Raw genomic sequence first — 144179 nt, forward strand, 5'->3', positions numbered from 1 at the left:
GTGTTGGAGAGTTAGATTCTTCTTGGCTCTAAATTTTAGCTTTGGGCTTTTTTAATCTAAGAACTAATAGCTGCAAGCACAATTCTGTCTCTTTGATGTCTGTGTACTATATTCCCTCCCTACTGTGATATTGAAGATTATGAAATTGAGCAAAGGATCCTAAGAAAATTCCTAGTATTTATAAATTTAAAATTTTTGAGAAATCCAGTTTGAATATTTAAAGAATTACTTCCTCTCAAAATATGATTAAAACCATGCTAATTTTGGCTACTACAAGAGTGCAGCTGTTCTTCACAGTCCTCTGCAGTTAACCAAGAACATGCATGAATGCACCCTTCATTTGATCTACTCAAAAAGCATGTTAGATGGACACTTAAAGCTCTTAAGGATGTCTGAACAATGATGGAAAGCAGTTCAAGAATTTGTGTAGAAAGCTCCAGAAGGTCTTGGACTTCTCAGGTTCTTCTTTTATCATCATGGTCCACTCCTGATCTTGATGCTGATAGTTCACTCCCATTGCATCCCATGTACATGGGAACAAAATGAGTCTCCTCTGCTCTTCAGATCTTCACTCACACCATCAAATCACTGGCCAAAAGCTGCCAAAACATTGACAGAGCTTTGACATATTTGTCCTTCCTGGCAAAAGTCCTTAAAATGAAAGTATTAACAAAATGAGATAGGCACTAATAAAACTCCAGTGGAAGCCAGATAATTTCAAATGTGCTCAACTGACCTGCCTGCAGCCTATTGATTTCTGTTTGTCCTTTTTTGAATAAAACCAATAAATGTCTAGAAGTTCCCTAAATGATCTGTTTGATGTTAAATAGAAAAATGTTAGTAAAATAGAGAGGAATACAAAAGGCAGGACCCATCTCTGTTTATACTACTCTTCCATGGTATTGTCTACTTAGTTCAAATATTTTTACTGCTTCCCCTCCCAGTTCCATTACATTTTTGTCTCAGCTTTATGGTGTTGTACAGTAATGGGTACAAGAAAGCAGCAGCATGACGTGGTTTCTGTGAAGGTCAAAATTTAGTTTCTGTGAGCCAAAACTTGACCCTTTTGTCATTTATGTTGATAACTTACAGAGCTCTGCTCTCCTGCTGAAGAACACAATAAGCACACGTTCTCTGGGCACTAGCATGGAATGTGTGGCTGGATGTGGAAGGATACTTCAGTAGCTGCTCTGGGATGTGGGGCAATAACTGTTGCCTTCTGTGCCTTCAGACAACAGACCCTCAGATCTTTTTGGAAAAATAATGATTCAGGCTCTATTCTGTCTCAACCTTTTTCATCATGTAAATGAGCATAAGCTGGTGTTATATTAAAGAGCCAGACAGCAAGTTCTGTTTGCAGTTGTCTCATGTACTGATAATTGCAGCAAGTTCTAGTCACTGGCAATGTCAAAAGTACTTTATAGCTCTTCAGTATTTTCTGGTTGCTTCTTTAAATCCCACCCTCTGTGATCATTATCTTCAAGAGCCTCTTGTCTCCACGTTTATGGTTTTACTCATCAGTGCTGCTCACAAGTGTCTAATCATGCCACATCCTGCCTGCAGTCACCTTAACCCTAAAGCTAATAGCTCTGTACTCATACCTCAAGCTACAACCAAACAAATGAAATAAACTTGGCAGCATCAGCCAACGAAGTGGGAAAGTAAATGCAATTCATCTTTGGGAAAAGTAGCTGCTCACTGTGCTTCAGCAGAGAGCCCATCTCCACTGAGTATTAAAAGAGAACAAACTGGAATCCCTCCTCTCTCACACCTGAATAGTTCTGGGTTTTACAGTGCACAGTTATTGCTGACTTGCAGCAGATAATCAGCAATAACTGCCAGAGACATCTCCAGCTGGCCGTGTTGAGACAGACATGAACAAAGTGTTTGCACTTCCTGCATCTCGTGGTTAAAGTGCCCAGGATTTGCCAGTTTTGAGAACATGAAGGATGGCTCTTCGCTGACCACTGCAAGCAGCAGGGGACTGCATCTCTGAGCCAACAGACCTGGCAGGTCAGTGTCTGCTCACCTCTGTGTGACATGTCACCCCCTCTTTTTCACATAGGTAAAGCTATGTATAGCTCAAAGCACTGCTCCATATGCACTATCATTAAAAAAAACATCATAGACAAGAATAAAAAAGAATGCAGTAATTTCACACACCCTTCCATTAATTTGTTTTATTGTCCAAGCATATGAAATATTGAATATCACCAGAGGATACATTAAAAATGAGACACCTGTTCTGTTATGAAGCATTCACATTAGAATTAATGGAAATGGACCTTGACAGTATTATTAAATATATCTTGAAATAAATAAATAAAGCTGCCTTGGAAATCCAGTTAGGTCTAAATAACCCATTTAGTAAATATACTTCCCTCCTTCCAAAGAAATTCCTTAGGAGACTATCTGTCTTGCTGTAGGCATGTTTTCACTGGAAAAGAAAGTATTTTCTCTAGACCTTACATCCCCCAAGGATGGATAGTCTCAGCTAATTTACCTCATGATCAAAGGGAAGTAAGTGCCTACTCAACATTTTTTTTTTAACATGAGATGGTTCATGGTAAGTGCATAGCCAGGAGCAGAAGGAAGATCACACTGTTTAGCAGTTAACATGGGTCCAAACTGAGGCAGCATCTGCTTCAGAGGATGGCTGGCAGCACTGCACCCAGGAGAGGAGATACAGAAAGCTCTGGAGCCAGCTGGAATGCAGAGGTCAAGCCTTGCATGGTGCTGCCTTTCTTTTCTATTTCAGCTTTCTCTCTCCTCCAGGATCAAGGAAAATGAAGGGGTGGTTTTTCTCTATGTTGCAAACTCTCCAGGTAAATTCATCCATTGGACCATTTGTGGTAATCTACCACAGAATGGAATTATCAGTTTGTATGTTTAGCTACAGAATTATTTAAGGCATGCAAAATCGCATCCATGCAAAATTGGATTATTTATTTTTTTCCTTTAACTGACATAAATATTTTTGGTTACAGCCTAGAAAATACTTAGACAAGGACTCTTCCACTTCTTTTATTCCCAGACACAGCAGGAAATGCATCACTAAGTAGCTTTTAGGGGTTATTTTTGTTGGAGTTCCAAATCAATCCTGTTTTCCCTCCCCTCTTTGCTATTTCTAACCCTAAGCCAGGGCAAAATGCATGTAGAACCATTTTGCAGACTTGATGAGAAAACATGAGATTAATTCTTGGCTTTCAGTTCAGGAAAGGCATACAATTGGCATTCAATTCAGATTTGGTCAAACATTACCTGTGCACATTCATACATTTGTCACCTGACTCTTCTGATAAGGGCTCCTACAATGCAGAGGAGCAGCCTCTGGAAACAGGAGGTTGCTGCCCATGGGTGACAGTAGAAAAAACACTCCTTCACCTCTGTTTTTTGTCCTTTCAACAACACACAAGGCATGACCTTATCATACTTATTTGTATAAAACAATTTTGAAGTACAATGTGTAAAGAATTGACATCTTTAAGCTCAAAGGAAATGGACCATTTAATGTAAAAAAAAAAAGCTGTGAATGGTAAAGGATTGCTCTTTAGTCTTGCTGCCCCAGGTCCATTCCCAGCTAGTGAGCAAACATTTGAGCAATCTCACCTTCCATTAACAATAATCTCATCTATAGCTATTTTCCCTCATTTTACTCATCAAGCAAAAAAAAAAAAAATCTCTTACTGAATTCTTTAATTACTCACAATACTTTAACCAAAGGAGTTCTTACATATGATCTTGCTCTGGCTACCAGAAATCCCAGTGGGAGATATGCTACTCAATTTTGCCTGAGTTATTTTAAAATAAGAACTTGAAGACTCTAGCTACAGTACTTAGTATGACATAAAGAAGTTAAATTAGCTTTTGCTAAATAGGTTATTAGAAAGATCACATATTGTCATGGGTAGTAAATAGCTAAACACAGCATGTATAAAAAAAGGGTAAAAACCTCATAAATCAGAAGCAGTGGTAAATTCACAAAAGTACAGATGGTTTGAATTTTAAACTAGGTAAGATTTCATCCCACATTGTGAAGAAAAACTTGGGAAATGGTCTTACTAGTCAACATTTCTATAAGAAATATCAGTCACCTTTCATTGCATTGCAATAAGTAGTTAAGATGGTGACATCTTATGGTTTTCTTCTGCACCTTTTTGCCCTGAGATACCAAAAAAGGGCTAACATATTATGCATATTTTGGTCATTTTACGCCATGTACTTACTACAAAGTGATTAGGGACCTTCATGTATGGCTTGTCAAAATCTCCATTATTGAGGTCCATCAACTAATGAATGTGACCCACTGTGTGGAGGAGCATGATTCATACTTGATTGAATGCAGCAGCACCACATAACAATACAGGGAACTGAAATAAGAAACTGAATTTCTAGAAAAAAAATCAGGGACAACTTAAGAATTGTAGGACATAAATCTTTGAATGTGACTTGTTATATCTGTCTACTTTTGTAGGTATGAAGAAATAGACTCCTCTTACCACTGAGTTGTCTTGGCAGTTACGTAGTTCAATATTTGTATTCTTCATCTTTATAAACTCATTGGTCCTTTTCTTAACAATATCAGGTCAAACTGCTATCTGCATAAAAATCCTAAGCTTACTCTTCAGGGAACACAGGCTTTAGAGCTGATGTTGGTGTAAAGACATATATTAAAACCTGGAACATTCTTTAATGCCTCTCCATTGCTATTATTCTGCAAGTACTTTTAGTATCTGCAGGTAGTAATTTTCATGCAGAACTGTAATTTTGAAGTTACTAAGCTCTTCTTAAGACTTTGATAGTAAAAATCTAGAGTGGGATGCATTGTTTTGACTTGGTTTAATAAAGCATGGATTCTCTTTCTATTAACCCAATAGCATAATAATAACAATAACATTGAAACTTCATGAGTATTACCTATTAATATGATACAAAAATATCTGTTGAAAGAAAGTAATTGTGCAAATCTCAGCAGCTGCATGATGCTCATGTAATGTTCCTGTGACATCACCAAACCAGGAAGATCAAAAAGTCATACTGATAAACTCAGACAATGCATTCAGTTAAAATTGCATATTGGAGTTGCTATTGCACTACTCCAGTTGCCTCTCTCTCCATTTCCAGTGAGCATAATGGCTAAGCATAAACATTTTTATTTTCCCTGTTGAGTCCTTCTCCACATGGATTCCATTTCTGAACGTTTCTTCAGAGTGTCACTGAACTCACTGACCGCCGGTGGCTTCCATAATTAAAGTTTTTGAGATAATCTTTAGTCAGTTTGCCACCATCCTGCCCAGGAGCTGTTTCCCTGCTGGCTACAAGGGGTTGATGGCCAGAGGAATGCCCTGCTGAAGAATCAGTAGCAGCAGATTCTTCCTCTGCCCACCTGTTAAAGAAGTAATAGCCTTCATCCTGTGTCCTTCTCCCAAGATTAGAGGCAGAAACTCCCTGGTTTTCTGTGTCCCTGGGAGACAGGGCTGCTGCTGAGGGTAGAAACGGTGACACACATAAACAGCTGATGCTTTGGTCAAGGTCATCATTAGATGCAGATGATGCCACAGGTGCACCAGAAGTAGCTTCTTTTCTTGATCTTAGTTTCTGGATTTCAAGATCCTGTTGCTCCTTAGGAAGTTTTTCTATTTGCTGTGCTTTCAGAACAAGAGATGCTCCAAGGGTTCCTCGTAGGGCAAAAATAAAGAACCTGATGAAGAGGAAGGGAAAGGATTTTTTTACCAGTGGGCTCATTCCATAATCTACATCACATATCCCAAATACAGGTACTAATTTTGCTCTACAGGAGAGCAATTATTTTTAAAAACCCTGTTAGAGGGAAGCCAGAACCTCAAGACACCAAGTGAGAAGATAAGGACCAAGCAGCACAGTGTGATGGACCATGGAATGGAAATTAAAATTTAGTGCATTTTAGCAAAGGGTGGTTTCACCACTGCTGTGATCTGCTGGCACAGCTCAGTTGCAGTAGAAACAGGTCCTGGATATTCTGCAGATGAAGGACTGTGCAGGAAATAATCTGGGGTACCAGTATAAAGGAACAGCAGTCGTCCAGATTTGAAGATATGAATATATAACCCTTAAGCTCAGTAACCTGCTGAGGCAGCAAGGATCTTAAGTGTGCTAAATTCCCAAGATGGAGACATGAGCTCTCTAACCACGTGTTTGATGAAGCTCTCAACAGAAAGCTCAGGGTCAAAAATGACACTGTGAATGAGGGCTGATAGGAAAAGGAAAGTCACACAGGAGCAAAACAGACTGGAAAAGGATGCCCTGCCTAGAAGACATGAGACCTTACTGAATTGTGTGGTTTATTCTGATCTGAACTTGTATTATATAACATAAAAATCACAAGAGCATCTCAACTCAAATGGGAAAATAATAATAGTTTGAAGAAAAACATCATCTATTCTTGAAAAGTTCTTTTTCAGTCCAAGTTAAGGCTCAGATTCTAATGCCTTAAAGCACTTAAAAAATCAGTTACTAAAAATATTGTCCTGAATTTTGTAATACCAGCATGCTGCATTACTTCATGGGAATTAGGATGAGAAGGAAACTAGCAAGATAATCAAACCTATTTCTTTCAATGTCCAAGCAAATAACAAATAAATATTTGAAACAAATGGTGCAACTCAAAATATTACCTGCTTTAAGAATTACTAATGTACTGAACACCACAAGTTCCCATATGTATATGGGAACAGAATAATTCTGCTTTTTAAACAATTTTTTCAGCAACACATCACAATAACTATCCCTCTCCAAATATTTTCCAGTCTCAATTAAAGTTATCTTTAACATATCTGATTTTTTGCAGTACAAACTTAAACTAAAATTCTGGATGCATTTAATATTTTCATATAGAAATGCTCTTAAATTCAGCTTAGTAATACATCATAATGTACTTAAAACCAAGAATATATTTAGTAACTGTCAAACACATAGGAATATTTCAAAGTTTTGCTTATAATCTTGATCTGCTCAACAACACTGTGATTATGACAGTGAACAATTGTGTAGTTGATCTGTACTGGTAAATTTTGATGCACCCCAAAAAGAAAGGTTTTCCTGATGGGAAAAGTAGAAGACACATAGTGACTGATCTAGGGTTATATAACTGAATAAACAAATGGTTCATGAACTGGAAGGTTGAACTCGGGCATCTGACTTGCACACTGATCAATTATCCCTGTGCAGCACGTGTCTGACACATCACATATCTGTACACATCAGAATTGTTTCTTCACTCACATGTCTGCAAACCCACAAATGAAATCAGAGGAAAACATTCAAACCTTGGCAGGAGCGCGATGACAGGGGTGATGAGGCACAATAAATAGAAGATGGGGTCTTTGAGCTGCCTCTCCATAATCCAGTAGGGGTTGGTGGGAGGGCTGCAGAGCAGGCAGGCAGCGTTGTAGATGACGGAGAAGATGAGGTAGAAAGCCACACTGCAGATCATCACCACCAGCTGCAGCACGGTCTGCAAGCACAAGAGATGCCAGTGAGACCCTGACTGGGTGTGAGACAGGGGAGACACAGACAGCTGGAAAGAATTCATCTAACAGTGCATTTTACTGAAATCTGCAGTAGGAGAAATAGCCAGAAATTAATTTAGGAAACAGCAGGGAGTATAGTTCTCCAAGTAGCACGTCCTCATATATGGAGGTATGCAAATATTTTGTACTGTCCTGTCCAAAGGCATGATAAAAACAAATTCTGTCACTGTGCACATGAAGGTATTAACCTGGGGCTAGTAACAAATTCTGTCACTTTGTGAAATCTTAGTGTACCTTTTACTTACTTTTTGTGACCCAGAATTCAGGTAAATTACTCTGAAAGAGAATTCTGTGCCTACACAAGATGCAAAGTTCACAAAAAAAACCTAGTGCTGTGAACAGGACAAGTCAAACACGTACCCATGTTTTCATTTCTAGAGCCTGGTGCAAGAGGATGGTCAGGAGGGCAATGGTGTTGATGGGGTTTCCAAAGGAAAACACATCTATGTCGGAGTCTTTGTACATCTACAAAACAGGCAGAGAGACTGTGGTGAATCCTGACTATTCAGAACTGAATTTACTGCTTCTAAGGAGGACAGGAGAGTGAGAATATTAATAAGCCTGTTACTTACCAAATAGGGGACAAAGAAGCAAATGAGACTTTGATAGAAGGCATCCAACATTGTAATAATAAAAGTTGACAAGTTGTATATCTGCAGGAATTTATAGATAACAGTCATTATGATGGGATATATGTCTCTAGCCTGTCCTGCAAACATAATTGCTGTCTTTCTTCCATTCAGACTACTCATTACTGCAACTAGTCTCCTTCCATGAATAAATACCTCCTGAGCAGCTGATTAAACTGAAGACTTATCTCTAAACAGGCATTTTTAAGTTGAGATACACCTTAGGAATATTACCAAGTCAACCAAGAGTATTAAAAGCTGAATTTTGCCAATGTTGCCTCCCTTCAGAAGGGATCTTATTCCTCAAATTCTTTATCCAAACTCTTTCTAGTATTATAAAATTGATCAAAAATCCTTTCTTCTAATGCAACCCTTTTTTGTGCCATTTTAATTTGACTATTTGTTATATTTAAAGTTATCTAGTGACCTATGGTGTCACAGCTCCCATGGAGCAGAATGCATTACTGGAGAGACAGAAGACTGGGCTCCTGTTGTTTCAACATTCCAAGTAATTCTAAACTCTTTCCTTCCTTCCCTCATTCCTAAACAAAAAGTCCTGTGGTCCTTGGGATTATCAAGCAGTTTTTTCATCAATTGTGACATACCTCTGAATTTTGCCCATTTTTGTACAGCTCTGGCAGACGTAGGAGCATTTCTGCAGAAACATCTCTGTCAAGGGCTCCAAAGAGAAGAGGGGGCACTGAGGTGAAGAAGAGGTTGAAAAAAATCATCTGCCAGTAATCTATCATGGTGCTGCCTGAGAAGCCACAGAAGAACTGGTACCAGAAGAGCAGGTTGACATAGCACTGGGGAGAAGCACAGACAAACACATAGCTCCAACTGTGGTGTTTATTGAGACACTGGGTATTAACAGAGCCTCCTAAGAGGACAGGATTTTGGTTAAAGGCACTGCACTTCATTCCATAAAGCAATATACCTTAAGGGTGATCCATTGTGATACAACTTTTTGAAAGCCATTATGGTTCTTTGGGAACATACCAGAGAATAATTAAGTAAACTGTTCACAGCCCTGAGCACCAAATTTTAGAATCCTTTTGGAATCTCATTGTCCATGTGTAATCAAAGGTGTGTTGCTCCCTAATGCTACGGGAGAGATTAAAGAAAAGCAGCACCCCAGTCTGGAGAACTATTTCACATTGTGAATAACTAGCCTTTGAACTCTAAAAGGATGTCAAGTTAAAAAAAGCAGTTTCCACTACAAATTTTAACAGTAATAAGAAATAATCCTTATTGAAAATTGTTTAAAACTTCACAAAAACCCAGATACCTTGAATTTTAGGTAAAAAGCCTTTCATGCTCAGAGCGTATTTCATGTCAAATGGACTTGTTTTCCCAGTCTAGTAGAAATTGAATTACTTCATTTTTTCCCACTTTATATCATACTTCAATGCATAGATCATTTGCATATACATTAGATTTTTAATAAAAATGACAGATATGAATGCATCATTACTTGCAAGTGCTACCATATAAAAATTCAGAGGTTTCACAGGCAGGCAATTCTTAGTGCACACTCATCTACATTAGAGTGCTAATAATCTGATCTCCCTTATGCAAATTTTATTTTGAGGCTCTTTGGTATTTTTAATAAAGTTTCTTTTGCTACCATAAAAAGTTACTATGCCTTGAGTCTTTTTTCCCTCTGGAATAATGCTGTTTCAAAATATATTTAGAGCCTGTTTTTTTCTAAATGCTCTATGCAGCACCTTGCTAAGAAGGAAGGGGCATACTATAAACTTGCAAAGTGAAGAAACATGAACTGTATCTTAAAAGGTAAGATTATAACCTGCAAAAACCAACAACCAAGAAAACCCTCAGACTTGGAATTAATCTTTGCTATGAATAAAACTTTGTAATTTTAATCATCTTACCACATTTTTGTAGAAAAAGTAAATCACCATCTTTGCCAGGCGAGCATAGCACCAATGGCCGTGGACAAGAAGAAGCTTTTTGAGATGCTTAAATCGGGATATTGCAAAGTCACTGGCCATCACAGCCTTTGGGAAAAGGAAAAGGAGATTTACAATACATCCTTTTCACATGCTATGTAAAGAAATTTGAACACAGATATTGAAATAATTTCCTACTATTGAATATTGTAGAAGAAACAAACCAACAAACAAACCTTCAAGAACATAGTTAGCATTTTATATCTCTGCAGAGCTCTCCATTTAAAGAGAATAAGGAAATGGGATGGAAAGGATTCAGGGCAGAAGACAGTGGAAGAGAATCCACAAAACCTGGAAACCTGGAAATGCAGCAGCTGAGAAGATTCAGAAACCAGATGCTCAGTTAACACTGGACAGACATCTGCTAATTTTCCAGTCGCGTGAGCAAACACAGGTTTGTCCTCACATGATAATTTTTTGGCTCAAAAGGCTCTTTATTTTGTGGCTGGACCCATAATTACAAACTGCATATTAATTTATGATGCCATTGTGCATTTTTAAGATGACACTTGACAATTTAGGGCTTCTATGAGACTTATTAAGCCTCAAGGGACTACCTGACAAAAGAGGAAAGAAACTGGAACAATACCTGCATGCCTTCTTGGCCAGATATTCCAATTCCAACATTAGCTGCTTGAATCATACTTACATCGTTTGCACCATCCCCTAGAGTGGGAAGACAGGAGAGAACAATAACAATGCAAGAAAGGGTGCCTCCATCAGAAGGAAATAATCTCAGCTATGCTGATTATTTCAAATATTCTGTACTACCATGCCTCTTGATCAGGAGAACTGATGCGTGGCATCAAGGCTCTGGTCTTGGTTTCCCTCCTTCCAAGGAGACCTGGCTCCACCAGGGCAAAATCCAGCACTGGGACCAGCTGGGTGGTGACACAGCAACCCCAACACCATTGACATCAGCATCACTTTGTGTTTCTGCTTGGCTAAATCCATATGCTCAGGAACATGTTTTGTAACACCCTATTTCACTGAATTCTCTGAATCTATGACAAATTTGATTGCAGATGACAACGTAACAAGCCCGTTTCAAGAATTATTTTGCTCATTTCAACTCCCAGCAATATGTTAAGTATGTAACCAAATTTCCAGGGAAAGAACAGCCATGCTTATTGCTTGCAATGTGGATATTGTAAATTAGGTTAGCTGGTAAAGTAAATGAAGCAGAAGGCTGAAAGTTTATGGTTTGAACTCTAAGGCAAAGTAATATTCAAAAATACAAAAGAATCTTCTGTTTTGTCCACAGAGGTGTATTTGTTTAGTTTGGAGTCATCTACATCAATTCATCAAAGATTTTAGTGGCATCCCTTACCAAAAGTGTGGAAGAAAACTCAAAGCATTTCACAATATTTGGAGGTAAAAGGCAAATGAGTCAGTGCTTAGTACCACTCTGGAGATAATTCTGTTTTCACCAGGGAAAATCTGACAGGAAAAGGGCTTTATGAAAAGATAAAATAGTGACTAATCATGAGTGATTTCCAGGCCCAAAAAAAAGGACATTTTGGAGGTAATATGTACATGTGTTTGTACTGATGTGCATGAAAGGCACTGCTGGGAGATTCTGAGTTTGGAGTGCCTTTATCTTATTTAAAGGGGGGCAGATTTGCTGAGTGAAAGCTGAAGCGGGACCTTTATAAGGATTTTGATCAGGAAAGATTAACCAATGCTGTTTCCTCACTGCGTCTACCCGAGGCACAAAAATCTGCCCCGTACAATATATTCCACACGTTCCTCTTCAAGAAAGAACCTGCTTGCCCTGTCTCTGTGAGGTGCAGCGTGGAGGTACCTATGGAGAGGGTCATGGCTTTCAGCTGCCTGCGGACGAGCTTGACCACCATGCTCTTCTGCAGCGGGGTGGAGCGGCAGCAGAGCACGGAGCGGCAGCGCCGCGCCAGCGCCAGGAACTTCTCCTCCAGCCCTCCCTGGAAGATGATGTTCAGCGTCCGTCCATCGATCACCAGCCCAAACTCGGGGCTGGGGGCCTCAGGGGCTGAGACAGATGTTGGGATGATGCCAAAAAATTTTCTCTGCGGTTTGTCGTACTCGTAAGTCTTCTTCACCTCTTCCAGGGTTAAATTCAAGAGAGATTCGCAAGTCTCCTGTGAGAAAACAGGGGTGGTTCTAGAAATAGTTATCTCCATCTCCCTTTACAGCACAGCACCTTGCCAAATGTATGTTTGTATAATCATGCCAGTGGGTTTAAGCCTATCAGATAAACATTAGGGGAAATTTACTGAGAAATGCAATGATTCATCTGATTGGAGATTATTTCAATATGACACCATCCAATCCCTCAGTGAAAACACTGTGTATTTTATCAGCCAGTTAACTGAGGTAAGGAATTATTCTAAAAGAAAATATAATAATCGTTACATCACGAAGGCATGTGTGCATTTATGCTGAGAGTTCAGAAATGAAAAAGAAAATATTTTATTTTAAGGAGATTGAAAAATCGAGTCTGAAATGAATGATGTGAGATATTGCAGCATCAGCTTCCACAAAAAATAAACTGTGGTAAGAGAAACAAGAGGTCTACATTCTCAAAATTACCCAGTAACTTTCAGAGTTAGGCCTTTTCTAAGTCACATATCAGGCATGTGTCACAATTAGAAACCTTTATCTTTTCAAGCATTGAGCCTCAAACACACACCCCTTCTGTTTTAGCAAATCTGCTTAATGTTGGATCAAGTCCCCTTTTAGATGCCAACAACTGGAATTGACTTCATAATAGATAGAAACAGCTTTAAGGGGAAAATTCCCACCTCTCCCATCCAGATCTCCTAAATTGGCACATCACTATCAGAGAAAATCCAAAATGATATCAAAGTTACTTTACTCCCTCTTAGTATTCAAATTCCTCCTTCTGTGACATGGCGCTGAATATCTGAGGAGCTAATCACTCCTCTTTCTGCCTTTTCTGTCAGCTTTATTGAGTGATGATTCAGTTCTATAATGTTATTTTCACTTTATGTAGCATAAGGTACATATGTAGGATGTTTGCAAGATTTAAATTACATTTAAGTGGGAGGTTCTGGAATCAAATGTACCTCTGACATCTAATAAAAACCTGCACCTAGCATGAACACTTAAAATCCCTAAAAATATTGAAGAAACGTCATCTTTCTGTGAACAAACCAAAAACAGTAGTGGAAATTCCTGGTTTGCCTTGACTTGCCTTTTGAAACAAATCCACCAAGCTGCCTAATTTTGTTGGATCTTCTTGGATGATATTTCATTTTCAGTGTTGGAATAAACTGCTGGGCTCAGGGGTAAGGAAAGCCCTTCCCACTGATGCTACTTCAAGACCTAACTTTGGCAAAATTAACAAGATAAATGCTTTGTATATATTACTTGTGTCCCTCACTGCTGCTATTGGCAGCCTCTATCAGGAATTTGTCTTTGGTTTAATTTTGAAAGTGAGAGGACTAAATCTAATAGTGGAGAAACACCAGTGTCCCCTGAACCATGGGGATTCCCAAAGTCCCCGTTTATATGCAGATTGCTTCTGAGCCTGGATCCAGGGCACAGAGGCTGCTGTGGGTAGGTGCCCATGCTGGCATTTCTGGGAGCCAGGGTGGTCCTGCCTGTAGCATCTTTGCTCTGGCACAAGCCACCATCTAATTTCCATCCTAAATGTATTCATTCTGCTTCCCGTTAAAGCAGATATGTGTTTCGAATGAAATTACACCTTGGAATGTTTTCTGTGCCAGATTCCATATTATCTTTGCCTGTTTCTCTATTTCCATGACATTGAAAGAGAGATATTTGCACAGGGTCTTTTCTCATTTGGAGAGCTGCAGACAAAAGCAGTTAAAAGTGGGCCATCCCACTGCTCCATGCAAGTGCCTACCATCAGGAAAAGTCAGTATTTACTAATCCTCACAACAGCTTTATTGAGAAAAGCAAGCTTGTATTGGTAACCCTGGTTCTCTGGGGAGAAAAGCTGGGACAACACAGATGGGTAACTTGTCTGGTCACACAGGGAAGCCCTGCCTGCCCTCCACAGCCTTGGAAGAGCTGAACTTACTGTGCCTCTTGCTCCTAATGCCATTTGGGTTTTTTTGAATGTTTGTTAAATGAGGTCTAAAGCAACGGAATGCCAAACTGTAAGACACAAAGAAAAGGTAGGATAGCAAATTCTGTGCATTTTGTCTTTCTTTACTCACCTTATTTTCAGTGTTAATGGTGAAGACAGTGTCCCTTTGGTTCAGAAGTTTACAGGAGTATGCAATGTTAACTGCTGTCTCCTGTTTGTCTCCTGTCAGCACCCAAACTTTTATCCCAGCTTCTCGGAGAGACACAATAGTGTCAGGTACTCCATCTTGCAGGCGATCTTCAATCCCTGTTGCTCCTGGGAAAACAGGAAAAGAAAGGAAATAATTTTATTTTTCTTGAAAATCAAGTTGCTATTTTCTTGTTTAAAAAAAGCTCTTTGCTTTCCAATCATGCTCCTGAACCTATTGAGAAGTGAACCAAGGTTTTGTCCAACAGATAAACATGCAGGCACATGATCTGCATTTGGATTAAGGTCTGAATGTGTCAGCAATCAAGTTCTGTCTCTTCATTTTGTCATTGCAAGAACAATGCATTTTATTTCTTCCTAATAATCCAAAATGACAATATGCTGGCAGAGGAATCACAGCATATGAATTTTAAAAATACTGCATTAAGTCCCATCAAAGCAACCAGAAAAGATGAACTTTGACGTTTAAATGGATGCTGTCCCTGTTGTCAAGTCAGATGCTTCAGCCATCAAAGGCAGAAGAAACAGTACAGTATGTTTTCTTTTTGAGCATGCACAAACTTAGAAGCAGATGCCAACACTCATCCTGATGATGCTGGGAAATGACCATCTGAATGTTACAATAGTCCTTATCCCTTCCACTAGAGGTCAGTTTGGAGATGCTATAACTGCGTTACATTAAAGATAGATGTTGATTTAGGCTAAGGGAACACTTTTTGCAAATTAAAGTGTGAAAGCACATAGAGCTTTCGTAATTGGCAAAGGTAACAGACTCTGACAAGATCTACATTGCCTCTTATGTGGTCTGCTTATGGCATTTACCATTATTACTCTAATTTTTTAAATCACTGTAGAGATTATGAGAAGCCATACTGCAAGCTATTGCTTGCAATCACAGAAATTCAACAAAGTATGGGCACAAATTGCAGTCACAGAAAAATGAGACTGAGACAACTCCAAAAATCAGTCATAAAGAACAAAATGTTTGCAAACAAAATAGAGTAGAAAGCACTGAAGTGCTCCATAATTTAACAGAATGATGTTGTTAGATATGACGGTGATGAGTGATGCAGAAATGTCAATCAGTGTAAGTTTTAATGCTAAACATCTTTTTACAAAGTGCACAGAGCAAGCACAACAATGCAACAACAGCAGGAAATCAGTAGTGAAACATCTACATGTTTAAGTTTTTGGATTTTATAATACAATTCAATCACCAAAATTCCATCATAATTTGTGTTCAAAACTGAAGTTAATTTACAGTATTTTATAGGCTTATATAAGGATATAGATGCACGACTGAATTGTGGGAACCTCATTATCTACTGTGTCAGCTGAGCCACAGTATTAGCTGATGTGCATGTTCTTTGCTCAGGGCACACAATAGCTTCAAGCAACTTTTTCAAAGTTACTGCTGCCCAAAATGCATGAGAACTTGTATAGACACTGTCATTGGATTTTATTTCCCTAACCTGGAGTTTTCCAAACCACCAAGGAAGTATTTTAGATATAAATTAATATAAACTGTTGTCTGCCATAGTGCCAAGACTATCACAGGAGAGCAAGTGATACTTCACGCAATGACAATTTTTATTTTTAGCTACCCAGCAGGGTGAGCTTGGTCTCCAGATGCTGTGCTGTCTCTATTAACAGCTCCTCTCTGTTGTCAATTGCAGCTTCTGCCTCCCGACGAAAATTGGCCCATTTTTGAAAGTCATCTTCATTCAAGACCTGCATAACACAATTGAAACTGTTTATTTGAAATTTAAATAAAAGAGGAATGCCAACGTTCTGGATCACAGACTTAATTCCTATCCATACTGGTAAAGTACTCTGTCATCTTTAAAATAACACAGACTTTTCCAAGAGAAAACTACAAGAACAAGTAGTTTGAACAAATGACCTACAGCTGAGACTCAAAAATATGATGTAGTGAAACTATTGCTTAGATGAGAGCACAGTTTCTGAGGGCTGATCTACATTTCTCCAGAGCTTGAATATCATCTATTTGTTGCACATTGACAACTTCTGTATGAATGTATGACACTAAGATACACTAACTTGGGCTGAGAGCAAGATTTTTGAAAGCTGAATGCCAAACAAAAGAGAAAAAGGTTGGCTGCTCTGCAGATTTTGTTTCTTGCTTGGAAGCACTGTAGAGTAGGTTTGCTGGAGTTACTATAGGAGAAACAGAAATAAATGTTTTGAGACTGACTAAAAATCTGTCATTTGGTGACATTGAGGAAAAAGGAAAAAAAGACTCAGACAAGGCAAATAGAGGGACAAAGAGATGAGCTATATCTGGCTGGTTGTCTGAAGCAGAATTATAACCACTGCATTTTTCTAGCAATTCTGTTGACATATATGGAACCTGGTGCTCTCCCACCTTCTTAGCTATGCACAGAGTTCGGAGTCCATCATGGGCATAATAGTCCAGATGCTTCTGTGTTCTTTCTTTTATTCGTTTCAGTCTCTTGTCTGAGCTAATGTCACCTGTGAAACACAAGGAAATGATCCCATATTTTAAGTACAGATAATTTTTGATCTAATGGCCTAAGATTAAAAAAGAGTGGGCATTGGAGAAAAGTGGATTCCATTATAATACCAAGTTCTTGAAAAGCTCAAAAGTATTGGCTGTGCAGAAGCTGAAATCTTGCTAAAAACTCCTGTTTCCTTTAAGATAACATCACTTGTGGGTTTTTTTATTAATATTACAGAACTCTTGCTGACAACCTGAAAAAGAACGGTCAGGCCCTTATGACAGTATTATTGCAGAGTACACAATCCCCTTGGGTTAGTATTATCAGTGAATTTTAATTATCCCATTCCATATTCTAAGCACTTCTGAAGTAGAATAAGTATCTCAGTTCTGATCTGAAAGGATAATACTAGAAAAAGCTTATTCTTTCTTTATATTCCTAATATCTAGATATAATATTCCATGCAGAAAAGACTACAGCATCCATTGTTAGGAGACACAACAGGAAAAGCTCTCCGGCTAATTACCTTTGGTGGAGTTGTCCAGCAGGTCCATTATTACAGAGTCAGCACCTTTTGTGTAGACAACAATCTCCTTGGTTAGAGGGTGTCTCACCACTACAGACATCCTTTTCCTGACTGAGTCAAACCCCAAGGTGTAGAGGATATCAAAGGTCAGGAGCGTGCCCTGTGGCAGCTGCACAGTGACCTGCTCGGGCGTCCGCGACACGAGGATGAAGCCGTAGGCCTGGGCAGCGTAGACCAGAGCTGCCTCATCTGGGCTCTCAGCCTCGTAACAAAAGTCTGTTGGCAGAGAAGTGTTGGTTGCAGACCTAAAAACTTCATCCAAGGAAGCAGTGCCAATCTCTGTGCTGCCCTTGTCCTGGAGTTCCTGGCCTCCACTGCTGGCAGAGCTGTCGTTTTCATTGTCACAACTCTCCAGCACAGCAAGAGGCTCCTCGGTGTTCTTTGCACTGAAGCTGGCACCAAGTTGTGAGCTAGACTGAGATGATGAAAAAGATTGACTAAGGCTTGCTAATTTTAGTCTTTGAAATATCTGATGAATCTTTTCTAGGGTGATTCCTGAAGGTTTTATTGGTGGTGGGATTGTGACCTAGAAATATTAGAAAAGCAAAGGTTAAAAATAAATAAATGTGAACATCAAGACCCTTCTCAAAACCTCTCTCTACTTTTCTGCCTCTAAATGACAATAGCAACAACTGCAGCTTCCCTTTTCCCCCTCTTCTGCCATTTAACTGTAGTGGAAGGATTTGATAAAGAAGTCATATGTGAGATAGCATCCAAATTTGTATCTCTTCCTCTGAAGCAAAGATCTAATGAAGCCCTTGTAGTTCTGTCAATTGCCTGGCAGATCAGAGAATACCCAGTGTGTTTAACAAACTTCTTACAGCATATATAATACAAAATCTAAAAGAAAAAGTGCAGATCCTGTGGTAGCCTTAGCTATTCATCAAACATAAGAAGACAAGCTAGGAAGGAATACACAGGCATGGAAGCAGTAGATATTACAGAAAATGTAAAGGAACTAGAGGACAACTCTCAAACAAACAATTTTCACTACTTCAGTGTTCACTGGACACTATGTTGTTAAATGGGAATGATCCATTTTCCTCATGTATTTAGATTACCCTTTGTCTTGGCGCAGTAGCTGTGGAGACCAGAACTGAATTGCAAATGGCAAGAGCAAGAAAAAAGTCAGTAAAGGATGTGGAAGTCTTCATATGTATAAAAGGAGAAAAACTTTCAGTCTGGAGGGCAGCTTCTCGCACCTGCCTCAGCAGCCTGCTATCAGGAGTCACGTCCTTTTCCTGGAAGAGAAATTATTTAGTGAGGATTATTTTCATTTACCCTTGTCCTCAAGGAATAACTGGCAACTTCATAGACTTCTCAAATTTAGACTTAGAAAATGCCTTTTGTACTTAACATCTATGGAAAAAAGATGTCTTTCAAAAAGCTGCATAACTAGATAATTAGAAGGAAATGCATCTTCAAAAGGAAGACGATCTCAGAATTTTATTTCTTTTGAGATCTAAAAATCAGAAAAATCTATACTATATCCTTTAACTTGGAAACTGCTGACTCCTGAACTAAAGGGCATTCCAGGAGAATGTATACTTGGGTTCTCCCAGTTTGGTGAGGAAGCTGATAGTTATTTCAACAGAGAACATTTTGTGCTTATGGTTTAGTTATAGCAGTATCACTTTTTGTTTCCAGAGCAGTTTCATTTTTCACCCAGAAAGAAGAGTGCTCTCAAACTTTTCTTCTTCAGTTTTTGCAATAAATAAATGAATAAATAAATACATACATATTTACTTGTTCCTGAAATGTTTCTGTAATTTTACTACCACTCTCTTTTTACCTAAATTTGCAAGCCAAACTACTTAACAATGTCACTTCCCTACAATTTAATTTGATGTAGAGCTATGGGACTATTACTTTTAATAGAAATTTTATGTTAGCAGAATCTGGTTTGGATTAAATTCAGGCCTATATTTAAGAAGGAATTCCAAATTTAAAAGATGTCTTCTCATGAACCAACACTTTGGCTTGCTTTCTTTAAGGAAATGCCAAAGTTATTTAGCTGCTTTCTAGCTCACCTCAGCTATTATCCTCACCTCATTCCATCTGGCACAGTTTTCCCAAGTTCTGTGAACATGGAACAGAAATCAGCCAAGCACCTTTTTAGCTGTGCTGAGCTGAATGTTACACTCCATCTCCTGCTTGCTAAAGTGACAAGCAGTTCTTAAATAATCCTAATAATTGCAAATGAATTTACTGCTCATTTTGCAGCTGAACTGAAATCCAAAACTGGACCAAGGATTTGCACATTCCTGCTGCAGAAAGCTCTGGTTCTTCTGGCTCGGTATTTTAATATGTTTTTACTTCACATACAGGGACATGTTTGCAGTATTGATGCAGTCCTTTCTCTAACAAACAAAAAGATGCTAATAATTTTTTAGTTATCTTCTTAGGTCTACTAAAAAGACTCAGAGGCTGAAAAGTTAAAGCTGCTGATTTTAAGAAACCATTTCACAATATTGCACTGCAGTAGTCTGTGGGTGACAGGACTGTGCCAATGCCGTGCTTTGTACACAGAACAATCCCAAATAGCTTAACAGGACAATTCCAATGAAAAACACGTGTACAGATATAACTGTCCAAGCAGTTACGTCAAATAGTTATGTTGGGAATTCTATGAAATTTGAAACATGAAAGATTAGAATCTCACCGACACCTTGTACAATTTTTCATCCAATTTCTTCATGCATTGCCACAATTAGAATGAACACATCACAAACACCAAATTATTACATGTGTATCTCATCTCTCCTATCTGTCTCCATCCCACTCAATTTGTTTTTCATCTATATCCTCAATGTCTGCTGCAAGTTCTTGCCAAAAAGGACAATGTACTACTGGGCATTTCACTTCAGCAGCTTTCTGAACTCAAAAGTTTCCTCTGGAAAAATCGAAAATTGACAGGCTAATTGTGGCCTCAGAGACAGGTTTTAAAAACCAAACTATATTAAAAAAAAAATCAATATTTATCAGAACAATTTTTCTCATTTTCTTTTTCACATTAAGTTAAAACAGCACTGACCTGGATTTTCAGCCTGAACATATATTAAAAACCCTAATCAAGTAAAAAAGAAAACTGAATAAAACAGCACTAATGATGATCATTTAAATTTGCCACCTTTTCAGTGTTAACAATTTTGTCAGTGAAAATGCTGATATAAAATGTCTAGTGCCATTCAGTTTTAAGGTTTAAGGTTTCCTCATTAACTTGATAGCATTTCTTCTCCTTGATGGCATGAAAACCTGATGATCATGGGATGATGAAAATCTTTGTTAAATGTTTCTAATACCAAGGCACTACTTATTTGAACTATTAAATCTAGAAGGAAATGTACTGTCACTCTCTCAGTTTGTAAGAACTCCTAAAGGCAGAGAGAGTAAATGTTAATTTTCTATCGTGTTCCATTGTTGAAAGATATATTTTTCTTACAAACTTCTGTCTGCTGACATACACACAGGTCTACAAGCACACTCTGTATACCAGGAGTACTCAGGGTGCTGCAGATTTGTAGCAGAGTAAAAATGCATCAGATGAGGTGATACAAGTTCCAAAGGGCAGGAACTATAGAGACACCAAAAATGTATTATTCCCATTTTATTAATAGGGAATTGGCTCAGGTGGCAAAGGATAGTACTATGTCTCATTTAAAGGTCATACAGGGCAGGCTCTATGCAATATCTAAATGTCTCGAATTTTACAGCATCTTCACAATTGCCATAGGGCATTAAAACAATTTATCCAGATAGAGTGACACCTATGAGCAGCTAAGGCTGGTTATTTCCAAAATAGCAGCTTAATGTTCTTCTACAACAGAGGTATTTGATACTAGTTCCTCAGCTATTGCTTCACAGTGAATTAAAAAAAATGTTTATTTCTAGAAGAAAAAGAAAATTCCTGGCAGTAAAAAATGCAATTGGAAAATATAATGGCAAAAAAATTTATTTATCATCCTTCAATAGTCATGACCTATAAGCAGGTCTCAGAAATCATGGCTCATGGGTTCTCAAGAATCCACAGAGATGTTCTCAGCAACTCATGAGGTTTGGGCTGGAAACACTAGGATAAGACCTTACAGAATTCCCATATTCCAAGAACAGTTGGAGTTCTGAGTGGTACTTACTTCATGACAGCAGAATTGAATGAGATAAGTAGGATCTTATCTGCAGCAAATAAAGTTCTGAGAATTCTGCATTTATTAGACTACTTTTTAAAATAAAAAGATTTGGATGGGTTCTCCAGGCCTTTAATTTTAATTGGAATTCTAATTTTGAAAGTGTATGACCTTTTAGTGTTCACAAAAGCCTTATATGAAATGTCTGTTAAAATACTTTCAAGAAGAGCAGAACAGTCTGACTTTAATTAGGCTGTTTGTGAATTTGGGAAGCTTCAGACCTAAATCCTGCTCCCCCCTGACTGCAGCCTGCATGCTCCAGTTGAGGAGTCTGATTCTTTGTCTCCCCCTTCCCTCTCTTAGCTCCAGCAAGGCTTGGATTTCTCCTCTCTACCTGTTGGCTTTCTGTGGCTGTTTTTTCATTAATCAAAAGGATGGGACCATGATCAACCTAAGCCTTTATTGCTTAGATAACATCAGTCTCAAAGGCCATGAGAGTTACAAGACAGCAAATAGTTGGCCATAGTCTAAGATGGCCACAAGTTCTTTGTTGCAAGACAGTATATAACTTTCTAATGCAAAGGACAGTCACCACAGAGCATGTTTGGCTTTTCTGACCTGTCACCTTTACTTCTTTCTACTGCAATGTGGATACTTTTGTCCAAGAAGGTCTTATTACATGTACACACATATAACTCTATTATAAAATCTAAACTCTTAGCTTATTCTATTACAATAACATTACTACACTATAAAACCCTTCACCATCTAATCTAACACAGTTTCTTACTTAAGGGTATTCTATAGAAACATAAGTGTGTGATTTTTCTGTTCAGTGTCTGTGTACCTTCCCTTCACATCAATCTAAGACTTCTTCTAAGGCGGCACATCTGAACCTCCTGAGTCTAAGGTTTCTGTTTTGCGTCGCAAGGCACAGAAGGGGCGGCGGGCAGCGCTGTACTCACGATGGGGCTGCTGAAGGCCACCGGGGCCTGGCCGCCGAGGCGCCCGCCGCCCGCGCGGCCCCCGGCCCGGCCGCGCTCGCTCTGGCACCGCCGCAGGGGCCGGGCGCTGCCGTGCCCGCCGCCCGCCGCCCTGCCCACGGCAGGAAGAGTGAAGTGATGGAGCTTTGTGAAGTCCTCGTGGTCTACTTCTAACGCTTTCTGCGTTCTCAGTCGCCTGTCTGGAAAAGAAAAATGGAACCTTACCTCTGATTCCGGTTCTTTCTTTTTTCATTGTTTGGGAGGAATTCTTTGATCGGTTAAAAAACCTGAAACAAACTAAACCAAAGCCAAAACATTGCAAAAGCAATCGCCAGAAAAATTTCACTGCCCACTGTCCAGCAGTTTTCTGGCAATTGCCACTGTTGTTATTGTAAGAAAATAAAAATGTGTTTTTGAAGTGTTCAGTCACTTTTATGGGCTTCTCTTAATGTTTTGTCTCTTCAGCTGCTTTTTGCAGTTGGAACAGGAGAGTGAAATATGGTATTCCACAAATCTGCTAGTGTTTTCAGTCACAGAACACAAACATCTTTTTGGCAGCTGCTTGCCAGTTTAACAGGATCCTTTCCACTGCACAGAGCACGGGAGCAATGACGAAGAAGGGGCCTGAGTCAGCGCCATGAATTCAGAGACCGCGTGCCAGGATCTCTCAGATCCGGACTGCAGCCAGGATCCGCTCCAGGAAAAAGTACCTGTATTTTTCATATCACACACAAGTGTACGTTTACATAGTCATGGAAATAATTACTTTTGGACCCAGAGAGTTTAAATATTAACTAGTATCAGTTTGTGAGCTTATAAAAGGCTGTCTGGTGTTCATTTAGATATGAAAGTGTTCTCTCTGAATGCAGAGCAAATCCTGGAGGTGCCTGCAGAGGGATCTAGAAAACATTTCCCATATGACTTCTGAATCATTTAAACACCTTCATTTTTGTGAAGCTCTGTAACAGCAGTCCCTCACAAAAAAGTGACTATTCCACAAAACACTACATTCAATCAGAAAGCTCAATATGTTTAGATATTAATATTTAAATTAATTACATTTAATTGCTCAGACAAAAAAAGCAAATATAAAAAAGTGTCTCTCACCGTTTTCCTGATGGGAAAACTCAATTCCATCAACAATACAGCGTCGGAATACCATTTTGTTTTCTGTTAGTGTCCCAGTTTTGTCTGAGAAGATATACTGGATTTGACCAAGGTCTTCAGTAATAGTGAGGGCACGGCACTGGATGGGCAAATCTGCTTCTTCATCATACAGGTCAATGTCGTTGTGAATTAAGAAGACTTGGCCCAGTTTTACGAACTCAATTGACACATAAAGAGATATGGGGATTAAAATCTGAAAGAGAGTTTAAATTCTCAGTGAGGGGTGAGATAAATTTCACTGCTTTCCTATCAGCAATGTCCTGGCAACGGCATACTAATGATTTCCAAAGAAACAGTTCCTCCTAGAGATATATTTTAGGGCTGATGAATAATAATTCAGGGGTGAAAAGAAATACTGCACACAATAGCAATGGAGAAACGGGTAAGTGGCAAACTTCAGACTAAACTCCTAGAGTACTAAATTCAAAGGTGGGTCTTTCAGAGGATGCCCCTACAAAGCACATTTTCTGGACATAGGATCAAGCTTGCTCTTACCCTTCTGAAACTCTAAAAGGATGGACTAGCACAGACTCTTAGTGTAGAAAAGTTTCACAAACCATTACTTTGCACACATTTCTCACTTACAATCTTCCTTGCCCTGAAATAATAATGAATTCTTAAGATGCACAAATATTCTGTTTCAGTAATGAAGAATAATCCCTCAAGGAATCTCTGAGCAGCTCTGAAAGTTATATTCAGATTTTGTTCATATTAAAGAAATTCTGTCCATTTAAATTTCAGCACTGACATCAAGAAACCTGAAAAGAAAATGTAATTTTTCTCCTCACCCAATAAGATATTATTTTGCAATTAGGCTTAATCGCACTCAGCTATACAAGCATCCTACTTCTAATTTAGCTTCTTTCCTAGACCAGATGAACCATACCTAATTATTATTCCCCACTGGCAGATTGGCAATTTTTGTTTCACTATTTTTCTGAGATGTTAAGTGGCCTTCTTATTTTGGAATTCTGGATATAGGCACAGAAAAAAAAAAAAAAGCTAGCATTTGGATGTAAATATCTTTTTTGAATCTGCTAGATATTCTGAGTTAAAGATATTATACATGTGTTTCCTATCTATATCCTTGTGGGGTTTCAATAGCAATTAAAAAAATCTAGTTAGAAACAAAAAAAAGAAAGAAAAAAAAATATTTCACACTTGGCTGATTTGAAACACTCCTAGGAATATTTTCAAATAGGATTAAGAAGGCACTGCACAGCTATTAATTGATATTAATTGTTCATTAGTGATTATACTAAATGTTGAGTAGCTTCTTCCTTGAAGGTTACAGAGAGGTTTTTGTGTTTTACCTGCAACAGGATTATCATTGTCAGGAACATGAAGAAACCGGCAAGAATGGGAGCCACAAAATTTCCATTCCAATCTGGGACATCATAAGGTGGATGCTCCCAAAACTTTCCTGTCCAAATGCCATGCCCTGCAGGAATGAGATACAAGACTGAAATCGTGGAGTGAGTGACAAAGCTTCTGAAATGTGCAGATATGGATTGCTCTGCTAACAAAACAGAGAGAAATTTCCAAAACAATGCTCCCCAAGCAATGCTGCAAATCTTTTTGAGAATGCAAAGCACTTGCAGAGCTCCGTAGCACATGCACATATTTGATATCCTAGTGAGAAATAAGTATTCAAGGATATTTTCATTCACCTCTGCTTCATCAGGTGCTTCCCATGTCTCTTAGCTCTGCACAGATCTTTTCTCATTCTGTGTTTCCCCACTGGAAGACTCCATCTCTATCACCTATCCATAAAAATCCTCAGTGCTCTCACAGAGGTAATCCTTAGAACCTTTGTATATAGGCAAACTAAAATATTTCTTATTCTCCCTGACCATTCTTGATTTCAATCTGTCTTTGCTAAGAGTTGACAAATCCTCTCAATTCAGTCTAGGCTGCTCATCTTTACATTCCTTCCATTAAATCGTATCTCAAACTTCTTCTTCCTCTGTGTTTTAAATACCAGTAGATATCATTGCACTGCTACAACAAAGCCTCTGTTGCAGGACTTAACAACATCCCATCACAATTGTTTTACCACTTTCCATACTGTCCTTATTGAAATAAACTATTATCAAGGAGATTACTAAATTTACAGCATCAGAAGCTTCCCACAGAGCTAAGGCAAACAACTTGGTTCCCCTCATTACATCATTTGTCCAGATGCCAAAAACATCTATCAGTCCAGCTCAATTAAAACTTCCATTAGCACCAGTTAACTGAGCAGTTGTTTTGCAGCATCTGCCTACTAAAATGCTGCCGAAAACAATCACATTATTTCAGCAATCCTCTTTGGCTGCTTCAAACCACAGTCACATCTGAACAAGGACAATTCTGTTCTTCAAGGCACTTCTTACCCCACTTTATCACTGTGTGCAAGAACGAGCCTGATAACTGATCCACCAGTGATACTTTTTCCTAGAACCCTACATTCAGACAAGGCTGCAAAGCAAGAACTCATGGTAGAGCCTCTGGACATTTTGGATGGCTGAAAGGTAATGGACTTTTTACCATTTTTCTTGTTTCATTTAGAATATTTGTTTTTTAACCTGATCAGATAAATTACTTTTAAAGGCCGATTTTTTTTTTTTTTCATCTGAGAATTCTTTTAACTTTAAATTGAAGGACTTTATTACTCAAGAGCCCCAACACACCAGACAAGGCAAGTCTCTAAATCCACATCACAGCAGCCAGAGAACAAGGAAAATAAAACCTCTGACTCACATAGAGCTCAGTTGTGAAACTGAAATCCCATTTTGGTGCCAAAAGTCCCACTGCAACATGAAGCAGTAATACTAAAGAAGTAATCAAGTCAGTTCAGTTGTTCTATTTTGGATGGTCCTTACTTCCCATGGTATTACACCTGATGACTGACTGGTATGTCACATCACATATCTCCAGGGCAGGCACAGGAAAACTTGATTTGACTGTCACTTAATCAGAGCAGTAGCACTAAACAGGTTGTCACTGAAACAAAATCCATTAAAAGAAAAAGGGACTCATGGGAGCCCCTGTTATCTCCCTAAAGCATTGCCCCATTCAAAAGTCAGTACACATAAAATTTGGTCCTTTGCTCCGAATAAGGAGATCCTGTTAATTCTGGCCTGCCTGGGACAGATTGCAATCACAGCTGGAAGGCGAGCAAGTGCTTGCATACAGTGAAAATGATATTTTTGAGATTACCACTCCAGTAAACTCCAGTCAGTTAACAAATACCAGTTACTAAATTCACATGTTCTCACCTGCAAGGACCTCAGAAAAATGCAGGCTATTCCAACATAAACAATTATTCCATTTCACAGCCTGATGTAAAGGGGCTTTTGTGAAGGAAGCTGTGGAGGATGTAAACTGAATGAATTAGTTATGAGCAGCTCATGGGCTCTAAATTGTGTCTCTCTGTTTTAGACCACTCCCAAACATATTACAGAAGACACTACTGAAATGAAAGTAAAGCAAAATCATTTTACTTTTGCTCTTGGAAAACCCACCCCCTCAAGAAGCACTCAGGAAGGAGGAAAGATCTCAGCTGACAAAAAATTGATTCCTACAATGCAGTCACAGGATGGCTTTCTCTTGCTTTACATGTATGATACCATGGTGAGGATGAATCTCATCTGAAACATTTATAGCCATATTTTATTCATCTGAATTGCTCATATTTGCCATTTTAACTCACCTATTAGAAAGGCTAAGGAGCCTAAAGACCCCAAGAGCATTCAGCTGTAGATCTCACTCATGTCTGTAACATCAATTTTAATCACCATTTGGGAAATAGATTTTTGTTAGTGCTTCATACCTACAGCTCCAACAAGGCACATCACAAACAGGAGTCCCACACATAAGAAAATATCCCTGTTCATCCTCTGCTCTATCCTGCTGCGCTTGTAGCGAGGACCGCTGTTGTTCAGCATGGCCTTCGTCTCGTGACCTTCAAAACACAAGTGAATATTATCATCTTCATGTAATATTTTGCATTTTAGTTTCATTTTTTAAAAAGTATTCTTTCCTCAAATGAGAGCAGGCTGACTAATGTTGACATTCAGAATTTTTCTTGTCCATCTTCCTATTGGTCTGACTACATCAGAGTCTAAATCTTGTAGTTTACCAAAAACCTCCATTATATCACAGGTTTCAGCTGTCATATACATTTTTCTGTCCCAATAACAGCAAATTTAGTAGGATCATATAGTTTATATAAATTATCAAAATCCAAATATCCAGAAGAAGAAAAAGAAAAATAGCAATAGTATTATATTTTTGCATTTTATGAACAAATTGTTTAGGTGCTATACAGATTCCTGAAGCCCACATTTGAATATTTTTCAGCAGCAATTCAAAAGCCACTAGATACATTTTGCATATTAAATAAAATTTAACAAGTCAATGAAAACCAATAATATGTAGCTTTTCACTATTTGGTTGTAAAGTGCTGACAAAACAGTCATATGAGAAATAAAAAAATCACAATCCTTAAACTTAGTAAGATAGAATTGAGCTGCTGTAATAATAATAATAATAATAATAATAATAATAATAATAATAATAGTAATGAAAAAAGGAGTGCTGCAAGAAGTCAAGAAGCAGAAATTACTTTTTCAATTCTATTAATGTTATCTAAACTGTGGCTCCACAACTGGGATATCTGGACACCATCTGTTGTTATATTGATTGTATCTTTTATGTTTATTTCTGCAGTCCTTTTTCTTGAAAATACAGACCCTGCAGACTTGTATTTAGTTTTCATTTGTATGTGCATGATGATGTTTTCCAAACTGCCTTTTAGCTTTCTCTAGGTAAATGATTTAACGCAAAAACTGGAAGTTAGGTGCAGTTCAATCTCACCTGCTGGATTCATTCCAGGTTTATATCAGCGGTTATTAATTAAGAAGAGAGCTAGAGAGAAAATTAGTCTCCAGCCTTATGTTCAGGACATTCACACAAGAGCTGGGGCTCCTGGCTTACTATTCCAATGAATATGTGATTATGTACACAACCTGGAGTTGTGTCAGTGGGAGCAGATTATTCTACCAGTGCTCCTGCCCTTCCAACTCACACATGAGCACAAACCCTCTTGCTCCACTTAGGCAGACATTCAGTGTACAGCTGTGAAGCAGGAGATGTGTGCTCACTCCCAGACAGGCAGAACTCAGAACAAACCCCAAGCCTTCCCTTTGGTGAGAAAAATCTCTTAACCACTGAGCTACACTGAAGGGGAGGGCACTGCTGCTTGCATTTCTGTTCCTCCAGCAGCTGCATGAATCTTATTCCTCACTTTTCTTTTATGTCAGGTGTAATGGAAGGCTTTGTATTGAAATCAAAACAAGCCAAAGCCTTCTAATCCCTCCTAGGAAACCCTCAAGGAAGTGTTGATGAATTTATTTCAGGAAGAAATCATGATGAGCTTCTTTCCAAATATCAGTTCTACCATTCCTTTCCACTTCAGGGGATCATCAGGAAAAGGGCACTTCTGTAAGACAGCTATAATCTTGTAAGGAACAGAAAATCAGAAATATGAGAAATAAACTGTTTTCTTCTCCTCTAATCCTCACAATTTCCTATGCTGTGAAGCACTACCACCCTGATGGTACCTTGTCTCTCTATTTCTAGATGCTGATGGACTAATCTAAAGCTCCTTTCTGGTACTTTAGTATATGAAACGCATATATTTCTTACTGCTGTCCCAATCACAATGACAAAACTACACTGGCTATCTGTAATGAAGTTTTTGTGTTTTAGTGCTATTGCTTTGTGTAGAACAATTTGGGTAGCCATGAAAAGTATAACTGTCCTCAGGTCAGATGAGAACTGCACAGACCAAGCAATTGCACAAAGTGATGGCTGTACTCCTCACAAAGGCTTCCATTAGAAAGAAAGTTCGAGGAGTAATAGAGTCATAAAAATGGAAAGTGTGCCATCTTATTATGTGACTGATCGTGATTGTTCAGAAAAGGTCACACACCATGATTAAAACCAGAGTATAATCAATGTCAAAGAACCCTAGAAATGAAGCTGATACTGAATGAAGCCAGTCTAATTTTAGGGAAAAAAAACCCCAAAACTTTTATGTAGACATTAACAATAAGAACTCAGTTGGAAATTGATTCGAAGACCTACTCATAGGAAAACCACCATGTCTGGGAATAACTTTTAATTTCTACTGGCAGCTTAAGCAACGCAAACAGAGATCCACGTTAGGATCTGTGCTGGTGGTCAAGGGAACATACTGGGAAATCTGAACTAAACAGAAGAAAATCAGGAACTGCAACAGGAGAAGGGAAGATAAATTACTCCAATTATATCAGCAATGATCCCCACTGAGATTTTTATACAGTAGTTGCATAAAAAAAAAAAAAAAAAGATTGCAGAGTTTGGATCTGGCTCTCCTCCCCGCTGGGCATCACCCTTGCATGGGGAGTTCACAGAGATGCACAATGAGAGATCTACAAGGGCAAAGCTACCTTGGAAACATATGGGAGCTGCAGACATTTAGAGTCCAGTTGTGTGATAGTGAAACAGTTGTGTAATAGTGAAATAGTGACACCAGTCCGGTGTCAGGTAAATTATTCTGGGCTGTGGAGATTAATCTATGCTAAATGACTCTTGTAAAGGTGCGACTTCTCTTTTCTCTTGGTTGGCTCAACCCTGAACCCCTTGCTGCTGATTAGACATAAACCAGTTAATATAACTCTACTGGAAAGATAATAACAGCTAATGGGATTAATTGTTGTGTTTGGATTGACTTTTATTTACACTCTATCTGATGCAGAAGAGGACACAGCTGGCAAAGCCAGTGATAAATCATGCTCATTGAGTAAAAGCAGTGGTAACACTCCAAAGGTAAAAGATGCTGAGAAACAGATGAATTGACCTACTGCTGAACCTGGCACTGCTGCATTTGATCTGTGCCCCAGTACTGTCTCTCTTTGTCCATGTCTCCTGCATGAGGTTCATGGTTGCACAGACACACTCTGTCTGTGTCAGCACAAACCTGTGCTGCTGCTGCCTTTTCTGTCACCTCCAGCTGCTGCCTCACTGCCTCCTGCGTGCTGGCACTGGCACAGATTGAATGGATGAATGAAATTCACAGATGACTTTTTTTTTTTTTCCTAATTAGCTCTTTAGCTGCTCCAGTTTCTACCCTGAGGAGCCTGTGAGACCTCCCTTAGGGCAGCTGTGTAGATTTTATGACAGATGGAATTATATATAGCAAGAGCTGAGGGTTAAATACACCTGAGCAATTTTTTACTTCTCTGGATATTTTTACAAGATATTTGATATGCACAAGGACACTGTCACTTGCCAAAGACCCAGTGCAAGACTTGCTGTCTTTGGAGATGGATGAGTGATACCTTCACTTAAAAAAAAAAAGTTATGTACTTTTTCTGTGCACTACCAGTTTTTTAAACAAAATATCAAATTATGGTGCAATATTAGACTATACTTATTTTTTAAAGGATATTTACAGGGAAATTCTCAATTTACCTAAATAAAAAGTATGTCTTACCTGCATATATAACGATTCCTGCTGCAGCCTCAGTATTTCTGATTGTACATCCACGAAGCAAGAGGTTTTCAATGTTGAGACCTACCTGTTCATGGTCTGGCTGCTCCCTAGAAGAAATACAATCAAAGAGAGCAATTAATTTTCCTGCTTTAATGGAGTGTTAAGGAAAATTTTCATGTGTGTGTCTGTTGAAGTAATTTTGTAGGTCTTTTTTTGCTTTTATTTCCCTCAGTTTCAGGGGAAAAAAGTTACAGAGAAGTCCAAGTCTTTCTTTTAAAGAGCATAGTGTGTGTCATGATGCCAATACAAGGCAAGTTTTGTTTTCACTTGGAAACTTATTGGGCAGATTCAATATCTTATAAAAGAAAATGAGACATTTTGCAACTTCTTATAGACAAATTTATTTTAGAAAGATGAGCAGAAGTTCAGATGAATACATCTACACCCTGCAAGATCCTCTGTGAGTTGGTCATTCACCAAAGGTCTTTGTGAATCTCAGCTCACTCAAGCAGTCTTTGGGCTGAGCAACCTCCCTCTCATCCTGGATAGAAGACTTTTCATCCTGGCTAAAGGTGCCCCATCACATACCAGATCCTTCTGCTTGCAGAACAAACTGGTGAAAACCATGATGTTGGTGCCCCATCAGGTAGGCAATTTGTTGCTTGCATCTGAAAATTAATGCACACACCTACCCCTACCCACGGCTTTTATTCCCTCCTGAGGGAATTTTATTTTATTCCCTCCTGAGATCTTTACCAAAGCTGAGAGCTTGTGTTTCAGATGCCCTGTCTTGTTTTGTTATGCAAAGGTCAGGGTGGGAAAAGACCTTTTTTTCCTAGGATAATCATCTCTCTCTACTTTCTATTTGGTATTTTGTGCTTCATTTACCAGTCTTATCTCTCAAATGAAGGGCAAGGCTAGGTGTTATATTAGAGCTAAGTACAGTCCACTGTCTAAGTGCAGCTGCACATGATTACACATCTTAAACTAGACAAGGGAAAAGGTGTAGGTGTCAACAACCTACAGCTGGTGGTATTGTAAAAACATAATGCCAGAAATTTGTTTTTCTTGGAATCTAAATTCAGCCTTGGGGAACTCATTTAACAAAAGCATTCTTGCATCCCCTTGAACAGAATTTTCTGTGATCGAACATGTCAGATGGATGTCACTAAGTTATTTCCTATCATTTTTATCAGAGAGTACTCCTGCTATTTTATAGCAAGGCAATGAAGCCTCAGTAATTTATTGGGGGTTCATGGACAAAAAGATAGCCTGCTCCAAATAATTTGTGTTAACAAAATAGCTCAAATCTCAGTGGACCAAAGACAAACTCCACTAACTCTTAGCAAGTAATTTTCCTCAAAAAATTCTTTCTTGTGTTACTGAAGAAGGGAGAAAAAGGCAGCTAATTCCATGTTCCATCAAGCAAGTGAGATAATAGGCATTCACCAAAGAGATTTCTGTTACAGACTTTCAGTTGAGAGTTGAATATTTTGAAGCCAGTTCTGAGTCCCAAGGGTATGTATTTGCATTTCCTTGTGACATATCTCCTACATTTCTATAACCTCAGTGCTCTTTGCTAATTGGAGGGATTGCTTCAATTTAGATTATACCCAGTGGTCCCTGAAGCCAACAGCCACAGCCAACAATCAATACAAACTCGACCTCTTTTTCCCTTGTAAGATATTGCAGCAGAGGAGAAATGGCATTGCTATTAGAGGCACCATTTTACAGGGCACAACCTCAAAACCAGATTAGGTGTGGTCAGTGCTAACAGGAGAGAATCTCTGGTCTGCTCTGCCCCAGAGCTGGCCATTTGCAGCTCTGCAGGTGCAACACTCTCACTGCTTCTTGCAGAGCCATTAACTCCTAGTTTACCTACTGGTAAATTTAGCAAAGCTGGGGCATGCATGCTGGCACACCCATGCAGTTGAATTATTTGCATAACAACGGGGCATGCATTTGGTCTGGGGCAGTAGAATTTTCTTTGGACAATTCTCTGCCGTGGTGTGGGAATAAGCATGGACTGATGAGTGCTCTGAAGAGGGCCTTGGGAAAGGCTGCTGTGTGTTGGAGGGTGAGAGAATTTTAAGACATGAGCCATGACATAGAAATTTGCCTTATAATTCATAAATGGGGTTAAATCTGCTGAATTTGCTGTTGTGTCTATGCCAGAATTATTTAATGAAAAAGACAAAAGAGAAACCTACCCTACTTTTTTATACTAGTCTAGTGCATTGGTTCCATAGCATTTTGCATGCATGTTTGCTTTTTCTACTTTTCTAATAAGAAGAAACTCTGTATTGTTTATTAGATCTTGTACACCTTTTCCCTGTGGCTGTAAATGTAAAGATTCTAGAGCCATGCAGCTGGATACCTTTAAACAATTGGAAGGATTTATCTAAAATCTAACTTAGTCTAATCATCAGAGCAAATGGAAATGAGCTGATGTCTAAGTTTTGAAGACAGCTGAAACTTTGTGAAAATAGTTTGTATGAAACAACTGCAAATGAAGTTCTACCTTGCCACAAAACAGAGTCCAATCTACATTTTATATTGACTTTTGAATCTGGGAATAGATAATAGTGACAACCATCAATTTCATCAAAATATGCTCTTTCCAACTAGTTCCTCCCAGCGGAATATCAAAGTACAGATCCAAAATGTATTTAAGGATAACAAGTACTTACATATAACCTTTGAATTTATTGAGATCATTGTTTGGCATTTCACAGATGATGGTGTTTTGGAAAAATTCCGGTTCAAACACAGTATCCTGCAAGAGAAAACACACTGAGTTTCAGATCCAATGTATATTTGGAATTCTAAACACTAAAAAAAGCTTAATTTAGACCACCAGGGCTGGGGCACTTGCCCTAGAAGGAGAGACAAAGACATTTTAGCCTGAATCAAAGCTTCAGGAGGGCTGAGTATTTTTCCTCTTCTTGAAATAACAACTGGTTAAAAAAGGTGAAGAAAATGCTGTGTATTGAATAAGACATCACAGATGCCAATTAGTGGAAACACCTGTCCTCATTTTAAGTGAATATAACAAAGATAGGAGATTTAGACTACATATTAGGAAGAAATTTGTCCCTGTGAGGGTGGAGAAGCCTTGACACAGGTTGCCCAGAGCTGTGGCAGTCCCATCTCTGGGAGTGTTCAAGGCCAGGATGGATGGGGATTGGAGAAACCTGGGATAGTGGAAGATGTCCCTGCCCATGGTAGGGGTTAGAACAAAATGAAATTTAAGGCTCCTTCCAGCCCAAAACATTCTGGGATTCTATGGTTTTGTGAAATATTCAGATTACTTACAAAAGAAAAACAGTGGTCAACCAGGAGCAAGCTCAAATTAAAATAATTTCAGGATTTAACTGGGTTTTTGATTATGCTAGGAGACTTATGTTACTGTTCAGGATGGTATAAACATAAAGAGACCACACTTTTAAATGAATATATTATAATCAAAGAAAACTGAAAGCAAGACTAACAGCAAAAATCTCCCTTCACCCAACCCTAAAGTGGATAAACAAATCCAGAAGAGGGAAGGCAGTAGAATAAAGCCATACTGCTGGGAGAGACAAAATGAGACAAAGCTTTTCAGGCTAAGGGTTCACTTGGAGTTTGGAGTTGAGCTGAGTCCCACTTGATTTTACTTGAGTTCCCCAGTGTTCAGGGCACAGCCTGGGCTTTGGACTGCATGAAACAGCCCAGAAAGGAGACAGAGTGAGAGGTACTTGACTGCCATAAGTGCTGATTGAGTCTGAACTGAAAAACACACAGAGCTTTGATATTTGATTAAGAAAATGTAATAAAAATGGGATGTGAGAATTGTGAAAGATATTACAACAAATAATTATTGCTGTGCCACAGAATTTTAAAAGAACTGAATCTCACTTGATACAAAATCTTCCTTTAGGAAGGTTGGAAATCAAATCTGCTACTGGGCCTCCCTACTTTTTTCTGAAGTGAGCACTGTGCTTTAGTTCTTAGATTATTTTCTCTCTCTTGTTCTTTTTTTTTATAAATGATACATATATTCCTCTTTTTTTAACTATGCACATATATAAAGTACAAAAAATTAGAGAATATGATAAAAAATTGTTGGAGGAAATATAAAATCTTCAGGAATATAAGGGCATTTTGCATACCTTCTGACCCATCTGGCTGAGCATTTTTAGAATGTCAGTTAAGAGATAACTTTTACCTCTGCTGAATCTTGTTCAACTCTGTGAACTCAACAGGAAAATCACTTCATATTTGGTTTTGCTAGAAGTATTTGTATAACAGAAAAACAGGAAGATACAAAAGTCACCTGGCATGTTCATTGCTAAAAAAGAAAACTATTAGGCTTCTAGATAGAAAGGGGTACAGAATAATATTTCTTGTATCAATTTTTTTCTCTTTTGATGACAAGAATTTTATATTTGAAAATTCAAATTAGAAAGCGTCATAAAAAGAAAAAAATAATAATCCTTTCTCTCAGTCTTTTACAGAGAGTTGTATTCAATATTCCTAAGCATATCACAGAATCACAGAATGGTTTGTGTTGGAAGGGACCTTAAAGATCATCTTGTTACAACCCCTGCCATGGGCAGGGACACCTCCCACTAGACCAGGTTGATTCAGAGCCCAGTTTAACCTGGCCTTGGAGACTTCCAGGGATGGGGCACCCAAAACTTCTCCGGACAGCCTGTGCCAGGGCTTCACCCCCTCAAAGGGAAGTATTTCTTCCTAATATCTCATCTAAACCTACTTGTTGTCAGTTTGAAGCCATTCCCTTGTCCTCGTGCTCTTGTAAATAGTTTCTCTCTACCTTTCTTGCATCCTAAACTGAAGAACTCCAGTTAGTTCTAACCCAACTGAAGAACTAACTAATATGTATTTATTTCCTTCCTGTTTAAGGAGTCACTTTATAGGCAGAATTACATCTGAGGAGGTTTTATGCAGTTCATAAATCACAGGACTAAGCAAAGTTCAAAGAGCAAGGAAGGAGTTGGCACATTAAAACCTGCACTGGGGTTTTCCATCCAGCACGCTGCTGACACAAACACACCACAGGAGCAGGGTGATACAGGAGGTTTTATCAGCTCTGACCTTCCTGAATGGCATTCCACCCTCTTAATGTGACATTCCTAGGCATACAGTTTATCTCAGTAACAACTCAAAGTCTAAAGAAAATCACCATTAATAGGCAGTCTGGGGCATAATTTAGCACAGGGGTATTTTCTGATATAATGGAAGACTTCCACACATTATGAACAACTGAGGCAAAAGTTTCCACTTTGTGTAATGATAGAGCACCCTCTTCTCCTCTAAAAGGAAAAATAGATAGAAAACCTACCATGTAAATTAGAAGTACATGACAAAAATGCAACATTTAAAAAATATTAAGTAGCCAGTTTACTGTTTTTCTGTTAAATCTCTACATATTAAAATTTCCAGTGCTTCTTATGAACCAAACCTCACCTTAATTGTCACTGGAAAGCACTGGAAAAGGCTATGTGCTGTGTGCTATGGCAGCCACAATATCAGAAAGCCCTTAATTGTCTTTGCAAAGTGATTTCCATTTCAACAACAAGCAAATAACACTGGAGTACAGTACCTGATTTCAACTGATCATGGAAATGTTGTGCTTTTATTTGATGCCTGGTTGCTCACTGGCAGCTGTGTCCCAAACACCAGTAACTCCAAAAGATCTTCCTAGTGGCACTGGTTCTAATTGCTAAATAAATTAATGTAATTCCTAGAATTCTTGGTGAGGTTTTATTTCCTGTCTGCTGGAGTGATTCCAATGGAAGTTTTCCTCCTCACACTCCTTAAACTTGCTCTGGGTTATTTGAAAAAGTGCCCTGATGTGTTTTTAAGGATACTTGAAAATGTAACAACTATCCCTAAGTCATATTTTCTAGTTTAATTCAGGTTTATCCAACATGAGCCACATGAATATAGCACTAAAGTGTAAAAAGGAAATGATACTGCCTATGAAAAGGAAACGGTGATTTTAAGAAATGGTGATTTTTTGGTACATCACAAACTGATGTCAAACATATAACTTAAAAAAAAATATTAATTTACCTTGAATTCCTATTAAACTGCCAACCCAGAGTGCCTTAGGGCAGCTCCCAGCTGAGCTCTCACACCTCCACCTGCCCATGAAGTGAGCATGGTGTGTCGGGCGCAACGGAGGCACAGAGTCCTTAAGGAACAGATCCAGGGATGCAGGAATAAATATTGCCATGCAGAAATAAATCCCTCGGGGCAGTGGCCTTGCTGTGGCACAGTGGCCATATCTGGAGACAAAAGTGCACATTTGGGGCTGCATGCCCCAGACTGACCTGGCTGCTGAAGCCCGTCACGACGCGGCGCTGCTTGAGGTTGGTCTCCCCGTCCAGGTTGGCGGTCTCCAGGTGGCAGATCCCGTTCTGGTCAGAGGAGTAGAGCAGCAGGATGTCTGCTGGGACGATCTCGTTGCACTGCAGCTGCACAAAGTCCCCCACTCTGACATCCTTCCAGCACTTCTCCACGTAAGCGTGTTCCTCCCTGTCGCGTTAAAAGCACACCGTGGTGAGGAGTGGCTTTAGGAAGGCAGGACTGCTGGGCACTGGGGCTTCTCAAAGAGAAAATAGGGCATGGGGGCACACTGACCTTTTAAAGGACACAGCACGGAAGCTAGAAATTAATGATTCAGACACTTCCATAGCACCACTTCACCATATGTCACATTCAAATGAAATCTTTACATGCAATAAAACATTTACAGCAGTTCTCTCATTCTAGAACTAGTCCTATAATCTGCACAGCAAAATATATCAGACAGTTCAAAATAACAGAGGTATTTTTGAATATCTTATTGAAGAAATTCAGATTATTGTTTTTGACTGTGACTGTTCCCTATATACTCTCCAACATCAGCATATAGATCCTGAAAGAAGCAAACTGATACCTCAGCCACACTTGCTTCAGCTCTTTCCAGTTTGTAACTCTCAAGAGCTAGTTACAAATTTTGAGCTTAGTGTACAGAAACAACTTCAAAAGTAGAAGAGCTGACAAATGGTCTCTTAGCATTAAGAAAAAAAATGCATCCATAGCCCAGATTTAATGGAAAAGTTAAAATGAGAAACAAAGAGCTTATAAATTAACATAAAAAATTTAATAAAGTAAAAGAGCCTATATGGGTTTTAAGGAAAATAAATTACTATTTCATCAACTAACTAAGCTCAGCAAGTAGTAGGCTCTTTTTGACATTGCATTTTCAGTAATTAATCCTTGAACTGCTCTTAACATCTAAGCAAACCAGAAATTACACAATAAGCTTTAAAATTAGCGAATGGGCAAAATGCACTGCAACAATGGCTTGGTTCCGCTAACTCCTTGAGAGGAAATTATTTTTTCAGGATGAATAACTGAATCATCTTATGCCTTGCTCTGTGAGAGGGAAAATGCCCATGATACTTTACCAGAGAGACAATAAAAGCCCTTTTGTAATGACTCATAGTATCATTTTTGGTTAAGTTTTTAATCATCCTCATCTATTGGATGGAGAATTCTCTCTTTCATTGAAGTGTTTGTGCCATGAGAAGGGGAGCAGTGATAGAAGAGATAAAGTTTTGCTGCAGTTCAAAGCACACATCCAAGCACTGCCTCACTGCCATTCCAAGGGCTGCTTCCCTGGCTTTCTGCAGAGCAGAGCCACAATGCTGCCAGGCAAACCCTCACACTTGGCTTGTGCCCTTATCCACAAAACAACTACTAACAGTTACCTCTGCAGGTTATGCAAGAAGTTAAATTCTGCCCATTTCCCAGTCCTGACTTTTTAATAAAAAAAACCAGAACCCCCCAACCCAATTATTTGAATCACTTGAAGAACTTACTAAACAATGGGGTTGTAGCAATATTTTTTCATCTTACATTAATTTTTCTTTCTTGAATTTTTCATTCTTATTTTGTCTGATTCTCCTTACCTGCATGGCCTTTTCCTTTTGTGCAACAACAGACATAAAAGACCACACAGAAGAACAGAGGTTTGTTGTAAGTTAATTAGATGCTGCTATGCATTAAAAAAAAAATCTAGCTAAATTTCTATTTGAAAAATATTTTACCAAGTGTATGCTGAGTACTGAATCCTCTACAAAGCAGATACTAAGTTAGTATAACAAATCAACTATGTAAGTAACAATCCCTTCTATGCCAAACACCTTCTGAATAGGATTTCTTAATTTGTTTGTTTAAAACATGAAAGAAAGAGTGCAATATCAGTTTAGAGGAAGTAGATGTTTTGTCTTGCCATCCTAGACATTTGAATGCCATTTATAGTTTGCATATAATTTTACTGTGGCTTCTCCATGGTAATCCTACCTCTCTGTACGTCAACTCTTGCACAATTCAGAAGTTTACAGAGTGTATTTCTCATTTTGTTAACTCATAAAATGCTATAGATGGGCCTTGTCTAACTGGCTCTGTTCCACATCAGATGAAGGAAACCAGATTCACCCAAATAATCCACAGAAATCACTGATTTGTAATTTTTATTTTTGAATAACTACCTATGAAACCTACATTAGACATAAAGCTTCAGGGTTCTACCCAGTCACTAATTACAGGGGAGAGAGTGAGTCAGAAAAGCCAAATGACTTCTTTCAGATCAGAGGAAAAGCCTTACTAGGCACAGGGACTGCAGTTCAGGGATTGTTAGAATCCCAAACCTGCTTTCAGGTGAACTGTCACTCTATCCCAATGAGTAGTCAAAGAATACACATTTTCTGCTCCTGAAGAAGAGTTCATCTGGACCTGTAAGATTACAAGTTGTATTATATTATAAGATTAATAATTAAAAATACTAAAAATAGCACAAAGCTTTTCTACAGCTTTGTAGGGAATTGCCAGTGGATGAAAGGAAGAAAAGTATTTCATGATGAAACTGGTGCACCCCACGGCAGCACTGTCCTAGTTGTCTAACAAGATTTTTCAGATGAAGCAATTTCCTTTCAGCAATCCCTGTAACTGGGAACTCTGCCCATTTTATGTTCAGTGATGAAAGTTAACAGCACAAGCTCTGGTTGCTAAATAAACAGAGGAGCTTAATAAACCCAAGATGGTCTGATGAGAAACACACAAAAAAGGCAAAGGTACTGAACCAATAAAATAAAAATCACCAGATGTGGGGATTTTCAGTAGGTGGGAATCTGGAAACTTGATCCTTATAGGGCTGTGGCACACTGAAGACAAGATGTAAAATAAAAGTTCTTCAGTCCCTTCTCTCTTTTACCAGGCATTTTATCAAAAGCACATTCAAAAAGTGTTCCCTTGCTAATAGATATCATGATGATGCCCATCAGAGGATATTGCCAATGAAAAGAGGCCTTGAACAGTCAAAATGATGTCTGCCAGAACTGCCACTGAACTCATCAAATCTGAACAAAAGGCCTGAACTAAACAGATTTTATTAAGTCATTTCTGGGAAAAAGAGCATAAAAAAGTCCTGCTGCAGTTGGAGCTCATGGGGAAACTTGAATAAATTATTGACTTTGTGTCAACAATTTGAGTTCACTTGGAGTCAATAAAGATAAATTTCAACAAAAAACTGTAAAAAATTTTCAAAATGCATGCTGAATGGAGGGAAATAAAAATTATTGTTCTGGTATACAGAAAAAAATTAAATAAAAGTAATTTTTCATATGCACTCCACAGCATGTGTGTCTCCTAGATTTGCTTAGAGGAAAATCTTCAGAAATCTTTGTCATCTAGAAACATTTTACCAGACAATTATTCCAGTGAATCTTATTCCCTATAATTACTGCAAGCTCCATCCCGGGAACCTTTGCAGTTCAAAATAAAGATATTGTTTGCTCTGCACTCTACCCCCCCCCTGAATTGTCACCAGGTCATGGCACATAGAAAAATATATCAGTGTTGTCATCCCATCCCATCCCATCCCATCCCATCCCATCCCATCCCAGAGGGGTTTTTGTGCCAGCCCATCAGCCCAATGATGTCATTTAGCAGTGGCCAGTCCTGTACCCAGCCCCTGCCTTTCCCCACAGCCCCAAACGCTCAGGATTTGAACACTATGTTAAGACAGCAAAATCACCTTTTAAAAAAAACTGAAATGGAATATTTCTAAAGTCTAATAAAGTACATACACTTGTATCATACTAGCATTCCAAGTTTCTCAATGCTAATAACAGATCCTGTCTTACGTGCTTAAATTGCCTATAGCATATATAAGTTGCTTATTTTCTTAATGATACAAGCCTATGCTCAACTTCTGTAACCAATTGAAGCTTACATAAACTTTAAGTAAGTACCAGAACTTTATAAATGTATTATTTGTTCATATAAATGGTTTTGGATTTATTTTAACTCAGCTTTGAAGAAATAAAATAAAATAGATGTAAACAGCATGTTGCTTAGACTTTTTTGTAAATTGCAGATGATTGTATTTAGGATTTTTTTTTTTTTTTACTGCCTTGAGCAAAATACTATTGTTTCAATTCTTCCTGGCACCAGCTGGAAGTAACAGATAATTTCAAGGTCACTCAATTAATGTATCCTAATCATTAGCATTAGTTTCTAGGGACACTCATTAACTTGTGAAGTTTCTGGACAGCACAGCCTACATCAGCTTTTTTGATAGTCATATCCTTATATGACCATGTCATATCCTTATATGACCATGTAGCTCTGTCGGTCACATGGTAGAAACCTACCACTCTCCAGGCTTTAATGGTATGTTAAAAGTTCAGCCAGTTAGGTTGAATCTGAATGCCATAAGGCCATGATTTTTCAGGTCTCTGAGCCAAAGCCAGAGATTCTTATTTATTTGGTCTTAATGTTTAGTCATTAGCTCCTGCTGCTAAGCCATTGCACCTTTTCTGTGAAGCAGCTTTAATTGCCTTGGCAGGTAATAGATCTTGAAGAAAGCTCTGATCAAGCAATACATGAAGCAGTGGTAGCTTTAGTAATGTATTTTATGGATTTTCTTCCACAGAGGCTGAGGATTCTCCCTGTAGCAATAGACCCTGACTGACAACGACTGCAGCTCACTGCTCTTCACTTTCAAGTGGGGCTGCCTGGACCAGCTGAGAGTTGGTTTGCATTTAGTCAGTTCAGCTTGTCCCATGATTCTTCACAATGCAATCATCAAATCCTACATAAGGTGTTTTAATTTCTTCATGATTTTGGTAGCAAGCTGTGTCACGGTGACATAACACACCTGAGTGTTCTGCTGGTTAAGGACATTTTCTCAGCTCACTGCAAGACTGAAGAAAGCCTCGAGCAGAAGGCACTGTTTGTGCCTTCAGTCAAAACTCACTGCTAATTCAGGTATCCACAGCTAAACTAGGTACAAAATCTCCATAGTCCATGAGGAGCAGACAGGAATGACAGGGATGGCAGAGAACAACACAAATGTTGAAGTCTGGCAGGGGGAGTAGCTTGCAGCTAATCCAAGTACATGCTTTGTGGCTGTCACAGGAATGCACCTACTGGAGGTCTTCAGCCTCCAGCTGATGAGATTCCTGCACTGCTCAGGGCAGGTACCACTGAGGTGTAGAAGCCTTGATATTGCTATGCCCAAGAAAACTGCAATTTTGCCTGTGGTGAGGTTTTGAGTGGGACACAGGCTTTAGACCTTTTTCCTTGTGTAAAGTCTCCAGCAGGCTCCTAGTCTTTAAAGTTATGCTTTGTCAGATAACAAAAATAATAAAGCAGAAAGAAAAGGCTCTTTAACAAGTGAAAACTCAGTGCTGCTGACCAACACTTTAATTTAAAGTGTTGGCAAGGAATCTTTTTGCTTACTGTGCCCTTGTCAGAATGGGATTTTCTTCTTATCTTGCTTTCTACTTTACAAACTTTCAGGTTCACCTTGGATTGAATGAGTTGCATATTATGTTTCAGAGAAAAATTGTTTCTCTTTAAACTCTGAGTTTTGACAGTAGGTCAATTCCTGTTTTCCAGCATGTCCCCACCCAATTTCTCTGTTTTTCTCCAGATGCCCCATGCCTCTTTTGGTCCCTGCATCCCTGGCACTGTCACAGACAGGGGGAGCACCCACAGGAGGTTTAGAAATCCAGCTGAACAAATCCAGCCTACAGATGAAAGAGGTTCAAACAGAAGGGCAGCCTTTGTCTTTGCTGCCCAGCTTCCCATAGAAAACAAAGTACCTGTATGTATGGTCACCTCTAGGCAAGCAAATCTCCATTGCTGTCAGAGAGAAAATTGCAGCACAGAATCACAATACTTCAACAGACTGAAAAATGTAATTATCTTTCAAAACAGCAGGTCCAGATTAAGCCACTTTCAGTTTTTCAGCTGTTGGCAGTTCTGATTTCATGCAACACAGTTATGAACACTTTGTTTTTTCCTTTTTTCTATACCTCTGCTCCAGGGCTAACCCAGAGTTAGTGCTGATGCAAAAATCTTTAAATGTTCTAAAACCTTACACTAAGCAGACAAAGAGTCAGAATCAAGGCCAGCCTAAACTTTTTTGTGCCACAGACATGAGCAGACAGAGAGGAGGAGGAGATGGATGCTTGTAGGAACTACCTGAAAATGACAGGGTCTGAAAGTATTACAGAGGAGCTTTCTATGGAAAGAGTAATCAGGCTGCCTCCTTTAGGATGCCTGTTGGCTTACCTACTTCTCCAAAAGGTCCACAGGATAATTTAAGGCTTATAAACAAGGTTTCTCTGAGTCACTGTCTCAAATATCTGAATTTAGGTTCTTACAATTAAGAAATATGAATTGCTTAAATAATGTTAATGTTTTCTGTGGCTGCTACTGTGCCATACTGAACTGTGCATAGCCCTTGCATTTGTATCTTTATGTCTATTAAAACACTGAGGATTTAATCTTCCAAAATTGTGAAATTGATGCAAAAACCTGTTTGGATGCTATGGAGTATTTACAGAGCTTGATGCAACCCTTGAGGTATATCATAGCCAAGGTATATAATAATTACATATCAATTAGTTCCTTGAACATTATAGAACTTCAAGAAAATTGACTATATATAATAACTTTTAGAAACTACTGCATTGACATTCAGGTTTGTGTACCACATTCAGTGCTGGACCTTGTTAGTAAGTTATGTCAAACTGAAGAGAGTTTAGAGAAAAATAACCGTGGGAAGTTTGAAGGCACTGACTGACAAGAAAGATGAAGAGAGAAATCTGTGCCAGTCTTAGAGGTCTCTGAGTTTTGCATATAGGTACAGCCTTATAAAATAAGGGCCTTGTTACCCTTGTAAAACCATGGCTCAGGCCTGCTGCTGTGGCTGAATAGAAAAGAACTGTGGAAAAGAGACTCAGCTGAATTAGGGGTATGAAAATGAGTTATATAACCATTGTGTGTTCACATCGTGGTGTATGGTGGTTGGTTGAATTATGTTTGTTATGCTTTAAGACTATGTAACTGATAATGGACTAATTGCTTTAAAAGGCCTGGTTTTTGCAATAAAGCAGCTCTCCTTTGCACCTGCCTGGGGACTCTGTGTCACTATGAACCCTCACCTACATCTGGGTGCAACAAAGTGAATATGATAAAAATCAGATATATTTGAAGATTATAATTAACTGCTATGGATGGAGTCTAACTAATTAGGTTTCCATGAAATCAGGTGACCTGAGAAATTTAAATGCAATTAAAGAGGGATAATAAAGTATAGCATCATAGAAAATGCTTTGGTGTTTTGTAGTAATGGAAGTCTGCCTTGCTTGGAATATTTTAAAGTAGACAAAGTATATTTAAAAGAACACCATGGGAAAGCAGGCATTTAAACATAGGTCTGTACCATCTTCAATTGAATTTTTTGCTCTCTCCTTTTGGTGCTGTGTGATTCGTTCCAGCAGCACAGCACATTGCATACAGAGTATGAGTCCAAAAGTACAAACTCCTCAATGAAGCATCTGGGTTATTGCATCTCCCCCAGGACACTTTAATGCCTATTAATTGTTTCTCATTTTTTCAATTAAACATTCTTTAAACACACTACTAGAAGTGTCTTTTCTTTCATTTGACCAACAGACTAGATTTCCCATTTCAGCTGATCTCTGTGAAAAGAAAATGAGAATAAATATGTTTACAGGCCAGCCTATTTAATTTTAATTTCTCTTTCTCTGTGCTGAAAGAAGGCAATTTACTTCATTTCCCCTGGTCTTCAAGAAAGTTTTGGAGAACATTCAGTAACTAGAAAAGTTTGGTTTGCCTTTGTATTTCTTTTGGAAAGGTGCCAGAGTCTTTATTAAAATCTGAAATAAAGACAATATACACTCCAAGATTACTTCTTAAAGTCTAAGTAATATGTCATCGAGGATGGAAGATCAGTTGTTCTATTTAAATAATTTTTTGTGACAAGATTAACAAGATTGCAGTTTCCTAAAAAGACTTTCACCTATGTTAAAACAATTACCTATTTTCATGATTCATATGGAAGAAAATTAGAAGTCATCATGCCCTTCCATGACTTTGCAGCTAGCAAGAAGAACAAGAAATATCAGCTTCCCAAAGTACCAGAGAAGCCTGATTGCAATTATTCATAATATAATAAGCTGTAGTGACTGATCTGATGGCAATTGTTATTACCTACAGTTTTTCCAGACAGGATGAATGCTGTAGTCTGAAGCCCTTCTAATTTTCCTTTCCCTTACATCACCTTTTTGGGCCACTTTGGTGAAAGACAAGATCCTAGACAAGCCTGATTCATACATCAAAATCTTTTTTGTGGGATGGAATAACCAATTTTAAGGCAGGCCCGTCTCATGTTTCTGCATAACAATCTTGAATCTGGATCTGAATTTATGTTGTAATTCCATGGTGGATATTTTTCCCTTATACAAAACAAGTTCCACTGTATTCCCTACTTTTCATGTTCCCATAGTAAAAGGCTTTCAGATCTAAACTGGCATGGTTTCTGTGTGTAAAGAGGAAATAAATAAGATCCCTCTGCAGATTTATTCATTAGCACCTACTGCCCCACTTATTCTGTTCCATACTGGTTTTAACAAGTATTAACAAACAATCCATTGCCTCATAGGCTAATGCAACACTGGAAAAGCTAGAACGTTCACCCAGACTGACATTTCAAAGATAGACAGAAAAGGCAGTTTGCCCCCCTACCCAACGAGCTACAATTATTGACATTCTTCACTACAGAAGAGATCTTAAATATTTTGAAACTTTTAAAATGCCAGCTTTTTTCAAAAAAGTTGGCAAGGAGAGGAATGTAGGTTTTTAAAATGATAAATCACTATCTATATGTGGGTCTAAGTTTAGCCCCTAACAAGCAAACTTATTGCTTCCCTGTTTAACCAGCAGGACATACAAATAAAAATCTGACAAACACATGCAGGAGAAACAAACAAAAACGACAGCCCCATGTGATAAAAGCCAGAGTTCTGCGAGATCCTGCTCATGAAAACACATGTTATATAAAGCACTGTTGATTATTTTGAGGGATGACAGGCACATTCACAAAGATGGAAAGTTTTGCACTTCTGACTCCCAGATGTGATATTTTATCAGGGAGAAATAATTTTTGACTTTGCTGAGAGAACAGTTTTGATACAATAGAACATAATTTTCAATCTTCTGAATGTCCTAACAGCAAGAAGTCATGAAGCACTTTGAAGAAGCGAGAACAGACACATGTCATTAATTCTTTTAGGGGTGACTAAACAGAGGCATATATTACTATCTTTCATTTCTAGACTGTTTTTACAGGTTCATTTTACATACTGCCTAAGAAAGAAAAAAATAACTGAAAGCTAGTCAACAATTTAGAGTATAAAATAAAATGTAGTTTAAAGGGCCAGGTTTTTAAGTGATTTCTTGGCATCTAAGAATGTAAACAAGTCCCATGACAGATCTTGTTCTGTGCTACCTTATATCAGTAGAATTAAACCCTCTTGAAAATGTCATAGAAATTCAGCTGCTTGGAGCCCTTTAAGCACCTGTTTTCAGTGCTCTGCATATCTAAGAGGTCAATTACAATGAAACTCAAACTTCCCAGTACAGTAACACTAAAATAAATAAATATATAAACCTGTATATCTACGTATTTGTGTATATATATATATCTTTCCCTGTATGAAAACAAATACCAGGTGATAGTGGCCATGACTCTTCCCTGTTTCACCTAATGACTGTGATTATTCAGCAATTGTTTATTAATTTTTTAAAACAAAAAGCCTCACCACTGATCAAAGATCTCGACCCAATGTTTTTGGTAATAAAAGCTATACAAAGCTTACCTGCTGTAAATGTAGCATCCCATATGATTGATTTCTTTGTCTAATTTGTAGCGCCGGAAGTCCTCCCAAGCATCTTTAATGGCTGTGATGGCCATTATAACACAAATTGGGATCACAGACACCTCTGGTTGGAAAGCATGCACCACTGGCACAAAATTCAGCAGTGCAATGAACACAAAATAAATATTGGCAAAGCGGTGAAACTGCTCATAGATATTTTTAGGGAGGAAAGTTAAGATGTTATATTTTGTGGTCTCAATTTCATTGGTGTCATAGTGTCTGTTTGGATTTTCCTTCCACTTCTTGCTTCCAAAGGGCAAATTGGAGATGATCACACGTTTATTTTCATTTTTCTTCTTTCTTTTCCTTACTTTTCCTCTCTTCTCCAGCTCCTCATTTTGGGTTTCCGTGTCTGGAGCACCACATTGGCAGCAGGTTTCTTTGAAAAAATGTTTTTTCCATGCCATTGTAGAGAAGCAGCCTGGAGCAATTTTCCTTGACATCTTGTTTTACTTTCAAAAAGTAGCTTCAAGTTGAAAACCAACGAAGTCAGAAGAGTTCAGTAGTCCAAATGAACTCCCAAGTGGTGGAGAGAAGAGCGGAGATGTCTGAATCCCAGGGCTGCCTCCTCCACTCCAACCTCTACGTACCCAGGGCCAGGGATCATCCTGACTCAGCCGCACCAGGTCCTAGATCCTGCTGGGGCAGCTGCACCTCACGTCTGCCAAAAGCATCCTGAATGTTTTGTTCTTCCTGCCAGCAGATGCCTGGAGGCCCTGTTCAGACCATTTCCCTGGCAGGAGCTCTCTGCTCGTGCGAAGTGTCTCTGCTCTAACACAGAGCAGTGGCACAGCTGAGAACACACACGACTTTCACAGGTCGCTTCAGGAGTTTCAGAATCACTTTATAACCCTGGGAGTTGCCAGGAAGCTCAAAGGTAATGGGCAGAGCTCCGTGTCCCAGATGTCAACAAAGGATACAACCTCAGTACAGACAGGATTTCTCTTTTATTTCCTCTATCTATTGTTTGTTTTTGCGACCATAAGATTGATTATTATTAAACAAACAGCCAATCCCCATTCCCCCAAGCTAAGTAAACCTATGATTTTGTAGCCAGAGGAATCAGACACAGACCCAAGCAAGTGGAGTGCAATGTACCTGGATTGCCCTGCAGCCTGATCCTTTTCTCCAACAGACCCCAAACTTTCCTGTCTCACCTAAACACCTGTGATCCTTCTTCTCTGACACATAAATATGTCAGCACAGATGAGGGCTAATTTCCAGAAGAACTAATGACATGTATGTAAACCATGGCAATTTTTTTCTCTGTGGCCTGGGCTTAATGGCAGGTGAAAAAAGGAAAGCACACAAATATTTAAACTTATTTTAAATGAAAACTCCTATTTGCTTCATGATGTAGTGACAAGGTAAGCAGTCTCAAGTTAGTACTTGGACAAGAAACTCTGATGAAATAGAAATGTTGCAACAAGAATTGCAGTGAAATTATTTCTTCCTTCTGAGTCAGTACTGAGCAAACAGTTTCCTGCAGGAGTTGCACCAGGTCCAAAGCCAAGCCTGGCTGTATTGATCTCTCTGCTTACTGGAAGTCCTAAAACTTTTCTATCTCCTGATTATGATTCACCTTGAATGCAGTTGATCATTAATTTCTGTATTACTTGTTTTAGTGTGAAACATCTGAAAGACATTGTTCCAGTTTTCTACACAGCCCCAGTTTTTTGTTCCAGGCTTGAGTAAGTTTCATTTATCCTCCAGATCCTTCTGCTATCAGGAGAGGATGTTATGTTGACAAGCTGCTTGGAAAACTTGGAATGAAAACCTGTATATATCAGCACACATTGTTGTGATATAAAGCAAAGCCTCAGTGATATTGAGATGATTTAAGCGAGATAAATAAGGCATTTTTAAAGCTAGAAAAAAAATATTTTGTAATGGATCTTCCAAACTTAGAATATTCTGAAAGGTCAGTGAGGGAGTTACTGTAAAATCACATAAGCAGTTTCTATCACAACAGAAGCAAGGAAACAAATAATTGATTTAGTTCACTTACTTGTCATATACCCTGGTTTTAGTGAAGTTAATTGTCTTATCATACTGGTATTTTCTGTAGTCTTCAATAGCATCCTTAATCATGCTGGCAAGCAGCACCATGACCAGAGGCAGCACTGTAATCTCCTTGTGGAAGGCTTCCACTTGTGGGAACCAGTTCAGAACCACCAGAAAGAAAAAGTAAAGATTACCCAGCCTGCAAAGGTATAAAATAAATTAAAAGCAGTCAGAAATTAGAACATATCCTTTCCTTAATGAACAACCCCCATTCTGTGTCAAAGGAACATTAACAATTTCACTCCTCTGCCCTCTTATTCCTTTCTCCAGAACGAATTAATCAGCTGCTTAACCAAGATGCAATTTTTTTCTTCAGAAGAGCCTGTGACATACATTTTTATACTATTATAGATAGCTCCAGTTTTCTCACATGTTGGAAACACTATTTGTCTTTGGGATCTCCAAGGTCTTTAATGGCCCCTCACCACTTCAATCTTGAAAATAAGCACAAAATTAAACACAAAAAGCCAAACAAACCTTTAAAAATTAACCAATGAATTTATAGAAATATTCCCATCAGGAATCCATGAAGGATGCTGCAAATGCAGGTCGAATTAGATTAGGGCCAATCTAGTATACAGAATGAAAATTTCAAAGCTAGAGATGGATACACAACTTTCATTTCTCTTCATTGTGATAATGGCTCCCTGGGAATGTTTTTGACTTGAGTCTTTATGCTGGGGGGATTTAAATAATTTGAAATCAGCACTTGGAAATAAACCTGACCTTGCACTTGCACATGCATATATATATACTTTTTCTACATCACTAGATGGTCACTGTGACATTAAAAATATATCAAAATTGAGCTGCTGAAATCCACAGAATTTCATCGGTGTCTCAACACATCCAGTGAATTTGTTTTGTGCTCTAAAAACCAGAGGTTTATACAACACAAAACCAGAAGGATTTTTAAATAAAAACTTGATTTTTTTACAAAAAGAACTGTTGCAGCATTCAATTAAAAAAGCTGGTCACAGCAGGAGTTAAGCACTCCCTTGACACATTCCAGTGTCAACTGAGTAACATTCTGTTCCAAATTATCATCACCTAAATTTTAGTAGGGTTACAACTACAAAAGCAGGCCTTCTCCATCACACTCAAATGTCTCTATCACAGTTTCAGAGAGAGTTCTGGAATCTCAAGGATCATTGAATTGTCACAATTGAGATGGCCACAACACACAGAGTATCACCATACAACTTCAGAAAGCTTCAGCCCATATAGAGTAACACCAAAACACCTCAAAAGGCTGCAAGCCTCTGCCCTTCTTGGTTTTTAGCCCAACCTTTTATCCCCTCCCGTTGATGCAGTGCCCCGTGTGCCTCTGCTCCCTTTGGTGGCTGCTCAGTGCCCCTGGGCACTCCATGGCTCCTTGCTGTCAGTGCTGTCACCTGCTGCTCACAGCTGTGACACTGGGGATGAGGCTCCCACAGCCCCAGCCCAATTCACCACAAAGCGTGTGCCTAAACTGAATGAATTTTTTACCTGTGAAACTGTCTCAAAAGATTTTGGGGCAAAAAAGTGAACCATGTGTACTTTGTGGTCTGTATCCTGTTTCTAGAATAAAATGTAGAAACTCGTTTCCAGTCTTCCCACTGTCTCCCATTGTCAGGCAGCACAATCCTCCATGTGTTCAGGCTGAGTTTTGGTTTGGCTCTGGCAGAAAGCAGCAGTGGTGTTGATTCTGATGGAGCCTGGGAGGGACTGGGAGCTGCCCATCGCTGCCAGCGGAACCGAGCCGAGTCCACAGACAAAGCCATCCACAGCAGGAAGGGCAGGCTGAAAGACAAGTGCATGGCAGGGGCTGAAATCCAAGTCCATTCTGCTGAAAACTCCCTTCATGTTTTGCAAGCAGAGGTTTAACACAAAGACAATTCTCCTGCTCATTGCAGTGCATGTTCTTCAATCTCAGAACTTCTGCAGAGAATGCAGAATAAAAGACACAACAAAGTCTTCAATATAAGGAAATTGATTTCTATCTCAAAGGATGAAAAAATATCTAAAAATCTATTTTCTCTGTCTTATAACAGCAAATTGACAGAGATAAAGCCAATTTAACAGTGGTAAACATTGACTTTTCCATCATGAATCCTGTATCCTATTTTTCAAATTATAAAGTGCCACCAAATCTATTCAGGCATTTTTCTCAAAATGTCTGACTTTCTTACAATACTTTTCCAATTCATTCTTACTTATAGCAGGACTGGTTCAGGTTTTGAATCTTAATAGCTCAGATAATAAAGAGCTGCAGCATCAGCTTAATCACATTTACACACAGGTAACAGTTTTCCAAAGTCTTCAAAGAAATCTGATTTGAAAGGAAAATCCCAGCCAGCGCTAAAACAATGGATGTTTTATGGGTTGGAGAGATAAAGGAATTAAATCTCCCAATACTAATCCTATTACCATTGTAAATTTGTCTCCTGGTTTGTTCCCAAATTCAGAGCTGCAGGTGTGATGCAGCGTGCCAGACGCTCGGGCTCCAGCCACACAGGAGTCGCTGCTGTGATGCTCAATCTGAGCACAGAAAAATCTCACCCAAACAGCGTGAGTTTGAGATGTGGAAGCTGCCATACCAGGCACTAAATGTGCAAAAGCAAACAAAAAATAGAAGGTACTGTTCTTGTGCAGCTTCAAGGTTCCACTGAACAAAGTATGTGAACTGAATCCACCTAATTTAGACTGGGGGAAATACAGACTATGTGACTTTCTTTAGAAAAAATCCCAAATCCTTATTCATATTCAAAAATATGTGCATGTTTGAGTCTTGGAAGAAGAGAAAACTACTCTTCCAGTGTCCAAATGAATGAGAATTTGACTGAAATTAAAGTTACATTCAAGATATACTAACTTAGAGCCATGTCCTTGTACTGTAATCTTTAAACTGTGGTGCTAAAGGATTTTATAATGAAAAGACAGAAACTCCATTGGTGGTGGTTACCAAAAAACACACAGTGAGCACTCAGTGAAAACATTATAGTGAAACAATGCAACTCATATTTGCTTGGTTAAAGGCTGGACACCTGGAAAATTCTGCCATCTTGCTCTTGTTCTAAGCAATTATCTCCCCAGTTGATTTCAGCTTAAATTAGGATCTGAACAGTGGATGGAAAAGTGACTCAGATACATATTGTACTGCATACATCTTTAACCATGTTATACATATATATATATATATATATATATATATATCTTCACATAAGGTGCAGGTGACAGAGTTACACACTACCTATCAGAGCACCTCATTCTGATGGATCTGAGATCCATCAAGGTAGGTTGAAATTCCTTAGAATTTATAAATGGAAAAAGCAATAATTTCAGGCATATTGCTAAAAATAAAAGCAGACAAGATTAATTAAGGCAGCTTTACACATAATAGAACCATGTCTTCTACAACTTCCCTTGGGAAACTCTTTCTAAAGTTTCAAAAATCACAATTAGGCAAGCCTGCTTGACATTCAAGAGAGGGTCTTTCTGCACTCCATCTTAGCAAATTTCTTACTGTACAAATGAATTGATGAAATGACTTAGTTTTATGCAGTTTGGAAATCAGCCCTCCTCCCAGTTGCCTTTGAAAGGCAGCAGTCAAACAGTGGCATATCCATGAAGAGAGGCAACTGCTGCTATCAGGCCACTGAATGTGTTACAGGAAATGCAGAGATTCCTCATAAACCACTCAGAACTAAGCAAGTGCTCTGTGGGGGGAATTACACAGCTGCATGCATTATTAAAGCAGAAAGATAATGGCTTTCTTGATCTGTGAACTTCAGCACTGAGAAAGTAGCAGAAGCAAACTAAACTTTTTATTTCAGATCACTAAAAACATAAAGGATACTAAATGAGCCATCAGTGTCAGCAAATCACTTAACAGGAAAGAAAAAAGAACTCAAAGATACATACTTCTGTAAAGTGAAAATTTTCTATACTTCAGACAATGTCTTACAAGAATATTCCAACTTGCTGTAAGTTTGATGTGTTGTGTCATCTTCTGTATGGCAGGAAATCTACAAAAAATATTGCATTCCTTTGGCAATATTTTTAATGGTCTGTCCCAACTATTTCTGAAAGAGCAACTTTAAATCTATTTTCTGCAATTCTAGAATATTTTACACACTTATTTGATTTATATTTTCACAGAGATATCATTGAAAAAACCTGTGAAGTGTGGATTTTTTCAACATACTTTTACAAAAGTAGCTGGCTTGCTTTCATCTGCTTAGTGAAGCTCCAGCAGCACAATTCATATCCTGAAAGAGAAACATCAAAGTGATGCAGACTTTTCCAACACCACCTTGTTTGGTATTTGCCACCTATTCCACTCCAGCACAGTGATTACAACACTTCCAGTGCTGGCACATTTAGAGCTATTGCAGCCTTGCCTGAGCTCCCCTTTGTCAGCCACTTCTGAAATATTGCCTTCAAAAGGAACCAGCAAGCTCCTGCTTCATTTCTGGCTGGGATTTTGAGACTTTTCACGGGACAAGGTCAGAAACAGCAGGCAGGGCTGCAGAAAATTCCATTGTGCTGTCACCCTATCCCTGTGTAACAGGGTGAGAAATACATGGACAACCCATGGCTGAGCTGCAGCTCAGACTTGGAAAGGAGGGACAAAAAGAAGTAATCTATGTTCATAAACTCACAAAAGCTAATAAGGAGGCCACTTCAGCTAAGCCATGCAGAGGAACATCCATGACAATTTTCCCTCTATTGCTATATAGTCATACAGCACATGTTGTTAGTGTCTCGTTGTCCAGTTTATAAAGTTTCAAGTTTTTATAAAGTTTCAATCAATTAATGCTGTTATCATAAATCCCTAATTGAAAACCTAGAAAGTTTCAGTCTGAAGAAGCTATTTACCCTCTTTATATTCTATTCTATTACTTATGGATGCACTGTGGGCAGTTTTCAACAGGGCAGACACAGTTTTCCCATCTGTAACTCCCACATGGTTTTCTAGGAGAAAACAGTGCAATGTAGCCTAGGCAGGCCATTGTTTATTTTAAAGTTATTTTATATATATATCACATGATAATGGGAGTCTGTAGGCATTTTTATGCAACTTGTGAACTTTCTTTTTAAGAACTTAACAAGAAAGAAAGCAGAAGGAAGATAGCACTACATATCCTAGCATGCAGTAGACACAATTTGGCATTTTCATCCCCAAATGCTTTATCTTCTAGTTGTGAGTACTGCAATTGTAAGCTAGCAAAAAGTGTTCAGGAAAGAATTCCCTTTATTGGAAAAGGGATGCTGCAACAGAGCACTGATGGTGTTTTCCTTTTGCACCCTTGTGTCGACACTGGAAAGAGCCCTTCTCAATTTTTCATAGCTAGCCTATATAATTAGCATTCTCCCTGTGATTGCTTCATCTCATCCAATACTAGAGAAAACCTTCCTCTTATATGACAGAAACAGACTGCATTAGAGAGCTATACTGATGCTATTAGAAAGGAAGGAGAGATTGTGACATATAATTTACAAGTATTTTTTCAAATGCTATATTTCTTTTGAAGATTCTTGTGTAGAAAAAAGGTATTGTTCACTGTAGGGGAAAGCTCACCAGAAAGTCAGCAATAAGAAAACAATTTTCTCTCTTTTGAGGTTGCCTCATTTCTTCCAAACAACAGGCTCAGCTGCAGATCTCTGCATCCCAGACTTAAAAGGCTGGAGAGAGGAGTCCTGCCTCTCCTGCATATGCAAAACAAGTTTTACACAATCATACCTCATGCTGTTTATTAAAGGGATCCACATTTAATGAAAAACAACCCTGCTCACAGGCATATGTAAAAACAAATTCAGAAGGTAGAGATACAAAACAGTCATTTTCAGAGCCATCAAAGAAAGACAAGATCTGCATCTTGTTTTAAAAAGCAAGTTTTTGGAACTTCAGGGCAAAACTTCAGACACGGTGGAGGTTATTTTTGAAAATCAGTGAGAAAGTGCAGTGGTAGCACTTGCTTTCAGGAGTGTGCATGATCAGGAATTACAACTAAATAAATGATTCTACATTTTGACCTGATATTTTCACTTTAACATTACCTGTAAATCAAGAAAGGCTCAAATAACACAGGTCCCCTCTAAGGCTTTATTCCATTATTCCAACATTTTAATTTTATTTCCTATTTGAAAGCAGCAGCAACTGTTCTTCTTTTTGATGCAGCACCCATTCAAAAGAGCCATTCTGGATAAACATTAGCAAGTGAACTGAATATTATAGAAATTTCAGCCACAAGCTTCTTTATCTGCTTTGCAATTATCTGCTAGAAAGCGCTTTCATTTTTGGTGATACTATATAGAAATTCTTCCTCAGTCACAGTTCAGAGAATGTATCATGTAGTTAAGACAAATAGGAAAAGGAAAGGAGATTGGGGAGAGTGAAGAATGCAGTTGTATTGATTAGCAGGATACAGACCACAGCCTAAAATTATCCTGTAGCATTTTATTGTAGAGTTATAACACTTGCAGTATTAACGAAAGTTGCTCAAATGAAAAAAGAGCTCCAAAAAACTACTTCATTCAAAAATCTTATTCAGTGCAGACTGTTATCATTCAACTGACAAGAAAAATGTATTATGGATTAACAATTATGTAATGGTTTTCAGTCCAAGGTTGTGTTTGGGGGGGGATAAATAGAAAAGAGCTTTTTATAAATCTAAGACGTCAGACCACAGAGCTTCACTGTTCTATTACTGTATTAGACTGACACATTTTTCATGTCTCACTTAGATGCTCTTTCCTTGGGGAATAAACCCAAAAACTTTGCAATAATAGGTTAATGGTAAGGCTCTTTCCTGAGCCCAGATTTCAGTGCTTGGTGCAGAACTTTGCTGTAGCTGAGCACAGCAGAGGCTTGTTCAGGCAGCTCTCCCTTCTGCAGGGCTGCAGCTGTGTTATTACCACTGGTTTCAAAAGAGATGTGCTCTCAGCATATGCTGACATACAGGTCATGCAGACAAGTATGATTATCAAATGTTACTGAAGAAGGAAGTTTCAAGCTTGCAAACAGTAATGTTGGATGCTGTGTTAACTTCTTTCTGAGAATGAGGAATTTGCTCTGGCCTCCTGCATTCTGTGCTCATTTAAATAGAGTTAGACTAAAATTATCTGGCTTGCTGCAAGGACTATCACTGCTGCCAGCACGCCTGAGAACTATAGTGGGCTATTATTACATTTGGGCCCACTGTACTTTTCACAAGTGTAGGCAGAGGCTGCTTCTGCCACCTTTCAAAGCAGGGACTACATTTGCCCAGCTCGCATTTTCAGCTGAGGAGACATTGGAAAATGACCCTTGCATGGAGTCCTTACCAAGCCCAAAATGGCATGGTGTTACTTGGAGACATCAGATGGAAACAGCAGCCAGGGCTGTGATTTTCATGACTTTTCCTCTGGCTTTTCTTACTGCTAGACTTTGGCAGTGGATTCCTAAAAATATTTTATGTGAATATATATTTTCAAATAAGTAAACAGTTGCAGACAGAAGACTGCAGGCTCAGTCCAATGCAGAAGTGAGACTGAGAAATTTTAAGAAATAAGTTTTATTTTAAGAAATAGTTAGAACTACACGTCTTGGATGGATATTGCACATGAAGTTACTGCCCTAAATACAGATGTTTTCTGAAAACAGGTCTTTATTACTCTTATCCAAGAAACATAAAGAGACATGATACAGAATCTCTTATAGCTTACTTTAAATAATAAAAAAATTTCTATGCCTCATGAATATACATTGGCCTAAACAAAACTATATATACAGCCTATACCACTGACCTCTGGAAACAGCCTCCATAGGATGTCTTAAATACAGGCAAACACACAATTTTTCCTTTGCTTATAGAAGAAAGGGTAATTAATAGATAAAAAAATAAAAATCCAGACTTAATTCCTTTCTGAGCTCTAGAAAACTTCATCTCCATTCTTTCCAAAACCTGGTTATCAGAAAAAAAAAGCCAGATAAGGAAATGAAAAAATGGGTATGCTGCAGTGCCTCTCACTCATTCAGCTCACAGGACATAAATCTGCAGCTCACTGCTCTGCTTTTGAATGGATGCTGCATGACCCATATGAGGCAACACGAAGAAAAGTTGCTGCTGCTTTCAATAAAGGAATAAAATTAAAAAATTGGAATAATGGAATAAAGCCTTAGAGGGGACTTATGTTATTTGAGACCTTCTTGATTTACAGGTAATGTAGAAATGAAAATATCTTGATAGTGTTCTGCATCTGGGGAACCTTCCTTATCTATAAAAGCACTTCAGACACCAATAATCAGAGAAAACAGCAGCAACCAGCACCCTCAGGGTTCTACAATTCTTACCATCTCTCCATGGCTGAGAAAAGTCTACGTTTAAGGATTTAAAAAGTATTAAGGAATTTTGGGCCCTGTACATTCTGGGAGTAGTGGAGTAACAGACTGCAATAAGCCCTCCCAAACATCACTGAAGCATGACTACAGTAACTCAGCTTGAGCAGAGTAACTCTGGGGTAGACACAATCCTGGCCACCAGCAGCACTGCAAAAGCCATCTCCACCCAGATCCTGGGGAAAAGGAAGCACAGAGGCAGACTGGGCAGGCAAGACAAGATTGTGGTAGGGCAAAGTGAGGCAACTTCAGACCCACTGTACTGGAAGCCCATTTAATCAGAAAAGATTTACTCAGTAAACTGCCAATAAATCCTTCCTGCCCAATATCTGTGTCTGGGTGGGGCTTTTTGCACAGCTGTCTCTTGTTTTTCTAAATAAATCACATGAACAGCCTTTTCTGGGACTGGGAAATGTTCACTGTGGTCTCATCTGCCTATTTAGAAGTCCTTTGAGTTTGCTATTAGAAAGGAAACCAATACCTGTTATCCAATGCCTGCCTCCAGCTCTCTGAGTGATCCTGCACACTACTTGATTAGAAGGCCATGCATTTCAAACTCCAGCAATAGCAGAATTTAGTTGCATTTTAGCCCAGAAACGAGGACATCAAAATTAGAGCAATTGTCTGAATAATAATTTTTTTTGTTTGTTCCACTTAATATTCAAAATCAAAGTGAAGTGGCCTCTAAAACACAATTTAATATTTATAGTGTGTATGATTATAAAGCACTTAGGCTGAAAATTATGTTGCAGATGTTCATGAGGGAACTCAGCAGTGCTGAAAAATTCCAAAAGGAAGCAGAAAAAATGAAAATAAACTGGAAACTGACCAGAAGATCCTTTATATGTAAAAACCTTTTATGCATCTATGTTTTTGTCAGAATGTGCTGACTCTAATTTCAGTTCTCCAAATCTGAATATTAAAGTGCCTCAAAGAGAACAGTTACTTATTTATATGAAATGGAAAGAAAAAACAGAAAAGCTAAAAAGGCTGCCAATTCACTAGGGCACAGTTTCATGTCAATCAAAGATAAGGGAAAGCTTAATCAGGACATAATCATGCAGCATTATTGAAGGAATGTCCAGTGACACCTGGGCTGGTGGCACAGGTGTGTACAACGTGTACACAGCATAAACTGGCTCTGGTTCTCTCCACAGCAATTATTTCCAGGCATTTTTGAAAGAATGACATGAAAATCATGTCAGTCCAGAAAAGCACTGCTGGCAGCTGTGCAGCACATGGAGAACACCTGGAGATCTGAGAGGGCCACGTCAGCTGCTGGAGGATGGACACAGGTTAACCTGGACACAGAAACTGATCTCCCCTTCTTGCTCACAGGTTTCCTTGGCCTTGAAGACTACCACAAATTTCTATATAAGAATCTGAGAATAAAATGCATAGTATTATGTACTTGTAAAATCTCCTTGGAAGCATTAATTCCCTTTCAATAGCATTAGTAAAATTCCTTTCAATCCTATCTCTCCTTCTATACTGCCATCCTCTCCCAGGCTAGGTTAATTAAGATATACATTTTTGCATTTAAATAAACTAGATAGATAAAACGAGATAATAGGACAGAAACTATTTTATAAGACCACAAAAGAGTATAATACAAAAATTCACTTGTTGGCAGGGTGTTTCTCCCCAAACCCCCATCAATAAAATCTAAAAGAGCAAAATTTACAGTATGCCAAATCAAGGCTGGTTTTCCTACAGAAACAAGTTTATCCTATGCATATCTCTGATCTTTCTTGCTCCTCCATCTGTCAGGTCACAGAGTTACAACATTAACCTTAGGAAATGTCACCTTATTCCAGAGAAAATGAGTCACTTGACAGGCAGCCAGCTCAGGCAGCACTGACAGGGGAGTGGGAGAGGACAGGGGTAGGAGGTAAATGCTGATGCACTCCAATTACTGCAGGTGCCTAAAACGAGCCCAACTATTCTGGCTCTTTCTAAAGCAAGCAAAGGGAGAAGTGGCCTATGGGCAGTGTTCCATGGAGACAAAAAGAGCTTAAGTTTGTACTGCAAGGTGACTCAAGACAGACCTGCTGCAAGGAAGCAGGGATTATTAAGTAATTTTGGGAAATGTCACATCTCATCCCCATAGAAAAATACATAACTGAAGCAAGAGAAATTAACCCAGTCACATCAGAAACCACATAATTGCAGAATATCAGATGTACTGCAGTGAGGCAGCATAAGCAGAGACCCAAAAGCAGATTAAAAATTTGAGATCTAAAAAAATATGAGAAAAATTGGTTTAGTCCATTTGCTCAGGGTGCATTTAGAGAACATAGTGATAATATGGAAATACCAGAATTAGGAAGCAGAACTGGGTCAGGCCTGATGAAGCACCTCTCTGTTATTCAGCAGTGTAGTTATTTTATAAAATTAGGCAAGGCCAAGAAAAATGGGCTGACAGGAAGCAAATGCTCCATGCTGTAACCACTTGGGGCCTTACAGACTGTTGTCCCAACAGAGCTGGGTCCAGATACTTCCTTGTCAGAACCTCTGGCAAATTCAAACTTCCTCTCCCAATCTATGTTCAAGCTCTATGTTTCAAGTAATGTTTATCACAAGATCTCTAATAAGGAAATAAAGAGCAAACATTGGTGGATTTTTATTTCTAGTCTGAAATCTCACATGAAACCTTAAGGTAAAAAGCAAATACATGCCTCTGTCCTTCTGAAGGTTCCCTAGGCTTACTTTTATGTTGCTTTGCAGTAATTTTTGTGAATGCAAAATAATCATGACAATGAGCAAACAGTTGATTGATCCCAGAAATGAGAGGCAGAATGGAACCCAAGTGATACCAGAACAGCAGCTTTAAGGCTGAACCCAAAATGAATTTAATAAATCTAATTCCAAACCTGATCTTCACTTACATCTGGTTACAACATCTGAGAAAATATTATCATAATATGTGTTGTTCATTACTGTTTAACCAATGGAAATGAAGACATTTTAATTTTGCTTAAGATTGCTCAAGTCTGAAATATGTCCTTAAAGCAGAATGATAAGTATCAGACTGAGAAAACATTCTGAAAATTTGCATTGAATGACAAAAACCCAAACAAACCCATCTAAACATATTTTCTGTTATTATACTCTTAATTTCTAAAATTTAACACTTTAAATTCTAACTTATGAAAACCTCTTTTGTTCTTCTGTTCTACAAGATATTTGTTTGGTGGTAGAACTTTTTACTATCATAAACACTGGCAAAAATTTCAGGTTTTAATTAGTATGTATTTAAAGAGCAGAACATGAAGCATACAGTCACTCTGATGATTTGTAGCCAGGGTTTGTTTGAACAAAAATAGCAAATATTTTTAATTTACTTTAAAGTTACAAACTAAAAGACTGGTTATTCAAAGTACTCAATTCATTTGATATAATCAAAACCAGATAACATTCAAAGTTAAACACAACAAAAAGCATTAGTAAGATAAATGCTCTTTGAGTCTGATGAATAAATGACTTCACTTCCAGGTGACTTTATACATACAGTAATTTTACTGAAATCACATTAGATAATGAGTCTGTTCTTGAGTCAAAGGAAAAAAGTTCTTATCATCCTCTTCTTGCTTATACTGCTGACACAAGAGAGACTTTCAGCCAAGTCTTCACAAAATCTGAATTGTTACAACTGGTCCCAGAGTGTGTGAAAGAGCTTCTGTACCACTACCAAAGGTGGTGGTTTTGTCAGAGCAGTCTCTTGTGCATTACCACAGTGATTTCAGACTGACTTTTCTTGCTTTTAAAAGCCCTGGACTGCAATTTAGATCTTCATACTGAAGCTGATTACAGTCTGCTGTTACACGTGGCACTTGACTCAGTCATCTTCAGCTATGAAGTGAGCTGGGTTTAGCTATAACCCTGAAGTGGATGGTGGAAACCATAATACTTTTTACAGCTTTGCTTTGGGAGGGGAGTGCTGTGAGCTTGGAAACCTGTCAGTCTCACTTCCTGGAATTTGACTAATTTATTAATCTTATGTAAGCCCAGCTGACCTGCTGTAAACAGTGGAACTTCTTTTCCTCTAAATTGAGAAAGAGATTAAAAAACTTGACAAATTTAAACAAATTGTGTTCTTTCTTCTTTTCTCTTGCTTAATTATTTTCTCTAACTTGAGTGTTGTGGGTGTTAATCTCTGTGTCTTTTCTATCATGTGAGCATATATTAAAGTTACAAATACCACAGGGTGCTGGGAGTAACATTACCTGGAATAAGAGGTGTGACATTTGCAAGCTTCTTCCAAGAACAAAAGCTGTGATCACTGCTTGAGTGAGTGATGGTTGTAAGATAACCACAGCAATCTGCAGTTACTCTTAGACCAGTCTGAACTAGAAGGTACTGCTGGGTGGTTTTACTGCTTTTCTTAGCAGTTAGAAGACAAAGTCTCTTGGCAAAATCATCTATTTCCGTACCCAGTACACCATCTTTTCATTCAGCAGTGCACTGCAGTGCCTCAAGATATGGTTTGTTACTGTACCATGTGAATTCTACAAAAGAAATTATTTTCAGAAGTTCCCCTTGGACAAAACCCACAGGTGACATTGGTCACCCTTCCATTACACAACAGTCTAGCACATCTGTAATGTCTCAGCAACCTTTTCATGGAACACTGGCATGAAAGGCAATACATACACTTTAGGAACTTTGTTCACAAGGGATAATTGTGACCAGGGAGCTGTGCTCTTGCTGGTTAAGGAAAAATGAGCTGTTTTTAAAAATACACTGTCAATGTTCCTAGCTTTGTAGCTCTCTGAGGTATGAGATTGAGGCCTGATTTCCTGTTAACACTTAGGAAATTGCCATTGCCACGCTTGCCAGTAATTTTACCAAATTGTTCCTATATTAAGTATGTGCTCGAGGGAATTCTTGATTAATCACAGGTTTATATAGACACAGCAGGGTGATTTCCTACAGAAATTTGAAAGGAGCAAAAAAACAATTTCAAGACTATTGTATTGCAAGTTCTACTTTTTGCTGACATTTCCAAGAGGTGATGATGGTTCTTGGCATTAGTGGTATTACATGAGGCAGTTCTCCTCAAGGTCTGTCACACAGTATGCTACAAATAGGTGGTTACCAAAGAACAGCAACACAGATGCTAATGTTACAAAAAAGAAATGCCTTTTAGAGATTTTTTTTCTAGTGCAGAGGCAAGGCAGGGAGGTTGCACAACCTCCCAGAACACAACTGAACTGGTGACAGCACGAGAAAACAGGCAGAGAGGTCAAATATTCAATGATGCCATATCAAACGATTCTCTAATCGATATACGAGGAGAATAAGAAAGAATTTAACAACTATTTTAAAGCCCTCTGTCTGTCTTTCAATCATTAACCAGGTAGTCATTGTAAAGAGTTGATGATGTAAGTGAACCACCCATTTTGCAAATAGAAATATGACTGTTACTGTCACAAGTAAAGGACAAAAATTCAGAAACAACTGTCCCAGTTTTACACTCACCCCAACAGGACTTGACATCAAACTATTGCTTGTAAAAAGGTAGAACTGTGAAGACTATGTTGTGTTAACCCACATCAGCTGAGTATTTTACAATTCCCTGAGTTTGACAAATTCACAGCTATAATTTTAACAGCACAATATTTAAAGGCAAACAGCAGGCAGACAATGTGGATTCAGAGCTCTATTTCTGATTTCTTTCCCTATGTTTACATGTCTTAGCTTTGCAGGATACTCCCATATTTAGAGAAAGATTAACACATTATTTTGCCCCAATTGCACATGTAACAGCGCTAAAGTAGGTCAGTGCCATTTGTTAGAAATGAGTGTTTTAGTGAAAACAATATATTCATCTTGTTGCTATGAGAAGAAAAATATCTACAGATTTTAGTGGAAAAAAGGACATTTCTTTACTAGATTAGATTTTGAACATAAATTGATTAAAAATTTTCTTTTTTTTTCTTAATGAACCTAGAAGGTACCCTTCTTGAACCACAGAAACTAAACAAACTTCCTCTATGATAGAAGTTATGATGCTTAACATTCTATATGGTGTTAAGAAACAAATTAAAAACAGTAACAATCTTTCCTTTTATAGTGTGCAAGGAATAAATAGAATGACATATGTGACTTTTTTAAGTTTATGAGTTGCTCCCAGTGCAGATTCAGTTTTTTTTCCCCTGTGCAGCACAGCAGAGATCACCAGGACAGGCACAGAAGGTGTCTGACAGGCCACACTGAAGATGAGCCCAAGACTCAGAGATATTTCTACTGAAAATATTTCCACTCAGTCTGTGCCGGGCAGCAAGTGAGGCGTACACAGAGCAAAGACAACTCTTTAAGCAGCCATGCAGTTATTTTCCAGCCTCCCACCCTGGCTGCTCCCTGCATTAGAGCACTTTGCCGTGCTCCAGGAGCTCTCCTGTTGGTAGGTACATTTATGAACTCTTTGCTCTCTGCTCTCCTTGCAGCCGGCACGGCACAACCATCACTCACTGAAGGGAAAGGGAACCTGGGGAAGAAAAACAGCTCTCCCCAAATGCCCTCATAAATTCACAAGGAGAAGTAACTGTGCAGCGCTACTCAAACCCTTTCATTTTATTAATGGCAGGAAGGCAGTATCTCTTTCCAATAAATCTCCTCAGCTTCACCTACTGGTTGAAATGGAAGATGCTCCATGTTGGACAGTCCTACTTGCCTCATTGTTACAACTCCTGCAAAATATTAAATCATGTAATCTGGTTCACAGGACTGCCTGTGGCAGAAATACACTCTCGGAGAACAAAGAAACAATGTGGGAATTAGAGCATCAGCAGTCTTCCCTGAAAGAAGGGCTACAATGCAAGTGTAGCTGTGATATTCTGGTACTCCTGCCCTAAACCAGGCTTTAGAACTTGCATTGCTCAAGCATTTGTTTGTTTTGTTTTTTTCAAAGCCTCAGTGATAAACAGGTTACTGGAACATGGAACATGGTGTTATTAGCAAGAACATCACAGATTCATTTTTTTAACAACAGATCTCTAAGTGGGAGGTTCTTTGGGATATTTTTTTGCAAAATCTGAGAACAAGTTTGCAACTCTCCAGTGTGCTGCAAATGTTTTGTTCATGTATGTCATGTATGTTCCCAGTGAGGAACATATTCTCTTAAAACACCTTTTTTTTTTTTTTTTTTTTTCCCTTTCCTTTTTAGGGTAGGCTACGGGAGACAGGATGGAAATGGGATCAAAACACATTTTCCACAAGAATCATGTGAAGTCCACCCTGCACAGCTTAACATTTTTAATCACTCCCAAGTACATACCTTATGTGAGAAACAGAGCTAAAATGATGTGTTTACTGAATGGTGGCAAGCCTAGAAAAGCACAAACTGGATGAATACTCAAGTATCTGCTTAATTACAGTCAAATATCGGAGAACTTGTATAATTTCACCCTTCAATACCCACACTTGGCACTACCTATTTCTGAGCTGTGTGGAGCTCCAAGATCAGCTTTCAGATGGCCCTGGAAATGGGAAAATGGAATTAATGGACCATGTGGATGGACCAGCCACTGGGATGACAACATCTCCTACAAAAGTGATGGTGCTGACATTGATCTACTTACTTCTGTACTACTTCATCATATCTGATTAAATGTTATGACTGAACATTATGGCCAGGTTCTGGATGCACGGAATCTTCTGCAGGGGTGTCCACATCTGGAATAATCTCGTTCTCATAACTGAACTCCAGGTCATTTTAAATACAAGGGATACAGGCCAGTGATGTTTTGCACATGATAAAATTATAAAAACCAAGAAAAGGTAAAAAAGAGTTATTGCAAAAATAGCAGAAAGCAACTGTATGATAGAAGAACTTTGAAAAATTAATTTTTGGGTAAACTAGAGACAACTACTTTACAAGAACATAGTACAAGAAACATATCACTGAGGAGATAGCAGCTGGGATGAAGCATGCAGGAAAATGTTCAATTTTTTGACATGGGTTCGCAAATGATGATGGGGACACTACAATGCAAGGTCACCTCACCTGTCACTGAAATGGAGTTGCCTGTACAGTGGAAGGTAGTTACGGATTAAGAGCAGATAGCAAAATTATAAAAACAACTTTGAGGAATGGATTTCAAAAAGCTGTAAGGGGGAATTTTAGGTAGGCAGAATGTAATTATCCATTTGGAATTCAGCCAGATACACATAACTGAACTCTATGTTTGCTGCCAATCTAAATAGCACCACATCCCCACCATTTGCAGTGGCAGGACTGCTAGCTAGGCAGCTCACAGATTCAGCATAGGTACCTCGTGATCTGTTTGCAGGATGGCTATAGCAAACCCTGTTGTCTGGGAAGGAAAAAGCCAGCAAAAAAGCAGAAAAGTATAGGCAGCATGACAAACACTGTTACTTTGAAGTCAAGGGCCGATCCCTTTTCACACATTAGAGATGTAAAAAGTTATTTGGCATATCAACCTTCTTGCAAGCAACTGCAGCCATCTGGCTTTCCTTCAAACCTCCCACCCAGACAGCTCCTTCATGTGGACAGCCCCTGGGGAACCTCACACGGTGCTGACAGCTCCAGCAGATGGGTGCTCTCTCCTCCCTGTTCCTATCTACCTAAATCCTGCTTTGACTCACAGGAGCGTTCTGTTTCCAGACATGCTGCTGAAGCTGGAAACAAGTGCCAACTGAATCAGATCTTTTCAACAAGACACACTCTAAACTGTGTTCTCAGCACTTAACAGGCCATCTTACAATCCTCTTGGCACATGCTCTCAGTCTGTTTTCCTGCAGCTACTGGATTCTCCACGCCGTGCTGTTCATCGGAAGAGACAGGCACATTATCCCTGTCAGCCACATGGGCTGCAAAGCCCTCGGAGCCCATCCAGATCACTTCACCTACTCACTGCCGTATCCAGGATGCTCTTTTCATCCAGCATATTCAAGCACCATTTCAGAGAGTGACAGAGTAGACTTAGAGCAAGTAAAACCCTCCCCAGATCCTGAACTGTTTTTCCTCCTGACTTACTAGACAGAGCATAAATGATTTTTGCTGGTTTCTGAGCACTCTGTCTTTCAAGGAATGGTTAGAGCTTGAAGAACGGTAGTAAACCCTAGAAATTCATAAGGGAAAATACATGATACACTGGGAGCATGTTTCTTGCTATCCAAATTAGAATTATAGTTGTATCATTTATAAACATATAAGATTTATGTATTCTCCTTCATTTCCTGCTTCAGGGGATGAACCTGTTCTGAATTGAGAGCTTGAAAGGAAACTCTTGCAAGGTTATGCCCTGAGCTGTTGGATTTAGAGGTACAGAATAATTTACACTAGGCAGGACCCCTAGAGATCCAATGTACCCGCAAGAGCTGGGCAAACTTCAGAGGCAGATCAGGTTGCTCTGGGCCTTGTCTGCTCAAGTTCTGCATATCTCCAAGGACAGAGGCACCATAGATACTTCTTAAAGAAATTCAGAGACATGCAGACCAGAGGTCTCATAAGGGTACCAATTCTGCTGTGTGATGGTAATAGTTCTAGGGAGATACTGCCAAAATACCCATATTAATATCCTAATCTTCCTTCAGGTAAAAGGAGAGATGAGAGACTTGCAAAGGATGATTTGAGAGAATCTGAGATAATACAAGGAGCCTGTCTCTTGTACTTGGGTAAACTGTCTAGGGAAGTAAGTGTACAAGGTCAATGCTTTAAATTAAGTATCTAGCCATAGGAGATACAAATACCCAACAATGGATAAACAACAATTCCTAAAATATCCAGAAAACCTTGGAAAAATAGCACCATTCACTATTACTGTAGCACTGTGGATATCCAGAATTTAAACTGCTGAACATATTTAGAAATCTCCCCAGTTTCAGACTAACCTCCTTGTTCCACACAACTGAGCCAGTCAGACACAATATAAAATGCAAGTGCTTTAGAAGAGGTGGGCATGACCTGAAAGCTGCAGCCTTTTATTCAAGTAATTTTTTTTTTTTTTAAGAGCCACTTGAAATTGTACTAGATAGTAGAAGGGTAGGGGAAGGAATAATGTACTCTTCTCTCTGCATTGTAAAATCCACTCATGCTCCAGAGAGGTGTAGTATAAAAGGCAAACTTTTCTGCACCCAGATATGTCTCTAGTTGGTTATGACCTAATTTCTAATTACAGTCTAATACATGTTTAGGGTTGTTAACCTAATTAGCGACTGCATCAGAAGTGGAACACCTACGTTATTTCCAACACAAAGTAGTTAAGCTATAGTAGAATGATTCAGAGAAGTTTTGTTGGAGTCAAGGATTTAATAAAAATTAATATTCAGGAAAATATGACACCCATTTTCATTCAGAATTTAGCTGCAATGCCTTTAACACAGCTCCTTTGACAACATTTTCATTTAACTACACCCAGCCTTTTTGAAATTGACTGCTAAATTTTTAAACGTGAGTTTAATTGGGAGTTCAGTTAATGGACACAACTAATCCGGAATCATATATTCAGATCAGGATATTACAAAAAAAAAAAAAAAAAAGGGTCAGCAAAATCAAAACTACAAATTTTTCATTAAAACCATAGCAGATATGTGAAAACTCTGTGTGATGGCTTTGAGGTGGATCCATCTTCTATTGCAACACATTTCTGGGGCACTGCAGTAAGGACTGGTGACCCCTGATGAGAGAAAGCTGTAGGAGATCCAGCCAGACCAACCCTCTGTTTCTGAGCTGCACCAGAGAGGGTGAACTGTTCCTGCAGGACTGGTAGCAAGGATAAGGATTAGAGGGGAAGCTAACTCCCCACACCCCAATAAGAGTCAAATAAATAGTTCAAGGGTTATAGGCTGTTATTTGACTGTCAGCAAACAAGAGCCACAGCTACACTCAGGCATATTGGATAAATTATTCAAACTACAGCAGTACAGCTCTCATCATTTCCTGGCAGAAATCTTTTCCTCTGCTTCTTGACCAGCCCCAGTTAGGCAAGCAGAAACCAGGCATGGTCATCTCAGTGTGTTCTGTGCTTTGCCTCCCCACTGCCCACCATATCACTGACAGAAAAGAACTATTATTTTTAGAGAGCCCATGTTGAACAACTTTTAGTTAGGCTAATGAGAGCAAAAAGACATAATGCAGTTATGTTACATAGTTCACTTGGAAGAACTGCTATCAAGTCCACTAAAACTAACAATGACCATGTCACTGAAAAAAAAAATTATAAATACAGAACACTGTGCTCTGTGATTTTCTGCATCAATTTTTCCAGTTACCATGTATGAGTAGATTTTATTTAAAGGATGGCACAAATATTTGAACAGGCCAAGTGGCAAGGAGGCAAAGCCTTATAGAAAATTTTTATTTTCAGACTCCTGGTTGTAAAGCAATATATTCTTTCAGCAGCTGACACTGCCAGAGAAGTCGATTTAGTTTTTTATGTGAGCTTTCAAATGCAAAGAAAAACTTGTAGCCGTGCAACACATTAGAACAAAAAATTGCTAGTGGCACTGCAAGAGAAAACTCCCAAAGCACTCTAAGCACATTTGCCACCCAGAGCCCTAGAAGTTCAAGCTTGCTTGGGTCACTCTGTGATTGTGGCTGGGCAGGAGCTGGTGTTTAAATACCCAGGAACAGGAGTGCCTGTCAGAGCGGCAGCAGCATTTGGCACAGCTGTCAGTCTGTGCTGGGGATGAGCTCCAGATGTTACAGGTCAGGCTCGGAGCTGCGTGGGAGCTCCAGGGCACCTGCAGGGCTGCCCCTGGCTGTGGCACAGGTGGTGGTTTCAGCAGAGCTTACTGCCAGACATTTCACATCAGGACACTATAACTGAAGCCTTATTTTCAAGTGTTCTTGGCAACGTGTGGCTGTTGCTGGGAAACTCCGAGGCAGATTTGCAACAGAGCCCAGGATGAAGTCTCAAGTTCCTGACAATCTGCCACCTTCCCAAGGAAGATTTTTCTGAAGAAATCTGTCCTACCTTAGCTATTCACCATCATTCACATGACAGCAGTCCAAGTGTGATTAGAAGAAAGTTAAAGCAAAGAGGTTGAGTTTTCAGCAGTGTTTCTAAGTCACAGGTGGAAGAAAACTAATGCCCTGTTAGGGATCACTCAAAATACCCCCCTGCTATTTTGCCTGAAGAGAACAGAAAACTGAATATATATGAGAAAGTAAGACACAGAATGGCCACAGCAGCTTTCCTGACCTTTTCCTGCTTTCTCTATGAAACCTGTGCTCCCTAATAACCCTTCCAGTTCTCACGCCTTCCAGATGCAGAACAGCAGAGGAAGAAGGTGCTTCTGAGCAATGAAGGCTGAAGGCTGAAGGCAGGCTAATCTTAGGAGCTGCTGCTACTTTATTTTCCTGTCAATGCATTCATCCATGCTCCTCTGATGCACAGAAATCCCTTGCTCTGGAATGGGTTAACACAAGGCTCAGTAATGGCCCTCTTAAGCAAGAATTCCATTGCACATGGTGTGTAAAAGAAGATGACAACAGTGACATTCATTTGGTTTTCTGACATGAAGATTTGTGTCTCAGTGGATTTATATCATACGTGGAGTCTGTTCATCCTCCTGGTAAAAAAGACTGTCTTTCCTCATGTTATCCAGTATGACTTTACTCATGCTTCCTGATTGATATAACTCAAAAACCACAATCACAGCTTTACAGATACAGATGGAAAATGGCACTGAGGAAAAACGCCAGGTGAGAGGGACCAATCTGATGTTTATGTATGCTTGACATGTGTTCTATTCTCCTGGGGGCTGTACAGCCTATTCTCCATTCTCATGGGGGCTGTACAGCCTATTCTCTATTCTCTATTCTCATGGGGGCTGGCAGCCCTTTCCCTGGGCAGTTCCTCCTCAGGCCAGGGAAGCCTCCAGGGCCGGGCTGTGAGTGACCCTTGATGGCCCTGAGGCCCGCGAGGAACGCACGGGAAATCAAGCTGGGGGTGTCAATGTTGAGTCAGGAATGGATGATAAATGACACAGACCTTAGGTCAGAAGGCTAAGAGGCTAGAAGCCCTGAGTTTATTGGAACCCCTTCTTTTATACCCTGCTCCGGTACAAGTGGACTTGATTGGTCATTTAATTAACACATTTCACATGATTGGTAAACATCTTATGAGAAAAACAACTTATTCAAAACACCTGTAGATAGTTTGCCATTTGTTTACCATTCTTTCTCTCTGCCTCCCTAAAACTTCCCAGACCAATTCATGGGAAAGCTTATCTGGTTTTCTCTCTCTCTCTGACCAGACTGTCCCAGCCACAGTGGGAGGAACCTCAGCAGCTAAGAGCAGCTAACTGTGACACAGAGGAGCCATTTGTGCTTTGGTTTCTTGGAGGGATCAGGGGCTCACTTGGAGGCTCATCCTGGCCCTTCTCCACCCCACTGTGCTTCCTGGCCCAGCCACCAGCCTGCAGCTCCAGCACTTGGCAGAGCCACCAGCCAAGAGTGTTTCACAGTTCTCTTGGCCTGTTTAGAGAAATAGGCATTTTATTCTTAAGTGGAAAAATTGAAATCTTAAATGAGGAGAAAAATCTCAGGCTCCCTGCTCAGTTCTCCCACAGTTTAAAAAATAAAGGATTTTTAAATCCACTTCATGTTCTCAGTCCTCATCTGTGAAACCCCCTGTGAGACATACTGCAGTTGAAAGAGGCAGCAATAACTTCAGGGCCTCTCTGTCTATTTGGCAACCAGTGAACTTGTCAATACAAGGAGATTTGCCATGAAGCTCTAGCAGTATAGCCTATTCTGGCATAATTATTGCATAATGATTTTCTTTGACTATTCCACAGGAAAAAACCCCAGCATGTTTACAGCTAATAATACTCTAGCCTTTATTTCAGTCACAAATGCCAAGTTTGTAACAAGCCAAAGTAAAATTTAAATTAATATTTCTTAAAATGCTTACCCATCTTCTTTACCTCCTGGTAGAAATGGGATTTTTTGGTAATATCTCCTCTGCAGTGTCTCTTACTTGTCTGTACTTGTACAAGCCATCTGCAGTGTAATACATCTCAACATTAGGGATTGGGTTGCCTTTCCTATTTACCACATCTAGGATGTACCTACACTGTGCCATTTTCATCTTCAAATCTGCCCCCTTTTCCAAGCACCCAGATAAAACAGCCTTGCAGAATGTTCCAAAGCCATTAAACTTGGGTTCTAACAACTTAATTGTAGCAGTAGGAGGAATGTATTCTCCAAGCTTACTAGGACACAAATAATTCAGAAATTTCAAGCAGCTTGTTGACTTGCATGGAGAAGGTGTGTTCCCTGCAGGAAGCAGCAGTGTGAAGGCAGACAGATGTTGTCTCATGGATGCATTTCTGGGTGCTCTGCAGCCCTGCCAGCAGCCCAGCTGCGCCTCAGGGGTCCCATGGGAGCAGGTTCCTGCAGCCCTCCCACCTGTGTGGATGGAAAACACTTTCCAGTCCCCATGTCTGGGGTTCAGAGCTGCTTCTCAAAGTCCAGTCAGGCTCAGAGTAGCTGCCCGTGATGCCTCCTTGTGCCCGTGATCATCACAGTACAGAATTTACAATTAGATGCAGAAGTGAAGGGAACCATCTCCTTTCTATTCCAGTCACACACAGCTCTGCTATGAAACAGATCAAGTGCTTGATTATTGTCTCAGACGCAAGCAGGAAGGGCAGGCTTAAAGATGTTTTTTTGACCTTTCCTATCTCCATAAAATACTTTAGGGTAAAGCCCAAACATCAGAATTAGTGTATATTCTTCCACTGGTACAAGAAAGAGCCAGGTAAAGGTCTCATCTCAGTTACCCAGGCAACTGCAAACAGCAGAGCCTGCTCATGTTCATTAGAAAATTTTTTTTTAAAAAGCATTCAATCCTGGAGTCTGCAGTGCTTCCAAGTGATTATATTCATATGGTGCATATATACTGCAAAAATAGCTTCTTCATTTTCTGTCAGCCAAATTAACCATGAAAATGGACCAGTTTAAGAATGTAATTATTATAGACTAATTTGGCAAACCAGGCAGGCAGTGTTTCCTCAGCCTGGGCAGCTCTATCTCCTGGGATTTCTCTTGCCTGAGGGTTTTGTCAAAGAGCAAAGGCAGCTGGAAATAGGCATTGTGCAGGGAGGGCAGGTAGGCAAGGAGAGCTGTGGTGGAAGGGGCTCTTTGAACTTCATGTCTGCAAACAGACTGCTGCAAACCTTCAACAAAAGCTCAGAAAACTGTCATTATTGCAGTGGGGAAGTGTTAAAGCTCCCACACTGAGAGCTGGGATTCAGAGCTTAAACAGCCATTGAAATTATCCAGACAGCCCCATCTGAACCACCTTTGAGGAGGAGGAATCCACAAATGCTGAATTGCAGTCAGTGGGTGTAAGAGAAGGGAAGTGTGAGAGGAAAAAAGGTGTCTGGTTCCAGAGTGGAAACATATTTGCTGTTCTGGACCCCAAGAAATCTGAGTTGCAATGGGCAGGACTCAGCCAGGGTACACTCAGTTTAACCACTCAGCTGTTGTGAATAACTCTGCTGAGCCATCCATGAGCAGCACTGGAGCTTAATGTGAGGGAAAATAAGGTTGGATTAGTTTTTATTTCATTTTTTTTTTTTGGTCTCTCTGCGAATGGCAGGGATGGAAAGAAGGCCACATTATGTATACTGCTCCAAGCACTGGAGATGAATTTCTGTAAAAAATACAGCATCCTGGAAAAGCACAGAGAGACATCCAGGCTCCTGGCCTGACCAGATAACATCACACCACACACAACTCAGCAAGTGAAAAACCAAGAAACCTCCACTATTGCCCCACATTATGGCAGTGATGCAGTCTTGGAGAAGGTCACTTCTTGTAACCTGAGGGTGATTGTTATGAAAGAATGGATGTAATTAGAAAAGATTTTTTTAAAGTTAGATGTTGATAAGACATTTAATTTCCTCTACCATAAAAAGAAGTAATAAACATTAAGGCACAATGAGATCTAGGAGCATGAATTAATTCTTTAGATGAAGCTTGAAAGATACCAACATCGAAAGCTTATAGAGACTATTTTTGGATGGCATAAACCCAAGGACAAGTGTGGATTTTTACCATTTGGAGAAAAACAAAAGAAGACACCTCAAGAGATATAGTGGCAATAAGTCAAAGAGGGAAAATAAGAATAGATGAAGCAGACAGAAAAAGTGAATAATAGCTGTGGGGAATGTTAGCCAGGGCACTGCCAACTGATGCTTCACTTTTTGTCTGTCATCTGGAGTGATTGTCACAGAAGCTGGTCACTATTATCTTGACTACAGACATTTTCTCTACAGGAGATTAATCAAGCTGGACATTTTAATGAAATACCTTTGGAAACAAAAAACCTCTTTTTTATTATTTTTTCATAAAGAGATGGTAACTTGATGAGGCTCTTTCAAAGTGTCTGTTCTCTGATGTTACACATATATTAGCTGCAAAATCTTTAATATAAGAACAATTTGTTAAAGAGATTAGCATAAATTTATATGAAAATATTTGTGTTTTTTTTAATGGATAAAACCTATAATTTCCTGTCAAATCTTCTCTGTAATTATTGCACCTATATCTTTTTTTTTGTCTTTCATGTATTTTGAGCAAAGTGGAAAAAAAAAGTCTCTTACATCACAGTAAGATAGGTTGGAAAAGCCTTACAAAGGGGATGGTTTAGAAAATACACCAGATGACATTCTCATGTCTAAGCAAGGTAGGAGTTATTAAACCTTCCATCTAGAGTTAGGAAAGAATGGCTCCCTTTGCAGGAAGAAGGTGAAAGCCTCACCAGTTAACAAAGACATAGTAAATAATAACTACCTGTTATTGTCTGTATGGACGTAAAGAGTTACAAGTGAATGGCTGTACCAGTGACTGTGCACTGGCCAAAAACAGCACATGGTGTTCTGTCATCTCTTTTCCATCAGCCCCTCCATGCTTTTCCTGCTGATGTTAATCCCACTGACTGTTTGCACAGAACAGCTCTGCATAAACACTTCTGAGACAGCAACTTCCATGATTCAGAGAATCCTCTGACTTCCACTTCTGGGGAAAGTTCATTCACATTCCTCTCGCTGTACTGACTGCACCTTCTCCTAGGCCAGTTCCACTCACATCTGAGGTGGCTTTATCTCCACAACTCAATATCCTCTCCTTTGTTGAATTTGATGTATTGATGATTTTGAGATTGTAAAAAGTTTTTGGTTTTTTTTGCTTTGTTGCTAAAGAAGAAGTTATAATTTGTTTGTGTTGGTTTTTAATGTTGTTTATTCTTGCTTATCTATAACATGTTTTGCTGCCCTGCTGCAGGTTTGTCTTGCAGGGCAGTGTGTGGGGTTCTTTAGTGGGATGTTATAGATATTATATATTAGAAACTAAGTGTGCTATATTTACAATAATGTGCTAATGTTTATTATTTACGTTGAATAGTGTGTTTTTAGTTTAAACTAATAGAAAAATGCTAACATTACTGTGAAACATGGGGGGGCATGAAGAAGGAGGAAAAGGACAAAACACACCCAATTTATCTTGTGTCCTTTGGACCCCTAATCTAGAATCCTAAAATTTTACTTTTGCACTCATGCCACACTTAATTATTACTTATATCAAACCCTCAGAGCTGGTAATTCATTCTGTAAGATTGAAACTCTTTTGCATGGACAGAGATCACAGACAGTGTCTCTGGGGGCTCTGTCCAGGGGGGTTCCTGACCCCTGCCAGGGTCCCAGACCTGCCAGGGCAGCCAGAGGGAAGCCCTGGATTCCCACAAGGAACGTGAAGGGTGAATTGCAGCTGCTTTTCTGCAGAGCAGGAGCATTCACCATCTGCTGCACTGTTTTTCTGTGCTTAGATGGGACATATGAATCCAGCCATTTGTTTATACATTTAACTTCTGCAAGCATTGGCAGGATTTCTGCCCATTCAAAAGAAGAAGGAATCTTTGACATAATTAATACTCTTTTTAATTTTAAATGAAATGTAGACTTTCAAATGAAAAAGAGAACTCTAAAACTGATTGGTGGGGTCATCTGAGGAATTTTTCTAACAGCAGAAAAGGTTTGTTGTATAAAGCTATTTGTTCCAATTCAAGAAGGAATGTATAGACAGACTCTACATTTACAACTGCATACAGCATCATCCATCCTACATGAAACTAAACACCTTGTTTATTAATCACATCCAACTACTGCAGATTCTAGGATTTTCACACTCAAAGTCAAAAGCTCCAGTACCATTAACATTCTTTTATGTCTCCAAGTCTCAAAGCTGTGTTCTTTAGCCAAAGAAACTGTACTACAATAATTATGAAAACTTCTCTTTATTTATTAAATATTTGAATTGATTTAGGACATCAGAAAATAAGAACCTACTGAACTCTCCATTTATTCCAGTCTAGATTTGACCCATTGCTTTGTGTGACATAAGCAATTAATCTTGCTGAAACTCCTGTTTAAAGGTTATGACAATTTGCACAGGACACGAGAGAACTTGCAATGTCATTACTGACAAGGCTGCAACCTTCTCTTGTTGACATCTTATCAAATAATCTCATTCTTGTTTAAATCTTGGCCTGAGTTACTTAAAATGACACTTTTCCATTGCCAGTGACTGAGTCAGCCAGTAATTGCTGCTCAAAATAATATAAATTCATAACAGTAAATGATAGGAGATAGTTATTTTTAACATGTTTGACTTGGTTCCTGAAATATCACTCAGTGACACAGAATAATAACTCAAGGAAGGGTGAACCAGCTGGAAAGCTGGAGTGGATTTACTCATGGGATTGACAGCACTGCAAGTAACAACACAAGAGGCTCTGCTGCCTCCTGCTTCCTTCTCCCCACTGTTGCATCCAGATTTGCACAGGACCTATCCAAACACTCACTGTGCAGGTCAGGTAGGTGCTAAAATCTGTTCAAACATCTGGAGACCTTGAACAGCTTTGTGAAGGACACATGAGATGAAATGGCAGATTTCTGGGGTTGGTCATGCTAGTTTTCATTTTCCCATCTAACCAGAATTTTAAAACAAGCTTTCAGAGGAGAAAGAGTTAATAATTTTAACTTTCAAGTATCTTCTTTCCAAAGCACAAGCTTGCAGACACACAGGTACACCCCAAATAACACTCAGATGTAGCAGAAGAATAAGAAAGACTGAATTTCTATATCAGAAAGACCATGATTCCAGACCAAATTGAGTTTTGTAGTTTTACAGAGCCTGTTGGCCAATTACATAAATGAACTTTCCACTAGTGATAGCTAGAGGTTTAGCATGTTCTCACATGATCACACAGCTTGGGTCAGTGCTCATGTGGAGAAATCCCTGTCCCTCAGGCACTTGTCTGCCTGCTCTGATGTTCTGTAGGAACCATGACCCTGTGAGAGCACTGACCCCCAGGGTGGCACAGTGCAGCCTCACAGGAGCCGAGGGGATGCTGAAGCTGACACCAGTGACAAATCTGCATTTAGTCTGGGGAAGGCAGACTCCCTCAGGGGAGCCACAGGGGCACAGAAGTGTTACAAACTGGTTTAAACAGAGGTGCTTGCTCTGGGGACCCCTTTGCAGAGCCTTTGATGGGCCAGGACACCCCCTCTGCTGCCCTTCACACGGATTTCTCCCTGGCTGAAGGTTCCTTCAGCTGAGCAGCTCTGCACAGCAGAGGATGGGTGTTCAGTGCCTCTCACCAGAGGCTTTTTCACCACACCCAAACTCTCCTCACCCTTTGTGTGAGGGTCTGTGCCAGCCTGGCAGCTGCTGACCCCAGGGCTGTGCTCTCCACCCTGAAGGTGCCCAGCTCCATCCCTCAGTGAATGTGCTCTTCTTCCCCTGCCCAGACTGGAGTCACTTATTTCTATCAATGAGCAGTGCAGGCCTAAGTCAGGGTGTGGTGGTCTTTGCAGCTTTTATCCAATTTTGCTGTAATAGGCAAAAGTCATTCATGAACATGTTTTAACCATATAACTTTTCAGTCTCTGACAATGAGGTACAAGTCTATCCTTTGAAATGAAATGCCAAACATGTTAATAAAGTTGCTGAGCTGAGCTGATAGTTTGGAACAAGAAGGATAAAAACAAACTAAATCTCAACACAAAATGTCCAAAAAACCCAACAACAAGTGAAAGATCTGATTGGTCAAGAGCTGAAACACTAGCAAGGCTTGACTTGCTTACTCTTCACACAGGCATTGATTTTAACACAATATTTTAAATCTGGGCACTCATTGCTAGCTCTTTTCTTTTCCTGAAATGGTTCCAATTCAATGGGAAGGAAAAGCTATGCATTTGAAATGAGAAGACTTTAATTAGTGCAATATGAAGAGAAGGAGTGAGTGTCTGCATTCTGGAGATGAATATATGTCCCCAGGGTGATGGTGTAGCCATGAGGACACATACTCTTGTTCATTAACAGTGTATTGTCCCCATGGGTGCCTGCTGCCAGTATTGGGAAGGTCAGTATAGCACTGGAATACCTGCACTTGCTGTATTTGGGAGATTCTTCCTAGTTTTCACTTTGCCACAGGACTGCAAATGACCTGCACTTATTTGTGATGTTTTTTAAGCTACCTGTTTTAAGTGCAAGATCCTTTGCCATTTCATTCATAGCACAGCAAGTGCCTCTGAATCTTTCCAGTGCTATTCTGAACTTGAATGGACAATTTTTTCCACTAATAAGTTGCTTTCCACAATTCCACCACCATTTATCTTCAATTAACATCTTATTAGTGTAGGCAGTATTATGTTGCAAGATCCAGAGACCACCAAATGCTTCCCTTTTTTCTCAGTAGGCACATTTACTTGCTTTGGAAAAGGTATTCTTCATTTCTAGAGCAAAGAACACTGTTCCTCTTCATTAATCAATTATTTAATCAATAAGTATGTGATATGCCAAGAAGGAGCTCCAACTACAAGATGGACACAGCAGGCACAGTTGGTTCTCAGACACTTCGTTGCTTGTGCCTGCCTGGCTCTGGCTTTTCAGAGCCTGGCTTGACTGACACTGAGCCCAATTCTGTATTATCAGACAATAAACCAAGGACTAGAGCCAACAGTCAGACATATTTCAGTTTGCACTTGTGTATTTGCCTCTGCTCTTGACAGACATACAGAGAATGAGCTGACTGACCTAGTTAAAATTGCCCAATTAGCTGAGTGAATGACAGTCTGAAGAAAGTGAAAAAGAGCAATATTCTATGGAGGGAACTATCAGGGACTCTGCTGAGAGTAGGGAGAATCTCCCTACTTATGTTAAGACCAAACTCAAGTTTCTAGTCCTGTTATTTCTACTATTTCCTATAGGAAATTCAACAATGCAAGTGAAAAGACCTTCAGTAAAAGGTGCTCTAATTCCCTATCCCTGTTCCCTATTTGTACCTGTCCTCAGAGAGCAACACTTCTTTCTGATTGTAAACTGGAAAACAGCAAAACCCTAACCAAGCTCATATAGATTCTTTTAATATTAAGAAAGAAAATACTATCTTAAAATATGCTTAAAAGCATATTTGCCATATGGTACCACCTTCTGTGTTACTTGGAAAAAAAATACCTTTACCTTCTGTTTCCCATTATCCTTAAGAACATAAATGTGTGACTTGAAGACAGCAGAGGAAAAAATAGTGAAAATACATAAATAATAACAACACACTGGTCCAAGAGACTGGACCAAAGCTAATTACACTGGTTTGCTTGGACAGAAGCTCTACAGAGCACTGTAGACTTAGCAGAAAATATTAAAGCACAGGCTCTTCCCATCACATCAGCCAAATTTCCCTTCTCTGTTCCTGTAACTGCTTTTGTGCTCCTCAAGATTTACAGGCCTCTGAGAAAAAGCCTGAGCACAACATATTAATTAATACATTCAGAGCAATCTTAGTGTCTCATCATCTTGATGGCCAGAAAACTGTGAAGGAATATTTGCTCTTCAGAATTTGGGCAAAATGACAGACACTGTGCAGGGGACAAAACAAAAATCCCAGATGAAAAAAAAAGTTCCAGTGGAGCCCCTCTTTTCTGCTATTAGAATTCTGTAGTAAAAGCAAATCAGAAGCATCAATGCCATGTCACTCAGTCCTATCTGGTGGTCAAAGAGCATGGCAGGATTTCCTTATTACCAGGCTCTAATGTTGCAGCATTTATGCTTGTGACTAACTATTATTATAATAAAAGGTTGTACAATATCTCCCACTGATACTGATGCCAAATATGCAATTCAGAAGCAAAGGTTAGAGTCATTGCTTTTGACCAGCTGTAAAAGTAGATTATAGCCAGTGGGATGATAATTCTTCAGTAAGGGACATACTCTGGTCCCACCAAACCTTCCCTTCATAGTTTGCATGGAAGTGATGCTGCTCAGGTAAAACATTTTCTCCTATTTCAATCTCTCTTTTTAAAAACTATTATCTAGCCCATAGAAATTTGTATATGCTAATGACAAGTTCATTTTTTTGATTCACCATGTTTGCCTGGACCAATTATTAATTATTTTAAGACAAACTCATGACACCACTGCAGTGTGTGCTATATGGGTTGTTATGGATTTTTTCAGGCAGATAAAAGTCTGTGAGTGGAATGGATTATTTTCTGATTGAGATTGTGAAAACAAGAGAACTGGAAACCAGGTATAAATCACAAGTTATAATTTCTTCCAGATGCTACAAACCTATAAAATAGACTATACATCTGATATCCAGACAGATGCTTTGGTGCCCTGCAAATCTTTATATGAGATGCCCATAGGTGAACAAATAAAAATTGCATTCCAGACCATATATCAAGGCCTAAATGAGCCTCTAAAGCAGCAGAACTTCAGGCTTCTGATTGCTCCCAGCAGCAATGTGTCAGATTTTGCATACCAAAAGGAAAGGGTCTTGCAGTATAAATGACACAGTTCCAGCATTTACTGCAGCTTACATGGATGAATCCCTTCCTCATGTGCTGCTGAAGTAGCTGAAGGGGTGACATTAGTGACTTCATGCTGCATCCTTGAGATTACAACATGCAAAACTGAAGCAATCCCCTGCAAGGACAGCCAGGACCTCAAAAGGGATGGATAGTTTAAAAAACAGAGCATGTAGCATTTCTGGTAATAAGTTCTTCCCTATATATAATTAAATACTCTCTCATTTTTTTTATTTTTCATTTTTCATTTTTTCTCTCATTTTTCAGCCCTTTCCTCTGCCTGAAAACAGCAGAAAAATGAGAAAAAAAGGACACCTTTAAATAGGAGAAGCATCTAACATAAAATATGGATCTTGTCTCCAGTTCTCATTTCTCGAGAGGAATTTCTGGTAAAGGAGAGCAGAGGAAAATGACAGTAAGTTATACACCCTGGAATGTGAAATTTCAAAATTGCTGTAGAAAATTGTTAATGTGATCCTTAACTTCAAGGTTCTGTAGTGTTGTGTTTGATTCAGTACTTACAGGTAGGACAAGCCAGTAATTTTACAAAGGTTTAGGAATGTTTCTTAATATGAAGTCTGTGACTAAAACCAAACTCCAGAACAAACAAGATCATTAAGGTAATTATGAATGTTGAGTGAACTTTACTGTCCTCAGACTGTTTGATGTGAGATTCCTCAGGCACAACTTAGCCCAAATGAGCTGGCTGTACAATGTATTTTCTTCATGGATATCCACTTCAGTCCCTTGTAAGGGTTACACGTTATTAAAAATCAAAGTGGGTTTCAACAAAACCTTTGCTACTCTCAGAGATTGTAATATTGTCAAGATTATCCCTTTGCCTTTCTATCAATTATGCAAATCAACAGAATAGGAAAGTGTCATTGATGAAATGAACATTTAAGTACCTAGAACCTATGTGGCATACAATTTTTACAATACTTATACATTCAATACAATCTTTACAATTACTATATTAAATTAAAGCACTAAAATCCATCTTCAGACAAATGCTTTAGGTATTTGGGATTTCTTCTTATCAAATAGCCTGCAGGTGTGCAAATAATCATTCACAGTCCATACCAGATGTCAATGTCTAATGAATACTAAAATTAAAAATTTAAAGGGCATGCTCTTGATGGTAATGTTGATTTTCTGTACAGCACATTGCTGCTCCTCACTGCCTGCATGGAACAAAAAGATGTACTGACAAAAACTGGTGAAACAAACAGTTCAATTATTACCAGTAACTCAGTCTTTACATAGAATTATGGAAGTGTTAAATTAGACCCAAATACAAGTACCCAAAGGATCTAAAAGTTGTTTCTTTGTCTCTTTTCTCTTACTATGAGAAATGCAAGAACATCTAGTACTTCACTCGTACTCAATTAAAAAGATGACTGCTATCATGGACAGCTGCATCAGTCTGGACCTTACTCTTTTGATGGACCAGTCATACAGAATCTCCTACCAATGATTATTTATGAGAATTCCAGTGTTTAAAATAGCAGCAACCACAACATAAATACTTCCAGAGGGAGGAGGCTGCTTTTGTGTAGCATCAGTTAGCTAAGAGCAGTAAAATCACTGTTCATTATTTTCTATGTAAGTAATGAGCAAAGTTTTTCACAGCCAAGGAATACCATAGCCTAGGAGAAGAGCTCTTCTCTCCATCCTTAATACAGAAAAATTAATCACATTTCCCCCTAAGGCTACATTCTGGGTTGGAGTCACAGTTTCTTCTTTATAAAGAGCATAGAAACATACAGGTCTCTGAGCAAGTGTTGAACACCAAAATAGGTAACATTTTGTGGATACACAAGTTGGAATCCCTTTAAAATTCTAGAAATACCCCTCTTTTTTCACCTTACAGAAAGAAACTTGTTTATAAGACACATTAATGAAAGTTGAATCCAGATACCACAGGGGACCATGATCTCAAGTGTCAATGTGGATATAAAAGACAGTGTTACATCTTAGATCTTGTCTTTACAACAGAAATAATGGGCAAAGACATATGCATGACTTTCCAAATATAGATTAAGCACTGAGGGTGCTGATGAGGAGCTACTTTATAAAACAATAGAACCTGTAGGGTTGATTATTCTACTTCCCCCCCCCACTCCTTGGCAAGTCTCAAATCAGGAATTTCTACTTATTTTTTAGTTTTAACTAGCTATAGAGATAAGTCAAAATAGGTTAAAAAAAGATGGATAAGTTTTACAACTTAAAATTTAAATTTTAGAACAATTTAACTACGTGTTTTTCAGAGCTGTCTTGTATAGTATAAGACTCATATCTTTGAGAGGGGAGGTCATGGTTTGTATAAAATCATAACCTTTTCACCTGTACTAGTGTCTTTTTATAATCCTTTTCATGTTCTACTTAGCAAAGAGAAATGCTGTTACCATCTTAGAAGTTTGTCTTCAAGTTCAATACAGGGATTGAGCATTTTGAAATCATCCCCCATATCTATGTAGTTCCAGGAAAAGAAAAAAATAGTCCACAGCAATGGTAAATCATTTTCAAAATAATTTTCACCATCACAAAAGCGTAAAATTCTGTTCTGGAGGGGAAGGAAGTGACAAGCACCAAAGCCTGTTCATTTTTGCTACAAGGAGGCCATTTCATGGTTGGCTCCAACACTATAAAATACCAAAGAGAGACATTCAATAAAAATGCAGTTATGGTGTTAAGTTTTGTATGGCAGCTGTTCCAATGTGCATTAAATGCAATTATGGTATCAAGAGGCATTAATACTGTTTGCAATGTTTTGTGAGACTAAAAGCAATTAATTAAAAAGCAATATGGTGGCACATAATGGATTCTGGCTACACACCACCATGAGCAATAATGGATTTAATTGAAATAATAATAATTGCACAGATTTTTTTTTCACTGGAGTGGAACTTTCCATCCCCTATTTACACATCAAGTGTTGGGTCAAGGAGCATTTGAGAATCTTCTATTTTCCCCTTAGAAAACACACATGCAAATACAAAACTAAAGGACAGATTTCACGTCAGCCAAAAATGAATACAAATATTTTCTCTCCTGCTTATAAGGATAATTATTCTAGGCATTGTATTTCCATTGTATAAACAAATAAATAATGACAAGTGCTATCAGAAAGTGCCACCATGATTTGACTAGCAAAAGGTCTAGGCAGGCAAATCTAGAGAGTGCTCTGCAGACAGCCTTTTAATAAAACTAATTTCTTGTTTACAAATTAGAATCATGGGTCGCTATGCTTTCTGTGATAAAACATAATGCTACCCAACTAGTCAAACAAAGCAATGAGCCATGAAGGACAGGTGAGATTATACAAATTACAGTTTAGGAATCTGAAAAGAAACCTTGTCAACTAGCAGTGATTTTGTCTTGCATAGATCTGTGGTCATGTAATCCAGCCATGACATTCAAGATAATGTTGCCTTGGAAGTTACTTGAAAAATAACTCCTGACACATTCTCTGTGCAAACCCCTTTACATCTGTTTTTACCTTGTCCTCATTATTTCATAGCACTTATGTGCTTTACTGAAATACTGTACACCTGCCTGAAGGACTGCAAAACATTCAGGAAACAAAATGTGTGATGAGAAAAAATAAATCTATAGCCTTATCTGAACCTTTTTGCAACTTTTGTCTTTCTTCCCTGTTAGATTATCTTCTGCTACTCTGTATTGAATTACAATGAAAGGTACAACCAAAAGTATGTATTCTATAACCCTTTACATAAGATGTTAACATAGGTAGAGAAGCGTTCTTTATCTTCTGCATGATTCTGCTCTGACAGCTTCCTCCAGGGGGTTATCCCCTCTAATGGGCCATCATTTCTCACTGCACAACTCACAGAATCTCATCATTGTGAGATGCCCCACCCAGAGGGAGGAATCCAACATTCCTACCTGGATATAATCTGAGGTTGGAACACCGTGAGAGCACTACCACTGGATGCCCAGAGGACAAGAGCTCGATAACCATCACTGGACCTCCAGAGAAGGACTGGATCTTTTTACAGGATCACAGCTTCAACAGAGCCACATTCATCATTCCAACAGGACTGTGGCCACCATTTAACTGGACTGCTACCACCACCCTGACCAACAGGTGTCAGGTTGTATTCTGACTTCTGTCAGTATAAGCCAGTGTTTCTTTACTATTGCCTTAATTTTAATTTTCCTATTAATTTGTAGTTCTGACTTGGAATCTCTTGCAAGATATTTGTGTGGAGTTAATTCCTCCCTCTGGTCTGCCCTCAAACTAGCACACACATTTACACAGCTTACAGCTACTCTGAATTTCCCTTCTATGCAACCTTTGTTAAGTCAAGGTTTTCTTACAGCTTTTCAACAATTTCTTATCTTTCTAATTGTTTTCCTGGTCTTGACATGATGACTTCATTCCTATTCTCTTACTTAAGGGACTCAATGTCATTCTAAAAGACTCAAGCTCTTAAATTGCATAATGTGGTAAAAATCACTTTACTGTCCACTGATGCTTAAAACATTTTGCAATTTTCTAGAATCCCATATCTCTTCTCACTTTCTGTAAATGGAATTTACAAGAACAATATGAAATTATTTTTAATGGCAAGCATAATGGTAGATTTTTATTTTGCCTCAGGGTTTCCCAACATTTTTGTGCTTTTAGTTATCAGTTTCCTCTTTCCTGACAATATATTAATATTTATTTAAAATATAATAGTAAAAAATGTATAATGTAAAAAATGTATAATGTAAAAAATATTTTACATTATTGATGTATTGCCTTTCTGGATGCATTCAAAATAATGCTCCAAGTTCTACCTAGTCAGATAACTTAAATGAGGACATCTGGACTGAGTATACAAGGCTTGTCTATTCTCTTTTTTCTTCATTATCTCATGCAAAATTCTTAAAAATCAGCATAAAACCCCCCCTGTGACAAAGGGTTGTGGCAGAAATTCCTTGCTGTGGTAATTCACCTAAACAAGATAACAACTAGAATTTTCTTCAGATAGTGTTTTTATGTACAAGGTGTTCCAAAGTGAGTTGAAAAGTACCAAGTTATAAATCAGCCTGGCAGAGCAGATACTGTGAACTGAAAGAACATTATATAGTTCTAAAGGCTCCAGCATGTTTCAAAAATTGGGTATGGGAAACTAGCTGCTAAATTGGAAATGTTTAGGTCTAATTGGAAAATGAGTTAAAATAGCAGAGAACATTACCAGAGGCCTGCAACAAGGTCTGGTGTATGAAGGATCATCCAAATCTCAGGGGAGGAATACAATAGGAACTCTTAGTTTTACTATTTGCCCAATTACCACATTGTGTTGCCTGATAAGCCATTTTCTACTGAACCATCAGACCTTGAATAAATACCATTCAGATGTCAATGTGAGCCTTGCAGGAATGCCAAGGGGTTCATCAGTCTCAGCCTGTCACAGGAGACTGGGAGAGACTCCTCACTCCATCCTGAGGACAGAGAGGTGCTGGGTGACCCTGCAGGGATGTCTGTGCTAACCCTCAGAGGGCCTACTCCTGACAGAGGATACTCAATGTAAGTAAATAACAGTGATGATAAAATGCATGTCACCAACCAAAACTGAACTTCCTTAGGACTCTGCTCAGACCTAGGAAGTTCTGCTTTCCTAGCAGGAAAGGTATGCTTTTCCTGCCCTAAGGAAAAGCAGTGTGTTGATACATCTTGGTACCTACAGACACAATCTCCCACACTGTTTTTAATCGTACTTCAATCATTTTTCTTGTCTAGACCTTGAAACATGAAAACAAGAGCATGCAGCCACGCAGTTGAGATGTGACCATAGGTGATATTTCCAAATCCAAAAGCCTCTCTTTTTTGAACTCTCAAGTTTAAGCCTTCCTTGAGGTCATACAGGGCAGGCACAGAGCAAGCACCAGGAATGTTCAGCGACCAGACACGCCCTGGTGACCCCTGGATCTTTCTGAACTCTTGAGCCAAGCACACCTCGGACTGCTATCCACAGGTCTGGGTGTCAATGAGCCCTGCCCTCCCAGCCCACTCTACACGGTGGGAAGTCCCTATGCTAGGAAAAGTGAGGCTGAAAAGCTGTTACTAAAATGGACATCATACACCAACAGGTTTAAGAAATTCTGAAAGGTTTTTTTTTTTCCCATTTTTAGATAATCATTCCCAAATGCATGCTGTGCTATAGAAAAAAATAATCTAAAATAAGAAAGGAATCAAATAAGTCTATGTGATAAAACAGATAACTCCCCATTTATTAAAGCCCATTTTTCTACAGGAAATTTGTCTCATCTTCCATAAATTGGACTTTGAGCATTTCAAACCCCCCCCCCCCCCCCGCCTTTCTTCACTAATAATAAAGATATACAATAAAACTGCAAATGGAAAACTTTTCATAGGAGGAGAAATTTCTGTTTTGATCCAAGTGATTGAAAAAGTGATTAAAACCTGCAGAGTTCCACAGCTGTAGTTGAAACAAACTCTCACATGTGAAGGGTATTCTATGAAGAGTCATGAATAATCTAAGTTGATGTGCAGGTCTCTCACTTCTTGATCTTTCTAATAAGAATTCAGTAATGAAAAGAGCATCATTGGTATCTTTTGTTGCAAGGCATTCTTCCCTCTTTGCAATCATTTATCATTCAGATGGAATAAGTGCAGGGGTTTTTATCACATCAAAGAGCAAATAAGTCAATTTGAAAAAAGCATTGCAGCTGTATAAGAAGGAGCTTGTTAGAAACAGCCATTGAAACAACTTTTTACTTAAAGATCAGGTTATCAATCCAGAAATGTTTCTTTCATAACATAATTATTTTTCCATTAATGAAATTTTGTTAAGTGCAAATTAAGCATAGAGTAATGGAGATATTTAAAATATATGTTTCCATTTGCTGAAACTAAATGCCAAATGCAAACTGTATTTTGTAAGAATTCACAGTAGTCATCAGTACAAAGGCAAAACCCTGATGAATTCCCCAGACATAGTATTAAAATCAATTAAAAGAAAATGTTAACTTTCATTTTTCTTTAAAAAAGCCACAAACTCAAACCTTTTGAGTGCATTGCTCATGGTTGAGCCTACAGAAATAAATAGGATGTTGAACTCAGAGTGAAAAAAATTGGGTTATCTAAGAAAAATAAAAAAGTCAATGTTAAGCTTCTAAACACTATCTCAGGCCCTCCAGTATTGGAGAAGGGATTAAAATAATTTAAAAAGACACTAGAAAAGTTTGAATCTTTAGCTTTGCTAGTTGGTATCTTATTACTATGGTATGAGGCAATGATGATTTTGGGAACATAATCTCAGAAAATTAATATTTTCCTAGCTAAAAAGCCAAGAAGCAGCAGCTGGTGTGATTTGAGTACTCTTCATGCTGGGAGCTACAAAACCACCTTTAATAGTCACTACCTTGTAGGCTGGACAGGTGGCAGCAGTGAATTATCAGATTATTATGGCAGCCTGGCCCAGTCATTTGGTAATTTATTTTCGGTTTTAAATATCCCTTGTAAAAGAGTATCATCTCAAAGGTTTCACTTTTTCTGAGTTAGTGGAGCCAGCAGAGCACCAGGGTGGCAGCGAGGATCAGCTCCACATGTGCCAGTGTGGCCCTGGGGCTGCCTGCAGCCCGGAGCTCTCCCAGCCGCGCTGCTGAGCCCGGGAGCTGTGGCTCCTCTCCAGAGCAGAAAGCTGTGTAGCTGTGGTGAACAGCACTGAGCCCAGGCTAATGAACCCCTTGGAGACAAGGGATTTGACAGCCTGGCCTCGCTGCCTCTGCCTCACACAGCACTTGTGGAGCAAAGCCTGCCAGCAAAAGCGTATCTGCACCCCCGTGAGCCTGGGCTGTTTCCACAGGGAAATGAACTCACAAAGCATGCAGGTGTTCCCAAGAACTCTGCATTTCCCAGCTCAGAGCTGATTGAAAACCACTGGCAAATCTGGCAGCTCGGGAGGTCACATCCCTGAGCCTTCTGCCAAAATCCTCTGCCAGAGGTCACCGCTCCTGGTCACAGCACGTGTGCCTTGGCACACACCTCTGCTCCTGCTGGTGCAGCTCACCCTCAGCTCAGCCAGGACCCTGCCCTGGGGCACTGACCTGAACCTTCCTGCTGGCTGCTCTGCATGGCAGCAGCCCAGGCCTGAGCTGGGCAACTTCTAAAACTCCTGCAGCAAGACCCCCCACTTGCACTCCCCTGGCAAGAACAAAGGGAAAACTGTGCTCAGCAAAGGGATAAATAAGCTGAATCCTTGAATTACATCCGAATTGGTTGCTGTGGACTGAGAATCCAAACTGGACCTTCAGAAGCCCACACACTCCTTGGAGAGTGTCCCAGGTAGCAAAGGAAGAGGTTACCCTTGTGCAGAAACCACAGCAACTTCAAGACTCACATTCCCTTAAGACAGAGTCAAAAATAGAATTGCTGCTAACTAAAACAGCAAAGAAAAGAAAACACGCAGTACAAAAACTTTAGCCATTAGGTATTTTAGTCTTGGATGTCTATAAGCCCACCCATGAAAGCTCATGAAACAGTATTGCCTACAAAGTTCAAGATGTAAAGGCTAGTCTTCTAGTAAAGTTAAGCAATAAACCTCTGAGTTAGATTACACTACCAAAGACATCTTTAATACTTTATTAAATGAATCAGTTTGCTTGCTATTGCTTTGATTTTTCTCAAAAACCTGCAGGCAATAAACACCGACACAAGCTCAGGACTAGACCACTGCTACAGAACTGCTTTTTCTCATATAGTCACAACATGCAATTTCTCCTCCCAAATCCTGTGTCTCCTGAGATTATCATAACACAAAGATATAAGAAAGAGAAAACATGCTTCTTTTCCCAAGTGGTTTTACTCTGACAGCACTTTCTACTTAGTCACTATCAGTACTTGTATTCTCACGTTTTGTGTCTACATCAACTTATTTAATTTCCTGGCACTATCACACCACTGGTGGGAGTAACAGAGCAGTCACATCATCTACACTTTTTCTTCTTTTTTTTTTTGGGGAAAATGGTGGCTGTGCCAGCTGCCAGTCAACCACAGCAGATGCAGCACAGAGGGCAGATGAAGAAGGGATCACTGCAGGGAAGACCTTCATCTGGACAGATCTGACACAGGAACAGAGAAAAGATACCACTCAAAAAGACACCAAAGAGGAGCAATTTTGAATAACATACAGCACTTGAACTGACCTAGCAATAGGTGAACAGTTTCATTAATATTTGTAAATGAATAAGAGTTTCTGACCAGACACCATGCAAGCACAAAGAACAAATGATTAATACAAAGTCAAACAATAAAATCAGTGATCCTGCAAAATGACAATAACAGGTAGAACATCTCTATCTATATGATTTATGTACTTTAAGAACTACTTAAGGTCAAGTTTCCAGCTGTGAATATTACAGCTGCTCCCCAAAGGTGTTTGAAAGCAGTGATTTCTGTGCTCAGGGGCTTAGATAGAAGCTTACATAGTGTGCCAATAGCCTAATTAAGAGGGGAGAGGTGTGTGTATCTAACAGGATATTTGGTCATAATATCTGTAAAACCTGGCACTCTCTTCTCTATAACCCGAAAAAGAACACCTAACTAGACTGAAGTGGGAGGGTGGTTTGGCCTGAAAGCATCCACACACACACAGTCCACTGACCATGCTGCTCAGAATGTCTCAGAGCTCCACAACCTCCTCTCTGGCTAATTAAACTCCAGACACAGAAGAAAATTACAGTATTAGTTCTCTACTCGCTGTGCTGGCTAGTTTTATAAGCAATTCTTAGCAGACCTGCCTGAAAAGCCTTTTGGTAAAAATAAGGTAACGAGTTAGAAAAGGAATAAAAAAGAACACCCACCCACACCTGGTGTGGAAAGGTCACTCTGAGGCTGTCAATGCCTTAAATTCCAGAGGATGTCAATGAAGAAGAACTTCACTGCACACAAAGAAGGAGGAGAGGCAGAGAGATGAAGCAGAGGGAAGGATGGGCTTGGGAGAAACATTGTTGTTCTCTAAAAGCATCTTCTGTAAATCCTGATGGTTTTCTGTCCAATCCAGAACAGACTATTTACAAGTTATCTGCAAGACTCAAATCCATAAATTAATTTTAAATAAGAGGCTGTAAAATTCTTTCACTGTGACGGGAACATTAACACTGCCCAGTATGAGCAAGTACTAACTTCCTGAATTTCTGCTTTTCAAATGTACTTTTAACAATTCTAGGCTAAAATATGTATGCTGCATGCTCAGGCAAACCTCCAGCTGCATAGAAATGAAATATTACTGAAAGAGGTTGTTTACAAGAGCCAGCTGGAGCAGCTAATACATATTAGAATATGCTAAGCTTTGATAGTCCCATATCAGTTGCAATTACTTAAAAATGCAGTAGCTCTAAGATTGAGGCAAATTAAATTCTCTTTATTCATGAAGTAACTAAAACAATGGGCAGGGAAATAAAACAATATCTGTGGTAAAAGGTAACAATTGGTAACAGACAGGCTGCAGGCAGCAAAATATGCTTGTTGACAGCACCCTGGAGAATGCTAAAGAAAACTCCCAGATTTCTTTAATTGGTTCTTACATTATTTGATCCTGGCACATAAACTCTATTAAAACAATGAAAACAGCCTTCTTGGGTTTACTCATTACATAAAATTTATTTTAAAATGAGACCCTGGGTGCCTAGCAAAGACTCTGCACTCCTCCAAAGAATTTTTCTGAGGATGGTGCAGACAGGCACAAGCCCAGCCTGCACACAGAGAGGCAGTCCCAGGTCTGCCCCTCAGCTGAGGGGAAAAACTGGGCCCACTCCATCCAGATAGCTACTCAAATAATTACAAAGCTCACTAAAAGCAAGAATAGGGAGAAAAAATTGTGTTGACTGTTTTTTTCAGACTGATGCTGCACATAGTTCAAGGCAGGAATAAAAGCGGCACAGCCAAAGAACAAACATAGCACGTTAGATATTGTGTAAATGTAAAAGGTTGTACTCTTTATTTACCTGGGCAGAGTACCTGCGAAATCTCACCTACCTCTGCTAGCCTTTGTCAACTGAGAAGGCTGGATTGTTGTCAGTTTTACAGTTGATGGAGAAACTACTAAAAGCATGTTTCCAGAGTGACTGAGAACGCGTGGAATTGGATAACCTCAAATTAGGGCACTTGGTTGGAGAGTTCTGCCTGCAATACCACATGGGAGAAAAATCTGCCCAAGTGCAGAGTAACTGAAGGGTGTTTGTAATCAGAGGTGTGGAAGGGCAGGAGAGTGAGTGCTGGCTGCTGAACTTGAGGCCAGCACAAGCTCAGGAAGGGGGAGCAGGCAATCCCAGAGCAATGATATTTACAAATAGGTGCATTTCTGAAACAGGGAGGAGTTAAAAAAAATAGCACAAAACCAAAGTATGCATTCTTATTAATGAGCAGATAGAACTTTACTCTTCAATAACCTGGAGGTCTCCATTGTACAATGTAATAACAGCAATTTGCCAAAATTATCTCTGTTTCTGAACAGCAATGGGTAAAGGGACAATAAGTGTGTAAGGGCTTGGTCTGTAAAATACAGGGGACACGGAGAGTGCTACAAAAGGATGTGGCTATAAGAAACAATTAAATAATTTAGAAAATGGCCCTCAGGGTCAGGAAGTTTGGTAACCTCTGCCCTACAGCTTCACAGTCTGCATTAACTTGTGCTCAATAGCTCAGGAGCTTAAATCCATGCACGATTTCCAGAGTACTTTATCCACAAAAGGTGGGCAGAACAAGCAGCTGAGCTGGTGGTTCAAATTAAGCCTCAGAAATACAACAGAATGAAAATATTGGTGTGTGTTCCTAGCCCCACCTTCCTAATCCTCCTGAAATTACCATATAAATAAAGTGTCTCTGTGGATTTAGTCAGTGATCACTTGCATGTAAATCCCATTATTGGTCACACTAATGGGAAGACTGTAAACAGATAAGAAAAATAAAGAGAATGGATTCACCAACTATTTTGTAAAAAAGAGTATTTAAAATGAAAATCTTTCAGAAATCTTATCTTAATGACAATATTATTGTACATATGGACTAAATACAGCAATAATGTTCTTACCTTTCTGAAATAAATTACTATTAGCCATTACAACCACCTGCTTCCACACAGCCAATACTCAGGCATGACTCTGACAGAGATTGATTCCTCAACTTGACTAATTGGTCTGAGGATACAGAAGATTAACTGGATCCTGCTCTGCCTGAGCTAGCAGCTTTTGTCTCTCCTAGGAGCAGAAAACAAGAAAGATTACACAGTACTTATTGTTATGTCATTCTCACTAGAAAAAATTAGAAGTAGTTTTCTCTGCCGGAGTAATTATTTCTTTTGCATAGAAGCTTATAATTTTTGTTTTGTTTGCTTGATAATTGTTTGTTTTCCTGATGCTTGTTTTAATTATTTAATTTCTAAAAGCTTTTTTAAAAGCCTGGAATTAAGGATGTTATTGCTTTGGAATGGGGAATAGTGAAGGATGTCTCAGAAATCTCACAGAGGTAAATGCAAACACATCTTTGCTTGTCTCAAAGATCACAAAAACAACCCTGCAATGAAATTGCTGTGGGCAGAAACATCCAGGGTAGTGATGCACCACTGACATACTGCTCATCCTTTAGAGCTCTTTGGACTCTGCAAGCACTCCATCTTTGCTTTATTTTTTTCCCTTATACATCTTTCAGTACACAAACCAGAATCAACAGGGAACCTCAGAAATGCTGCTCTGAGCAGCACCACCACTGTTTCCTGTGGCTGCCTCCCAGTTAGAGTTTTCAGCAGCCAACACAGGCTGAAGTTACTCTGCAGCCTTTGCATCAGTGGGGTCACTAACTCTACACAAAACATGACAGATCTACTTGAAGCTATGATATAAATTACCCCAGGACAGGTCCCCTCAGGGTCCAACCTTTATCTCTGGGGCAGAAGTTTCCCTCCCTAACTGCTCCCCAAACCAGGCTTTCTTTAAAATATGAACCAAACATAAAGCTCACAAAAGTTCCCAATGCATTATTCTCTTCTTTGTGTTAACAAAAGGATTATCCTTTTATTCCTCTCTCCTTGAGAGTTCTTTAATTTTCATATTTAAACTTTGTTATTTCTTCCCCGAATCTCCCTGGAAGAGCTCTCTGCAGTCTCCTGTGAAGTTCTATCAATATTAGTATTCAGCTGCTAATGCAGCTCCTCTGCTCTCCAGCCACAGCAGAGTCCCCTAACGTAATCATATTGTCTGCCATCCACAGCAATAGAGATAATCTGTTCTGAACCCCCTCATATATTGCCAGTCTGGGGTTTAATGGATTACTCTTTGGAGGAATTTAAGGATGTATCTAAATTGTAAAATAAAACTTTAGCAGAAACAGCTTCAAAATTCAACAAGACCACCACTTTATATTAAAACAGAAAGTTTCTATTTTATGCTCCATTTCTTTCCAATATAGATTACTTGTTACTGTAAAAGTCTATATTTGTTCTAAAACCTGTGTGTTTTCAAAGACTCTGGAAAAATTAAAAAGTCACATAAGCAATTCATATCAATGGTGATTTTTTTGGTATTACTGAATTCTGCAGTTATGTTTACTGTTTCAAGGGGAGTTTATAATTATGCAAATTCCTAAGCAGTCTGCATAATGTACAACATGTTTGGGTTCACTGACTGGAAGCTGAAATACATTTCTTTGATGCTGCTTGTATGCTATGCAATTCAGTTTGCATTTCTTACACTCTACCGCACTGTACCTGTCTCCAGCAGTATCCTTGTCTTTCTGAATTTACATGCAACTTCAGTACCTTTGCAGGCATTTGGCTTTCAAGAATTACTTAAATAATTCATGTATGCCAACTTAACATTTTTGCAAAGCAAAGCAACATTTTGATAGCCCTGTACTTGCTGAAACCTAGTGAAGAGGCTTTCACCCTTTTCATTATAAGCTCAATTGTTATCATCATAGTTAAACACTGTTCTAAGCTGTGTATATGACATTTAAGTGGGTGTTGTTTTATTTTCCAAATCAGATTTTCTTATATACACTCCATTGCTTTGAAGACTGCATAGCATAAATATCCTGTCTGTAGTCACTAACAGACTGTAGTATTAGACTAAAATATTTCATTTTCCCTTGTGCAAGGCAGTTCTGTGACTGGCTCTGTCCCAACCTTGTGAATCCTCTGGCCTGTAGTGCTGCTCATCAGTCAGGTTTCCTTGGCTTTGAGACAAAATCAGCTCCTGGCTCTTGCCCAAGGCCTGGATGAACACCCCAAACTGATGTGGTCAGCCCTGATTCACTCTCACTGGGGTTATCTAACTAGGGTTAGATAATCCCAGTGAGTTAGATCACCCTCTCACTAACTAGGGTTATCACACAGGAAGGAGCTGGGGAGAAAACTACAAAAGTAGCATCAAGCTAAGCATGGAAGCAGTTGGAAAGTTTTACTCTCCTCAGCATCTGCTGCTCACTGTGGTGGCATGACAGCACTCACCCTGTCTTGGTGACCAGGGCTGACCAGCAAGTGTTGTTTTCCATTTCCATGTTAGCAGCAGCCTCAGTCACAGCCAACACTGGCTCGTGCCCCTTCTGCACACATCTCCCTTGTGCTACAGTGGCACAATTTTAGTAGGTGATTAATTAGACTAATTATTAACTTTAGCCCATGTTCAGAGTGTGGGATGCTATGCAAGCTGACAGACTCAAAACCACAGAAGGTCTTGACTCAGCTCTGGTTATGTTTTTATATGGTCTCTGTGGGACAGTGATGCTCAATTAACTTATATCACTGTCTACAAAATTAATAGAGTTTTAGAGCTAGATGTATCTGTGACATTTTTTTCATGGTCTCATATCTGAGATCAGCTGAAAATGGTTTTTGTTCTGCTGGTGCAGGCCTGTGGGGGGTGCAATGCCAGACTTGATTTTCCCATTCTACCCAGCAGTCAGTATGAAATCCATTCTTATTAGCCATTTCTGAAAGAGAAAATATTCAATTAACATCCACCCTTCAAAATAAAATAAAATAAAATATTCTGGAAAATTTTTTCCCCACCTCGTGTCTTTCAATGTCAGTTATTTTATGTCTAGAGTTGAAAATAGATTTTAAAATTCTATAATTTCCACTTATTTTAAAAAAGGAATTTATTTCAACACTTTCTAAGTTCCCTTGTATAATTAGGTGAAAAATATAAAATATTCTTCCTCCACGGAATAAACCAGCTAACGCAGTTAAGAAGAAATTTTCCTTAGAGACAGATAATTTCATAATTAGCCACTACAGGATTTCTGGTGGCTTCCAGCTATGGGGGAAAATACATTTAGCCAGCCTGACTCATTGGCCTCAAATAATATTACCATAATTGTGTTTGGACTGGACAGGAGTGGGGTGGACAAAAGCTCAGATAAAAATGCCAAAAACCAACCCAACCCACCATTATCAGCAATGCCTTCTGTTTCCATTTTTTGTTTTCTTTCATGCTTTAATTGAGATTATTCTCAACTTACCCACTGAATTTATGCTTAATGAATTAAACAACACATCAGAACAAGCACTTTCTACATTTACTAACTGGAAGATTTTATCTATGTGATCAGGTGCCTTATGCTACAGATTTGCCAAGTCTAATAGTGACCATGCATGTGCAAAACCCAATAACATGGTGACTGATGTCATTTCTACGCTGCTGTTTCTTTGTAAGACTTCAAAAAGCAAATGCTTAGCAAGCAGCCAGATGAGACCACATCAAGGACCTCAGACAGGGATAGTAACATGGAAAACAGATGAAAATGGAAGCAGCTTGGCTTGAAATTTGTTTAAGCCAAGTACCACAACCTCAGAATTTTCAAGCAGAAAATAAATTCCCCAAAAGATCAATTGTTATTGTTGGGAATTTGCAGATTCTCCCAGTGCCCCCGGGCTGTGATAACTGCACGAGCACAGTTGAACATTATGGCTGTTATAAAGAATATGTTTGTATAAAGGCTGTAGTGTTATTTCTAAGACAAGTCTATAAATAAAAATTAGAAGGGTTTGTGAGTGACCTAACTTGGTGTTCTACTTTTTAATTAACAGAGAAATAAATGTAATCCAAAAAAGAGGCAAAACTACTACCTTCTTCAAAATAAAAATACTCAAACTACTGTAAGGAGAGCAGGATTTTCTTAAGCACTAACTTGATAATGTGTGTGGTGTGCAATATGGAAATATTTGCAATTAAGCTGTTACTGCTGCACTGTTATTATAAGTTACTTCACTGTTACTGTAAATTCAGTGAAAAGTGAGAGTAATGATTACTAAATAAATACTGTGACTAACTTCTGCAAGTACAGCTATCAGAAAAACTTGTTTAGAAATTATTGTTAAGAATCTAATCAATGAAAACCACTTAAAAAACACACGTAAAATGAACAGATTATTTAAAGAAAATAGTGTACTTGAGACTTTAAAGGTTGAGATTTTACATATTTGAAGTCCTTTTTCTCACCTCCAGAAACAGGTAACTGATAAAATTTTACTGTGCTGGAATGTTATTCAGTGTTAATAACATACAGTGTTGACCTATATTTTTTTCTATAGTGAAAGGGTGAAACAGTTCCTAAAAAAACTGTAATAATTTTTACATGACTGCATACATTTATGAGCCTTAATAAACAAAAATATTTAGCTGACTTTTCTTTAGGAGATAACCAAGTGCACAGAAACTGTTCATTTCTCAAATAGCACTAATATTTGCTTCCTAGATACTTATTAATTTTGAATGTACTTATGTTAAAATAGTTTTCAGGTAGTTCTTTTACATTTCAGAGAAAGGGAAACTATTCTCTTCATTTCACTGTCATATTGAAAACTTGAGAGACAGAAAGTATCACAAGTGAAAATAAAATAAAAAATTCTGGGTTTTATAATAGGTAATCCCAAGTTCTCTAAGACAAGCAGTACAAAAGTAACTCCAACATATTTTTTTTCTGGAAATAGATTTTGAATAGAAATGGACTCTAACTTTTAATAGATATTTATAAAAGAAAATGGCCAGAGAATAGTAATTTTTATGAATAAATCTGCTCACATTTTTCATCACAAAAAAGCCCGAAAAACAGATCAAATAAAAGCACAACTACAAAAGCAACAGACATTTTTCATTAAACCTGCAGAACACAATATCTGCTTTATCTCTGCATACATTTCTATATTAGCTTTTGATTGCTTGATGTTATTCATAATGATTTGCAATTCTAATATTTTTTGGGGAGGAGAATCTATAACTGTTTCAAGGGGTGAAGGGCTAATTTGCATGTTATTTATTTTGACTTTGAGTGCACCAAAATATGAAGGACTGATGTTGAAGCAGGTACAGCACTTACACAACAGAGCTCCTGAAAGTATCACTTGTAGTTTATTGTATGGATACCCATTGCAGAAATCATCTCACTGGCTTTAGAGCACTATTTAAGTAATTTTGTCAATGATAAATAAAATCAAATTTCGTCAATAAAATTATCAATGATAAGAGCCTGGCAGAATACGTGCAGGGCTGGTCAGCTGTTTCCTTGTCTCCATGGAAATAAGCTCTGGGCTCAAACTCCCTTTCAGCTCTGGTGGGGTGGGGAAGGTCTGAGCCAGGCAGCTCCAAGTGGAGTAGACACAGGAGCTTTCCCATTTCCACATGTAAACTCCCTTCCCCTCATATTTCTCTCACCTCTGATAGAAAATAATCACTGGCTGATTTCACCATTTTACATTGCCCTTTTCCCATCTAAAATCTGAACCTGTGTGTCCCAGGGTGCTTTTCTGTCCTGTAAAACACCATGGCAATCACATCTGTGCACGGATGATCAACTGTAGCTGAGCTCACAGCACCAGCCCATGGCTTACAGTGATTTATCAACTTGCCTGATGCTGAGGATGGAAGATCTTTACCTCGGGAGGAATAAATTCACCTTCCTAGTGCCAATACCTGCTGTTGGAATGAGAAAAAAAAGAGCCCTTCATAAGGCACAGGCATGGGAAGTGAATTCTAGTCCAGAGGAATGACAGGATATTGCTAATGTATAGAATGAAGCCAATGATAGAATATTCTTTATCCACAGAAAGAAGTTGCTTCCAATTCTGTTAGATGCAACATTTACCTTTTATATTATGTAAACATAATTTTCCTTGGATAGAAGGTCTGCACAACTGATTTGTCTATATCCCTGCACTATGTACACATGCAATTAAACAGCACTTATATGTCTACTAAATATTAAATATTGCAGCAATGAAAATCTACAAAATGATACTTGATTAAAAGAAGTTTTGTTAGTTTTCATTGACCAGGAGGAAGAGAAACAAACATTGGGGGGGAAAAAAAGAACAAAAAAAAAACAACCAAAAAACCAACACCAACCAGAATCACTTTCATCATGCACATGAGCAGAGCTTTCATTACAATTTAGCAAATTTGAGTATCTTTTTCGATCTTGCATAATCTCACTAGACAGGAATAGAAACTAGAATCAAAAACACATGAGAAATAAATAATCAAGACAGTAAACATAAAAGATTTATTGAAGAAATTTTAAGTGTTTCCAAAACTGTAGAGAAGCAACGTTTCTCTTAACCAAAGAAATGCACAGCTCTAAAAGCATATTAACAACCCTACCTGACTTAATTCCTCCCAATCAAGGTTTTAAATTTTTACACTGAATTTCAAAGACTGAGATGGTATTGAACACAAAGAACGGCCACCTGACCACAGAAAAGGAGATCCCAGAAGCTTTTGTGGACATCTGTTGATCTGTGGTTGTGAAAAGGGCAGTAATAAGATATCTAAAATACAGGCAAAATATGTTTCCCTATAAAGGTCCAGGAATAAGATTATTACAACAGCTGTGATCACATCACAGGTTTTGGTTTTGGGGTGTCCTGCAGGTCACAATTCCCATGGCTGGAGCCCTGCTGGCGTTCCCAGCTGGAGGAAGGCTGAGCTGCTGCAGGCAGGGACAGAGACCCTAAAGAAAGAGCTCTTCAAACAGTGGCTAAGGCAACTTGGCTTACAAGGAACTTCTTCATATTTGTGGTTGAAGAAAGACAGAACAGAAAAATCGATAGTGGAATGTGAGAAAGAATCAATCATGGGGGTGCAATGGAGCAGTAAATAAACATGCAGCTGACAGGCTGCTGGGGCTATCAGGCTGCAATTCTGAAAGAAGCTTTCAGTGCAGCAGTTCATTTTACTTAAGAAGTGAATGGATCTAAAAATCAATGCATCTCTTAAAGAGGTGCTTCTAAACATTATATATGTTTAAGTTATGTTACAAGCACCTAAAGCAGGAAGGGGAGCACACTCAGCCTGCTCAGGCTCAAAGCCTTGGACAATGGGCTCTTCTGCAAGCTCCTGGGGGCACTACTGAAAATTGGGCTTTCCCCTGTAAGACATGATATTTCTTTGTATTCAAATGTGTCCAGTATGTATTATTTCTAAACAACTCCCCAGAGATATAAAATGCTTTCTTGAATAGTTTCCCTTTCCCATTATTTCTTTAAGGCCATTTTGACAATTTGCGTTACAAATTGCAGGGACACCTTCTCCAAGGGATTTTTTTTCTCCCAGGTGAATCACACTCTGTTGTAAGAAGCTCATTTGAGTCAACTCTTCAAACAGCTTCCAGACAGAAGTTTATTTTCTGTACTTCCTACCCAAGTTGACTCCAATACTGAACACAATCCTTTAGAAACTCTGCAAAAGCTGAGGTTCTTAGCATATCATAAAACACTTAATGTTATTATGACATTAGATAGGAAGTTAATTCTTTAAGGAAAAAAAAATAGACTAAAAGGAAAGTTTTGGAAAAAGACATTGTTTCTCTCACTTGAGAACTCTCAGTTCCAAGTGACAATCAGAGGCTCCCTGGTACCACCGGGCTAAACCAGAGCAAGATCCCAGAAGGAAGGCACTAGATGGCAGTGTTAGATTTTATTTAGTCATGTGATTGCAGCAATGATCGACTGGGCTCTTCTAAGAGAGGAAAACCCTATTTTGATTTATAAAGGAAGAGAGGTTTCTTTGATCTGGCTAAAAATCATGATCTGAATCTTCCCAACTAATCCATTTATAGTCAAGGAAATATCAGCAGAATACTTTTCCATGAGCTACAAAATACAGGTGGATGTGATCACTAAGTAGATGATGAAAAGAATATATTGTGTTAAGAGCACAATATGCAGTAAAACAATAAGAATTTATTACTGTCTCTTAAAAAACATTTTATGTTATAGTTTCATTACTTCACAGTAAGAAAAAATGTAAATTTAACAGTCTTTTACCAAACTCTTCCCTTCTCTCTATTCCAGGTATTGAGACATCTGAGGACACCAAGTTTCCCCAGACATCATGAATCTCAGCCTCAATTTCACTACAGTCTGGAGAAAGGAAAAACAATATTTGCACCTAACACATACAACTGCAAAGAAGAAATGTTTTTAGTGCTACTCCTGGAAGAAATTATGTTAGGAGAGAGTTGAAGGAAAGATAATACAGTTTTATGATATGCAGAAAGCCTGGATTTTTACCGAGACTGTCTTTTCAAATCTATTTCACAGAGACTATAGGCGTGAGCCTGTCTCCCTACACAGCAGAAAATGGGTGAAATAAGAGGCAATTTCTTTTAGCTTGCCAGTCTAACAGCAGCAACGACCATTTCTTCTTTGTCACTCTCAAATAAGAGCAAGATTCAGACAAAAGTACAGAGATCAGTTCCATTGCCTGACTTTTTAATCTGCCTTTGCTGCAAATTACACTTTCCCTCAAATCTCTTTCCTGTAGAATGTTCAAAAACTTCTTAAAATTTTGTATATATGTCTCTCTACACACGAAAGCCTTACCTACAGCAATGAACAGGCAAATAAATAATATTTTATAAATAAAATCAACTGATCTAATTGTGCTGCCTCACAGTCAAACACTCCTTACTCTGTGCTGCACAGGGAGTGTTAAACATGTAACCCCTCATGCTCTCTTTGGGAAACATACATCAATCTTGTAGGCAAACTTTAAAAATGTTCCCACTAATTCAGTAATTGCTTTTTCTTATCATCAGATTTGGGGAGAATCCCACTATTTAAAGAACATCTAAACCAAACCAAATAAAAAGCTGTTTTCCTTCAGCTGCAGTCATTTTTCTCTTCACAGGCTTAGATAAAACCACAAATGCAAGACATATTTAATGAACCAGCAAATTCAGTCTTGTGACTAAGCGACATCAATGATTATTTGAATGATTCTGACATCAGAGATAATTTTCTCAGACAAAAATAAGCTCAAGGATAAATAATTTCAGAAAGAGGACAGGAGTCCTAATTTAAATTTTACAACCAACTTCCCAGCTTTCTTGTCTTGTGGTTTGCTGCTGTCTAATCTAAGAATAGCAATCAAATCCAATCTGTCTGGTGGGATGCTATGCTGCTTCCTTTTCAAAAGGCATGGGGAAAAATTTTTGGGATGTTAATCTAATTATCTGGTGGGAACACCTTAGGCAGTGTGCTTAAAAAGAGGAAAACACAGCAGGAGTTGGAATACAATTGCACCACTGATCACAGATGTTTTCTACCTGTCTTGGCCAAATTAATCTGTCATCCTTCCTTCCAGCAGCTCTGTGATGGTTCAGATTTTGACTCATTTCTCTAACTACAGCTATAAAAGAAACATAGCAGAAAGAGAAGGAAACAAAAATATATAATTTTATAATAAAATGAATTTTTTTCTGAGGTTCAAAAAATGGCAGATGTACACTTTGCATTCAGGGCAACTTGGCTTTGGAAATGCAACTGAGTCACAAAATCTGTAGCCTGCAAGGATTCCTATGTAGTGTTTAAAGGAGACAAAGCTGAGAAGTACATTTCTATTAGCAGCTATGAGGTATAACTCTCCCATTTGATTATCTATCACTTATTCCTTGTGCAGCAGAGCCTTGAGGTCTCTTTTTCTATAACCCCCTAAGGAGTTACAATAATTTTCCCACCTCCAGGATTCCCTAAAGGGAAGTCTGTGAAATCCATGCATCTCAAAGCCTGAATTAGCTTAGACAATCTCCCTAAAATACTGTAGAGCAACTTATATCCTGAAAATATTAAATTTTAGCTATTTGTATAGCTTAAAAGAAAAGATCAAACAGTTTCTAAATCTGAAATATATAGATTTTCAGCACCAGCTATTGAAGAACTTATAAAGACTCAAAGGAAGTTTGAGTCTTTATAAGAAAGTTTTGGATTTATGTTCTTGAGAATGACATATTGCCTACAGAAGATCAATAGAAAAAGAGAAAGGCAATACCCCAAATACCACCTGCTGTTCTTTTGGAGAGATATCTCTGCTCTGGGCAGTCTGCCCAAGAAAGAGCAAAAGATTTTGTCCAAATACAGATTACATTACATAGCAATTATAGAGCCTTCCTGCTTAAACCAGAGTTTGAGTTTTGCCTCCAAGGCTTAGTTTTGACTCCTTTCACTGCAGTTCAAGGACAGCACCACACCATGCACTGGTGGAAGTACATCAAAAGGCATTTTGGGTTAATCTGTAGGAGCCAAGCCTCTCAGTCCCTAACACAATCATTCATCTTGGATTCTTCATTAAATGACATGCCAGAAAAGTCCATGCTGAGCTTCTCTCCAAAGCAGACATCAATAATATTATATACCACTTATTTCAAAAGCAGCTCAGTGAAAAAAGCCCCAAGTAACAGAGCAAGGACCAAAGATTAAAGTTGTCCTTTCAATTCAAAATCAAGGAATAAATCTTACAGTGTTTTTTGTGGTTGTTGTGGGTTTTTTAGTTATTTATTTTTGAAGGTTTTAAAAATGCAAACAAAACATCAAACCACAAATTTGAATATCGCCTTGATAAAGGCTACATTACTTCTATGAGTTACACTTCCATAAAAGATCTACTACAATGAAACTGTAGTTCCAGTTCTCATGTAGCTTTAAAGAATGTAAATGAGGCCATGTTTTAGGGACTTATGGACCTTTTATTGGATTGACTGATGGATCCAGGGAAGAAAAAATAGATAAGCTTTCAGGCACTTATTAACCAAAGCAAAGCCCCTTAATCAAGAACACAATATGATAATTCTGATGGTCAAAATAGTATAAGGTAACATATTTATTAGATTTTATTTATTTTTTCATATGTGTTCTTGTTTTTACTATTTTATTACTCAGAGGATTCAATCTGGACACTTGAATACTCACTTCTATTTGATGGACTTCAAAAAGCTCCTATGAGACTTTAATAATGAGAAGTGAAAAGTAAGAAGGAACAAAATCCTGTGAAGATGATTGGGGGCACAGGGCAGGGGCACCTCTGACCACGATTGCAGCAGACTTGGAGGGGGCTGTAGAGGCTCCCCCTGCTCTGCCCTGCAGGGCATCCCACAGCTGATAGCTGAAGGATGTGCATTCAAAGCACCTGGTAGGCCAGAACTGCTAAAGGGCTTGCTTATCAGTAACACAACAATTTGGTAAGACGCTTTAAATTCAAGGTTTAAGTTCAGCCATTCAACAGTCTCTTATGAGAAGAGCTCAAGTTTTGTTTTTTTTTTCCTGATTACTGAGACTGTTCAATAGGAGGACCTGGGGTGACATGACAAGAGAACTGGGGAAGATACTGAAAAGCCAAGCATGCAGGATATTTCTGTGGCAGTAACAATCTATTTATGCTGTTTTATGGTATCTGTTGCTCTGCAAATATTAATCTGCAACTGTCTGTCCTTATAGTAATGCATATTGCATCCTTGTTATGGTACGAGGCACAACATCAAGCTGAAACAGCCACCTAACCCAAACATGAGCTTTGTATGCACTGAGACTTTAAGGTCTGAATGCACTTAATTGAATGTACTGAAAAGTTAAATTGCACCACTATTCAGACTTTAAGGTATCAGTGCTGTATCACAGCAAATGCCTCCTGAAAACCCTGTGCACAGACAAAGTAGCTTTCCAAAAAGCTCTGAATCCCCATGAAAGTAACACAGCTAACAACAGCTTGTGAAGAAGCGGTGTGTTAAGCACTAATTATTGAAAACATTAGCTTGTGTGCTTGCTCCAAGCATGAGTATTCCAAAGCATTCCATTAAAAAAAGTAAATTCTAAAAATACAGAAAACAAAACAGACATTTGGTAAATCTTCTAGCTTCTAAATTAAAATTGGATTTCCTGAAGGCACCACATGTGTTTTTATTGACAATGCTTTCAATGGCAAATATTTTGAAGTATTAAGCAGCAGCAATGAAGGTGCCGTAGCTAAGGCTGAGCTGGATCTTGTTCAGCAGAGCCCAAGGTGGAACAAAGGTTAAAGCTACCATGCCTCTGAGTGATCACTGCTCTCTTTGCAACACAGCCATATGCAAGTCATACAGCAGCCTTCAAAAAAAAAAACAAAAACAAACCAACAAAACAAAACAAACAAAAAAACCCGCAAAAAACCCAACAAAACATACACCAAAAATAAAAAAATTAAGAAAACAAAACCAAAAAGAAAACAAAGCAACCAAACCCCAAAAATGAGCTTCTGAAGCCTTGTCCTACAATTGCTGCAGATTCTTTAAATAGCCCAATGCAAGAGGTCAGGTCTGGAATAGGTGGGGCAGATAAAATGCACCACTCAGAACTGCATGTTTTTCTTTGCTTTTTGAAATAGATTAATACATTATATACCAACTGATTATCCAAACCATTTATTCAGTATTAAGGAACATTAAAAACCTACATCATGCGTAACCGTTAATCAGCAACAAATTCAAACTTAATAAACTGGTATTTAATTGTATCTTGTTAAATTTAGCAGCTATCTTAATCATAATTAAAAACATTTCTAAGATGCATTTTAAATCATTACCAAAACCTCTTGCCAGTACATTTTCAAACTGAAAATAAAATGATCAGAAGTTCCTATTGATTTTTTTCCTTCTCCAAGCTGATGGCAGGAATTTATACAAACCCTATCTCTGCCCCAGTAACCATGATTAACCCACATCAGCCAGTGCCAGAAAAGCTGTCCAAGGTGACAGCCAAGACAATAAAATATAACTACACTACCAACAGCAATAAAATGCTTTGCCTCGCTGCACTGATTTCTTTGGAGCCTCACCTGGCCAGCAGCACTGTAGTGCTGCAGTTCTGTGCAGGGTTCTGGGTACATGACTCTACGATGCTCCTCTGGGCTGTGTAAAAATGAAATACTGCAAAATGGGGCATGTAACTCACAGAAGTCAGTTGTAAGGAAAAGGACAAGGACCTTGGATTTACAGATCCTTTCATACCAGCAATAAAGGATAGCGAGGTTCTGTCAGATTGAGACAGCAGGATGTTTATAAGTGCCCTGTAGTCTTTTCATCAGAGGAGATGAGGAAGAGCTTTTGAGATGATGTGCACTCACTGCCCCAAAGCCTGGCTGGTTCCTGTTGTGCCCCAGAGTGATCTAACACTGCCCATACAGCTAGAGGAGAAGGAGGGATGCAGCTGCATGTGGCAGAAAGAGAGAGCGAGCTGGTGAATGCTGCCACAGCCCATGGAGAGAGCTCCTGTGCCCCCGCTGCGGCAGCAGACCCTGGACAGAGCAGGCACATCTCTCCTGTACTTCCTGCAGCTATGCTGCTACGGGGGCTCTGAAGTTGTCTGGACACAGATCTAGGTGGACAGAATGTGGTAAGACACTCACATTTTATCCATGGACAAGAGAAGTGGAGATCTGTCGGAATCCCGGCCTGGTTCAGGGTTTTTGTGTGGGGGTAAATCTCTCCTCCAACCTGTGCTTCCAAAGAAAACTCAGCAGTCTCTTGTTGTTCAGTCTCAAAGCAGTTTATTGCAAGTTATCTAAAAGATTTTCTTCTCAAGCTGCTGCAGTTTGCTCACAGCTCAGGCAGAGGCACACACACACCCTGACATCCTCTCTGACCCCGACTGCTTCTTCTCTCCCTGCCCAGGGCTGCTGCTGTCTTTTATATGGTACAGTACGTGTGACATGGTTACAGTTTTTCCCAATGCCTATTACCTATATTAAATGGTGATTTTCTGCTCTAAACCAATCCATAAGTGCCAACATCATCAAGAACACGGAGATAAGGAAGAAGAAAGAGGAGGAACAGGACCGGCCTACATTCCTCCATCTTAAAACTTCTGACCGCCAAAGTAAAAAAAGTAAAAACCCCCCTGTACAGGTGTTAAAAACCCCCTGTACAATACTAGAAAGTTCTTCCCTCTGCTTTGTAACTACTTCTACTATAATATCTAAACTTTTGTGACTTCTTGTTCCACCTTCAAAGTTGGTAAATCGTTCCATGGCTCAAATCCAAAATCACAGCTGTTTCCAGCTGCCTGTCAGGGTCTAAAATGCTTCTGACCTGGGCCTGGAACCTCTAAAAATGTCTGAGGGACATTTTGAGTTCCAACAGAGATCCAGCACATTGGGGCAATAGAGAGAAAAGGGGACCCCTGCCAGCCACAGCACAACAGATGTGATTTCCAGAACACTCTGAATATATATCAGCACAATACCAGAGAGCGTAGGCATGCTATTAACTTTTCTGAAAAACACATATATCTGGAAAATAAACCCAATCTTGTTACTTTACTTTGGTTATAATAGTCCAAATTTTCACTTTTTCCCATGTAGCTTTATTCCTACAGATGGGTAAATGGAATATGAGACAGTTTTTACCACAGAATTGCCCCAATTGCTCTTACTGCTGGGAAAAATCAGTAGTTAGAATTGCCTCACAAATAAATTCTCTAATGCTTTGAAATATTTTCAGGAAAAAGACTGGGAATAATCTGTGGGTCAAGTAATCAGGTGTGTAAATATGGCAAAAATCAGGTGCTACTTGAGTGAATCAAATAATTCAATGGGAAACAATATGCCTTACAATGTTGTAAGACATGCTGTTTGTTCTTTGCACCTTTTTACTCAGCATGTAAGAGTTACAGCCATTGAGCTTTATTCTCTTACAGTTTAAATGATTTTTTTTTTGTTTTGTTTGTTTGTTTAGAACACTTTTCCTGTTTTCTTTATTGTGGTATACATCTGTCTGTATTAAAGCTCATTTAATACACTAGGGCTCATACTTAAGTCTGTAATTCTTTCAAGTCTCCTTTATTATTTGTTCCACATTCTCTGCTTCTCCAAATTTAGTTTAATAAGCAACTAACTAGTTCACTCTTCCTGTCAGTCATGTATATACATGAGATACTGGCTATGTTGAAGGACTACCCCTTTGGAAACCCTGCTTAATACTTTTCTCTAATTTAGAAGTCTTTCTGACAAGCAATTGCTTATCCCAATTTTTTTAAACTGTCTTTATCCTCTGTATCCACTCTTGTGTCCTCCCTTGACTAGCTGCAGCTTTCAGTTTAAGCAGAAGTCTGTGAAGAGGATTCCCAAATCCATAAATTAATCTGCTCACAGTGCACTGTGAAGGCCATTGCCATGCCTTCAAAAGAAGCAGAGAGAAAAGTTGCTCTGTTCCTGCAGTGCTGCTTCTGTGGTCATGCTGGCTGATTCCTCTGAGGTTAATGGGACATGGAAATGTTTCATCTTTTGTTTCTTTCAAACTTGTTGAGAGAGATGCTACTGTGGGCAACATCAAATTATCCACGGAGTACCTCCATGGGTTTCAAAGACTTAATGTGTCCCACTTTCCATCCCTACCATGGATATTAAAGTTCAGAACCCGATGTTTTGGATTCTAGCATTTAGCACAGTAACAAACTAATATGCCTCCTCACTGGTTCAGGGAGCAAGACTTTTCTTTTAAAAACCCACAAACAAAACAACCAAACAGGAAAGGGACTCTAATGCAAACCCTACGCATGGAACAAGGGCAAGACATGCTTAGGATTTGTTGTGCAGGGAAGAGTTCAAGTTGAGAATTTTGCCCCAAGGGACAGCCACTACCTTAATCTCTGCCTCCAGCTTCCAGCAGCATCACTGCAATTTGAAGCAGGACTTTTAAGAAGCCTGTATCCAGCCAGCCTTCATGACTATTTAAAGTCTCTGCCAGGACTCTTCAATGATTTGTAACCAGAACATCTGCCATCTCTTGTTCAGCTGTACATCTTCTGTATGGCCTCAGAGAGCATCCTGCTTCTCTGCAAATGCTGAGCCTAAGTGCACATGTAAAGATGGTGAAAATTGTTCCCAAAACTACCAAACACTTAACTCACTTCTCTCTCTGGGCATCTTAGTGAAACCAACCATGTATTTGCTACTATTTTGCATGGAATTCAATGGACATGGAAGCAACAATGTAATATAGCCAAGACACCAACATTTGTGAAAGCTTTCTCAGCATTATTTCCCTGCATTGGGAGACAATGTAAACTCTTTCTCCTTGTGTGAATAGGAGGATCCTTGGAAAAACAGTGAGTGAAGTGGGTGAAGGAAGGAATGGAGGTAATACTGAAGTATAAGAAGAATTCCTCTGTGGCCCTTGTGTTTTGGATTCTGTGATGCAGTCACAGTAATGTTGCTTTAGGCTGAAGAAGAAAGGAAACTGGATACAAGGAGACTAGAGCAGGCCATATAATCTGACCAAGGAAATCCTTGTGGAAAACTAAAAACCAGGCACCTTACAAGATAAGGTGCCTTTAATTTAAGTGTTGCATAAAAATCCCTTCCCTTTTCCTCCAGGAACCTTGCATACAGAATCCCCTTAAATTCAAGGAATTACTCCTCTTTGCATTCAGCAGTTGGCATGAGAGAAAAGATAAATCAATAAGAGTTCTCTGTGCCATTAAGAGGTTTGCTGCAATATTTACATTAAACAAAAAAATGAGACAAATCAAGACTGCCAGTAGAAGGCACATCTTAGCATCTTAGCTGTTGGATAGATGAGGAGCAGGTCTAATAAAATAAGACAGTACCTCATTGGAAAAGGTGAATGAGGTCCTTCACCTGCTTTCTCCTCTAAATCCCACCTCAAAAAGGATAAATAAATATCTCTGCTCAAGATGAAGGGACAAGGTGCAGATGTCCATTCAGGGGCTAAAATGAAGGATTAAGCACAGATGTCCAGTCTAAGGCTGAAACATCCCCTTTGTTATAACATGTTTAAAAGTAAAAGTTGAAATTTTACAGCTTCTCTTGCAGTAAACACCAAATAGCCTGTGGGAGGGGTGGGCTGTGAAGCAGCCACTGAACTTTCTAGAATGACTAACTCAGGTTAAGTGTTCTTGCCATGCCAGGGGTTCCTGCTGGGAGTTATGAACTGAATGAAAAATGATGAATTTCCAGATGTCATGCAAAGACATCAGAAAAATCTCTGCAGAAAGTTTGAGGCTGAAGGAAGATGCCACAAACTCTTCTGAAGCTATTCAGAGCCCCTGTTCCAAATGCTCCAATGAAGTCTCAGTGTAAGTTTCATTTTATGACTTTCTATACAGTTCTTAATTCCAATTTTTATTTTACCCTACTTTACTGACACATGAGTATACAGATCACTACTAAAAATCCTGCTTAAAGACCCTAACTAATAGAAAATCACTACTATGCTATGCATCATAAAGCAGATAATTTTTGCAAAAATTTAGACTAGAAAAAGGTAGTTTTAACTTTGTTATAGAAACAGAGCTAGGAATTTGCCTGAATGCCACAACTTTTGAAGTACTGACAGAGATCAAATCAACTTTGTCTCCTGTGCACTCCCTCACAAAGCCAATTTTTTTCTAGATTCATCACCCTCTTTCATGCATCAACAGAAAATGAGCTCATTCAGTTTCCTCTTTTGTATGATTCAAGATATGGAACCTGAAGAATTTTTGATCTGAAACCCTAAATGAAATACAAAATATAATTCCTTCATCAGCTGGTAATTTAAGGCAAAAGTATACTTTCTGTCCTGGTTCAATAGCTGGAAGCAATCAGATATTCAGTGGGCTACACCATTAACTACAATTTTAATTTTTCTTAAAAACTGTTTTGAATGGGAAGAATATATATTTCCTCCATGCAATGCTTTGAACAACTCATATTTATGTTAGTAGCAATAAATAATTTCATTCTCTAACTGCAAACAGAACCATTAATATTCAGTAAAGAATACACTGCCTGTAAATGTCTTTTTATTGAGTTGCTCCCTTCCTGTTTTTCAATCCAATCACTACATGCTGTTTATAACCAGGTGTCACATGGTGCATCCCTTACCCTTCATCAGTGCCCTTAAAGCCAATTTCCTATGATCATTCTCTTTTCCTCCTCAGTTCTAAGATCAATCAACACAGGATCATTAGTGATGCAGCATTTAGCTACTTCACAGAAAATTTGTGACCACAAACATAAGCAGGAGCAATTACTGAAATTTTGTAAGATAGCAGAAGAAAAACTAATATTTTACAGGATTTTTCCCTATTAATATGGAAAACCATAAGTTTACAACACTCGTGTGTTTCATGGGAAGCTTCTTAGCTTGTGTTCAGTTGAAAATGTTGAATATGATCCATTGTATCCATCACAGTCTCTTTTCTCACATTTCTTAAAGTTTCTTTGAGCTGCACATTTGCTTTTATAAATATGCTGCTCACAAGCACATCCCTGTGTTAAATGTACCCCTGTACCTGTGACTGCAACATAGAAATCAATAGAAATTGAACACAATTTTTTTATTTAAAAAAAATAGAGATTTCCTTTTGATGTATCTGATCTCAAGTCAATAGTCTCCATAAGACAAATGAATCACAAAATGTCACCAGTGCCACAGGAGAGAATTGCCACACTTCTGCTTTTGTTCCAAGCTTCACCAAAGAAACCCCCCGTGCAACTCAAATATGAATGTCATTGAAAACAACATAAAAACCCCATATCATCATAAAAAATTACACAAATATGGTAAAAGCCTCTTTTGCTGGAGGGTTCTATTCCCAGTTATTGGCAAAATAACCAACTATAAGTTTAATATCTCTTTTTTGGAAAACAACCAATATATGTAGCTTGAGAGAGCTCTTGCACACAGATTCATGTAGGGGAAAAAGGTCATTTTTCACATGGAGTAAAAGCCTGGCCCCTCTGCACCCCCTCTTCTCCCTCAGCTATGCCTATACCCCTTACACAGTTATAATCTATTTATTCCCCAAATATGCAGACACATTTGATTGAATTTTTCAGATTGCTCAGTTATTACATGACATTTGCTTACTAGTAGAAGAAAAAACACTTTGTTCATTCTGTAAGAGAAAGTAGAAACAATTAGAGAAGAAAGCAAGATGCAACACAGACCTGGTCTGCCAAATTTATTTATATCAGACAATAGAAACCACTGTCATAAAAAAACTGGTGACACATTATTCAATAGCATTATTAGGCCTTAAACTTGAAGGATAGGATTAAAATACAAATTAATTTACCTCTGATCAAAGTGCAGTGATATGAAGCAGCACCAAAGCATTCATCATGTTCCAATCTGGTGCTGACCTTTTTAACACAGTACAGCTGTAGTTACAGATTTTAGCAAGGCAGCAGCACCCCTGCCTCATCACCCCTGGGCAGCACAGGGGTCAGGGATCAGCCCACCCAACCTCCAGCCTGCAAAAATGTGCTGGGTTATATGTAAAGTTTTTTTCCATCCTGGGCATGTGAGTGAATTTGGAACGGTAGCTCTGATTCTTTTATGTTTTGTACCTAATTTAATAAATAACTAAGCCTCAAATACTTTAGATATCCTTCAGAGTCTTGAAACATGGAATGCTTGCAAAACTCTGCAGTTAGTGCAAGACTTGTTTAGAAATAATGAATGGCAACTGATTTAGTAAGAAGACAGGATTTACCTGCTTTCCTAGCCCATCAGAAATCCCTAATAAAAACTGCCTATCATCTCTGGGTATGACATGCCAGACTGCTGTCTCTTTAAGTACAGAGAAGGAAATGGAATAGAAACATAGCAAATATCACCAAGAGGGAAATTAACTTATTTTTAAATAACTGCTTTAGACCTAGAGTAGAGAAAAGGCACTGCTAATGAACATTTATACCAGAAGACAGTAGCAACCATTGGAGCAAATGCCACCCAATAATCCATGGTAAAGCTACAACAGCTGATGACTGAATAAGTGCCCAGTTGTGACCATACAGACCTAGAGTGAATCAGTCACATCTTTAACCCAGAAAACACATTAATGAAAGATGAACATGTATTGAAATGGAAGGAAAATATTTATACTTCTTCCAGCTGCTTCCCTGGCAGGTAGCAATCATGAGTCCATTTAGGCCAAATCATTACTCCTAAACTCAGTGACAGCTGGTAGAAAAGGAAACTTTAAGCAAACCAGGGAGAGAAATCTACAAATAAAGCAGTATATTTTGCATCTTGTTTATTGCCAGCAATGGGCACACTGGCTGCCATATGCCAGCAGTAACACACAGATGCTGAAAGTGAAAACTTGTCTCCATTTACTCCCTGGAGAATCTGAGGAAATCAGCTGTATTCATGAAACAGGGACAAACATTCTCTTTTTCACCAGGCCCCAGAGGATTTAGTACAGTAGGTGACAAAATTCTGTGTAACATAAATTGTCAAACAAATGATAAGAACAAAGAAAGAGCTAGAGCTGCACACTAGACATCAAGCTCCTTAAGAAACACATCGTGTCACAGGGGTACAAAACTCTAATAACTTGAAATTTGTATTACCCTTGCAGAAAGAAGTTTGTTTAACACAGATATGAACTTTGGCTGGTTTTTTAACATCATTGAGCCATATCATATTTCAAACTAGGACGGCCTTTGTGGTGGGACAACGCTGGCTCTCCAGCAAAAGTATTTCCCTTTATATCTCACTCATCAGCTGTGGAAGAAGCATCCCCCCTAGGGTTAAGTGATTTAAGAATTGCAGTTGTTATATTGCAAGAAAACATTATGAAGGTTCCTACTTTCACTGTTCTATTTATTTCCATTTCACTCTACAGTTTGCCCCTTGCTTCTACTTTCCTGCTTTCTTCAGATTACATCCTAAATATCAGCTGCCAGCACTCCAACCTACTTACAGCCCATTAGGGGGGAAGGAATTGCTGCACACTCTCAGCTTACCACCCCATCCAACACATACCAGTATTTTATTTATTATTTTTGTCATCTAGAAACTACTGTAATATAAATATCTTTATGACTATCTGTTATTGTTGAACTAAATTACTGTTGACCTGGTCCCAAACAAAATGTTGCCTGAGTTTTCTATTATGGGGAAATTCAGCAAATCCTCTGGAACCTTGAAAGTCAGGTGTTTCTCTTTTCAGATGAGAAGCAGTGGTAGAGCAGTGAGGTTTTAATACTTCTGACTATAGAAAATGCTTCAGCTCTTGGGTGCCTAAACTGGTTTTTCACCAAGTTGAGAGCCTTGTTACCTCAAGGTTAAGCCAGTCTAAAAAGGAGCCACAATCAAGCAATTTATTCCTTGTGTCCTAATCCTGGAAGGGGATTTATCTCTTCACATATATCAAAATTCAGGAATGGTATCTTAGACATCCTTTACTCCAGTGGGTGCTTCATATCTCATTCACCAGTGAGGGTAAAACTGAAAGGTTTTATTTCCAGAGAGAAGTTTGAACAATCCATAGCAAATTCAAGGGGTTCTTATATGCATGGGAAGAGGAAAGATCTCACACTTTTCTGTCTCCCCTATGTGTTAAAACTCAGTTTGGTGTGTGCCTACGAGTGGAACATATAGACATTATCTCAAATGATACAAAATCAATGAAAATCATAGAATATCCTGAGAGTAGGAAGTGACACAAGGATGGTTAAATCCAATTCTTGGCCCTGCACAGGACAGCCCCAAAATTACCCTATGTGTCTGACAGCATTGTCCAAACACTTCTTGAACTCTCCCAGGAAAAATAAAAATATTTAGTGACAGCATTTTGTTGAGGCAGCAGATAGGAAAATAATAATAAAAAATATTAGAATAAAAGTAGAATTTAAATTAATTTGTATATGTAAAGAGGAAAAAAGTGCTGTCATGTGAAAGAAGATGAAACATCCAGTTGATGTATTATGGGTAATTATAATAACATTCTGAAAAGGAAACTAAATATATTTTTTGCCTGATTAGTAACTTAATTTAACTGTTCATTTGTTAATAACCTAGAAGTACCTGTTGATGGTTGCATAATTTCATGACTTGAAACACAGTGGAAGGTTAGACCCAGCTACATGGTAAGCCTCTCATCTGCAGAAAACATCAAATTTCTTACTTCAAAAAAGTAACTATTTATCATTTCAGTGGGAAAGCTCTACTTTAAGGTTATAATGATGAGCCAAAAGACAGCTTCAAATAGATCCAAGTATATAATTCTAATAAATAATGTATAAATAAAAGTCCACAAGAATTAGGACTTTTTAATTGCCTTGACCTCACATACTCTCACAGAGCAGTGCCTCTGCCATCACACAGTCATGGGGTGAAATGAATTTACTCCTTTACAGACACCATTGTATACTTGATTTACTCTCTGCACTGGAAGGATTAATATAACAGCAGTTTGCCAACTGTCTATCACAGTGTGTCAAAAAGGAAGGAAACACTAGAACTATTTTCTCAGTGTACTCATCTCCCACCCGTGGAGTCAAAATGAAATTTCAACAGTCAAAATATCCTAATTCCTGTCAAACACAGTGCTGAGAAAAGCAGAGACTTCAGGCACATTGTATGAACCCTAATTCACCGTGTTTTATTAAAATGCACAAAGCTGGGCTAAGAATATTTTAAAGAACATAGAAATTGTTCTGCTCCCAGGTGATTTGTGCATCTCTTAACTTTGGGAACTTAGAGTTTTGTTAACCCCCTTACCTATACATACCAGGCCTTTAATCCTAAAACTAAACCACAGCTAGTACTTTTGTAACTGGAGTAGGTGAAAACCTTTTTTTTTACCTCGTATTATTGTAGAGTTTCTTGTCAGCTCTCCATATTAAGAAATAGGGATCATCTGGGAATTCAAATATGAGATTCCTCAACAATAATAAAACCAGCTGACAATTAAATATAAGGTAAAAGGATATGACAGTGTTAACTTGAGCAACAGGTAACAGCAGCCCCCCAAAAATGGAACTTTTCATTTTACCTATGATTCTGAAGTAAGGCAACCTTAAGTTAAAAAGTTTATATTTTTCATATTATTTAAATTTGAGGGGAGACAAATTTTAAAGTCACAGGAATTATAAGAAATTATAAGTTACTAACTGGAAGTTTGAATTGGAACTTGTACAAATCACTGTGACAAAAATGAAGACAATACACAGAGTTCTGGAATCAGCCTGCTCTGAGCTGTTTGGGCGCTCCAGGGCTGATCCTGACACACCACAAAGCAAGACCTAAACCCTCACAGGATAACAGATCTTAAGGAAAGAACTGTTGAAAATCTGTTTTGCATGCATAGTTTTAAAAATGCTGAGTAGCTGGATTTCCAGTATGATATATGTGGAAAAGAAATCAATTGCTAGGTTAACAAACCAATTTTCCCCTCTGATTTCTTTGATTTAAGATTATTATAATCCAGTTTGTTTCATGATATGAAATCCAATTTGGTATCTGAGTCTCAAGGACATATGAATGTAAAAGCAAAGGCTATTCAAACTGATTTTTATGTGAATATTGGCTATTACTCCATGACCAAGGTCTATAAATCTCTAACTTGAAAGACTAATAGCTCTTATTGATTATAGTTTGATCATGCAAGATAAAACAAGTGGCAATAATAAATCACCTTTATGGATTATTTGTGTTCATCAAGTGAATGGGATTAAATGTGTTTGACGTATTTGTTGATGAATCTGATTTTTATGTAAAGATGTTTCTGTGTATAATCTGTTAATGAACTGTCACACAGAAAAGGAAGAAACATTTTCAGTCAGTTTAAACCATCAGTCTTCTGTCTCTAGAGCAAACACTGGGAAATACTGGCACATAAATCATCACTCACCCTAGAAACTCAGTTTTGCATTAAGTTAATTAAAAGGCTGCATGAAAACACCACTGAAATTCACTAAATGGAAGCAACTGTACCAGGCAGGTTACCTGTATCTATTGTAATTGTGCATACAACAGCTTTTCTGTGATCCTTTTAGGAATTAAACTCTTACAAGGCAATAATTTTACAATTTACTTAGATTATCCCCTGGAGTCACCCAGGAGATATTTGTAACTTGATATGAAAAATAGCTCCTCCCTGAATTTATCAGTTTTGAAAATTGTGCCAAGATATTCAGGACTTTTTTCCCACAAAAATAACCACTTTAGCATTTTTCATTGTTCTGTGAATAAGAAAGAATAAAAACTCCAGAAATAAAAGTGACACAAAAGTTCCTCATATTTCTAAGCTCTATTACTATTATTCCCAAAGCTGGGATAGAATGTATATTGCAAATGCAGTTTAAGGCATTTTACTGAAATTCTGAATTTTGGTGAAATATAACACAGTACTTAAGACAGCAATCCTCAATCTGCCTTGGAAGAAGTGCAGTGTTACCCACCTTAGTCTCCCCAAGGTCTCCTCCCATCTGACACTTGTGTCTATCTTTTCTCTCTCCTTCCATCCTGCCCCACTTCCTCTTTCCTCTTTTGTTCCTCTGCTTTCTTAAGAAAAAGAAATATGGGGGTTTTGTTAGCCCATGCTTTTAAGTGAGCAAACAGAACCTGACTCTTCAGTCCCCATAAAAATCTGCTGTGTAGTCCTAGGGGAAAAACAAACCAAAACAACCAAGATTAAGGGCCTCAGTTATGGGCTACCTGAAAGAGGTCGTGTGGCAAAGTGACTATGTTTTTTTAAACTAATTGTCACTGGTCAAGGGAACTTGAAACATTTTGCTATCAGTTTTTACAACATTCAGTGTGTCAGAAATGCTTCTCCCATTTTCCCAACAGAAGCAGAGGCACAACCCACCCCAGCAGCTGCTGGCTGAATTCTGTGCTCAACCACACACATTTACTTCTGAACTGCAATTCACCATTTCATCCACTGCTGGAACAAAATCTTGTCTCAAAGAGAGCTGGCTGAGCAGTAAGAGTATACTCTGTCCGGAGGTTATATTTCCACTACATTACAGATTTCAGAAAACAAAGACCTTACTATGGAAATTCATGTCCCCAGAGAGCACTCGAGCTCTTCTCTGGGAGGCTTGAAGTTACACTGACAGCAAAGCACAAGTGGGAAGGGCATTCTGCAAAGTGGGAGAAGAGAAAGTTTTCCATCCCCTCTCTCACCTGATGATTAAAATTTGTTTTCTATGGCAAATGGAGAGATAAGGTAATAATAAAATCAAGGAAACTATAAGGTAAACCATGTCGGTTCTTGATTCCAGCCAGGATACTGCTTAGGTCAAAATGTGACTTCATCAAGACATTGAAAAAGTAAGCTTTAAAAACAAAACATCATGAGAAGACCCAAATTTTTGATGTTTAGAAAGAACAGCACATCCAATAACTTTTAAACAATGAAAACCAATTTCCTTTCTAGGCAGCAATGACTGCTGAAACTCCATCTCCTGAATCATTAAAATTCAAAGCAAGTGTGATAAAGTGTTGGTAAAAGTCATTAGACAGTCAGAGGGAAGAGCTTGCAATCCTGGAATAACAATTAATTCAAATCAATACAGAAATTAGAAAGAAAGATTAGAAATGGCTGAAATTTACCCAGTGAGAAATCATTTATATTTTTAACAAAATGAATCCTGATAGACAATTAGCAAAGCTTCAATTAAGAGTCAAGTTGAAATTTTCCAATTTATTTTTAGAACACAATGTTGGTTAATACACTGCCAAACTTCAGAAAGAAATATATGTAGTAAACCACTGTGAAAATTTGAAGCACAGCTCTAGGGCTGCAACAAAGAAAGGAAAATGTGTAAGAAGTAAACAAATGGACAAGATTAGATTATTTAAGAGACCTGAGCAGGTTTTTTTCCCTATAATATGTAGCAGGAAGGCTGTACTGCAATATTTAAGCCTCACAGAAGAATAAGTCATGATATGTCGGAATGAATGCATTTGCTCTGAGTGATCATGAAGAGATGGGCTGGTACCTGATGGCAGTGACATGGGCAGGGGCCTCTTCTTGCTGCCCCAGCACTGTAGGTTTTGCTTACAGCTCAACACATATTCCCATAATGAACCCCTACTCATTCTCTCAAACAGAAATAGTACACTGTGAAATTCTATTCAAGAACTCAAAACGATCTCCCCTCTGGATATCTACCAACAAATTCTCATTAAATATCAAGGCTGTCATGCAAAGCTTTGCAACATTCAAGGTAATCATCTGAACTTTACCCTCAACAAATATAAATAACAACTCCCTACTCATGTTGCAGTCCTCCTGTTTTTTTTCTCTTCTTTTGACAACTGAGAACATTTGGATGCTTTTCCTTTTTTCTTCTATTTGAAAAAGGGCAATAAAAAATGGAAAATGCACATGCACACCAGCAGGTGACAGCCTGCTATGACTGTGAATTGTTTGAGGGAAGTGCTGTTCTTAGGGATCTTCTGAAAGCATTTGACATGTTGCTGGTATTTTGAAAACCAGAAAGCTACTACTGTGAGCAATGATAATAAAGCATTTCCTTATAATATTTTTTTTTTTACAGAGGATGACATTACCAAATATATTGCTTGCCTCTCCACCCATCACATTTGCCTAAAGCATCACAACAGTGAATTAACAGATATCATACTATTATCTGGTGTGATAAAAGGTCACTCCTAAAAGCACGCCTCTGCTATGCCTGCAGTATTCTGGAAAGAATAAAATTCCCAAGGAAGCTGTGTCTCTTCCCAAGTCTAAAGATGTGAACAACCCCAATAGATCTGATAATAAGGACAACTAGAATTTCTCAGAAAAGGACTGCTTGCAGACCCCCACCTCCTGCACGTGTCATAACACAAACAGGATGTTTAAAGGATGAGTTACATCAGCAGTCTGCAGTGTTTAGATGAGGGACAATGCATTTGGGGAGGTTCTTCAAATGACCCTTGAAGCCATTTGCTTCTAACAAATCCATTTGTGCAAACACTGACATTAAGATGTGCTGGCCAGCTCTATCCTAGTGCCAGGAGTTCACTGGGACACCACAGAGGAGAGCTGTGAGCAGAAAAGAGCTCTTCCCCCTTCCCAGCACAGGAGAGTCAGATAGCAGGAGGCAGGCACAAATGAGATTACTTGGAAGCAAGATCACATGAGATGTTAACAAGAAACACTTTCAGCTCACTAGTTTGTGAAACCATTGTAAAAGAAACACCTTTGGATGCTCCTTGCTCTTTTTTTTTTTTTTTTTTAGCAAAATTGCTCATTTTGCTCATGACAGAATGACTCATTTTGTCATGAGTCCCCCCTCAGGCCTTGGCCACTTATGTATGAAGCACAGAGCTATTTTCAAAGTCCCAGCCAGATATTTTGTGGTGGTTCCCTTTCAAGACCAGCTGTGTTCAACCACCCCAACTGCTCCACTGCTGCTGCATTTTCAAGCAGAAGTTTCCTGCTGTCCCCTTGGAGCACTTGCCTCATGATTGCTGAGCACATGAGAGGAGAGAAAGGAGGAGAAATAACAGCAGCATTCCAGAAACCCCAGAGGCATCACAGGGAACCTTTACCTAGAGCTAAATAAAGGTAGGGATGCAGGAGAAGGGAAGAGATGAAGCCACAAAGACTATAAAGGGGTTGAAGGGAGTAAAGAAAGAGAAAATGATATCTATGGCATGTAGCACAGTGAAAGTTTAAACATCCTCTTCTTCTGAAATGTTTCTGTGACTTGGAAATAAATCACCCAGTTCAACCAGCCTAACAATATCCACCACATATACAAAATAACACTGGATCAGAGAATAACAAGATGTTTTCTGTTTCTTTTTAAACCAATTTTTTATTGATGATCACTTCAAAACACTTCAGCTCCTTTTTTCATTCTTGAAACTATCATTAAGCTTGGTGAACTGGTTTCTTGCACTATAACCATGACAGCTGGACTACCTTTAAAAATGGGGAAACACTGTCAGCACATTAAGCCTCAAGCTACATTTGCTTCACAGTCAGAAATCTGAGAAATTAATAATCCTTCTCTAGCAAATTTTCTAGAAATGAGTGAAAAGTTGCACATATCCTTTGGTGTTAACAACTCAGTGATGAGGATGCGAGATGAGAATATCAGCATGGCATTTGTGTAATTGCTAAACACACAATGTATCAAATGTTGTTAATGACCCTAGCACTTACTGAGAACTGAACAATCTAATATTAAAAGCATTTTGTAGTTATATCCCTATAATTAAATAAATTTTAATATAAATTACACTAAAAGTCCATTTTCAGCTTTCTGCAAGGTCTGCACGTCTGAAGACTAAATCTCAAGCACTGTGAAAGGTGCCCAAGACTATAATTGTCATTAGTATTTTCTTGATCTTACACTTCCCATTTTCCAGTAGTAAAAATAGCTGCAGGAGTTTTTACCAAAGACCGCACTGCTAACATATTTCCATTTCTTCTGCATTGCATTTGCCTTACACTGGCCAATCTGAGGTACCTGGCAAGATGGTGTTACCAAGCAGCCTCAGCAGAGGCCACAGAACCATTACAGCCCACAAACCACCAGACTCCAAACTTCATGTTCTGTCTTCATCAGCAAAGAACTCCAGGTTAAAATATGTTTTTCTGTCCAAACATTCTGTTAGTAGAAAACTTTCAAGCCTGTTTACAGCCTTTCAGATCACACTCTGCAAAAATCAGGGATAGCCTTGATTTCAGACACAGCCTGTAAATCCTGTAGAAAGACATTCATCAGTCACTGCCTGATTTCTCACTGTACACTGTTATTTATCAATAGTTCTTCTTTAGCATTAACTTCAGTATTTCATGTGGAGTCACACCAAATAAAGACCTGCACAACAGATGACATTAAACAAAAAAGCAATGAAATCTGTCAACAAAACAGAGCTATAAAAGAATGGAGGGTTGCCAAAAAAGTATAAAATATCAGGTAACATTAAAAAAACAAAAAATAAGATTATCACCACTGGGTAGAGAAATTTAAGGCTAAAAATTATGACAATGAATAAATATATATATATATTTTTTTACATTGTTTTGTTACTTTTGGGCAAAATCTCAGAGATTACTTTGAAACATCAGAGGTGTTATGGTCCAGTTTTTAGTTATTAGAAATGCCTCTGCCTGAATTAAGGTGCAAATGAGACCATATGCTAAAGTCAATAGTATGGATTTTATTTGATAGTACATATGAGAGAAAGAAAGAAAGAAATAGAAAAGAGGTGGGCGGACAGAAAGAGAGTGACAGAGACAGATTAAAGAAAATATCACTACTCCTTGTATCCCAATGATGTTCTGTTGATCCTCTCCAGCTGGTCTTTTTGGTGGCCAGTTTCCTCCAAAAAGCAAAGATTCCGATGGGTTAACACAGGCTGGGGCCAGGTGGGAGTGCCCAGGTTCCTTCCCCTGTGGGTAGGGGTGGGTTTGACATGGGCTCTTGCAGCGGAATTTGGGTCTGTTGCATCACTTTGTGTCGTGCACAGTCCTGTGTGCGAGGCCTCAGCAATGACCTGGGTCACTTCTGGAGGCCTTTAATAGATGATGACTGCCCTCAGCTGCCTCCCTTGTGGATGTCCTGTGGACAGGGCCTTTCCAGGGTTGGGGTTCCACAGCTGGGCCAGTTGTGCAGGGGAGGATGGCTCTTCAGTGCCTCTGACCAGAGGTTACACCACACACCCCAAACCTCCTCTTCTTTCCCTGCTCAGCCTGGGGTGAGCCTGTGCAAACCTGACTTCGGTGGGCTGCAGTCTCCCCCACCCCAAATACAGAGAGGGATGATTTTCTGCTGCATTTGGTTTCCTTGTGGATGCATTCCCCTTCATCAGCCTTGTTTTCTTCTCCTTAGAACTCACATGACTGAACAACATTGTCCCCTTGATCTTATCTAGCTGGCTTAATTCACAACCCAAAGTTCCAATCAGGCCTCTTCAAACATGGGTGGGTTTCTGTAGTTGTAGTTCTTTATGCAGTTTTTGCTATAAAGGGCAAAACTCCTCCATAACAGTGTTTAAGGCATGAACCATTTCAGTCTCTTACAAGAGGTCACAGGAGAAAAGGAAATGAGTGATTGCAAGGGAAGATATATGAGATGTCTGAACATGAAAAGCTGCAAAGTGCTCTTGAACTTCATGCAGAACTGAAATCTTGAGGAATGGTTCTAATGTAAGTTTTGAAAACTGAAGGGATTTAAGGAATTTTGGTGCTGTCTACCTGTTCAAGCCCCTCTCAAATTCAATTAAGAAGATTTGCAGGCAGCTGTATGCTTGGATTTCTGCCTTAGCTGAACTGTAAACTGGTAGATTTGTGGAAGATAGCACAAGGCAGCAGCAGTCAGCTTCAGCAGGGTCACAGCCTCACCTGTGCCAACTGCAGCAGAAGTCCTGCACTGAAATAATGATGAGAAGCCTGAGCAGATGTGAGTGTGCCATCATAAGTGTGCTAAGAGCAGAGCTTAATTAGAAGATAAGGAAAATGTATTGGCACAGGAAAAAATGAGTTCATTTGAAAAAAAGAAAAAGAATAATAGGGAGAACACCAAAGGTTACAGAAGGGGCAACTGCAATTCACAGTCTTAACCATACCTAAGCTTAGGATTGTAAAAACATTTTTGAAGTTTCTTTAGTTAAAATTAAAAAAAAAAAAGGCTTCTGAGAAGTTCAAGATATTTTACTATTCCTGATGTCATCTTTTTTTTCTGTTCATACTTGGGTAGCAATGAAATCATAACCCTGACTGCCATTGTTCAAAATGGAAACTCTTCATCTGAAAAGAGACATTTTCTTCAATTATTTTCCCATGCTGTCACAAAGATACTCACTTTGGTGTTTACTACCTGCACAGGGGCTTTATGAAAACATGCAGCTCACTGCAGGACTTATGGATGGGATTTCAGTTGTTGCTATTTGAGATATCCTTTCCTGTTCTGCCATTTTAGAAAGTGTGGGATCATGAGTTTATTAGTGGCCATTGTCATGTAATCAAGGCAAACATAATAACTGAATTGGATTTTGTATTTTCACTTGGTTTTTAGAAAATATTTATGCCTGCAAATCTGTGGAAACCTCACAGCAAATTTTCTGCAAGTCCCCAGGCACAAACCAACCCAAGTGGCACTAAGAACTACAGCAAAACTCGTGACTTAAGTAATTCCTGATTTTCTTCCTCATAGCTCACTTATCACTTGAACTATCTGTTATCCACTTCTCTGGAAGCTCTAGATCAGGAGCAAAGGAGGTTCAGGCTCCCTCTCTCATGGTCACCACTACAGGACTAAAGATGGTGCTGAGAAAACACCAAATTGGATTTCATTCTCAGGTTTGCTACATCTAAAACTGAGTTCTACAGCACAGAAACAAAGCAAGAACACAGAAAATCCTGCCTGATTCCGGTTTTGCTATTTGTCCTTGTGTTCCCACAGTCATTTTCCAGGCACTTGCCAGAATTTGCACTTTTTTTTTTAAGCAAAAGCATGATCATACAAAGTTAATATACTCCTATCTAAAATTCATTAAATATTTAAACAAGGGATGGAATTATTGATTTTGTTCACAAAATTACACTGATTAACAGAAATTATCAAAGTACAATGTTTGACTCTTGTCACTAGAGTGCTGCTTCAGCAATCAGGATATACAAAGTCAAGGAAATACTAAAGAGGTAGGGAACTTAGTAATTATCAATTAACTACTGACCATTACTATTATTAGCAGTCATTGGTCTTCTAGTCTCAAAATGGTGGAAGAAGGGCTGGATCCAATAACAATGACAGTGAAATATGTAAAATTTGCTAAGCTTTAAAGTATTTTGCTTTTTAATCTTCCATTGAAAATGCTGACAATTCCATAATATTATGTAAAAGGCTTGAGTATGTTCTTAAAGTTTCTCTGGAGGACAGAAACTTGTCTTTGGTGTAGAACACTAATTAGCTGCATGCTGATTACATAATGAAGAAGAATTGATAAGTTTTTCAGAAACCTAAGATTTTCTAGTCAGTTTTCTAAGGTCTATCTTTTTCCCTTATTTTTGGAAGGAATGGGAGTCATCTGAAAATCACCTACTTGGTAACTTGTGTTGACCCAAGTAGTCATTTGCTATCATGTATAATTATACTGGGCTGTCAATGCCACTCAGAGTTACCAAGATCAATATCTTCCAGGGAGGTGCAAGTTTTAAATATGGAGCATTTTTCAATTAAAAAAATAAACTGAGAAATGCATATTTAGAAAGGAAAGCTGAGCTGGGCTGTTTCAGCATAGGATTGTAAAAGAAGCTTGAAGTGTGTCCAAAACCCTCTGAATGTCAATGAGATTTGGGAAGCTATATCCCTTCTGCATCCGTGGAAATTCCCAACTTATTAAACACTGGCTGCAAGTCAAAATGATTGTGGTAAATTACACATCTTTTGCTTTGATCTTTTGGGTCAATCCAAACCCCACAGTGAAGCCAAATATGTGGCTTGGAAACCTGAAACAAGGAAAAAAACAGAGGACATTTTATCCCTGCAAAGAGATTAGTAAAGCCCTATGTACTTGGCTGTAATCAGAGAGAGGAAATGCAAAACCATGATATAAATTATACAGACCAATGGCTTTGGTTAGAAAAATAACCCTTAGATGTTTTCTATGGAGGTGTTGCAACTCGTATGCAGTTTGAACTTGAAGGAAAAGCAAAAACTACTAAGCAAAAACTCGGGACAAATCAATTTCCTGCAAACTTGGTGACACAATTTTAGCCCATTGACAGAGGTGAGGCTCAAGAGTTTGCTGTAGAATAAGAACACTGAGAAGCAAACCAGTGCCTCATTATCACACCTGTATAATTATCCATCAGCTTTTCCAAAGTACCTGTTTGCCCTCCTGTGCAAGTCAGCAGCACAGCTCTGCCCAGAGCTCTTCAAGTGCCCACAAGGGTAAAATGCTGCTTAAATCCTCACTAGCACTCAACTTGTCTCCTTAGAAGAAATAAATTTCTTTTCTTATGCCTCTACTCATCCTGCCTATAAACTATGTTAAAATGACAGAACTCAGAGCAGGACTTTGGTGAAAGTTTCCCTAAAATACAGAATTAAGTCCAGGATGGATGAGCTGTCTGTAAAACTCACCTGGTGAGTTTTACCCCAGGTCAGGAAATCTTCATTAGTGAGGGTGATCAGCACTAACACGCAGTCCCTGCTGTACATCCAGTCACTCTAATCACTGGGGCTGTGCACATTCCCACACTGGAAATACATTTTCATTCCACTGACAGACAGGCCAGGAATCAGACATCCAGCTTGTCTATGAAGCAATCTCACTTCACAGGCAGCATGTACTTTTTCAACAATGTAAACAGAAGATTAATGAATACGAGTGTTAGGGGGAATCAGGGCCCTGACCCAACAGGCTGTCTCTGCTTCTGTCTCTGCTTTTTCACTCAGATCATTAAGCAGGGCAGGGGGCATCTTGTGAGTAGTATTTTCTAATCTAACATTTTGGGAGCTCTTTGAGACTACTGAACTTGAAGTATTAGCTCTAAACCCAGTGCTGGGAAACCTTTACTTGGAAAGTTCATCAAACAGTGCAAAAATCAGTGAACATTGCAGTTGCCTGAAACAGTTCATACTCTGAAATTACATAAGTGATCTGAATTGAGAGAGAACCACAACCCTTGGGAGCAATTTCCAGCAGCGCTAATGAAAGCACATTGAGTTCTTTATATCCAGAAACTGTCAGTGTTTGCAATAGTATCTGGAGCACATCTTAATGCTGACTCACAGATGCCAAGCATATTATCACATCACCTTTCAGTGGTTCAGTTTACTCAGCTATAAAGTTCAGCATCTGGTTCCCTTTTGGGAATTTATTTATGTAGAACAGCTACTTATATTCTACATATACAGAGATTAACTGCAAAGACAGAAAGGACTGGTGACTAAGAGCAACATTAATGTGGATACATTCAGCTATACATATACATAGGACATTCATCTATACATATAAAAAGGGAAAAAAGAGATACAGCCAGGTTGAATGATTACTCAACAAACTCTTTCAAGTTATGATTTTTAGGAGTCAGAACACTTTAGTTGTAAAATTATTCATGACAGGCAGAGTGTGGATACATCACTTACACCTTCAATCAGTTGGGAGTTTTTAAGGTAGACTTCCAAGTTTGCTGAATAGTTTTAATGGAGATATACTTGAAATACCCTGTTATTAGCATACACTTGAAAACGTGCAGCAAGTGATCTAACAAGAAAAGCAAGACCATGCTATTATTCCTGATTCTCAATAAATCAATTTCACAAAAAGACTTTTTTTAACAGACAACAATGTTACTCAAGCACAAACCCCAGTGGGTAGGAAGAGCTTTTGTTTTTCTCATTTCTATGTCTTGAAAAGCACAAAATGAGGCAAGTCTTGCTCCAATTATTACCCTTTGAAATCCTTCATTTTTCTATGCTCAAAACCTGTCCTTTCTCAGAATTTGTCTTGGATTGAAAGACGAGCATCCGCCAAGGAATGCAGGAACCTCCCTTGAAATGGAGAATATGACTTCCTGCCTCTGAATTATTATAACTTGGAAATTAAGGGGCTTTCAGGCAAAGATATGAGAAAAGCAGTTCTTTACATGTGTGTGTATAAAAAGGCAAAGTACAACAATGATAACAACAACAATCAAGAACAGAAAACTCAATAAACAGAAAAGTCAATAAAAAGAAAACTCAAGAGTCTCTTCCTGCTCTTCAGGGTGCAGCAATTCCCCCATGGCTGCAAAAACCTTTTTATGCTCTAAACTGCCCCAAAACAGGCACACACTGGCTGCCTGTGCTGTGGTATCACTGCTCACGTGTCTTTCACCCAACCTTTGTGATCACACAGTGTCCATGTGTTTCGCCAAGGAATCACTGCCTGACACGAGGTGACCTCGTGCTAGCCACACAGTTGGTTCTCTGGTTATATGACCTGCTTTTCACCTCACTGTTACCTGAACCTTTCCCAAAGTGCTTTCTGGTGGGCAAGAGTGAATAGAACTGAACAGGATTTCTTATCTCCCATAATTTATCTACTTCATGTCTGAATTGTTTCTTTTCCTACAAGAGGTGCGAGTGAAAATCTCTCCACTTTCATTACTAACCAAAAATGCTTTGCCACCAGACAGTTTTCATCTTGAGCATATAGATATAAACATGCATGCTACTATCAGAAAGGCAGTTTTGAAGTCCTTGCTATCACAGTGTTCTTACTGCCTAGATCCCCGATCCTATTTTGTATTCACTTGAAAATTTCCTCTCTCTAAATGTGAGGAACCCAATCACATTATGAGCTGGGGTTTGCCTTTTACAGTTACACCAGATTCTCTAGCTGTAAAAAAAAAAGCTCTGGACTATTCAGGTGCACTCTGACACACCCATGAAATCCATGACGTACTTGGCTTGTTATTTTGTGCACTAGAAATACTGGGGAAAGACAAAAAATACCAAGCAAACAAAAAATCAAAATATGATGAATCCTCCAAAGGACTGTTGTGTACAAGAAGCTGAGACTTCATTTGCTCTAAGCTTAAAAGTCCCTAAGAAAACACTGAATGGTTATAACAAGAGAACCTAGTATATCCCTAACTGTTTTTACCCTGAAACAGAAGGAATATGATTTGACTGAAGGCAAAATGTAACCTATCACTGGCAGTTTTATTTTCCTCCTTAGACTCACGTGGTTGTTTCAGTGGAGGAAAATGAATAAGAATTTTTTTTTTTTTCTATGAGCAGGTTAATTCCACTCCCATTACAGGTCTTACCTCAGAATCCATAACTAATCCAGAGGGAAGGGAGGAGGAGTGCTGAGGTCCAGCACACCAGGAGAGCCCTGGAGGATCAGCTCTGCCCCAGCAGCAGCAGCACCTCTCAGAGCCTGCTCTCCCCAAACTGCCCTGGGCAGAGCTGCCAGCAGAGGCAATGGGGAGCACCTCCTGCTCCAGGGCTGCATTTCTAATCAAATTATCTTCACAATCAACCAGCAGGAGATTTCCAAGAATGCCCTCTATTATGCACAATGGCTACCATTAAAATACTACTTGCTAAGAAGTGGAGTGTTAATCATTACTTCATTAATGCATTTTGTACTGTATAAGATAAAACTATGGAAACTGGGATAAAAGAGGCAACATGATTAAACTTTTAAATAAATCTGTGATGGTATGTTTCAAGGAAAGACTGAATTCTGTTAACGACTTGCAACTTCATGCTGTGCATAGGGAACAAACTGTAAATTTGAGAACAACTAAATAGTAACAGAGACAAAAAAAGTTGGCTTTTTTTATCTCTGTAGCCAAGCATGTAATGATAGACTTAATCTACCTTTTGATTAAGTCTGACCTTGAAGTCTGCCTTCTTAGGAAGGCTGCAAGTCACTCTCAAGTAAGTTGAGATTGCAATTAAAAATAATAGAGCAAAGTTTTGTTGCTTGTATTACAAAACATTTTCTCAAACAATTCAAATATTTGCTAAAAAAATTAACTACATTTTGGCTATTTGTTACATCAACTAATTAGTCATCACATCACATTCACTTAATTACCAATTGTTCATTTTAAGCAGCTAAGTTTGAATTAATGATCAGAATTCTCATTAAACTGCCTTCCACATCAGACAGCACATTAAAAATTCCACAGCAGGAGGAAAGAGGCTCTCATGGGCTTATAGCAAACGTGCTTTGGACACAGCTCTCCCTTTGCAGCAGAGGGTGGGGGAATTGGGTTCAGAAACTCCACAGTATAAAACATAATATTTTATAGTTTCAAGTAACTTAAATTTTCTATTGCATTTTTAAATCTCCTTAATCTTAACCTGTATGAAGCAATTTATCTGTCCCTGTAAACCAGGATTTTGAGGTATATGAGAAAGATGATAATATTTAAGCAGAAGATTTTAAAACAAGTGCAAGACATTGACAGGTGGTAAAATAAATATTTAGTTATATACTTATTGTTATAAATTTTCCAACATATGGAAGGATTCCAGCTATTATGGAGTATAATGGAGTATTTTCTGATTTTTTAAAAACTCTTCAGATAGAAATAGATAGCAAAAGAAAATCAGTTGTGATAAATTTCTAAGCATAGTACAATTACTAAATCAAATACAGACAGCACATTAGGATATGGATCTAATTTAAATAAGTTTGTTTCAAGGTTCATTTTGAAATGTAAAGATATGCTGATGAGACAGCAGTAATAGAAAGCAAAACCATTTTGTCTGAGACAATGTATGTTTGCAGGATTTTTTGTTCATTGGTTTCTCAACATCTGCCCCACTTCAGGATAATGAAACTATTTCACCTTCTGATAGCAACCCAGTTAGCCCCAAAGTAACTCCCAGGTGGCAATCTCTGCCCCAAGCCCCCTCTCTTTTTCAAGGAGACAAAACTGGAAAGAAAAAGTGTTTTGGCAAGGTGTTACTGAAACAGCTTGAGGCAGTGGCGGCTGTTCAACAGAGCACAGTCAAATTTATGTCTGCTCCCTGCCAAATACACAGGAAGAATAAAAAAACAAACAGGACAGAACAAATTAGTAGATGGAAACAAATAGACCTACCCCAGTCCTCTAAACAGTCTTTAGCTTCCCTTGGCAGTGTTTTGCAAATTAAATATAGAGGACTCAAGCAAGCAGGATAAGTAACATCACTCAACTTATCATTGATGGGGAAAGAGGAGCTATGAGCAAAGGTTTGATTTGGATATTCTCAGCACACAAACAGATCCATAGCAGAAATACTGGGTAAGCTAGAGTAGGTTTATTATCAGTTATGAATCATTTAAGTTGCTTGTTAGCATGCCCACTGAAAGTATAACCCCTTCCAAAACATAACCTAAAAAAACGTAAAAATGTTAAATGTAATTATCTGCTATAAATATTGCCCAAAGCTTAAAAAGATTTCTAGTTTGACTGTAGCTGAAAGATGGCATATTTTAAATTTAAATATCTAAATATCTAAATATCTAATGCAGGAAGCAATTTAAAACAAACATAATGAACTACAATTTCTAAAAAGAAAATGGATATTGAGGACCAGGTTATTAAAAAGTTAATCCCATCTCAGAAGTCTAAACCATGTAGCTTAAGGCTTCCTATCTCTGATATACAGAAAGAACTACAATATTCTTGTAATAAAACTTCTTTTGGTATAAACTCATGATAGAACTTTAAGTATGGCCTAGAAATTTAGCTCACTGCAGAATCTGAGTAGTGTAGGCTATCATTTCATTGGGCTTCCACAGAATAATATAGGAGGAAAACCCCAACACTATCACAGGCATGAAAATAGACCATATTTATGGACCCCTCAGGGATCAAGATCAGACCAACTCCAAAAAAAAAACAAAACTGGGGTACTACTCTCTATACCACAGTCACAGGTTGAGTGTATTAACAAGCTATGGACAAACTTAAAGATCTACCAGGAATCTGATGCCAGAATAAAACTCAACTTCCCAGAGAAATCAAGAGCCACACTACAGGTGAAAAACAGGAACAGAAGCCAAGGATCCGAAATTTTAAGCCAGTGCTTTCTAAAGACAGTTTACTTTCAGATCCACTTAAAGTTGAACACAGCTACTAATATAATTTGTGAGTGTAAAAATTCTGAAAATATCCTGTCAAGTTGTCCTGGCTAAAGCCTAGCTCTGAATCTTCCTGCAATTTGGAAACTCTCTAAAGAGAGATTATAGACTCCTGCTTATTTTTTCTTTTTGATTTGAAGGAGTTTTATATATACAAAAGCCAGCATATGCTGTTGTTTTTTTTTTTAATAACAGCAACTGTAATAACTACAGATATAGTCTTTTGCCAATAAGCCAATTTAAATCATTCCATAAATAAAGATTAATTGTTTGCTTTCATTTAGCTTTGCACTTCCTGAGATTAGCTGCCCTGCCTCCTTCAAAGAGTTGATTTACATCAATTTTCACTGATGGCTGCTGAGGAGAATTCATCATCCCTGTAACAGAGTTGCCAATGCTGTCAAACATCATTTTTTCATTCTGCAAAATAGAAGAGCACAAACAGTAACTTGGCCTGAGAAACAATTCTCCAAAACTCTCCAGAAATGTCTGGTTTGACAAGACACAATTTGTGCCTGAAGAAGCAGAGGGCAAGGAAATTTCCATTCAATACTTTTAAAACAGCAGTTGAAGAAAGTAGAGTGTTACTTCACATTTTTATGAAAAAAAAAACAAAAACAAAACCCCAAACCCAAAAACCAATAAGCCCATCTAGAGAAAAAAAATCCAAGCCCAAATCAAAAGTAACTTTCACAAACTAATCAGAATAAAAGCAAATAATCCACTGACTTCTGGGTTTGCCTTTGTTACTGGTTTTCCTCCTTAATGGGTACTTGGTGGCAGCAAAGGTAGTTCTCATCTTTCTAAAACCATTTTCATTCAACTATCTCTCTTTCATCAAAAAAATTGCACTACTGTAGATCAATCAAAGGATCATATTGTGCTGAAATCTGGACAGAAGGCAGTTTCTAGCATTAAGATACAATTTCTATGTGATGTGAGTTTCTTTGTAGAAAGAGCTCATGTAGAGCTTAAAAAATTCTGACATTCTCTGCAATGTTAACCAATGTTATCCTCATTTTAGAGGAAGCTGAAAAGTGAACAAATTACTTGTTCAAGTAAAGCAAAGTTTTGGAAAGAGTCCAACAAGGGTCTTGTCTCCTCTTGTAGTAATGACCTTTTTGGAGACTTATCAAATGTGAAGAAAAAAAATCTTCATAGCTCTGACACCATGGACCTTATCAGAGACTGAGCAAAAAGAAGGGTTTGGGGAATCAGAGATGCAATGAAAGTCAGCAAGAGTAGGTTGGAGGCATAGTCCTGGCAGACTAAATTCACAGTTTTGTATATGGATATATGATAATGTGTGTCCTGAATCAGTGGCATTTAAAAAGCAGTAACCATATTTTATGTCTGTGGGATTCTACAATCAGGGGATATACTCCATGAAAGAAAACAAAGCCTAGTGAAAATCTGACATTTCAAACTCCTGGATTCTAAGTTTTTGGAGTGGGTTTCAGCCTCAAGATGTGATTTTAAGCATGATATCATTTGGAAGGATATCTCTCAAAGGAGCACAACTCACTGTTTTTGCCTTTTCTTTCAAGCCCCAGCTCAGTTTCATGGCAATGAACGTGTTTTTTAGTCTGGCAATTTGAAGGGATGAAGTACAGAGATTTTGAACTCCACTAATCAAGAAAGAAAATGATCATTACCAAATATAATAGTTTTTAAGTGCTTTTAAAGTAATACTCAAAAATTAACTCTGAAAAACTGGAATTCACACTGACTACCTGAAATTGATATGTCAATACTCTCAAATTACCTCAAGTAACTTTTCCCGCTAATCACTAGGGTTAATAAGGGCAAAGAAGAATATTAATTTTTGCTGTTAGGTCCATGTGTTTAAAACTCTGAGATCTACAGATGTTGTATTACAAGGTTCAGAAAAACATTAGAGTATGTTTGACTGTCTTTCAACACTTCTCAGTTACTTTTCCTGCTTCTACAATTACTTAAAATCAAACAAATAACATCTATAAAATCCATTCTTGACATAAGCAGGGATCAGGATCCAGGTCAGGTCAGACATAAGACAATTGTTGCATGTGTTAATTTTCTCAGACTTACAGATGGGGGTACTCTAAGGGTCAGATAATCATGAAAACCACAGTGATGCTCCATCCCTACGAGCTCAGGAAACAGAGTCTACACACACACACACTGGAGAAAGTTCTGTCTGTCACTGCTTGCAGCTAAGTCCTTACATTTTCCTTCAGACTTTGTCACTCCTGCACCCACGCAGCGTATGCAAACAGAAAACCAAATTCCTGTTTGGCTGTGCCTTCATCTATAATGGAAACAAATTGGATCTCTCTGAGAGCAGCAAGTTGTTGACAACAAAGCTTTCACAGTCAGAGACGTGAGTGCTCAGTAACAAACATATCGATATAAATGTCGGCACCGAAGCAAGTTAGAAGGAGAAATCATTCACCCCTGAAACAGCACTTCAGATAAACACTAAAAGCTACCCTAAAGAAATAGAAATACAGAAAGAAGCTTTCTATATTTAAATAGCTCTCAATTTCTTCAAAGTCTCATGAAGTCTCACGTAGATTAAACCCAGTGACTATCAATCAATTTATCATATGCAGCAATTACTTAGATAATAAGGGAGTGAGCAAAAGGACCAATTTCAAAGTGTCATTTAAAACTCAAGTACTCTTTCCAAGGCAGATAGTGAGGGTGAAATGCTATTCTCTAGAAATCTCTTTAAGGTCAAACTATTTTGTCCAAATTAACCCTGAGAGTCCATTTCACTGGCATTGCACCAGAACTGAATGCAACTACAGGGTTCAATGAAGCAAATAGAATTATATCAACCTGACTTAAGCAGGCATTATAGAAATCTGGCACACTATTTATATACAGATTGGAGAACTTCATCTTCATATCAGGTATGTGGAGATAATTTAGTGTTATAACAGATATTTTAGTGCTGTTTTTCTTTATTTTTCTTGTTTATTTTTTCCAAAAGTTAAAAAAAATAAAAATCATTTACAGCTGAAGAAGTCTAAGAGCACAAAACTCTCATGTGAAGAAAACCTGGAGGAGTTTATTCCTCTAAAGCTGCTATGACATATTCTGTTACATTTCATAGAGCTTTAAGTCAGAAATCATTCCACTGAGCCTTTAAGGAATTCCTTGGCTTTAAGGAATTTAACAGAATGTTACATAGCTTAGAGGCTGAAATTGTAACATTTCATAGATAATTGTACTCTTACCATACAGTTCTGTCCCAAGAGCTTAAGAAACATAAAAAATGCATTATTCCCTAAAAATTGACAGAAATTTAGAGTGATTTCTATAAAGTTGAATAGAATACTCAATGCAGAGTTTATGTTAATGGCACAAAATAGAAAGTTATTTCATAGCTAGCCACTATGAAATAAACCCATCACAATTCCTGAATAAATCTGAATGAACAGAACACTTTCACACCAGTTGGGGCTTTGTATCATATGGCCATAGCATTTTTGATTCAGGGTGGAAGGTCCTCAAACCATATTTTTATCCTGTCTAACCACAGACATGTTTTGGTTTTTTGTGTTGCAAATTTCTGCATTTTTCTTTAAATGAATTTTAGTAACCTGATTTTTCATTGATTGAAGAAGTCAATCATACATTGGTTGTCTGGCCTTAGCCAAGTAGATCGCAACAGGAAATTAATTCCTAGATAATCTCTTATTTTTCATCATAACCATCATAAAGATAGGAGAATTGAAACTTGAACAAAATAGTCTTAATTAGCTATATGTTTAAGGTAAGTTCTCAGTAAACCAATTTGCACCAAAGTTTATGCTTCAGAAGTTAAAGAAATATGCATAAACAACAGAATAGAAAAAGGCTTCAGAAGTTAAAGAAATATGCATAAACAACAGAATAGAAAAAGGAATTTTCTGTCTTAGATATAATAGATAGCTGTTATTCAGGTTCCCTGATAGTGCTCAGAAATCTCCTCCTCCATCACCAACAAAAGGTGATGATCACCTACAATTTAAATACAATATAATTTAAATACACCTATAATTTAAGTACAATAAAATTTAAAATTCTGAAAGTGTAGCTTTAAATATCCTGGAACCAGTTTTCAGGAAAGGGGAAATACTGATAAATGACATATAGTCTTAGTATTGTTGAAATAAATAATTACTACAGTGTGTTTCAGAGACTCTGTCTGCTACTTGAGCAGACAGCCCAGACTATTGGGACAGCCCAGAGAAATACAATATATTTTCCTACTTTGGCATTTTAACAAAGCACTCCTCTGCACTGCTGTGTAAACACCAGGGCCCAGAGCTTTTCTTTGTTGAGCCATGTTGAAGTGAAGCATTTCACAGTTGCAATCATGAAATACAGGTTACAACAAAACCTCCTTCCAAACACAGCCCCGTGTTTGGGTGTATGTGCATACACAGCTTTCATGGACATCTGCATCCCCAGCTGAATATTAGCAACCAGTAAGTATTTCTAAACCAGAGGAGCTCTGAAGAATCAAATTTACCTAGGAAAACTAAACAATGTTGAATTCTCATTTCAGCATGAAACAGGAACTGAAAAACCCCCAATGTCTTAAATGCTAGATTACAGCACTTACAAACTGTAATATCTATGATCTGTATTATCATTCTTCCCTCTGCTGTACCTTTGTGCATAAGTTTAGTGCATTTGTTAGAAAAGCAACTTCTTGCTACAAAAGTTGAACAAAAAATAGCTCTGGCCATTGCATATTACTCTCAGCCCAATATATTTGCCCCAACAAGTTTCTATTAATATATTTCATTATTGCTCAAAAGTAATACTGGAGAAAAATTATTGACACAGCTTGTTGTGTAACAGCATCTGTGACACATGAATGAAGAGAGAAAGTTTGAGAATAGACTAAATTATACTTTTGTTTGCCTTTGGTTAACTGGAATTTATTAAAAAGATGGTTTTTTATTACAGTCTGCAGTAAGAAGCCAAGGTAAAATGTGGTCAGTGGACATCACTATTAACAGGAAATTATTTTTGTTATCAAAATTGGTTCAGGGAATTTGTAACTGCTGAGAGGCTTAGAAGCCATCTATGGAATATGCTTTTCTTAACCATTCTGCAGGTTACAACTTATAGTCTGCAGTTTGAGAATCAAGCTTCTAATCTACGAATAGTGAGCAAAATACTTCTGCTTCTTATCTGTTAGAATTTTAATCTTGAATAGTTGAAATGCTAAAGGCAAGCAAGTGTGTCAGGGGTAACCAGCAGAATTGGGGATCTTCATTCCTTGGCCTTAAGCTGGTTTTAAGGTAAAGATTTTTACTTCTTAATCCATTTAGTCAATTCCAATTGAATGCAAAAGGGCAGAGTTAAAACCAGTAAGCTGAAAGGTAGATATGTCCTGAAACCCATATGAATGTACTCTGGGTGATAACTGGAATTTATGAACAGTACTCCAGGAAAAAAAAAACAAAAAAACAAACAAACAAACAAACAAAAAAAAAAACAAAAAAACAAACAAACAAAAAAACCAAAAAAAAACCACAAAAAAAAAAACACCAAACCCACAAACCAAAAAAAAACCAAAGCCAAACCAAACCAAAGCACTTCCCACTCAATCCTTACTTTAGCAAGAAATCTAGTCTTTTCCAAAACCAGGTAGACAGTATTTAATGCAAGATATGCAAAGACTCACCTTTGAGATAACTGCTAACACAATAGAAATGAGTGATAAAACAAATTCCTTGCTGTCAGGAAGAGGGAGAAGCACTACACATTTTCTTAAAGTGCTTATATGCATAGGGAACCACCCTGTTATAGCTTTTAAAGATGTCAAGCTCTGGGTGCTTGGCTAGGGCTACAGTGACCACAGCACACACTTTGGTCTGAGGCCACCACCCAGTGCAGGCTGGACAGCTGAACATGCCAGGTGCCTCAGGTGTCACCACCACAAAATGAAAAGATTGTTCATCTACTCTATGGGGAATTCCATGAGCACAAGGGCCTTTCAAACAGTCAGTCTTCATGCATGCACTAAAGGAGCAAAGGGAAATTTCCATCATTTCAGGGTTGTCTGAAATCAAAAAGATGTAAAAAGTCACAATATTTTTTCCTGCAGTAGTGAGAATGGAAATAATTTAAGTCTGTGGTTCATAAATTCAAATTTTGATTCAAATAAAATTCAAATAAAATAAAATTAAAATTTTGATTTTAAAATTCCATCTTTGTAAACTAAGTCAAATCCTTATGTTCTGTGACAGTAATTTCTTTGGATGAAGGACACTGTCAATGATTTTGACCCGCCAACATTTTTAAAGTAATATATAGTAATTACATTAAAACCCACCATCTCTCTTTTCTAAACAAATATGTTTATACTTGTTCCATAAAACTTTGCTATTAATAAGATGGTGAAATATCCATCCCTATAGCAAGAGGCATGCTGCTGTGACACACTGTCTTGTTTGCCACTGAGAACATTAGTGCAGAGTTCCTGCTGGGATAAAGATTTATTGTTTCTTAGATTTTTGGAAACAGTTAATTAGGGAGCTGCACCAAGTTTCAGGAAAAGGAAGCCCAAAGATTTTGCAAAATGTGAAATAAAGCTCTATATTCAGCTCTTCAGTTCCAGCTGGAGGAGCTAGAAAGAAGACAACAGTTGGAGCACCCTGAAAAGAAAGGAAGCCCTTTTCTAGACATGGAACAACCCACATATTTTAGAGCTCCAGCCTTGGCTCTTCCGCAGTTAAATAGCAGGACAAACAGAAATAAGATTGCAACAAAAGTAATTTCTTACCTCCTTGGAGCATATACTTGGGAAGAAAGGATTCTGTTCAAAGGGAAACTTGCATCCACAATAAGCAAGGGCAGGCAAGCTTGGTTCAGAGTCACAAGTTATTCCTGCTTTGTTTACTTTGTTAGAATGTGAAACAAAATACAACTGAAGAGAGCTTCCTTAGCTTTGAGAGAAGTAAAAGAAATTTTTTCCCCTGAGACACTCAGAAGAAACAGCTGAGCTAAAGATGGAGCTTAGGATACTTTGCAAATTCTCTTGTTTATGAAGTGATGTGTCATGTCTAGGAGGGAAGAAAGGAGGAGTTGAGAAGTTTGATATCTTTAACCTCTTTTCTGTCTATTAGCTAGCAAGCAAAGCGAAAGGTGATAAATGGACAAAAGTCCTTATTTGTCACTTAAGCAAATCATCTCCTGGAATTCCCCATTCCCTTGCAGCCCTGCTGAAATGATGCTTTACAGGTTCTCTGGTTCTTGGCCCGGCATGCCGAGGTGGAGGGGAGGTGATGAAGCGAGCGGCTGCTGAGGGCCCCGCCAGGGCTGGCTGTGCTCTCCCACACGCCAGCATGCCACACAAGCACCAGTGGCCATGTGGGCTTCAGCAGGAATGCCACGCTAAGAAGGGCTTTCTTTCTTTCCTTTTTAATGATATTACACTGGAGTTTTCTGTCCAAAGCTGGTGGGTGGAAGCAAATACCTTGGGGACTGTTGGCCTCCTCTCATTAACTTGTTAATGTCTGCTCCCTGACATTAACTAGGCAGAACTATATTATAATATTGTATTTGAAAGAAAAAAGCCCCAACAGATATATTTTACAGAGTGAAAAGCTGGGCAAACCTCTCCCATTGTTTTGTATTTTTCTAAATAAGAACCATAGAATTACAGAATACCCTGAAATGAAAGTGACCCACAGGGATCATCAAAGTCCAGTTTTATCCCTGTACTGGACACCCCCAAGAATCACAGCATGTGTCTGAGAGCAATGTCCAAACACTTCTTGAAGAAAGCAAAATTATTCCAGGGGAAAAAAAAAGACAACCAAAACCCCCTAAAAACCAAAACGAACAAAAAAAAAAAAAAAAAAAACCAAAAACAAAAAAACCAAAACCAAAGCCCACAGAACAACCTGCCCCATCCTCCCAAAAAATTCTGGAGACATTATATTCTATTATTAGACTGCTTGAGGGAAATGAAAAAGGATTCTGAAGAAGATTTGGCTCTGGAAAATGGGTGAAGTCTGGAAGATGTGGGAAGAAAAGCAGATTTTTAAAAACCAAGAGCCTTTCCTAAAGTCTCCTGTCATATAAATATCTCCAAATTAGCGAGTTTCTATAAAAACTTGGAAGTTTTCACCATTTTAAGTTAGTAGGTTGTAAAGTCATCCTTACTGTAGTTTATTCAGTTTGATTTTCAAAAGCCAGGAAAAATGATTTTACTTTACTAATCAAACAAATTCTTTACTGTGATCTCCATCAAACATCAATAAATGTGTTCACATAAACCCTGGCTGAGCTCTGAGAAGTCTTATGTGAATGATTTGGATGTGACTAGAGCTGCCTGCTTGGATCAGCCAAAGCAGTTAATCAGATCCGCACACTGAATACTTTTCTATTTGTACTGTGCACAAGAAAGAAAATCCTTTGTAGCAGAGACAGAACTTGCACAGTTTTAGCTTCCACTGATTTTTATAAAAGCCATTGGGTGACTATACAGAGCTTTAAAAGAGTATGGTTGTCACACCCATTGGTCTATAACAGCCAAGCAGTTTGAGAATCGATGGAACACCAGCAGAGGACTGGAGTGCAAAACTTTGTATTTTTTTTTTTTTGGAATATTTTGACAGTACTATGACAAGTAGAACCTTTCAGAACAGTAAGACAGCTCCAGCTATTTGCATATGCATCAGGATGGATGATTTTAACAGGCATTAAATTTTCTAGAAATGCAGAAGCATGGCCAAACCTGCAGCACAAATATATAATTACATTTCTATCCCATTCCCTTTTTCTGCCAGAATCAGGCCTCTTAATCAGGCCATTTAATAAACCTGGTAAAATAAAGAGGAATCATTACTGAGCTTCTTTGTTTTGAAGAAGTTCTGTATGGTATCTTTATGAAAGCTATGGCCTTTGAGAATGATTTCAAGATAATTGCTCATAACTGTTGTCATTTACTGCAGCCTTAGTGAATACTCTTGTTTTGCTGCTCCAGGAGCATTCAGGAGACAAAACCCCACAAACTTTGCCATAGCAAGGTAAGCAGACACTAACATTTCCAACATTTATCTCCTACAGTATCAAGAAATGACTGTTTCTTGCTCATGCCTACCAGCTTCTCTTTGTGACTTCGTATTTATCTACAAACAGTAATTGATAAAGTCTCCTAGCAACTCTGCCAAGAAAAGAAACTGCCTCTTCCATCATGTAGGAAAACACAGTGATCTTTGCCCCAGAATATGTCTGCAAACACAACTTTTAAAGAGGAAATTGTTAAAATATAAAATTGAAGTCCAAATAATGCTGTAACATAAAAAAAATTACAGTTAAAATTTTCACTACGTTATAATGGTCAATAAGAAAATAAAAAAATAGAAAAACATGTTGAGGGGTGCAGTGTTTTGTTTGAGTGTGAGGTTTTCCCCCCCCTTCTTTTTTCTTTTTCAATTCTTATCTTTTTGAGCATAATTGGAAAGTACCTTAGCTTTGATTGTTCCTTGAAAATGGTACTTTAAGCTGAGCAGTGACTGTGAATTTTTGAAGACCATCAATTCTGCTAGCCCCTACAATGTCTATTTTGCAAATCTGTTATACAAGTATTAATCTACTGAATTGCAGTTCCTGTTGGAATGCCACAGTGCACTCAGTACCAGCAATACAGGGGAGATGCTCCAATAGGGAGGTCTGTGACCTGAAAACAGCACAGGTGTGATACAGCCTCACATCATTTACACACAACATCAAAGTGTTTGTTCTAAGTCTCAAGGTATGACTATGACTCTTGTTCAAGTTAGGAACCTAACAGAGTTAATCACTTAATAGTTTGAATAAAATCCCACCTTTAATATGTGTATTTATGTCACCAGCCCTAGCTGAGAAATGATGTAAGCCAAGTGAAACTTCCTGTGTCTGCTGTAGGCAGCTGCCTACAGACAATCAAACATTGCTACAGGACTCAGCCTGAGTGCTGGGCATAAACCCAACAAGGCCAGCTTAACCCTCTGATCCATCTCCTCTGAAAGTCATCAGCCCATTTCAGAGCATTTCCACTGCACTCTGGCCTAAGTGAAAGATTGAAACACCTGATGCTAATTTTAGTCCTGTTTCTGACTTTCTGGGGTTTTGTAGGACTCAGAGCACTGAGGCTGTTCCAGGGTGGACTTCAGCCATGCCATGTGTTACAGAGGGAAATATTTCATGCAGAAGTACCGTGCTCACTTGTTTAACAGAAGTTAAATTGTATCAACCTCACAAATCATGAGTTTTTCTCAGGCTACATAGAACATGAACAATTTATGGGCACCATTACAGTTCCAATACAGAGAAATACAGTTCCAATATAGTTCCAATGCAGAGAAAAGTGGGAGATCTCCTAACCCAACAATGGCAAACACCTACCCACCCATCTAAAAGCATCTGTTTTCAGAAACTCAAGCTATGCTTTATGAAATTGGATGTTTAGGAGAAAAAGTACAAAGCAATACTTTCTGCAAATCTATTCTATCATTTTTGACAAAGGGAGAGAATATTTTCTTGTCTCCCTCTCAAGACTTTTCCCTCCCACTCTCTTTAAAGAGCAGGGAAAATATCATGTCAATTCTAAAGTTTATACCACTGAGACTAAAGCCACGGTGATGCTTCTTTAATTAAAGCATTTCTCACAAGGGCCTTAAGGTGCAGGAGAAAAAATAATAAGGCACAGGGACTGAATTTTATGCAAGTTCTTCATTGAATTGCAGACATATGCAATCTGGTTTAAATCAGTGAAGGAAGGGAGCTTGAGCAGCCAGCCAGGCTCCACTCCTGCATCTTAATGAATACCCTGTAGAGCTGTCTGATATCCAAGAGAAGACTACCAAAATGATATTGCTTTTATTAGTTAGAAACATTCCATGACACAATGTAATGCAATATCACCTCAGCAGAACAGCTAATGCCTTGGGAAGTAGAATAGTTATATCACAAGTATCTCAGCAAGTACTTACATAAGCAAGCAGCACAAGACTGTTCTGTAAGCCTTTCAGACAGCAACTCCAATTCCTTCTGAGATATTGGCTCTGGCAAAAGGTACAGGAAAAGCCCATCCCAGTTCATGTATGGGGCACTCTTCCCCTGCAGTTACAACTAGGTATTGGCATAGGATTACTAAAAACCCCAGCTTTTAAAGACAAACAAATTTAACAGGATTCTGTAATATTTCTATTAACTCTGTTGGTTATATCAGAGTTTGTTTTAAAAGGCTATCTGAAAAACAGGTATTAAAAATAACTGCTGGGAAAGTGCCATTTTTGAGGACGTCTGAAAGGTAACCCAAAGTGTTTCAAAGCAGTTATTAAATGAAACACAACATGTAAAGATGTGAAGTACTCCTGGTTTTGTTTAGCAGGGGGATGTTAACTCCAGGAAGATCTGTGTTTATTCAGCTGCCAAGAAAACATCCCAAATAACTGTGGGGAAGTGACTCTCAGGTTAGGAGTCCCTGTCCTCCTCCAAGTCAGGTTGCACAACAAGTTCCACTTACACCATAACACCTTTCTTAGGATGGGCACAATCCAAGACTCTCATGGAAAAATGTCCTCTCTGGAGCCCTGGTTTGTATGACATGGCACAGATTTTGGGCAGGATCATTTATCTCACCCTCAGCTCTCTGCTCCTCATAACTGAGACCTTTACTCTGCAGCACTCTGGGATCTGCAAGGCAGACCTGCTTAGTGCTCTGCAAATCTTTTTACCTCCACTGCTTTGTAAGGAGAAGATAATGCTTGTTACCATGCACATGCAGAACAAAACAGGGCTGTTTGCAGTTCTGGCTCTATCAGAGATTCTTCTGATCTAATGGAAGAATTTGTCCTATGCCAAATTTCTACATGCCTTCTCCTCCCCCCGACATTATCCAATATAGGGTAAGTTAGGAGTGCACTGAGGTAGAAATGGCTTTTATGGCAAAAGAGAAAAGATATGCCATTCCTAGGGAGAAATATTAAAAAAAAATATTAAAAATTATCCTATCCTCTTCTAAACAAGGATTTAGGTTTACCTCTTTATTTCTTTATCTAGAAAGACAGAATAATTTAAGAAACCACAGAAATAAAATCATGTTGAATGCAACAGGCTAAGGCTTTTCAGCTTACAGTAAATTCTTGGTTCTGAAGCTTCTAGAGAAGCATGTTTAAATTTCATGAAGCCACACTGCACCTTGCTGATATCTGCTTATTCAGATTCAAAGACTTGTGGAATATATGTATAGTTGTTTAAACTAACCTAGAGAACAAAGCTCATTTGTTAAAAGCAAACTGATCCAGAGAGGTCATGAAAAGTGTCTTCTATAATAAACATTATCGTAATAAATCACAGCAAGTCATGAGCAAGAAAACCTAACAAATTTACAAAGGTTTAAAGTGTGCCTATTGATCTCCCAGATCACCTTGAAGATAATTTTTTCCTGAATTATTTCATATAGCAGAAGCCAAATACATGTGTGTAGGTAATGTGAGAGATGTAATGTTTCCCATTCTCAGCAATGGGAAACATAGTCATGAATCCATTTCTACTATGCAGCTGATGAAATAAAAGTTAATTCCTAGAGATCATGGTCTGCAGGTTACAGGTTACAGAGGTTACAGAGATAATGAAAATTTAATGTGGAGTCTTTGAAAGTTTGTGGCCTTATCTGATATAAATGCAGTTT

The 144179-nt window shown here is 38.5% G+C and overlaps 1 protein-coding gene across 1 annotated transcript; it reads right to left on the reverse strand.

Annotated features, from left to right (window-relative positions):
* Nucleotides 1–5180: 5180 nt before the first annotated feature.
* ATP10B (ATPase phospholipid transporting 10B (putative)) lies at nt 5181–48043 on the reverse strand. Its single transcript, XM_077786758.1, has 21 exons — nt 47541–48043; nt 37629–37833; nt 33981–34066; nt 31291–31397; nt 27583–27714; nt 25082–25209; nt 23709–23961; nt 22584–22801; nt 18556–18735; nt 17435–18020; nt 16815–16921; nt 16033–16159; nt 14352–14536; nt 11972–12284; nt 10757–10833; nt 10090–10215; nt 8803–9003; nt 8141–8221; nt 7929–8033; nt 7305–7492; nt 5181–5701 (listed from the first exon to the last, which is right to left on the reverse strand). The coding sequence occupies exons 1-21, from the start codon at nt 48041–48043 to the stop codon at nt 5206–5208; spliced, it is 4404 nt and encodes a 1467-aa protein (XP_077642884.1). The 3' UTR covers nt 5181–5205.
* Between the last annotated feature and the right edge of the window lie 96136 nt (nt 48044–144179).

Source organism: Lonchura striata, chromosome 15 (genome assembly GCF_046129695.1).
Source record: "Lonchura striata isolate bLonStr1 chromosome 15, bLonStr1.mat, whole genome shotgun sequence".
Classification (NCBI taxonomy): domain Eukaryota; kingdom Metazoa; phylum Chordata; class Aves; order Passeriformes; family Estrildidae; genus Lonchura; species Lonchura striata.

Bases quoted from the DNA above. Each gene is read 5' to 3' on its own strand.
- ATP10B (XM_077786758.1), bottom strand. From the start codon at position 48,043: ATGTCAAGGAAAATTGCTCCAGGCTGCTTCTCTACAATGGCATGGAAA. The intron at 16,160-16,814 runs GTGGGAGAGCAC...TGTGTTATGCAG, and splicing joins CTCTGTGCATAGCTAAGAAG to GTCTTGAATGAAGATGACTT. The intron at 5,702-7,304 runs GTTTGAATGTTT...CCTCTTCATCAG, and splicing joins GTCATCGCGCTCCTGCCAAG to GTTCTTTATTTTTGCCCTAC.